We start from the raw sequence: 144,179 nt of genomic DNA, 5'->3' as shown, positions 1-144,179 counted from the left end.
TGGGCTCGGCCGGGAAGGGCACTGTAAACAGTGACTGATTGAAGTAGTAATTGAGGTCGATGCCAATAGCTGTGGCGATCAAGTTACTCGGAAATCGTGGTGCTCAACAAATGGTTGATATAGACGATGAAGAGGTGTTGAAGGCCCAAGAACAAGCACTATCGAAGTGGCTGCCAGCATTGGAGGAGAAAATTGCAAATAATGGTGGTGAAAGACAAGCTGAAAACAGAATAATCATGAAAAACAGATGAGTTATGGATCAGAAAGTCACTAAACCTGAATGCTTTTTTCACTATTGTTGATTATTTCACTGTGATTTTTTCCCAGAGAGGACATTTTGGTGCGTTGGGTCACCATATAGTTGAAGGGAATTCTCTAATAGCCATTATAGAATGTCATGTCAGAATGATGGTTCAAGAATTGTCAAAGAGTGTTTTAATGTCAAATGTCCCAAAACGGAACAATGATATTCTTACTTGCACCAGCACAATGGATATGTAAACACAGTACTCTGAAAAACCCATAATAAACAACAAAAAAAGTTCAGTCTATGTAAAAGAAACAGATAAATCAATAGACAATACGTAGTGCAAAGTCAAAAATGTATCCAAGTCTATATAGTTTGGAGCCTGTTTGGAGGTGGCAGTGTTTAATAGCCTGATGTTTGTAGGGTTGTGATGCTAAAACAGGAAAGAAAAACCCGTGAAAATAGAGTGGGAAACCAGCGGTGTGCCTAATTTCATGAAAAGAAATGAGGGTTCTGCTCATGTTTCTGAGGTACTCTACTCCTGAAGCCGTGTGGATATTTTGTGAACTATCTCCAACACAATACAATACGATCCGGTTTTATTCGTCACATTGCACATAAAGTGCAAGTGAAATGAACTTGGCAGCAGCGGTACAATGAGAAAGAACACACAATACACAATAAAAATTTAACACAAACATCCACCACAGCATTCATCACTGTGGGGGAAGGCACAGAATTTGGCCAGTCCTCCTCCATTTTCCCCCGTGGTCGGGACCTCAACTCTCCGCAGCCGTCGCTGCAGGTGTCCAGATAGTAAAAGGACATGGTACAAGTCCAGGTAAGTCCAGAGTCGGCTCTTCCCCACCAGAGACCACGGCTTTAGGTTGGTGTAGGTCGCAGGCTGGCGGTCGAAGATTTAAAGTCCCTGCCGCAGCCATAAGCACCGCAGAGCCGGCGGTCGAAGCTCCCCTCTAGGGTCCGCGGTAGAAGTTGGCTGCGGGCCGGCGGTGGTGGCCTCTTCTTCCCCCCCGGGTCCCCCGCACGAGGGATCCCGGGCTGCAGACGCCGCGCCATCTGGAGCTGTGCAGACCGCGGCTTCAGGCTGCCGGCAGCCGCGGGCCAGCGAAACGGAGCACTCCCCTCCGGCGAGCCCCAGCGAGGGCTCGCCCGCTCCATGTCGACAGTCCGCGTTGCGCCAGCCGCTGAAGCCCCGGGCGTGTCTCCGGGAAAGGCCGCGCCGATCCTGATTGTTAGGAATCTGTGAGTCCACAAGCTGTGAGTGACTGAACTGCGAGTCCACCAGCCGTGAGTGACTGAACTGTGAGCTCACCAGCTGTGAGTGAGTGAGTGAACTGTGAGTCCACCAGCCGTGAATGAGTGAACTGTGAGTCCACCAGCCGTGAGTTCGGCCCACAATGCCCATACTACTGCCCTCTGGAAACCATTCCCTCTGGCCCACAACACCCATACTAGCCCTCCCCCGGCTACAGGACGCTCCCCCCCACCGGCCCCAGACAGCCCCTGCCTGAAGCCGTGCCCCTCCCCAGGCTACAGGACGCTCCCCCCCACTGGCCCCCGACAGCCCCCGCCTGAAGCCCCCTCCTCCGGCTGCAGAACGCAACAAGAGACGCACCAAGAAAGAATGGACAGAATAAATCTCCTATTTAACATTTAAATTGTTATATTTTAAGAGTTATTCACATTTTAAGCTTTACTAAATCCCTTTTCCACTTGCCGTGCCCGTCAGCTGCACCTGCGCAGTAATACCTGCGTGTTCTACGTCACAATGGGAACCCAATCGGAGGGAATGGCTGTGCAGCCGGGAGCCGCTAAGCTAAGGGGGGGGGGGGGGGGGGGGGGGGGGGGGGGGGGGGGGGGGGGGGAATGGAGTGAGTGCATGGGAAGAGGATGGGCAATGGGCAGAGTGGGGGGGTGAGGGGAGGAGGAGGGGGGATCAGCGACATCAGCCACGCATGTGCAGTTGGGGGCTATGCGTGAGTGGTGGAATATAGGAATTGGTGGAGAGGTGGAATATTGCTTTGGGGGACCAGCCCTCCCGTGTGTGAATGGGACCCAACGCGTCTCACTTAGTCTAGTCATTTATAACATTTTGACATTCATTGAACATAGATCATAGTACAGTGCAGCACAAGAACAGGCTCTTTGGGCCACTATACCTGTGTCGAACATGATGCAAACAACAACTTTTATCTGCCATAATAGACATGTCTCCCCATTCCCTGCATATCCATACGCCTATCCAAAGATTCTCTCAAATGTCACGATCGTATCTGCCTCAACCACTACCCCCAACAGTATGTTCCTGGCCCTCACCGCCCTCCGTGTAAAAAACTTGCCCCGCAAATCTCCTTTAAATTTTGCCCCTCTCACCTTAAAGCTGTGCCCTCTTGGGAAAATGGTTCTGGTTGTCTATCCTACCCATGTTTCTCATAATTTTACATACTATCTACGCCTCTCATAATATTATGAGATAAGTTACAGAGTTAAACCAATACCTTCTCAGGTTGGACAGTATGCTCACCTTAACTAGTGCATTTTTTAATTTAATTTAATTTAATCTTCTTTTTTTTTTTAATTTTAGTTTAATTTAGTTTAGTTTCGAGATACATTGTGGAAACAGGCCCTTTGGCCCACCAAGTCTGCACCAACCAGCGATCCCCACGTATTAATACTATCCTACATACACAAGGCACAATGTTACATTCATACCAAGCCAATTAACCTACAAACCTGTGCATTTTTGGAGTGTTGGAGGAAACCGAAGATCTTGGAGAAAACCCACGTAGATCATGGGGGGGGGACGTACAAACTCCGTGCAGACAGCACCTGGGAGTCAAACCAAGGTCTCTGGCGCTGTAAGGCAGCAACCCTACCGCTGCGCCACCGTGCAGCCCTGATTAACTTGATTAACAAAATTAATTCCTCCTTAACACACCAGACTTGCGTTCCAGGCACTCCCGGTATTCTTCCTACATCACAATAAGTATATTTCAAATCATTGGGCACTTCACCACGTCGTTGCAGATGCGGGGCACACAGACACATCACATCAGCACACAACATTGTCATTTTATTTTGGTTGGACTTCTCAAAAATGAAAGTCAATGCATCTTATTGACCGAGGATATTTTTTTTTTTAATATAATGAAAATCAAGCAAGTCTACAGAAGAGTAACACTAATTTTGAATGCATTACCTGTAAATTGATCCAAAATTAAAAACCCAGAAATACAACTTCTGCAATTTCCTTTCAAATGCAAATAATGAATCTGCTTCTTCTAGGGAGGGCATTGGGACCTTAGCAATGCATTGCATTTAACAAAACTCTCCTCCTGCCCCACTAGTTCTTCAGACATCTACTGTGGTTTAAATCCCAGCTCACACCCTCCCATCTCCTTCCCTTCCCTTCCCTCCCCTTTTTGCTGACATTTCTGCTTTAGGTTTAGTTTCATTTGACTTACCTTAGAGATACAGCACTGAAACAGGCTGACCAGAGATCCCCAAACACTAGCACAACCCTACACACCAGGGGCAATTTACAATGTTTAACAAAGCCAAATTAACCTACAAGCCTGCATGTCTTTGGAGTTTGAGTGGAAACCGGAGCACCTGGGAAACCCCACTTGGTCACAGGAAGAATGTGTGTACAGACAGCAACAGTCCTCGGGATCAAACTTGGTCTCTGGCGCTGTAGGGTCGTAACTCTACTGCTGCACCACCATGCCGCTATTTCGATACTTTCTACCTACTATCCATAGTGAACTCAATGCCTAGTCCCTACTAAGCAATATCGCAGAAAACGAAATGAACATTAAAAGCCCTGGAGTAACTCCACAACCTCAAGGGTGGGATTAAATTACAGCAATGGACTTGGCACATACCACTTTGTCAAATCAAGGTTAGGCTGGAAGACTGACAGACTTGAAACTTGACCTTATGCTGGAGTTATTTACTCAATCATCGTATTGGCAAGATACTCCAGACATTCATCCATTACAGCTGATGGAGAATCCCCTTTAGCCAAATGACAGTAAATAAACAGGACGCAATTAGAGACCTTTTGGAGGAATGAAGGAATGCTCAATCAAGGGCGATTTTGGTGCCAACTTCACATTTTCTCCTTCCATTGGGACTTCAGCTGAGGCTGCCATGGTTAGAGCCTTTACACAACCATCTTAGAGGGGAAAGTCACATTGTCTGGGTTGGCAAAACAACTGAATTTTTGAGCTGAAAGGATAAAGTTTCGATCTTTGGCTTTGTTTTATGTTCTAAGTGACTGAGCTGTGTTACATATAAGAGCATAGACATTCTTGCAGACATCTTCATGCGCACTGCAGCCTACTTTAGTCAGAGGGTAATTAACCTGTGGAACTCATTGCCACACAGGGCTGTGGAGGCAAAGTCAGTGGATATTTTTAAGGCAGAGATAGACAAATTCTTGATTAGAAGGGGTGTCAAGGATTATGGGGCGAAGGCAGGAAAATGGGATTGGGAGGAAGAGATCAGCCATGATTGAACGGCGGAGTAGACTCGATGGGCCGAATGGCGTAATTCTACTCCTACAACTTGTGAACTTGTACTTTGTTTCTCCTTACCATTTCTTGGTGGCGTTTGTTTCCTCTGCATTTCCACCCTCAGTATTTGTCGGAGCAGGAGCTGGAAAAGTCACGATTCTAAGTAGCTGCGAGTGAATTACCCGAAATCACATCTCTGCTTAAATAGGAAACACTCCAAGGGCTTTGTCGCTGTCTGCATTGCCTGGTATAGCATGACATTGAACCAGAGAGACGAGAAAGCAGCAGACTCTGCTCTAAGAAGGAAAGACCACCGAGGGTGCGTAGGCCTAGTGAAGCTGTTCCTTTGTAAAAGTCAACATCAATTGGTAAAGCAGAGGAAATTGGAGGGGGCAAAGCAATACATAAGTTGGGAGCGGACTTGTGATTTTTATCACGACCAGGAGTAGATATTGCAACATATCCTCTCAAAGGGATTAATAACAAATTAAGTTGCTCATTCATGTTTAACAATGAAGGTTCATTTACTGAATCCTGCAACACACATGTCTTTATTTAACTTGTTAACATTCATTGGCAAGTTGTTTTGCGTTGTTAATAGCATCATAATGTAACAATATAAGAATTCGGACAAATGTCTCATTTTAAGATTATAATTTTGAACTTCTGGGGAATTTTCTTTGTAAACTCTTTGTACTAACTGTCTAGGAATGCAACAGGGACACATAAGTTAATTGGTCTATGAGGTTTGCTAGGGACTTGTTTCCAAGGTGGTGAACCCAGTCTAACCCAGTCCCACAGGAAACATTGCATTTAAAACATTGACCTATGTCTCGTGTGCATGTAAATAATATAAGCAAGTGTGTTTTTGGGTTGTAAGCTATAGAGCTGGATGAGCCCCCTGTGTAATGATGTGGGGTAAGCACAAAGGGATCATTCAGCCCAAGTCAAGGACCCATTCAAACTATTTGGATTCCCATCAGCTGTCTCCCAATGTGGGTCCTACTGGTAATGGAACAATCTGTTATTCTGGGCAGTCTTCTTGGTTAGGTAATTGTTATGTGTGAAGTGCTTGAAATTCCTCTTGGCTTGTAACTTGTGATCATGTCTCCAGTTCAAAATTTCTCCATGTTCCATTGTGATCTTAAAAAAACTTGGACTACCTTTCTGCCTCGTTCTATTCTCCAATGAGACGGGGTTGGTCTCGTTTTTTTGAGACACACAGTCTCGCTTTTCTTCACAACTGAACGATTTAAGACCCCATGTCTCGGCCTTTGTGAAACGTCTCAGTATCTTTTATGGAATTAGAAAAATGTCAATACATGCGGAGAGCGTCTGCCACATTGTGCTTGAGTTAAGGCGAGCTCCAACACCACAGTGATCAGTTTCAATTCTACTTTTGGGCTATCGAACCAGACACAACTCTCCAGGCACAGTTACATTCAATGAAAAGGACTTGGTTCCGTGAAGAGATCACGCCCATGGCAAGCAGGCTCGTGAAGAATGCACGTTATGAAACGTTATTCACCTGCAAAGCCAAAACCTGGGAGGGATATGGATCAACAGCTGGGAAATGGGATTATCCCAGAGAACGTTTTAGTTAGCACATGCATAGTGGGACAATAATCACTTCCTCAACTTCAAAATATCGATGATTCTACAGACGTTTAAACTTTTAGAATCAGAAGTAATCAAGTAATCACTGGGGAATGACACACTTTCCATTTAGTGCAGTTTAGTTTAGAGATGCAGCGCGGAAACAGGCCCTTCAGCCCACCGAGTCCGCGCCAGCCAGTGATCCCCGCACACTAACACTACCCCACACATGCTAGGGACAATTTACACTTGTACCAAAGCCAAATTATCCTACAAACCTGTGCATCTTTGGAGTGTGGGAGAAAACCGAAGATCTCGGAGAAAACCCACGCAGGTCACGGGGAGAACGTACAAACTCCATACAAACAAACGGCCATAGCCAGGATCGAACCCGGATCTCTTGCGCTGTAAACGCTGTAAGGCAGCAACTCTACCGCTGCGCCACTGGTCAATTAACGTCAATATCGAACGTGTCTGAAAAAGATTGAGTTCAATCGACTATACCTAACAATTTGAGATCCAATCCCTTCCCTGTCCTTTCACTAAACCACAAGTACTGATCCATAACTAATCAGCCCACTGTGGAATTCCAATCCAGATATCAATGACACTTCCTAATGTGTGGCAATCGCCTGCATTTGATCATTTCTACATTTATTTTGTGGATGCGACAATATTACTCCATTGATTTGCAGAAGGGCAAGTCTGATAAGGAGGAAGTGGGTTGAAATTAGTTTTGACATTCCAAATTTGTTTCATAATTTTGAAATTCATGCTCACAGAAATGAGGTAATTATTTCCAGTCCACCGAGGAGATTGTGGAGCGCGGGGGAGTAGCCAATGTTATTCCTTTGTGCAAAATGGGAAATAGAGTAATCCAGGAAATAGGATCATCTGGACAATTATAAGGCTGTAAGGTTCACATCCATGTAGGGTAGCTATTGAAGAGGGTTATTAGAGAAAGGATTCACTCACAGATTGAAGAGAATGGGCTAATTAGATACAACCAGGATGGCTTGGTCCAGCTTATATCATGCCTTACAAACTTGACTGAGTCTTTTGAGGAGGTGATGAACGAGATAGGTAGATGAGGGTAGACAGGGGATGTTGTCAACATTAGTAAGACATTTGACAAGGTTCCTTGTGGTAGGCTGTTCCAGAAGATTAGACTTTAGTCTTTAGAGACACAACATGGAAACGGAGGCGGACTAATATAGGACCAGATGGAACACAAAAAGCTGGAGAAACTCAGCGGGTCAGACAGCATCTCCGGAGAAAAGGAATAGATTACTTTTCTGGTCTGAAGAAGGGTCTCGACCCGAGATGTCACCGATTCCTTTTCTCCAGAGATGCTGTCTGACCCGCTGACTTACTCCAGCTTTTTGTGTCCATCTTCAGTTTAAAGCAGCATCTGCAGTTCCTTCCTAGACATGGGACAGATGTAGCTAGGTGGAGTTTGGGTGGAAGAGAGGGGGTGGGTTGAAGGTGGAGACAATTACACAAAATTCTTACGCAGCTGGACACAGTCAATATAGAGCTTGATGTCTAGAATCAAGGATCACAATATCAACATAAGTGGCAGGTCGTTCATAACAGAGATGAAAAGACATTTCTTCAATGACTCTTTGGTTGTAGATGGCTCAGTCGGTGAGTATATTCAAGACAGAATTGGTAGATTTTTACACTTAAAGGAAATAAGAACTGTGAATTAAATACACACCAACAGCTAGGATCATGTGCTATGTAGCTGAGGAGGATACATAGAAACATAGAAATTAGGTGCAGGAGTAGGCCATTCGGCCCTTCGAGCCTGCACCGCCATTCAATATGATCATGGCTGATCATCCAACTCAGTATCCCATACCTGCCTTCTCTCCATTCCCTCTGATCCCCTTAGTCACAAGGGCCACATCTAACCCTCTTAAATATAGCCAATGAACTGGCCTCGACTACCCTCTGTGGCAGAGAGTTCCAGAGATTCACCACTCTCTGTGTGAAAAAAGTTCTTCTCATCTCGGTTTTAAAGGATGTCCCCCTTATCCTTAAGCTGTGACCCCTTGTCCTGGACTTCCCCAACATCGGGGGCAATCTTCCTCCATCTAGCCTGTCCAACCCCTTAAGAATTTTGTAAGTTTCTATAAGATCCCCTCTCAATCTCCTAAATTCTAGAGAGTATAAACCAAGTCTATCCAGTCTTTCTTCATAATACAGTCCCAACATCCCAGGAATCAGTCTGGTGAACCTTCTCTGCACTCCCTCTATGGCAATAATGTCCTTCCTCAGATTTGGAGACGAAAACTGTACGTAATACTCCAGGTGTGATCTCACCAAGACCCTGTACAACTGCAGTAGAACCTCCCTGCTCCTATACACAAATCCTTTTGCTATGAAACCTTTTGCTATGAAACTATACCAATGACTGGCCTCGACTACCCTCAGCGCTCAGCATCGCCAAGGACTGCGCTCACCCCAACCATGGACTGTTTACCCTCCTACCATCCGGGAGGCGCTACAGGTCTCTCCGTTGCCGAACCAGCAGGTCGAGGAACAGCTTCTTTCCGGCGGCTGTCACTCTACTCAACAACGTACCTCGGTGACTGCCAATCACCACCCCCCCCCAGACACTTATTATTATTTATTCAAATCGTTTGCTATGTCGCTCTTCCAGGGAGATGCTAAATGCATTTTGTTGTCTCTGTACTGTACAGACAATGACAATTAAAATTGAATCTGAATCTGAATTGAATCTGAATCTGACATCAGTCTTTTAGCTAGTGACTAGAAGGTGACCAGATTACTGAAATGTGCTCAATGTTGCCAAGTCATTTGGCATTTCTACTGGGAATTGGACAACATTAACATTTTGGGATATCCCCTTACCGCTATTTTCCTTAAATGAAAATGGCATGATACAAACTCCGTCTTGAAAAAAGGAAAGTAGATCACAGTGTTTCTTTGGGCTGCCAAACAATTTCACAAACTGGTAGAATAACAAGAGGAGAAGTCTGCCAGGATATCCCAATTTACCATTTTATTGCCTGGTGCAAGATGCGCTGCTGATCAACTTGCTGCTGTGAAACGCGAATAGTTAGCAATGGAACATTTTAACAATTTGCCCTCTGTCATTACTGAACCAGCCTGCAAGCAATCATCTGGATTTTCCAACAGGTCATAAGAACATTATTATTAATGATGCACTGAGACAGTATAGTCAAGCCCATGAAACCCATGGCTGTCAGGAACCTCCAGCGTACTGGCAGGTTTCCACAACGGGATGAGATTTACACACCGAAGGCTATTTTATTCATTGTTTAAAAAAATAAAATCATTAATGCCTTTCAAATAAAAGCCAAACTTTCAAATAAGGCCAAAATATTGGCAATAAGTTTATTATAATGTATGAATTAAGAGCAGGAGTTGGTCGCTCAGGCTTCAAGCTTTCTCCGAAGATAGACACAAAATGCTGGAGTAATGCTGGGTGACTTTTCCCATTCCTTCTCTCCAGAGATGTTGCCTGACCCACTGAGTTACTGCAGCATTTTGTGTCTACCTTCATTGTAAACCAGCACCTGCAGTTCCTTCCTAAACATTTCAAGCTTTCTCCGCCATTTGATGAGATTACGGCCAATCTTATTGTACCCTCTACTCTGCACTGATAAGTTCATAAGTGATAGGAGCAGCATTGGGCCATTCGACCCATCAAGTCTACTCCGCCAATCAATCATGCTGATCTATCTTCCCTCTCAAACCCATTCTCCTGCCTTCTCCCCATAACCCCTGACACCCGTACTAATCAAGAACCTATCAATCTCTGCCTTAAGAGTATACATTGAATTGCCCCCCACTGCCTTCTGTGGCAATGAATTATACAGATTCACCAACTTCTGACTAAATAAATTCCTCCTCATCTACTTCCTAAAGGTACATCCTTTTATTCTGAAGCTATGGCCTCTGGTCCTGGACTATCCCACCCGTGGAAACATCCTCTCCACATCTACTCTATCGAGGCCTTTCACTATTCAGTAATTTTCAATGAGGTAAACACAATGATGCCAATCCACAGTAACTTTTCAATCCACTGTTCATTAAAAACACATCGAATTGTGCATTAAAATGTTCAAAGACACCTTCCACCAGCCTTTGAGGAAGAGGTTTCAAATACTCACCACCCTCTAAGACGTGGGACGACAGATGGCACAATGGGCTAAGTGTTCGGCTGGCGACCGGAAGGTAGCCGGTTCGAATCCCGCTTGGAGTGCATACTGTCGTTGTGTTCTTGGGGCAAGACACTTCACCCACCTTTGCCTGTGTGTAAATGTAATGTAATTATGTGAAGCACTTTGGGGCCAATGCAAGTTGACTAAAAATGTGCTATATAAATAAGATTATTATTATTATTATTATTATTATTATGAGACAACAAAAATGATCTTAATTGGGCAATAACGTATTTTAAACATTGGTTCTACATTTTCCCACATTTCCTCTCCCTATCATCCCTGGAGAATCCTATTTGTTTCAATCAAAAGGTGATGAAAACTGCAGCAGATGCAAGCCTAGCCTATTTGAACAACACACTCATTCCAGGTATTGGTCCAGTAAACCTTCATTAGTAAATTAATATCCTTCCTTGAATAAGGAGGGCAACACACTGTACACAATCCTCTGTGTGGTCTCATTGGTTCTCTCGAAAACTGATGCATGACTTCACTACTTTCGCATTCAATGTAAATGTTAGTTATCCAAATGACTTGCATATTAGCCCTTTTGTTTTCCATGCACTGAAATGCACATCCGCCTGGATGCCAAAGCTCTCTATAATATTTCCCTTTAGATATTAGGCATCCATTTTCATTTACTTGCCAAAATGGGCAGTTTCACGTTCAGCGACCATATCTTTGCTCCGATTGTTAGCCTTCATAACAAGAGGAGTTGAGTATAGGAGCAAAGAGGTCCTTCTGCAGTTGTACAGAGCCCTAGTGAGACCACACCTGGAGTATTGTGTGCAGTTTTGGTCTCCAAATTTGAGGAAGGACATTCTTGCTATTGAGGTAGTGCAGCGTAGGTTCATGAGGTTAATTCCCGGGATGGCGAAATTGTCATGTGTTGATAGAATGGAGCGGCTGGGCTTGTATACTCTGGGATTTAGAAGGATGAGAGGGAATATTGTTGAAACATATAAGATTATTAGGGGATTGGACACACTAGAAGCCGTAAATATGCTCCCGATGTTGGGGGAATCCAGAACCAGGGCCCACAGTTTAAGAATTAGGGGTAGGCCATTTAGAATGTAGATGAGGAAAAACGTTTTCACCCAGAGAGTTGTGAAGCTGTGGAATTCTCTGCCTCAGAAGGCAGTGGAGGCCAATTCTCTGGATGTTTTCAAGAGAGTTAGATAGAGATCTTAAAGATAGCAGAGTCAGGAGATATGGCGAGAAGACAGGAACGGGATACTGATTGGGGATGATCAGCCAAGATCACATTGAATGGCGGTGCTGGCTCGAAGGACCGAATGTCCTACTCCTGCACCTATTGTCTATTGTCTATTGTTAAGACCGCCAGCACATCACTCATTACGCATAGCCATTCAAAAAAGACCCATTTATTCCATCACATTAGCCAAATAGTCTTCCATCATATGTATCCAAGAAGTTATCTATTATTTGATAATCCACTATAACCTGGGATTTGCTACTTTGTCAATGCTTTCTGGAATTTTGATAAGAACCATAGAAACATATAAAATAGCTGCAGAGGTAGGCCATTCGGCCCTTCGAGCAAGCACAGCCATTCAATATGATCATGGTTAATCATCCAAAATCAGTACCCATTCCTGCTTTGATTCCCTTGAATTCCATTAGCTCTAAGAGTTATATCTAACTCTCTCTTGAAAACATCTAGTGAATTGGCCTCCACAGGATTCTGTGGCAGAGAATTCCAGATTCACAACTCTCGGGGTGAAAACGTTTTTCCTCATCTCAGTCCTAAATGGCCGACCCCTTATTCTCAACAAATGTGGCATTTCTGCTGGTTCCCCTCGATACAGGGCACGTATATTACAGAGTAATTAAGCCATCACAGAGTGACATGAAATTCTTCGAAATGCTTGTGAATAACCAGGACATTTCTAAGATAAAAGGAGGAAGAATCCTGCACGGCGTTCCATTTAGCATTTCAGTAAACCTCTACACAAGTGCAGTAAGTGTGTTGGGGACACAGAAAAAGGATCCCGACGCAAAATGGTGCCTGTCCATTTCCTTCCACAGATGCTGCCTGATACGCAGCCTTCCGGCAGTCTGTTTTTTGCTGCAAGTTTTTTGCATTCATATTCCAACACCCATTGAATAAACTCCAACAGATCAGTTGCTTTCCAAGTTGTTTGATGTACTTGCATGCATACTTTTATGCATCTACAAAATCGGCACACAAAGATACATCTCAACACCCATCATATTTTTACTCCACAAAGTACTCTGTTTCCCTGATCTTAACAATGCAGATAGACACAAAATGCTGAAGTTACTCCTCGGGCGGCACGGCGGCACAGCGGTAGAGCTGCTGCCTTACAGCTCTTGCAGCACCGGAGACCCGGGTTCGATCCCGACTACGGCTGTTGTCTGTACATTCTCCTGTGACCTGCGTGGGTTTTCTCCGAGATCTTCAGTTTCCTCCCACACTCCAAAGACGTACAGGCTTGCTATAAATGTAAATTGTCCCTAGTTTAAAATTGTACGAGGCATTGGTGAGGTCAATTCTGGAGTATGGTGTACAATTTTGGTCGCCTAATTATAGGAAGGATGTCAACAAAATAGAGAGAGTACAGAGGAGATTTACTAGAATTTTGCCTGGGTTTCAGCAACTAAGTTAAAGAGAAAGGTTGAACAAGTTAGGGCTTTATTCTTTGGAGCGCAGAAGGTTAAGGGGGGACTTGATAGAGGTTTTTTTAAATGATGAGAGGGATAGACAGAGTTGACGTGGAAAAGCTTTTCCCACTGAGAGTAGGGAAGATTCAAACAAGGGGACATGACTTGAGAATTAAGGGACTGAAGTTTAGGGGAAACATGAGGGTGAACTTCTTTACTCAGAGAGTGGTAGCTGTGTGGAATGAGCTTCCAGTGAAGGTGGTGGAGGCAGGTTTGTTTTTATCATTTAAAAATAAATTGGATAGTTATATGGACGGGAAGGGAATGGAAGGTTATGGTCTGAGCGCAGGTATATGGGACTAGGGGAGAATATGTGTTCGGCACGGACTAGAAGGGTCGAGATGGCCTGTTTCCGTGCTGTAATTGTTATATGGTTATATGGTTATATGGTGTGTAGGATAGTGTGAATGTGCGTGGATCGCTGGTCGGCGAGGACTCGATGGGCTGAAGGGCCTGTTTCCATGCTGTATCTCTAAACAAAAGTAAACAAAACTAAACTCAGCATCTGAATTACTTCAGCATCTCTGGAGAAATGGAATAGGTGACATTTCAGGGTCGAGATGCTTCTCCAGAGATGTTGCCTGACCTGCTGAGTGATTTCAGCTATTTGTGTCTATCTTCAGTGTAAACCAGCATCTGCAGTTGCTCCTATACATTCACAATATGATGATTGATATACATTTTAATATTATCAATTGATCATGTCGTTAATTGTACCAGCCCTTTTCATTGTAATTGATCCTTCTTTTATTGGTCTGCATTTAATTAAATTTTATTTTTTATATTTTATATATAAATAATTTTATATTTAAATAATTATTTTACTTATTTAAAAGTAAGCATGCAGGTAGAGCAGGCAGTGAAAAAAGCTAATGGCATGTTGGCCTTCATTGCGAGAGGATTTGAATTTAGGAGCAAGGAGGTCCTACTGCAGTTGTACAGGGCCCTGGTGAGACCACATCTGGAGTATTGGGTGCAGTTTTGGTCTCCTAATTTAAGGAAGGACATTATTGCTATTGAGGGATTGCAGCGTAGGTTCACCAGGTTAATTTCCAGAATGGTGGGACTGACATATGAAGAAAGAACGGGTCGACTGGGCTTGCATTCACTGGAATTTAGGATGAGAGGATATCTTCTTGAAACACATAAAATTCTTACAGGATTTGACAGGCTAGATGCAGTAAAAATGTTCCCGATGTTCGGGGAGTCCAGAACCAGGGGTCACAGTTTAAGAATAAGTGGGAGGCCATTTAGGACTGAGTTGAGGAAAAACTTTCTCTGCCACAGAAGGCAGTGGAGGCCAATTCACTGGATGTTTTCAAAAGAGAGTTAGATTTAGCTCTTAGGGCTAAAGGAATCAAGGGATATGGAGAGAAAACCAGAACGGGGTACTGATTTTAGATGATCAGCCGTAATCATATTGAATTGCAGTGCTGGCTCGAAGGGCCGAATGGCCTACTCCTGCACCTATGTTTCTATGTTTCTATCCATAATCAATTAACAGCACAGATTCACAGATATCACACTCTGCCCATGAAGCTAACTTGGTTTGCTCTACTCTTTTGCTCTCTGTATTTTGGAGAATAACGTTAAATAACAATTGTTAAACAAGGATTTGTGCAGCAAAAATCGGAGTGTAGGAAATTGCTGTCTTTTCCCTTAAGAGTCCAATCTAACTTCTCCATTGTGTCCACATAGCCACGAGGGGAAAATTTATGTTCTTGCCGCAGTTGTATCCTGCTGCATCTGGTTGTTATGTCATTGAGAAAAGACTTTATTCCACATCATAAAAACACATAGATTTGGAAGAAACCATTTTGAGGCACTGAGCCAATCTGGCAAGCTTCTCCCTAGTTTCCAATGGGAGGTAAGATGTCTTGTAACTGGTGTCAGAATTAGAATTGTGGCAGCCTTTAAACACAATGTCAGCATTTGGACATAGATGAAAAGAGCATTACTGTTTCACAGACTGAGTTGTTCGACACAAGTGAAGGATGAGGGAGAAACAACAAATGAACAACACATGCTTATTTTCAGGTTGTAAAAGGGTATTGGTCAATATCTGTCCACTGAGTGATTTATGCAGTGTGAAGTAGAAATGGCCTTTTCCCAGCCATGGGGGGGGAAACACATATAGAATCAATCAAAGATCTTGAATAATGACGCTGGAATTTTGGATCATCGGTTGGGAAGATAGGGTGCGATTCCTACCTTTCACCAACATCTGTCGGCAGCCTTCCTCTATCTGGGCAATCTCTGTGGATCTTCAAATGACCTCCAGGATAAGAAATATAAAATTAGTACAGAGATTGCGAATGGATCCTGAAACTTAAAATGTTACCGACACTGGAATGCCAGTTCACATCTTTCAAACGCAATCCGCTAGTGGAATACAAGGGAGTAGCATTCATATGAAAACCTAAGGTAACACCGGGCGAGATTTTCATTCTACCTGTAACACGCTGTGGCTGTGCATATGACAATATGCCCAACGTTAGATTTAGTTTTAGAGATACAGGCCCTTCTGCCCACCAAGTCCGCACCGAACAGCGCTCCCCGCACATTAACACTATCCTACACACACTAAGGACAATTTTACACTTAGACAAAGCCAATTAACCTGAAAACCTGTAGGTCTTTGGAATGTGGGAGGAAACCAAAGATCTCGGAGAAAACCCACGCAAGTCACGGGGAGAACATACAAACTCCGTACAGACAGCGCCCGTAGTCGGGATTGAACCCGAGTCTCTGGCGCTGTAAGCACTGTAAGGCGACAATTCTCCCGCTGTGCCACCGTGCCGCCCTGATTTGAATAAAACCAAGTGAACCAGTAACAGTTCAACATATACAATGCAGGTAAACGCAATTTCAAAATTTGCAAGTGATCCTAAATTGAGAGACACAGAATGAACATAAAGAGTACAACAAAAACACAGGAACACAATATATAAAGCTACAGTAGGTGTATGGTTAGGAAATTAATTTCTATCCAGTTTAGTTTTGTTCAATTTATTGTCATGTGTACCGAGATACAAGTGAAAAGCTGCACGTTATCCTGTCAGCTGAAAGACTGTACATGATTACAGTCAAGCCGTCCACAGTGTACAGATACAGGATAAAGGGAATAATGTTTAGTGCAAGATAAAGTCCGGTAAAGTCCGATTAAAGATCGTCCAAGTGTCTCCAATGAGGGGGATGGTAGGTCAGAACCACTCTCTAGTTGCACCTCAAGTGCAAGATGTTGAATGAAGAACCAACATATTATATGGAAGGTAAGTGTCTAAATGGATTAAAAGGACAATGGGGTCCAATTGTATATGTTTATGCTCTTGTGGAAGTCATAGTCAGAGTCATCCAGAACAGACCCTTCAGCCCAACTCATCCACACCAACCAAGATGCTCCATCTGAGATCATTCCATTTGCCTTCATTTGACTCATATCCCTCTAAATCATTCCTATTATGTACCCGTTCAAATGTCTTTTAAATGTTGTATTAGTACCTTCTTCAAGTACCTGCCCTGGTAGTTCGTTCCATATACCTACCACTCCCTGGGTGAAAAAATTGCCCCTCAGGCTCCTATAAATCTTTATCCTCTCACCTTAAATCTATGTCCTCTAGTTCTTGATTCCCCAACTCTTGGTAAAATACCCTATGCATTCTCTCTATTTCCCTCCCCCATCATCTATTATAAAAGCAAACTGAGATTTACTTCCACAGGGGTAGAATTAAAAAATAATATAATTATGTTAAACTTGTGTTGAATCTTGATTAGGCTTAGGCGTACAAAGCACAGACTGATCAGCAATCTATCTACCACTTGCCACAGCCCGGTAGAAAGCATTTTTTCAGGATGCATCACTGCAGGGTTTGAGAACTACACAACACCGCAAAGAATTGCAGAGAGTTGTGGACGCAGCCCAGACCATCACACAAACCAACCTCCCTTCCATTGACTCCATCTACACCTCGCGCTGCTTCGGCAAGACCAGCAGCATAATCAAGGACGAGTCGCACCCCGGACACTCCCTCTGCTCCCCTCTCCCATCATGCAAAAGGTGCAGAAGTGTGAAAACACACACCTCCGGATTCAGAGACAGTTTCTTCCCAGCTGTTATCAGGCAACAGGATCATCCTACCACAACTACGGTCCAGAACTACTATCTACCTTACTGGAGACCCTCGGACTATCTTTAATCGGACTTTACTAGCTTTATCTTGCACAAAAGATTATTCACATTATGTGTAGGAAGGAACAGGAGAAGATGGCTTAAATCGAAGGTAGACACAAAATGCTGGAGTAACTCAATGGGACAAGTATCATCTCTGGAGAGAATGAATGGGTGATGTTTCGGGTCGAGACCATTCTTCAGACTGATCGCGTTATTCACATTATACCCTTTATAATCAATCGGTACACATTGGATGGCTCAATTGTAATCATGTATTGTCTTTCCGCTGACTGGTTAGCACACAACAAAGGCATTTCACTGTACCTAGGTACACGTGGAAATAAACTAAATTAAAGTCAGTACATGGGGTGTGCACCATTTATGACATGCAGAACACTCCAAGGTTTCTTTGTCAGTGCTTCCCAATCCATGACCCTCGGCTGGCAAAGGAGCCAGCCTGTTGTACATCATCGTCAGCTCGTTCACCTCACAGTCATTTCCCTCACCATTGTTGGTCTACGTGTGGGAACTCCTTATCCGGCAGCACTGTGTACTTTCACCCCAAAGTGTTCCATTCTTATCAGCCATGCCCACATCCTGCAAAATACATTGTGGTTACCTCATTGTAGAAAGTGTAAAGAGGCACTGGAAAGGGTTTTGTAGAGATTTCCAAAGGTGATACCACAGTTAAAAATACAATGATAACATCGCAAGTCAAGAAAAGAGAAGTTAGAATTGTAGTTTCATTTAGTTTAGTTTCATTGAATATAGTAGTTAGGTCACATGTACCAAGCTACAGTGAAAAGCTTTTTGTTGCGTGCTATCCAGTCAGCGTAAATACTATATATGATTACAATCAAACCATCCACAGTGTACAGATGTAGGATAAAGGGAATAACGTTTAGCGCAAGATAAAGTCCAATTAAAGATAGTTCGAAGGCGTCCAATGAGGTAGATGGGAGATCAGGACTGTATGGAGAAATAAAGAACTGATGATGCTGGTTAATACACAAAAAGATACAAAGTGCTGGAGTAACTCTGCAGGTCGGGCAGCATCTCTGGAGAACAGGAATAAGTGACGTTTCAGGCCAAGACCCTTCCTCAACGTGATCGCTACAAAACGTGATAGGGGTGAAAGCATTATAGCACGAGTTGTTCTCATGTTCTTGATTAATGTCCTGTCAATTTTAAGTGGAAGTGTTAGATAATTCTAACATGATGTATTAGCCTACCCAGGTCATAATCCAACATTTCTTAAAGATGACATATTTTTCCTCGTACTTCCTTAAAGTTTTGATACCTTGTAAAAAAATATTTCCTCCTGTGGAGAGTCCGAAACTACAGGCTACTAAAATGAAAGACTAATTTAATAACCTACCAGGAAATTCAGCAAGGGCTCTTTTAGCACGGGAGTTATGAGTACATGATCTGCACAGGCACAGGAGTGGTTTAGGCCAAAAGCATAAGGGTACAATGTGTGTAAATAAGTGTGGCAGCAGCTATTAATGTATTTGATCCAAACACACCTAAACCAATCTTGTTCAGAAACTGAATGCTTTTCACAAGGGTAAGTGGAAAACTCTGTCCGTTGTTCAAGTTGTGGACTCTTATACATCGGCGAGACCAAACGTAGACTGGGCGATCGTTTGGCTGAACACCTTCCCTCTATCTGCATGGACATACCTGATCTCCCGGTTGCTAAACACTTTAACTCTCCTTCCCATTCCCACACTGACCTTTCTGCCCTCTGTCTCCTCCATTGTCAGAGGTGAGGCTAAACACAAATTGGAGGAACAGCATCTCATATTTTGCTTGGGCAGTTTACAATCCCATGGTATGAATATTGATTTTTCTCACTTCAGGTAGCCCCGGCATTCGCTCTCTCTCTCTATCCCTCCCCCACCCAAGTCGCACCCAACAAACAGCCTATTTCCTTTATCATCGTTACATTTTTTTGCATATCTTCCATTCATTGCTCTTTATCTCTCTACATCACTGTCTATATCTCTCATTTCCCTTTCCTGTGGCTTTCCGTCTGAAGAAGGGTCTCGACTTGAAACATCACCCATTCCTTCTCTCCATAGATGCTACCTGTCCTGCCGAGTTACTCCAGCATTTTGTGTCTATGAACTCGAATGAAAAGCAGTTTGGAAGATTCCCAATTAATAGATGACTTCGGAATTGAATTGAAGATACGCGAATGAACTCAAGAGTGAGAGAAATGCAACATAATCGCAAGAAGAATGCAGTCTCTCCCTTTCAACCCGTTGGATTTAAGTTCAAACTTAGGCACAGGAATGGAGTGAAATTTTCACATTTTTGGGAGAGTACAATTTGATGACTCCATCCATCTGAAGGAAACTGGCTCAATAAAAAGTTACAAGTGAACAGCGCAAGAATTTCCATGTTCATTACGAACATCCTGCCAATTCTAGCTGGACGTGTTAGTTTGCCAGGGTCATGACCTGACACATCCTGCAGATTACACATTTCTCCCAATATTTCCTTAATGATTTTCCTGTAGGTTATTCTGCCAACACACAAAGCTGAAAACTGAGCTGAAACGTGCTAAAAGGTGGCGATATTTTCTCGTCGATTGTTAAATAGAAAAGTAGTATAATTATCACACACAATTGTGATTGATCGATGTGACTCATTAACCCTATAATGCCGCCTGTTCTGTAGGATGTCTATTAATCTAGCGATGTTCTTCAATGAAATTTGTTCGTACTTGGGAACATATTTGAAACTATTATTAAAGATGTTGCAGCAGGGCATTTAGAACAAGTCAAGGTATGCCAGCAAAGTCAACATACTTTTGTGGAGGGAAGGTGTAGGAAGGAACTGCAGGTGCTGGTTTAAACCGAAGATAGGCACAAAATGCTGGAGCAACTCAGCGGGACAGGCAGCATGTCTGGATAGAAGGAGTGGGTGACCTTTTGGGCTGAGACCCTTCTTCAGACTGAGATGCTGCCTGGTCCGCTGAGTTACTCCAGCATTTTGTGGAGTGAAGTCTTGTCTGACCAACTCCAGGAATTCTTTGAAGAAGTAACATGCGTTGTGCATAAAGATTGAGCCAGAGAATGCATTCGGCTTAAGGTATAATTCGTGTCAAGAAAACACCATGGAACAGACATTCAGAAGTGCACCTTGTTTAACAGCAAGAGAGTTTGAAGGTTAGGAGTCCAAAAGGATTGGAGTATAGGAGCAGGGAGGTTCTACTGCAGTTGTACAGGGTCTTGGTGAGACCACACCTGGAGTATTGCGTACAGTTTTGGTCTCCTAATCTGAGGAAAGACATTCTTGCCATAGAGGGAGTACAGAGAAGGTTCACCAGACTGATTTCCTGGGATGTCAGGCCTTTCATGTGAAGAAAGACTGGATAGACTCGGCTTGTACTCGCTAGAATTTAGAAGATTGAGGGGGGATCTTATAGAAACTTACAACATTTTTAAGGGGTTAGACAGGATAGATGCAGGAAGATTGTACCCAATGTTGGGGAAGTCCAGAACAAGGGGTCACAGTTTAAGGATAAGGGGGAAATCTTTTAGGACCGAGATGAGGAAAACATTTTTCACACAGAGAGTGGTGAATCTCTGGAATTCTCTGCCACAGAAGGTAGTTGAGGCCAGTTCATTGGCTATATTTAAGAGGGAGTTAGATGTGGCCCTTGTGGCTAAAGGGATCAGGGGGTATGGAGAGAAGGCAGGTACAGGATACCGAGTTGGAAGATCATATTGAATGGCGGTGCAGGCTCGAAGGGCCGAATGGCCTATTCCTGCACCTATTTTCTATGTTTCTATGTTACAACGAAAGAACATCATACTGAGCAAAGACCTTACCAGTAATCCTATGGCCACAATTCTGGAGACTGGACCTTCTGTGCTACATAAACCATGCATGAACTGTACATGAACCCTGACAAGGAAGATGAAGCTACCTTTCTCACTGAGGAGAAACCACATCTAGTCCTAGATGTAACCCCAACACAATTGGCAAACAATAGAACATAGAACAGTACAGCACAGGAACAGTCCCATCGGCCCACTATGTCCATGCTGAACATGATGTTGTTGAAATAATCTTCTCTGCCTGTACGTGATCCATATCCCGCTATTCCTGCATATACTTCTGCCTACCTAAAAGCTCTTTAAACTCCCATATCATATCTGACTCCACCACCATTCCTAGCGGTATGTTCCAAATGACCACTCTCAATGTTAACTTTGCTTGATTACCTTATTCGTTACATTAAAAAAAAAACATGCCCTGCACGTCATCTTTAAAATTTGTCCCTCTCACCTTAAAGCTACGCCCTCTAGTCTTTGACATTTTCATCCTGTGGAAAAAAGGGAGTGCATGGTCCAAGACTGCGTGGTCTAATATTTCCCAGTCAATGCTTATGTGGCCATTCCAAACAATGGCTCCAAAATCTAGACATCAATGTACAGGATGTTCTCACTGCTAAACAATTAGAGTGACAATAGACAATAGGTGCAGGAGTAGGACATTCGGCCCTTCGAGCCAGCACCGCCATTTAATGTGATCATGGCTGATCATCCCCAATCAGTACCCCGTTCCTGCCGTCTCCCCATTTCCCCGGACTCCGCTATTTTTAAGAGCCCTATCTAGCTTGAAAGCATCCAGAGAACCGGCCTCCACCGCCCGCTGAGGCAGAGAATTCCACAGACTCACCACTTTCTGTGTAAAAAAGTGTTTCCTCATCTCCGTTCTAAATGGCTTACTCCTTATTCTTAAACTGTGGCCCCTGGTTCTGGACTCCCCCAACATCGGGAACATGTTTCCTGCCTCTAGCGTGTCCAAACCCTTAACAATCTTATATGTTTCAATGAGATTCCCTCTCATCCTTCTAAACTCCAGAGTGTACAAACCCAGCTGCTCCATTCTCTCAGTATATGACAGTCCCGCCATCCCAGGAATTAACCTTGTAAACCTACGCTGCACTCCCTCAATAGCAAGAATGTCCTTCCTCAAATTAGGGGACCAAAACTGCACACAATACTCCAGGTGTGGTCTAACTAGGGCTCTGCACATCTGCAGAAGGACCTCTTTGCTCCTATATTCGATTCCTCTTGTTATGAAGGCCAACATGCCATTCGCTTTCTTCACTGCCTGCTGTACCTGCATGCTTACTTTCATAGACTGATGAACAAGGACCCCCAGATCCTGTGTTACTTCCCCTTTTCCCAACTTGACGCCATTTAGATAATAATCTGCCTTCCTGTTTTTGCTACCAAAGTGGTTGGATTGTGCTCTGTGGCAGGCAGTGATTCCACAAGGAAACATCTGCTGGCCAGCATGGACCATCAGAGACACACTGGCAATGACATCCTTAATCACCTTCTCTGAGTCTAGAGGCATCTTTGAATCATTCTCAGCTGAGTGACCACATCAGTCACGACCTGCTGATTGGAATGGGAGTAGCCAAGCATTATAAAAGTGTGGTTAAACAAGTCTTTCGACTCATTGCACCTCAAGGTTAATTTCTATTTTTAATGAACATTATTGCAATTTGCTTTAAGTAAATTTTTCTTCAATTTTGAATTTAAAAAAAAATCTTTCTTTATTTGTTTTGTTTTTTAATGAAGAGATCATCGTAGGTTCCAATAAGAAATGCCCACAAGATATGATGTATTGGCAACAAATTCACTTCACCAGAGATTACAGACAATTTATACTGGATGACAGGAATTTATATTGTCCACATTTTAGAATTTTAAGGCTTCTTGGTTAAGACATTCAGAAATTTTACCTTCTCTTCCGATTACACATTGATATACATATTGGTCTTGCGAAAAAAGATATTCACTCCATGTTGACAGTTCAGTTTCCCCTGACTTGCCTTCTGGCATTCGTACCACCATGATATCTTTAGTCACAGACTTTAAGCTGTCAAGATAAATCAATCAGTTGAAGGCAGACAGGTTGAGTTAATTAATTGAAGACATACGGGCTGAGTTAATCAATTGAAGACAATTGGTTCCATCTGGTCTGGGCCCCAAATAAACCGATTATTTGCAACTGAAGACATTCACTTAAGCTGGATATCACAATGGGTTAGAACATTCTCCTTCAACATCCTGAACAGTGTTAGGACACAGCCCAGACAAACAGTTGGAAAGTCTCCTTTGTCTTTTGCAAGAGTCCACTGTGAAATTTCAGAATGGGCATGGGTCCACACCACACAGCTAGTAACAGCCCATCACAATAACTCTAGTTTCCCTCTCTCCTGACTCGCAGTCTGAAGAAGGGTCTCGATCTGCAACGTCACCTATACCTTCTCTCCAGAAAAGCTGCCTGGCCCACTGAGCTACTCCAGCATCCTGTGTCTATCCGTGGTATGATCCAGCATCTGCAGTGCCTACGTTGCTCGACCCAAAAAGTCACCTATTCCTTTTTTCTTGAGATGTTGCCTGACCTGCTGAGTTACTCCAGCATCCTGTGTCTATCCATGGCGTAAACCAGCATCTGCAGTTCCTTCCTGCACAACAAACTAACTTTGTTTGGTTACTAGAATGGTTGTACAATAAAAACAAAATATCACATCGAAGAGTTACAGTTCCTAAAGCTGCAATAGGGTGATTTCACCAAAGGTCAAATGAGCGTAGATCCCCCCTCACGTGACCGAAAAATTTAACTGGAGGACATATGTCACTTCGGTACATGTTAGTGAATGGGGAAACACGCACTTTCCCACCCGTTAAAAACATGGAAAACGGCGTTTGCTCGCTGAATTTCATCAAAAGTAAGGCCTTTTTGACTTACTTTTGATGAAATTCAGCGAGCAAATGCGATAATTCCCGATATTTTGGACCTTTTAATCTCCACGGCAAATGTCTGCTAAGCACTTCCGCTGTTTTTCCACCTTCAGTTCGCTCTTGTAATTACCTTACTTTCTATCTTTTCTTTTGCCCGAAAATTTAGGTTGCTGTGCTTCACGGTCACCCCGACTAGCACAGAAAATTTCAGCTAAAAAATCGGCTGTTTTCCATGTTTTTAACGGGTGTGAAAGTGCGTATTTCCCCATTCACTAACAAGTAACGTATGTCCTCCAGTTAAATTTTTCGGTCACGTGAGGGGGGGATCTACGCTCATTTGACCTTTGGTGAAATCACCCTATAAAGTACATTAGTTCGGTAGTGGAGCAATCACTTTTCACAAAAGCTTTTCACTGTACCACAGTGCAGGTGACAATAAATTAAATGGAACTGAATTGATTTTCCACCATATATCTCTGTTCAGATTTTTTTTTGATATTGGCTGAATTGGTAAAGAAGTCAATGGAAGATCGTGAATCTCTAGAGCAGTAATCCTTGCCAATGAAATTGAAGGACAATGAACAAAAAAATACACAGTCATGCCAGAGAAGAAAATAAAGGTGATTTAGAATCAGATTAGAAATTGAGGGAAGAGTGGTTTAGAGGAAAACATTTTAAATTTAATAAATCTCTGGAGAACAAATTACTCACTATGGGAATGAGCAACTTAACTTGAAGCGCCAAGTCTGAATCCTAAAGGGCCTGTCCCACTTACATGATTTTTTCAGCGACTGCCTGCACCCGTCATAGTCGCAGCAGGTCGCCGAAAATTTTCAGCATGTTGAAAATCCAGCGGCGACCAGATAAAGGTACCTCTCTTTGGGCGACTACTCACGACCATACAGGCATCACCCCACGACATTGCTGGATTTGCAACATGTTGAAAATTTTCAGTGACCTGCTGAGACTATAACGGGTGCCAGCAGTCGCCAAAAAAATCGAGTAAGGGGGCCAGGCCCTTTTAATCACATTTTTACTAAGATCCTTCCACGACACATTATACTGGCACAAGTATCTACAATGAGATTCATTTATGTTCGCATTGTAAATCTGGCCATTGAGAGAGTTAGATATAGCTCAGGGCTAACGGAATCAAGGAATATGGGGAACAAGCAGGAACGGGGGTACACAAAAATGCTGGAGAAACTCAGCGGGTGCAGCAGCATCTATGGAGCGAAGGAAATAGGTAACGTTTCGGGTCGAAACCCTTCTTCAGAATGATATAGGGTGGCAGGGAGAAGGAACATGGTACTGATTTTGGATGATCAGCCTTGATCATATTGAATGGCGGTGCAGGCTGAAAGGCCTACTCCTGCACCAATTGTCTATATTTTCTATGTTTCTATGAGAGCGGTCTGTGACCTGGTCATGCGTTGCGTTTAGTTAAGACTAATAACAGGGCAATACAAACTGTCCAGCAATATACGGCAGACTAAACTGCATTGCTGCAATTATTTTCCTATAAATATGCACTAATCCACAATTTTCTAGACCATTACCAAGAAGTGCAGTAAAACATTCTGCTAACCACAAGGACCTCCAGGTGCTGGAAACTTGAGCAAAGCACAAAGTGCTGAATGAGCTCAGTGGCCCAGGCAGCATCTATAATGGCAGTAAGATATTTAATATCTGTATATGGTCATGATGGAAGCTGTGCGCTCAGAAAATGGTGTCTACAAACCAAAGTGTGCACTTAGCAATGAATGCTTTTGGACTTCTTTTCTAAAACTTAAATGCTTATTCGTTTGTGCACTAAAAATATAATAATTCTAATCCCATTCTAACCAAATCTTTGCTAGTCCAGGACCTAAGATCTGGGATAACGGCTCTGATTCTATGATGTGACTCTAATATCTGATAACTTAATGTTATCAATAGATGTTCCATATGGCTGAAAAATCCCACATACATTGCCAGCCGTCTACCTCCAAATTATTTCACATCTGTGGTCAGAGAATTTAAAATTCAAAATGATTTGCTGGTTTACAATAAATAAAAAGAGGATTTTCCCTCAAAATCTAATTTGCTTGTTTTCTACATCTGTTTTTCTCTGGACGTTGTTGCATATCTTGTAACATGCTTTACCCAGGCAATAATTCTCTCCTGCTTCTCTGTAGAATATAATTCCGGTAGTTTATCATTCCGGACTTGGCATTAGTCTAACCTGGATGGGCGTCTGTGCTTGAGGTCTGAAAACTGATCATAGTCATGTACTCGCATAAATATATGTAAAGCCCTTGACTGCTCAGCCCATCAATCTCAGTCACCCAGTCCAAGATAGCCAATTATAACCATATGCTCTATCTCTATGATAATTAAGACAGTTTAATTGGGACAGATGGGATGCTTTAGAAACATTAAGATATGTTTTCACAAGCCTTAGTTATTTTTTGCACAAATAGTGAAATGAAGCCATCAGTAAAGAACAACTTTGAGCGTTTAGCTCTTTTCCAACTCAGAGATACCTACGTAATTTTGAGAATATGTTTTAAAAATATAGAAATGTATTTGACGTTTTTGCAATTTTGTTCATGATTGCCTGGGTGGAGTTGAGGGGATCATGGAGCAGGATTCTCTCAAAATATGTTGAACTTTTTAAGCATCGGGGAAATAATTTCAATTCCGTTCCAAATCTGAAATGTAGAGTTGAATTCCTTTGGGAGTTGGGTATTTGGGTATGGTTGGGGAAGTTGAGGGGGTGGTGGGTTTCTCAGAACCTTAGATGGGAAATGGCAATCCTTCAACATTGTATCTTCAGTCAACCAAGCGATTTGGCAATTGTACGTCTACTGAGTGTACCTTTCAATTCTTGTGGGAGTTCCTGATTATAACTCTGAACATCTCAACATATATATTTTGCTGCTTTATTATACAATACAATACAATACAATACAATACAATTTATTTGTCATTTGAACCTCATTGACGTTCAAACGAAATGTTGTTTCTGCAGTCATACACACAAGAAAAAGAACCAAGACACAACACAATTTACACAAACATCCATCACAGCGCATCTCCTCCTCGCTGTGATGGAAGGCAAAGTCCTTATCTCTCCCCTGCACTCCTCATTCTCCTCCCGATGTCAGAGTTAAAGCCCCCGGCGGGCGATGGTAAGTGTCCCGCGGACATTTAAGGCCGCGCCGGGCGATGATGTAAGGCCCCCCTCCAGGTACGTTCAACCCCGCAACTCGGGCGGGAGAAGTCGCCGTTGCAGAAGCCCCGAAAAGCGGTCTCCCAGCAGGGACCCGCGGGCTCCCGGTGTTACCGTCCACCAGAACTGCGGTAAGCCTCCGAATCGCCGGGGTCGGGTCGCAGCAGCGCGCCACCACAGCTCCACCCGCTCCGAACTCGGCCAGCTCCGCGATGGTGGGTAAGTCCTCAGCTCCGCGACTGGAGCCCCAGGTCGTTCCGGTTGGAGGCCGCTCCACGGTGCTAGGCCCCAACGACAACGGAGACCCGACAGAGAAAAGGTCAGGTTCTCCGTGCAGGGGAAAGATTTTTAAAGTTTCCCACACCCCCCCCCCCCCCCACACACATACACAAATTTTTTTTTTTTAAATAATAAAAACTACATTCAAACGAGACAAAAAATAAATAAAAAGACAGACGGACTGCAGAGGCCGCTGCGACACGAGTCGCGCCGCCCACAAAACCTATTATAGGAACCTGGTATTTACCAGACCAGTGCAGCCACAGTATAGTCGATGCAAAACCAGGTTTAATGGCGGCCCGTACTTTGTTGAATTGCCTTTAGTTGTCATTGTAAATGCAGTTAAGTTTCAGTGTTCAAGCTGGATCTTACTGAGATTCCTCGGCATATCAGCTGTCGAGTCTTCTCTTGGCTCCAGTATAGGATCCATAAGCCCATTGATTTCAAGGGGATTAATGACCTTCGAGGAAAGGACTAGGGGGAACTGCATGGAAAAAACATAGGAAAGTGGAAATATAGAAAATTAGAAGCAGCCCAGTCAGACCTTCGAGGTCACTCCACTGTTCAATGTGATCATGGCTGATCATGTGTCTAAACACCATATTCCCACTCTCTCCGCATTTTATGTCTCAGAATCGTTCTATCTATCTCTCTAAATGTGTTTAGAGGTTTGGCCAGGGTATTAAACAATTCCACAGGCTCAGCACACCCTGAGTGAAGTAATTTCCTGACATCTCAGTCCTAACTGTCTGGGAATGTGACACCTGGATCGAGATGTCCCAGTGAGGAGAAGAATCTTCTGCCTATTGAACCTTGTCTAAATTTTATAAGCATCAGTGAAACGTGTAAACTCCAGTGAATACAGGCCTAGTCAACGTAATCTATCCTCAGTCCCACCATTCCAGCAATCATAGTGGTCAGCCTTTTGTATTTTGTTAATTTCCTTCAAAGATTCTCTGCAGTGTAGGCACCTGTCAAATTCTTGGCCAAAGTTAAACTCTTTTCCTTAATTATGAATGGCTTGTTCGTTGCTTTTAGTTATTTGAATCACTGATAATCCCTTTATTCATTTGAAAAACATTAAATTATTTCATTTTTAAGAGTTTTTTTTTTGTGTGCCTGAATGACTAACCAGTGGACTAGATTCCTAAGGCTTTCAGGTAAAGGTCCTCCCTATTGATTTGCTCTGGGTCCTTGCCCTGCCATGCGATTCTCAAGTGTTTTGGGCCAGTAGGACAGCTCCTGTTCATTAGCACAAGCAGAGTCAAGAGGGCAGTACTGAGCAGACATGGCTCCATGCCAGAAAGAATACCCAAGGAACCCACTGATTAACTTTAGACTTTGGACTTTAGAGATACAGCGCAGAAACAGACCCTTCAGCCCACTGAGAACATGCACTATGCCACACACTAGGGACAATTTACAGAAGCCAATTAACCTACAAACCTATACGTCTTTGGAGTGTGGGAGAAACCCTAGCACCCGGAGACAACCCACGCGATCACCAGGGAGAACGTACAAACTCTCTACCGACAGCACCCGTAGTCAGGATCCCGGGTCTCTACCGCTGCGCGACTATGCCGCCCAAATTAAATCACCACCCAATAACATGCCAGATAATCTGATTTAGTCTACACTTTGCATCAATTGAAAGGAAAATGCCAGGGTGTATTATCAAGTCTGGGAGACTGGAGATTAAAAATAGAGCACATGGTATTGGGGGTAGGGTGTTGACATGGATAGAAAATTGGTTGGCAGACAGGAAGCGAAGAGTAGGAGTGAACGGGGCCTTTTCAGAATGGCAGGCAGTGGCGAGTGGAGTGCCGCAAGGCTCGGTGTTGGGGCCACAACTGTTTACCATATATATTAATGATTTGGAAGAGGGAATTAGGAGCAACTGATTGGGGATGATCAGCCATGATCGCATTGAATGGCGGTGCTGGCTCGAAGGGCCGAATGGCCTACTCCTGCACCTATTGTCTATTGTCAACCAATTTTCCAATTAAACAGATTATTGGAAGACTAGGCAAGGCCAGCAGCATAATTAAGGACGAGTTGCACCCTGGCCACTCCGTCTTCTGCCCTCTCCCATCAGGCAAAAGGCATAGAAGTGTGATAATGCACACCACCAGAATCAGGGACGGATTCTTCCCAGCTGTTATCAGGCAACTGAATCATCCTACCACACCCAGAGAGCAGTGCTGAACTACTATCGGCCTCTGGTGACCCTCGGACTATCCTTGATCGGACTTTGCTGGCTTTACCTTGCACTAAATGTTATTCCTTTATCATGTAATCATGTATTGTCTTTCTGCTGACTGGTTAGCACGCAAAAAAAGCTTTTCACTGTACCTCGGTACACGTGACAATAATCTAAACTGAACTGAGATCTTTTATGGGTCGCAGCTTTTATGGGTTAGAAAAGAAAAGGCCAGATAGACCCGGGATCTATCCAGGTTATGGGTGCTGTCTGTACGGAGATTGTATGTTCTCCCTATGACCACATGGGTTTTCTCTGGGTGTTCCAGTTTCCTCTTACACTCCAAAGACATACAGGTTTGTAGGTTAATTGGCTTCGATATTTAAAAACTGTCCCTAGCGTGTAGGATAGTGCTAGTGTACAGGGTGATCACTGGTCAGCGTGGGTACAGTGGGCAAAAAGGGACTGTTTCTGCACTGTATCTCTAAAGTAAAGTCTAAAGCTCTCATCTTGGTGAAAGGTTGTATGTGGTCATCATTCAAACTTACATTGATTTGTTACATATATATGCTGTAATGATACCGAAACAATCACAGTGGGTGCATGAAGAAAGACTTGCACTTGTATAGAGGCCTCCACTAGTTTTATGAAAATTGAACCAGAATTTGTATAAGTAGTTTGTTTGCTTCATTTTGATTGCGGTCACGTTATTTATAATAATCACTGTAACGTCGCCAAATTGGGGTTGAATGTGAAAATGTATTTCTCTTCCTTTGCGAATGATTGCAGAAAATTGCAGCACATCTATAAATGGGTTTGTAGTTTGGATGAAACCATCTGCCACCTGTGGCTACTGCCTCTCCTCCCTCTTAAGTATGATTGATGCAGCTATTGTATCTGAATACGATTTAATTATATCAGCCAGATCCTCCATCAAGAATACTGACAGAAAACTCCACCAAAACCATTAATCCCATTGTTTTTAAGGAATATGAAATATCCTGACAGTCTAATCAGGATTTCCTGCAAGGCAACACAAACTGTGAGCAAACACTACTGACCTGGTTTGGGGGATTTAAGAAGGAGAAAGATTAACACATTCGCCACCAATAGTAATATGTCCTTGTAATAAACATAAGCGAGCACAGTTGTCGCTGGAGTCTTAAAAGGTGAACTGGATATTGTTGTGAGACAAAGGTTTACGAGTGCTTGAAATTTTGGTATAAGCAAATGCAGCAACTTACAGAGCCACTGCATCCAACATCCCAGCCATGGTTAGAGATTTTATAAGATGCACAAAATGCTCCAGTAACAAAATGAGTTGGAGAGTTTCTCCAGAGAACATGGATATCCACGTTCTCCAGATATGCTGCCCGACTTGCTGAGTTTAGTTTAGTTTAGTTTACTTTTGAGATACAATGCGGAAACAGGCCCTACGGCACACCGAGACCGCACCGACCAGCTATCCCCGAACATTAACGCTATTCTACACACACTAGGGACAATTCACATTTATATCAAGCCAATTAACCTACAAACCTGTACGTCTTTGGAGTGTGGGAGGAAACCGGAGATCTCGCAGAACACACGGTCACGGGAAGATCATACCAACTCCGTACAGACAGCACCCGTGGTCGGGATCGAACCCGGGTCTCTGGCACTGTAAGTTGCTACAGCAACTCCACTGCTGCCCCAGTTTTTTGTGTAAACTAGCGTCTGCTGTTCCTTGGGTCAGAAATCTTAATGTGGAATTTGTCACATTTTGTACAATACCATGTCTATTATCAAATAACGTGAAGAATATATACTGCTATCACATTCCACCCATTGTACAAAACACAATAGCGCACCATGCAACTATTCACAGTACAGTAGATAGTGGGCAGTTTGTACAAAGTAAACCCGTTACTTTATTGGCCACTTATAAATGGATGGTAGACACAAACAGCTGGGGTAACTCGGCGGGTCAGGCAGCATCTCTGGGTTTTTCACCCACATTCCAAAGACGTGCAGGTTTGTAGATTAATTGGCTTCAAGTGAAATAGTAAATTGTCCCCAGTGTGTGTAGGATAGTGTTAGTGTTCGGGGGTCGCTGGTTGGTACGCACTCAGTGGGCCGAAGGGCAGATTTCCGCGCTGTTTCGCTAAACGAAAAAACTAAAAACTAAAGATGATTGAAAGTTGAGAAAATAATAGTGGATAGAAAAATCAGAAAATGTTTCAGGGAATTTCTAGAGATCGCTTTTCTATACAAAAAAAAGATGCTCCTTCAAAAAACGGACTCAATCTTACAGTATGTTTAGAACCATCCATTTTGCCTTCTAATTCTTCAGAATTTTGTATAAGTTTGAGGATCCCGACTACGGGTGCTGTCTGTACAGAGTTTGTACGTTCTCCCCATGTGTGTTTTCCCCGAGATCTTCGGTTTCCTCCCACGCTCCAAAGACGTACCGGTTTGTAGGTTAATTGGCTTAGTAAATGTAATAATAATTTTCTCTGGCGGGTGCAGGATAGTGTTAATGTGCGGGGATCGCTGGTCGGCATGGACCCGGTGGACCAAAGGGCCTGTTTCCGCGCTGTATCTCTAAACTAAACTTAACTAAACTAAAAAGTGTCATCAAGTTAATGATCCACCACAAGACACACACCACCAAATCAACAAACAGTTTCTACCCCAAGGCCATCACCACTCTGAACTCTGCATTGAATACACAACCCCCATTGCCAATATTTTGTAATCCAATAACAATATATTGTAAATATATTGTCTAACTTGACGACGTTTTTCTTGCCGTTTTTGCTGTTTACATTGTCGTTATTATTTATCTGATACGTTGGAGCTCCGCTTGGGAATTGTGCCTGAAATGTTGTTGTATGCATTTACAATGACAATAAAGTATATTATTATTATTAATATTGCAGAATTTCAATCAATGAAAATTCCACGATGCCATGAGGGTATTTCTTCAGATCTGAAGCATACACAGTGTGTGGTGAAGGGAGAGAATGTGCTGAAGTGGAATAGGTTTCCTTTAGGTGCCATGCATGATATTACGTTACACAGTACATGTAATATTACGTCACGTAGTACATTAGTTGTGTGATAGGGAGAAGGAGTGCAGAAATGTAATAACTTTCCTTTGCACAAGGAAATCATTTTGTCCAGAAGCAGATATTTGCAAGCATGGGCCATTATGATTCTTTACTGTTAAAGCAAAAGTTTGCAGGTCAAAAGTAAGTGCTGTAAAATGAATGATAAAATTGGCGTAATTAAATGAGACAGAATGTAATCATCAACAATCATCAATCATCTGGTGCATTAACTGGTAGAATCGAAAGTTGCCTCTGATGTTTGACATTGATCAATACATTCAATAAGAAAAAGAGAATGTCTATAATTGCTGTTGGCATATGACTGCAAGGGGTAAGAATAGTAAGATTAAACGAGAACTTACCAGTTTGAAGTTTGATCTGTATTTTATGAGGAGGAACGTTGAGGGAATACATGAAAGAAACCCGCTACGCGCATGCGTGTCATCCTTCAAAGCAGCGGTGTGAGGTCACAGATACCCTATATTGACCTAAAATAGCAAGATTATCAAAGAGATACCAGCTCAAGATTTGACCCTATGAGGGTGGGAGCGGAGGGCATGTATTCCCTCAACGTTCCTCCTCATAAAATACAGATCAAACTTCAAACTGGTAAGTTCTCGTTTAATCTTACTATTTTACTTCGGAGTCACGTGAGGGACTCCATGAAAGATTTCAAAGCTCTGTGACCTCATGCCGTGGAAACGAGTCCATGCTTCACAACTGCCTTGGTAGTTAGAGAGAAATTGTTAATTATATTCAAAGCATTCATACCAATTATTTAATGGAAATGATAAATAATATCGAATTAATTGAAATCATAACCCTGTATTCTTCAGGGATAAATTATCATACAGAACTTAAAATTGGTCCCCGAAAACACGTTCCCATACTGCTAACTGGTTTGTTAACATTTCTGAAACGTATTCTCCAACAACCATCCTGCAATCCTGATGATTTGGTCCATGGATACATCAAGGCGTTTTGCTGCAGATGTAGCTGCAGCCCTGGTGGGGTGAAAATGAAATATGTTATTGTCCACTCCCGCCTATCAGACCATTTCGCGGTGGCAGAAATATGGGATATGAGTTACACTCTATGGTACAGTATCTTAAAGCTGATTAAACGCCAATTCCTTGCCTCTGATAGCCTTTTTTCTTACTGTATAACAAAACCATACTTTACTATACAGAGGCATTGTCCTCCGGGTAGGCCATCAATTCTATGACCTGCCCCGCTAATCCTGGCCTATTTTGTTTAATAATACGGTCCTGGATCACAAACCTCAATCTTCGTGCCGCAATAGTGAAGCCATCCAGTCTTACTTTTAGCAATAACTGGAGCTTATACACTGTGACTAGCGCTATCAGCATACCATTTCTAGTTAGTTATCCAGATTTAATGCTGTAGCCGGCGACCAATTCCTTAGCAAGATCAAAGCCACACTTACATTCCAAATATAGTTATGTTACTGTTTCTTGCCATAAATAACTTGACAATGCACTTTCGGCATTATTCACAGTGCTGAAACACAGTCCTCCATATTGCAGGCTGGTAAGCAACTGTAGCACCCCTGGAACATCCTTATTTCTGTGGTCCAGAAAGTTATCATGGCAGTAATTAGTCCATTTTAATAGGACGTAAATACTGTTATAGAGTAGACCTTCTTCGTGCTGCTGTGATCATGTCCACAGTTCCATCGATAGCCCCATGTCCCATAGCGGTGTTATAGAGTCTACAACCTACTAAATCAATATTTTCTATGACATGGATAGCTATCCTCAGTTACTGGATGCACCAGCAACTTAGGACTACGTCTACCGTTATACATAGTTCCAGCACCATGTCCTGTACCCCGGAAAAACCATAGTTGGGTAAGCCAATCAGGTACTAAGACATCCCCAATGCCGATTCCTGTTGAATGTCCCTTCGTACCCCAAATTTATAACTAGACAAGGAGGTAATACATAAATGGAAAACCCCTCCCCTAGTGCAGTGAAACAGCATCTGTAGCTTCTGCCTCAGGATCTGGTATCAATGATACATACCTCGGTAACTGGTGATTTAACCCCGGATGCAATTCTAATATCCGGCCTTACCTACTTTACTGATTTTAGCAAATACCATCTATCCAACATCCATTTAGTACTTCCAATAATTTTTCGTGGCCTGGTGTCTGCCACTGATTTAGTATCCCTGGTAGATATGTAGCCCATAACCAAATATTCCTTTGGACACACCATTCCCAACTTTAATTTGCCAATTCATCACAAGCTGGCGATATCTTTCCACCCATATGACTTAAATATGCCATCACCGAGGTATTATCTATCTACCATCTAGCATGCTGCAGTTTCATTCCTGAGCAATAAGATTTTTGCCCATGAAATGCACTTAACATTTCTAACCCTTAGTGTTATGTAGGTTAGCTTCTTATATATTCCATCTCCCCCATAGCTCGAGATGGTATCAGTTGTACCATAACCAATTGCACTGGCGTCTGTTTGTAATAGCACAGACGGGTTGTGAATAACTATTGGGTTTGGAGCAATACTAAACATTGTGTTCCCCACATTGTAATTCTTTTATAGCTTCTATCATTTTTTCCCCTTGGCCAAAATAAATGACCTCTATAATATATGCACCCATTAAACTCTGTGGCTTTCCATATTAGTAAAGTCATTAACATATTAAATGTGTTAATGGTGTCAATTTTGACTTAAGTGGATGGATAATGAATCCCAGCTGTTCAAACAATAGTTTAGTGGCAACCACTGGCTAACATGCCGATTCATAAGTTATTCCCACAATAAGGATATCATCCAACTATACCATTACTCTATGATTTTGGTGTTGCCACAGTCCCAACGCTGGTTTAAAATTTTTCCCCCTGTTGGATATTGAGTAGCAAGGATCTTAAAGATTAATACTTGCCATACAGTAGTCTGCTGAACACTAAGTCTTTAGCACTGCTAAAAATATCCATTTTTAAAATGAATATATTGCACAACATTGTGAAGTATTGATAATCCATAATAATACGGCAACCCCCATCTTTCTTATTTCTAATAAAGATATTTGAGACAAATCCTGTTGTTCAGGTTTGGTTTATTCCATTACCAGCATGTATATCTGTCCGGTATATGTTGTACTGGAGGGTTTTGTTTGTGTAGAAACTCTATCAGATATCCCTTAAAACTGCTAAGGATATATCTGTCCATAGATATATTACACCACGCTTCAACATGAAGTTGCAATATCCCTCCAACTTCCGTGCTCCCTATTAATGCTGGAGCCCCAAATTCACCTACCTCCATGGTATTGGTGGTAACCGAGTTATTTTTCTTGGTTTCATATGCGGTTGTGGAGAGCCTAATGGTTAATGTTACTTATGCATCTTCCACAGTGGTCGTCCCGGCCCAAACCCTAAACAGGACGCTGCTGCTGGGTACCTCTGCCCAATTCTTTGTAGTATAATACAAAAACACTACCTCTCTTAGGATGCACATGAGGTTAATGTCTTCCCCAGATAACCTTTGGATGCTTTAATCAGCCCCAAAGTGAAGCCTCCTCGCCAATTCTTTACCTGTTTAGACAGGTCTCCCCCCCCCCCCAAATAACGGGGTGTATAGCCCTTTGCTTACATAGTATAGCGAACTAGGGTCTAGAGCTGGCTTAATGGCCCTTCAAACTGCACATTCCAAAAAAAATAGTGCTAATGGCATCCTTGTGGTCACTAATATTGTACACCTTATTTAACATGCGGGCCAAAGCTGTTATGCCCGCCATGAGACCTTTCAGAGTATTACGGATTTTCCCAACTCCTAACGGCCTTCCCAACATGTCTGCAAATGCACCTGTAACAATGGCTACATTAAGAGCAGCACAATATTCCGGGGTATAGAAGCCTTGCCAACACTTCAGCAAAAATATTAGCTTGAAGTTGATGGGTGGACACACAGTCCTTCAATACTCACAGCCATCCTCTCGCAATCCTTCTCCGTGAGTTCTGCTGGCAGTACTGCTCATCATGTTCGGCAGGTTGTTTTCCCCCCCTTCAATAGGGGACAGTGGCTCCATCACCTGCTCAGGCTTTACCCCGTCAGACCTTCCATACCCTCCTAAGAGGCGTCCGACATTTCATGCAGCCCATATGGGAAACTGCTGTGGGACTTATATTATTATTTGCCCACTGTGGCTACCTCCAATCCCGGAGCCTGCCAATATGGAGAATTTTACTCCAGCAAACCGCTCCAGCCGACTTACATGCTCTCGGGCACTCGTCGTCGCGGGTGCTTAATATATGGGACCGCTCCTGCCGACCTTGGTGCTCTCGGGCACTAGTCGCACGCGGTATATCCCACAGCCCGTCCCCATGCCTACGGGCACTGGACCGTTCCCCATGGTCCTGGTCCTCACGGGCACCTCTACCCATTTAGGGTGAAGTTTGGCACTCGCTCCCATCTGGGAGATGCTGGTGCCGACATTTATAGCTGGCTGCTGCTGGTCATTAAACAACAGCCCTTCAGCTCTATACTGACATCAGTCGGTGGCTCCCTGCTGTTCAGCATCCCACCAGTAACCACCTGTGGCTGTGGCCTGCCTTCCTCAGGTGGCTCCCTTCTGTTCAGCAACATACCAGTCTCTTCAGAATTCAGCAAGCACTCTGGAAAAAGCACCAAAAAAAGGTAAGGGAAATTTGTTCTTACCTGTACTGGTTTTCAGCCTGCCGTTTTCGGAGGAACGTCCTTCCTCCCGCAGCCCCACAGACCCCGTAGCACAGGTCCATGGGCTGCTGTTCCCGATGTCTGCTCTCTCTCTCTCTCTCTCTCTCTCCCCGGGTGGTGCAGCTGATTTAATCAGCTGCGGAGCGCCGAACGACTGCGTCTAAAAATAGACCCGACTTGGTCTAGAAACTCCCCGGGCCGTGTAGCTTAGTTTCCCGCCCGGCAGCAGTGTCTTGCCGGTGCGGGGAGCAACGTCGGGCACAGCTGTTCTGTGCTAAAAATAGCCATTAGGGAAACCTCTCCGGAGGATTCCCCGCTAACGGCTGCTGCTAGCTGGTTCTGGCTGCAACATTTCTACAGTCTCCCTCCAGCTCCTGCAGCTTCTTGTATTTCCTACCTGCAAGGTAAGTGGAAAAATTTTGCAGTCTCTTACCTGCTTCTTTGCCTTTCTCTCTAGGGAGACGTTGTCTCCCACTTCTGACTCCTTCAATGCGTGTATGCGATATGACACGCATGCGCGTAGCGGGTTTCTTTCATGGAGTCCCTCACGTGACTCCGAAGTAAAATCAGGAGCCAAAGATCAAAGTTTATTGCAGGACTAAAACATCTACTTCCATCCTATTGAAGTACTTTCTCCTCTCTTGCTCAATTTGTTTATTAAACTATACAAGTTAATAATACTTCACATAAGGGTTCATAATCATTTTTCACAGTATTATACATTTGCCAAATGAAGTTATGGTAGATTCAACAACGATAACACCTCCAGTCTTTCACACTGCAGTGAATTTCAATTATCGTTCAAAGTCACATATGTAGAAATACGAATATATATTCTACCTCAATTCCATAAATGCCCAATAGTTTATTTTTATTTTTTTTTTTTTATTTCAAAATAGACTTTATTCAAGTAATAAATATATATTCAATACAGGAACCAAACAAAAAATTCATTCTGAAATTCTCGGAGGCTATACAAACATTTAATACTGTTTACACAAATTACACTAATTTATGTCCCCACCCTTGCCACTCATGTGGCCAACTGGCGTGGGATACCTTCCCTTACTTTTGAAGGGCGTCTCCACCATCCCGCGCCCTCCATGTCCAGCAGCGGAAGGATCCTAGACTGTGGTCCTCCCCCACCGAGCTTCAGTGCGTCCTTCAGCACATACTCCTGCAGTCTGCAGCGGGCCAGTTGGCAACATTCCTGGAGAGACATCCCTCTCCGTTGGGAGGTCAACAACGCTCGGGCAGACCAAAGAGCCTCTTTCACCGAGTTGATGACCTTCCGGCAGCACTCAATGTCAGTCTCTGAATGCGGCCCTGGGAACAGTCCGTAAATCGCAGAATCCTCTGTGACAGAGTTGTTCGGAATAAATCGTGACAGGGACCCTTGCAAACCTCTCCAGACTAGCTTTGCAAATCCACACTCTGCAAAGACGTGGACAGCCGTCTCCTCTCCATAACAGCCGTCCAGAGGGCAGCGTGCGCTGGTAGTGTGGTTCCGACGGTGCAGGAAGGATCTGACTTCCCTCACCGCCAGCCAAGCCAGGTCTTGGGGCTTGTTGGCAAGTTCTGGCAATGAGGCATTTCGTCAGACAAGCTGGGCAGTCTGCTCTGGGAACAATGGAGCTACAGGATCTGTGGAATCATTTCCCTGCAGGACGTTCCATGCTGACCACTGCCCAATGGACTTGTGGTCAAAGGTGGTGGTCTAGAAGAACCTTTCCACAAGTGACAAATGGCGCGGCAATGTCCAGCTGACTGGCACATTTCGTGGTCCAACAGTTTATTGAGCTCAGTAGTGTTTTGAATACGTGTTTTTATTGTCCAAGTGATCCAGTGCAGAGTGGAGAGCCAGTGAGATCGCATCCCTCCTTGATCTGTAGTGGCAGTAGGCAAATTGTAATGAGTCCAGGTTCATGCTGAGGTAGGAGATGATATGCGCCATAATCAACCTTTTAAAGCACTTCATCATCACGGACATGAGTGCCATCTGTCAGTAGTCATTGAGGCATGTCACCATCATCTTCTTGGGCATTGACACTATTTGTGTCCTTTTAAAGTAGGTGGGAATCTCAGACCTTAATGAGAGGTTGAGCTTGTCTGTAAAAACTCCAGCATGTTAGTCTGTGCATGTTTTGTGAGTACAGCCAGGTACCACCATTAGGTCCACACGCTGTCTGAAGATTCAGGCCTCATGAAGGATCTTCTGATGTCAGCCTTGTGACTGAGATTGCAATGAAATTGGGGGCTATGGGAACTCGAGAAGATGCATCAAAGTTCTTACTTTCAAAGCATGCATAGAATACATCGAGCTCACCTGGGAGTGATGTCCTGAGCTGCCACTTGCTTTTGCCAAGTGTACATCAGAAATGCTGGTATGATATCAAAACTAATATTCAAATGAATTAGAAATTCATGGCCACCAGGAATGAAGGCGGAACCAGTGGGGAGACCACATGCTGCCACATGCGGCACCAAGCAGAAGATAGGACTGTTTGGTGAACTTTTGTAACATGGTCAGCACCAGAAACGTTGCTTATTTGTGTACTGCCTAGGTCATAGAGTAATACAGTGTGGAAACAGGCCCTTCGGCCCAACTTGCCCACACTGGCCAACATGTCCCAGCTACACTAGTCCCACCTGCCTGCGCTTGGTCCATATCCCTCCAAACCCATCCTATCCATGTAACTGTTTAACTGTTTTTTTAACAATGGGATAGCCCCAGCCTCAACTACTTCCTCTGGCAGCTAGTTCCATACAACCAATACCCTTTGTGTGAAAGAGTTACCCCTCAGATTCCTATTAAATCTTTTCCCCTTCACCTTGAACCTCTGGTCCTCGATTCCCCTACTCTGGGCAAGAGACTCTGCATCTACCCAATCTATTCCTCTCATGATTTTATACACGTATATATATATATTATATACTACTTGATATATATGATTTTAGGTGTGGTCTGCTGTATGATTTAATGGGTTGTATGCAAAACAAAGCATTACACTGTACCTAGGTACATGTAACAATAAAGTATTGTTGAATCATTGAATTGAAATAGATCATATAACTGTTTAGAAATTAGTGGGTGAAATTAAACTGTATTAAATTACTTACAGAGGTTTTTCAGGGCGATTTTAATAGTGCTCAAATAAATCAATCTTATCTAAGGCACAAAGGTACACAAAAATGCTGGAGAAACTCAGCGGGTGCAGCAGCATCTATGGAGTGAAGGAAATAGGCGACGTTTCGGGCTGAAACCCTTCTTCAGGCTATCTAAGGCACAACCTGTTTATGAAAAATTAGTAAGTTTCAGGAGACTGGGACACTAAACCTGCAGTCTGTAGGTGTTTGCTTAATCAGCAATTTATATCCTGCTTAATCTAGTTTTGATCCAGTTGACATTTTTTAATTACATTACTCACTCTGTTTGGATACTTTTTTTTAAAAAAGGCGGAGTAAGTTGTAAACATTCTTCTTTGCCAGGGAGGCAATGTGGCTTTGGAAGAAAGTTTTCAATTATTTTACAATCAACTGACTATAAATGATGAACAAAATATGTGGGGTGGACATGAAGAAAACATTGTTTTTAATGCAGAGAATAGTTAGGAGCATTGACCATCAGAGCAGCGGAAACAAAGTCAAACTAGCCTTTAGGGGGAAATTGGATTGCCACCTTAAGAAAACCCAAGGAACAACTGCTTGTATTTCGCTTGGGTGGTGCTTCGATGGCAGCAACGCCTACAGTCTGTCTGTCCTTTTCGTCTTTTTTTTTGTTATTTTTAGTGTGTGTTTTAAAAGTTTGTGTTAATGTTTTCTGTTTTGTTTTATCCAGGGGGTGGGCTTGGGGGGTCAGGGGAAACTTAAAAAAAAAAATCTCTTACCTTGCCGGAGATGCGATTGTTCTCCAGTCGCTCTACGGTCTAACATCGTGGAGCTGGAGGCCTTGCTCAGGACTGACTTTGAGCCCCACCGCAGGGTGTGGACTCCCCATTGGAGCCGATTCCTTGCCTGGGATTGCCCGTGGACTTTAACGAAGGAGCTCACAGTCTCGGGAGAGACTGAGTCAGGAAGCTCCAAAACCGCATGACGTTTGACTAGCCCCGACCCGGGGTAGATCGCCCGGCGCGGGAGAGCTGAGATTCCCCTCCCCCGATGCAGGAGCTTATCGCCCCGACGAGGAAGCCCGCCTCCGGCTACAGGAGTAAGATCGTCCCGTCAACTGAAGGTTAGAGGCCCCAGATCGCTGGAGGACAAAGAAGGGAAGAGATTGAACTTTTTTCCGCCTTCCATCACAGTGAGGAATGTGGAGGAGTCACTGTGGTGGATGTTTATGTTAAAATGTATTTTGTGTATTCTGTTGCTTTTTATTAGTATGACTGTATGCCAAATCAAATTCCTCGTATGTTGCAAAACCTACTTGGCTAATAAAGTATGATTGTGATTAGCTTACAACCCAGCGGTATGACAATAGAATTCTCCAATTTTAAGTAACTTCTACTTACACCCCCCTTTCTTCACCCAAGTTGTTTTACCAGTTCCATGGTTTTCCACATCGTTTCCCTCTTGAATTCACATCTTCCCTAGTTAACATCGGGTCCATCAGGACACTGGCCATACATGTGGTAATTTGTGGCCAGCACATACGGTGCCTGGTCTTCTCTTGCCTCCAGCTCTTCACCCCCCCCACCCCTACTTTCAGTCTGAAGAAGGGTCTCGACCTGAAATGCCACCCATCTCTTTCCTCCAAAGTTGCTGCCAAAGCCGCTGAGTTACTCCAGCACTGTGTGTCTATCTTCGGTAAAAACCCAGTATCTGCAGTTCCTTGTTTGTACTTAAGAGAAATGTATTTGTATGATCATGGGAAGGTGGGGGGGGGGGGGGGGGGGGGAGGAGGAGGGGGGGGGGAATGGGACTCAGAGAGACAGTACTGTGGCACAGGGGTAGAGTTGCTGTCTCACTGTGCCAGAGACCTGGGTTTGATCCCGACTAGGGGTGCTTGTCTTTACGGAGTTTGTACGTTCTTCCTTTGACCCACTTGGGCTTCCTGCGGTTTCCTCCCACACTCCAAAGACATACAGGTTTGTAGGTTAATTGGCATGGTATAATTATAAATTGTCCCAGTGTGCGTTAGGGTGCGGGGATCGCTGGTCGGCTTGGACACTTGGGCCGAAGGGCCTGTTTCTGCCCTGTATCTCCAAACTAAACTAAACTAAGAGAGCAGGACAAACCTCAATAAACTCAGTGGGCTGAATGTTATCCTGCACCAAAGCAATTTTATGTCCTTCAGCATTAAAGGAGAGCTGTTGGAGTAACTCAGCAGGTCAGACAGCACCAGACAGTGGAGGGAAATCAATCTTATCGTTGTCAGTGTTTTGGGTCGAGTTCTTTCGTCCAGCCAGTTCGTTCTTCCAGCGGCAAATTTTGTGCTACAGATTCCATCATCTGCAATCTTTCGTTGCTCAATTCTATTTTTTGGATTCTCATTACAGCTGGCGAACAGCACTGCTGGTGAACTTGACAGAAACTTACTTGAAAGCTCTCTGGAGTACTGAACCGATATAAAATTTGGAAAGCAAAAAAACATGCAGAGTAGAAGGATAAAATATACATCAAAGTCTATTAGAATACATAAATGTGAACTAAATTAGATTCTTGGAATTGATGCCAAGGAAGAATCTTTTTAGAATTTAATGGGCGTATTTGTCAGACTTCATTCCATTTATTTGAATGTTCCTGGAGTTTTTTTTATGTATGGCCTTTTCTGGTGCCTCCCCCAAAAATATATAATAATTTAACTTCCAATATTCTTGTAGTTAATTATGAAAAAATGTTTGAAGGAGAAAAATAATATTTTGATTTGTTCACAGAATCCTGAAAATTAATCTGTAATTCGAAGTAAATCAATATTTATTAACCATTCATAATTTCCCTATGAATTAAAAGACTTTTCAATCACATGGCAATAGAAGCAATAAACATTATAGATAGATAGATAGATAGATAGATAGATAGATAGATAGATAGATAGATAGATAGATAGATACTAGACCAAGTGCAGACCCGTTGGGTCTGTTCCCCCAATGTGTGGTTGCGGGGGAGAGGGGGGGCTGGAGGGGTGGCATGCGGCGTCACACACACTAACTACCCCCCCCCCCCCTAGATCCTGCAGGCCATGCAGTTTCCATCATGTTTCTGCAGAAATCTTCATTGGGTTGTCATCTTCGTCCTGACCTTTGACCAATGCCAGTTGAAGTCGAGGGAATAATCCAGTTGTACTCCTACTTACTTTGTGGAATCCACGTGTTTCTCCTACTCCAGGCAGAACGTGGTGTTCAACTTGAGCGCCAGATTTGCAGTCAGGGTGGAATCCTCTTGCTAAAGTTCACCACCAGTTAAATGCCGAATTTCACTGACTGCTACTGATGTAATTATCATTCAATTCCTTGCCGTCTTAGGAAAGGCTGAGGTCATTGTGTGTAAGTAACGAGAAGTCAGCCGCATATATCAATTTAGTTAGTTTAGTTCAGAGACACAGCACGGAAACAGGGCTTTCGTCCCACCTCATCTGCACCGACCAGCGATTACCAAGCCAGTTAACCTACAAACCAGTACGTCTTTGGAGTTTGAGTGGAAACAGCAAATCTTGGAGAAAACCCACGTGCTCAATGAGGAGAACATACAAACTCAGTACAGACAGAACCCATAGTCGGGATCTAATCCAGGTCTCTGGCGCAGCAACAATACTAATGTTGCACCATCGTGCCGCCCATTTAAGTGATGTTGTGTCAGGGTAATTAACGTGGAGGCTAAATGGTGATGGCTCCAGGACCACTCCTGCTGAGAGTCTACTGTTACGCTCACGGAGCAGACCTGCATGTGAAAGAAAGAACTGCAGATGTTGGTTTAAATCAAAGATAGACACAAAATGCTGGAGTAACTCAGCGAGTGAGGCAGCATCTCTGGAGAGAAGGAATGGGCGACGTTTCGGGTCGAGACCCTTCTTCAGACTGATGTCAGGAGAGGGGGTGGGACAAAGATAGAATGTATTCTGAGACAGTAAGACTAGTGGGAGAACTGGGAAGGGGATGGACAGAGAAAGCAAGGGCTATCTGAAGTTAGAGAAGTCAATGTTCAAACCGCTGGGGTGTAAACTTCCCAAGCAAAATATGAGGTGCTGTTCCTCCAATTTGCGCAGGGCCCTGACCTCCCAATTTCTGATACGGAATGGGCTGTCCTCAGCAGAGGCCTCACCTTTATTCCCCTCAGCCCCCACCTCAACAAGTTCCAGGTTCGCCATGACGTAGAGCTCTTCTTCCGTCGCCTCCGGGCCTTTTTCTATGGGAAGGAGTCCTCACCACCCAATGATGATCCCTTCTCCCGTTTCCAACGGACTCCCACTTCTTGGACTCCCCCGGATGGTCATCTACCCTTTTTCGACCTTTTCATTTCCAACTGCCGGTGGGACATCAACTGCATCAAATTTTCCACTCCCCTTACTCACTCTAACCTCTCTCCCCCCCCCGAAGTACAGCCCTCTGGTCAGTCTGCAGCAACACCGACTGGTTAATCAAACCCGCTGACAACGGAGGTGCCAATACAGTCTGGCACGCTGACCTCTACCGGACTGAGGCCAGGCGACAACTCCTAGACACCTCTGCCTACTTATCCTGGGACCATGACCCCACAAAAGAGCACCAGGCCATAATCTCAAGCACCATTGCTGATTTCATCACTTACAGCTCTCTGCCTCCCTAAAGCCCCCAAACTTATCGTTCCCCAGCCCCGCATGGCACGATTTTAATCTTCTGCCCAAAATCCAGACAGAACTGTACTGGCAGACCCATTGTTTCTGTTTGTTCATGTCCCAAAGAATTAATTTCCATATCTCGACTGCAACCCCCCCCCCCCCCCCCCCCCCCCCCCCCCGTCCAATCCCTCCCTACCTATGTCCAAGACACCTCACACGCACCTCGTCTCCTCAATGACTTCCGTTTTCCAGGCTCCTTCAACTCCTCCCACTTCCTCCAAATCCAAGGCGTAACTATGGGCACACGCATGGGTCCTAGCTATGTCTGTCTCGTTGCAGAGTGCGTCGAAAAATCCCTGTTCCAGGCGTACATTGGCCCTATCCCCGAACTCTACCTCCGCTACATTGACGACTGCATTGGTGCTACCTCCTGCAACCATGCAGATCTCACTGACTTACATCAACTTCACCACTAATTTCCACCCTGCACTCAAATTCACTTGGACCATCTCCGACATCTCCCTAACGTTTCTAGATCTCACCATCTCCATCACAAGAAACAGACTATTGACCAACATCGACTACAAACCTACTGACTGTAGCTATCTTGACTACACTTCTTCCCACCCTGCTTCCTGTAAAGACTCTATCCCCTACTACTAATTCCTCTGTCTACGCCACACCTGCGCCAAGGATGAGGTGTTCCAAGCCGGGGCATCGGAGATGTCCTCATTCTTTAGGAAATGGGGGTTCCCCTCTTCCATTATAAATGAGGCTCTCCTCGATATACTGCAACTCCACTCTTACTCCCCCCTCCACTCATTCATAACAAGGCCAGAGTCCCCCTTGTCTTCACCTTCAACCCCATCAGTCGTCGCATCCAGTATTTAATCGTCCAACATTTTCGCCACCTCCAACGAGATCCCACTACTAGCCACATCTTCCCAGCTCCACCCCTTTCTGCTTTCTGCATAGGCCGTTCCCTCCAAAAAAACCCTGGTCAACTCATCCCTCCCCAGGTACTTTCCCCTGCAACTGCAGATGCAACACCTGTCCCTTTACCTCCCCCCTCGACTCCATCCAAGGACCCAAAGTCTTTCCAGGTGAGGCAGAGGTTCACTTGCACCTCCTCCAACCTCATCTACTGTATCGCTGTTCCAGGTGTCAACTTCTCTACATCAGCGAGACCAAGTGCAGGCTCAGCGATCGTTTCACTGAACACCTCCAGTCAGTCCGTCTTCACCTACCTGATCTCCAGGTGGCTCAACACTTCAACAGATCAAGTGAGTATCCTCTCCCCAAGATTCTTCAAATATTCTGGCTACATTTCTTCTAATCGAGTGTATTTTTGTTTGTTGTGCCCAAAACAATGTCCATTTTATTCAGAGAATAGAGGGAAGAGATATGATTCCAAATGTCTTTCTGCAGACAGTGGTATATCCTAGTTAACTCTGTTTATTGCTTCCTGTTCTTCATCAGTTTTGATGTGAATTGGAAATGGGAAGCAACTGAGTTTGCAGTGACTCAGGAAAAATCATTTTACACTGGTTGAGCCTCCCTAGAATACCAGAGACACAGCATCCAAACTTTACAGCTTAAATGGGGAAGTTGTGTTGCTCAAGGCCTTCTTCTGTGCTCAAGGTAGACTTATAGAATTCTCTTTGGGGGCTTTTGGACTCGGATATCCAACAGGGACGTTTTCATTGCAGCACTAGGGGAGTTTGCCCTATATTACAATTTCATTCATTTCATCAAATTTGAAATTGTGTATTCAAGTTGCGAAATTCAACTTGAGACTTGATCAATTTGTGAACAGGTAATTCCAGAGATGAATTGTGACGGGGCAACTGATCAGCAACATAGTACCTAGAAATAAAGCGTAAGGAAATAATTTTGAGACTCATGACAGTAGTATATGGAACTGGCTGCCAGAGGAGGAGGTTGAGGCAAGTACAATAACACCATTCAAAAGACATTTGGACAGGTAATAGGATAGGAAAGGTTTACAGGGCAAATGTGGCAGGTGGGACTATCGTAAATGGGGATCATGGCCTGCTTGGGTAAATTGGGTCGAAGGACCTGTTTCCATGCTGTATTGTTCTATTCTTGAACTAGGATTAAGGCCAAAGATTTGCAAGAATAAACAATTGGGCCAAGAAAGATATTTTCTTAAATGATTTAACCACCTATTATTGTTTCACATAACTTTCTACTGACCAGTTTCCAAAATCTAATTTTGTTTTTAAGTTTCCAAAATCTCATTGCAATGCACATGTACAGAAACACTAACACTGTGGTTAATTTACTGAGCCTGGAACATTGACCTGGAAGGAAGAGTCTGAATTCAACCTCAGAAGCTGACCTATTTAAATTCAAGTAGATAATTACATTTGTACAAGGAGTTGTTATGAATAATAACGACTGAGAAACCACCAAAAAAAAACCAGGGGGTACATTTATGTTCTTTGATGAAGGAAATGTGTTATCCTTACCCAATCTAGAATTCGATGTTCATGTGATCCTGCTGGTTGACTCTTGATTATTTGCTGAAATGGTGTCACTCATTTCAAAACCAATGAGATCGGGGAATAATTGCGAGCCAGCACTTGACAACTTCCATCAACAAACAATTTGAAAATCTGACATTTAGAAAACAGTAGCTGTCTGCAAAGGCTATCAGCTAAACTCTGCCACAACTACATTTATAGCTGTGGTCTAGCAATGCATTCTACTCAGAACCACGCATCAATCAATAAGCACTGATGATTGTTGAAGAAGGAACTGCAGATGCTGGAAAAATCAAAGTTAGACAAAAATGCTGGAGAAACTCAGCGGGTGAGGTAGCATCTATGGAGCGAAGGAAATAGGCAACGTTTCGGGTCGAAACCCTTCTTCAGATTGCAGTCTGAAGAAGAGCTTCTTTTTTGGTTCAAGGGCCATTAGACATCCAGGAATCTATTTTGCCCTGATAGTGATATTCAATAAGGACACTGGATGAATCCTTCATATTAAACTTGTCAAGCAGCTGACAGCAGTGTACCATCCATTTTATGTTTTGGGAGTTAATAGTGCCCACATCCAGCTCATCAGATTAAATTATCATATCATACAGAATCACAGCAAGTTTATACACGTTCAGCCAATTAAGTCCTTACCAGCTCCATGAGTAAAAAAAAAAAAATCAGCTTAGCAACCCTAAAACGTTTCATATCAGGTACATATCCAGCTCCTTTTTGGCACCACAAATGCATTTGCTCCACATTTACTCCTGGCAGTGCATCCAGACTCATTATTTGCGCAAAAATATTTCCACCTTTTCAAAGCTGGAGTCAAAAAGGGATACAACATGGAAGCAGGTCTTTAATCCACCAAATCTGCATGTTCCAACTAACAGTTATCCACACTAATCCTACATTTATCCCATTAAGTTTATTCTTTCCACATTGTCATCAACTTCCCCCAGATTCTATTACACACCTACATACCCGAGGTAATTTACAGTGGCCATCTAACCTACCAACCTGCATGTCTTTGGAATGTGAGAAGAATCTGGAACAGCCAGAGGAAACCAACATGGTCACAGGTAGAACATGCAAACTCCACACAGACAGCGGAGGTCAGGATTGACTAGGGGGTCTCTGGCACTGTGAGGCACTGGCTCTACTTGCTGCACCAAGTACCTTCATTCTATGTCCACTGTGAAAACCATTCCACAGAGAGAACATTTTGTCTCTAGTGACAGCATTTTCCATGTACCCTCCATAGTGTTAATTACCTCAATCAAACACTGTGGGAACCTCCTATTCCAAGGAGAACAATTTCAGATTCTTCAGTTTATCCATGAAACTGAAGTCTCTCATCGCAGTTGTCATTTAAATAAATCTCTCTCCACCCTCTTCAAGTTTTCACAACTTTCCTAAACTTTGGCACTCAGAACTGGTCACATTTCTCCAGTGATGGTTGAACCAGCTCCCCTCTTTTCCTTCAGCTGACAACATGGAATTTCACCCAAAATGAAGCATTGGTCTCAAACACTGCTCATTACAAAATGTGGCTGGATTTGCATTTGAAGAGCTGATAATCTACATGGTTAGTCACTGAGATGTGAGAAATGGGAGTCACTCCATTTCACTCCATTTTTTGGCCAGTGTGGACTCAATGGGCCAAGTGGCTCCAGTCTGTGCCTTGGAGACAAAAAAGCTTATTAATAGTTGAATATTATGTTATGACTAACTTCTGAAGTCTTAAACAGTTTTGCATGAATGTTCAATATTTTGTCCGGTCACTCGTTTGAATTTCAAAAATAAGAAGAAATGGTTTAATTCACTCATTTTAATCATAAACAGTATAAATATTCAGAAAAAAATCAAGGATATCCACACCATCAAGCATTGTTCTCAGAATATAAAATTACCTGTACCTGTCTTTTATAAATAAATAACATTCAGTTCACAACCAAACATGATGAAATTTTGCAATATTAAAATCATCCTGGTATGTAGTTACTAATGGCTTGGTAAGAACATTTACCAAGATACTAACAGGGGCAATACACGGTACAGTGCATTGTGTAAGCAAAGTTTTTTTTCCTCGTTTTATTTTGTACATTCTCCAAAATTACCTCCTTAACAAGCGAGGAGCTGTAAATACTGGAGTTTTGTAGGTGGTATCATGGTAGGTTTTGCAGCAAATCACCAAATCCTTTACTCGCCGCTAATAAAATTGACAACATCATGCTGTATAACACAATTGTATTAATGCTCTGGAATGAGCAAAGATGATGCACATAAACTCCGATATTAGAAAAGGGAACTAGAATGGGATTAGATGAGTTTCTATAAACATCAATATGTTCAGTTATTAAATTGCTCCCAAGATACAGGGTGGGAAACCCTGGCTGGGTGTGACCGCTTGCCACTGCTCAGTACTGCAATAATTAAGTTTTATTAAAGCAAGTTCCATTTACAGCAGAACTGGGGCTGTGTTGAAAATCAAAACAAACTTGTCTCAATCTGTTTCTAAGCAGCCAAGTGATATTGGGACCAGTCTTGGCCAGCTGACAAACTTACATTCCTGTCATCCAACAGTGTCTGCAATGAATGTGATGGATTTAAACAGAAGACTCCTACACCCCATGGAATAATCCAACAACAGACAAAAGGCATGAACTATTAAGTAAAAACAGTGAATAACAGGACACGACATGCCCATTGTCATAATGAAGTGAAAAGGTATATTAATGATTTAAACTTGGGTCTTTATCAGAATTTTTTTTAAATGAACTGATTTAAATTTGCAAAATATCCATTCAGACACTTTATGTATTTGTTCAACCTATTAAAAACTGCAGCGCATTTCCAATACTTTCATTTCTATTTCTACTCTTGGATTTCTCTTCCTAACATATAATAATGGGATCCTCACATAGGTATTTTTCACTTGAACGGTGGTGCTGAAGCCCCAAAATAAAATTATACAGTCGCAAATCACAACTCGACCTGTTTCTGTGCACTTTCAAAATGAACTGTATAGCTGACAGCACAGAAAGATACTCTCTTTAACATCAAAGGCTAGAAGAAAACAACATTCACCATTTTTATCAAATCTGACATTTAAAGCCCGACTGTGCTATTATCTAATGTGTGGGAATTTCATCTGGAAACAATGAATTTTATCTTAGCAGTACGTGTATTTGTTCAGTAACTGAAAAATTGTGCTATGTAATTGATGCTTTTAAATTGCCAGATAGAAATAAAAGTTAAGTATACTCTTCACTGTGATTACTCCTCTTTTAATGGATAAATAGCTACCGCTATTTTTTTCGCTACTGCTGTTGATAAATTCATAATGTATCAACGTTATGACAGACCTGAAAAGGCAACGCTTATCTACAACTTAACTCCTGCAAGCCTCTCACCACTTCACACCATCCTTTCCAATGAAGTCACTCAGAACATCATTCAGGTTTCCTGCAAAATCTTTTATAAACCCCGTCCTACAAAAATACTCAGCTCCCCATATTAGAAACTCATCTCCGTTCAACGCGTCAAGGTGCTTGAATATTTGTTTCTCTCCGCCTCCGTTGTCTTCTATCCCAATTTTATCCCTTTGGTCTTCATTCTCTCCCTCTGACAGTTTCCTTCACAATCACCTCATGGACAAAGCTAAAAATTAAGACCCCAAAATATCTCAAATAGTAGAATAGCATCTATAAACCAATGATATACCCACAGTCTCCTAGTCTAAAGTATTTCAAATTTTGTGAAAACGCTCAACTGTTAATATAACCTCTTGTTGTATGTGACTGTTGTTAAATCCTGTGTAATTTTATCAAAAGGTAAATGAGTGCAAAAAAGTTTAACAATGTTAATAACCTGGTTATTAATTGTTAAACTTTTGGCTGCTTTCCTGATGCACGTGGATTATCTAATAATAGTTTTGTATTGAAAACAAATACACAATTTTTGGGGGAGAAAGTCGGTGGATAAACTCCGCTGGTTGAAATGAGCAGGGTAGACCCGTACAAGTGAGAATTCTACTCAGTGTTTGCATTGAATACATAGTTTCCCTTCTTAACACAACATTTTCTATCTTGATTAAAGAAACCCCAGGTCAGTGCGTATTTCACATAAAAATTTGTGCTACTTTGCTGAACTATTCCTCTGCCTCAGTTCCAGGAAGGCAAAGACCTCACAGCTTTGCAATGTTCACTTCTGAGATCTGTGTCCAAAAAGTATATCCAATTGTACATACAGTCTAAGTTCAGGAGTCAACCTGATGCCAAAACAAAAAAAAGTGTTCAGATTCCCTAAGTGAGGAAACAGAACTCCTCACTTTCTCTTTCGAATCCATTTTGGCATTGACCTATACTTTATACTCCAAAACCACTTTGTACCACTGCTGCGCCTCATCTGGGACGCACTGTTAAAGAACACCCCTCTCATTCGATTACACTTGACACCAGGGTGCAGAACAGAATTATTTCCAAACTCACAGAAATAGTTGTTGTAAGGCACCAATTCCAGGTTTGGGATAAGAGATGAGGGAAGTGAATTTGAAATTCAGGCTAATGATTATCATACTTTCACAATTACACAGGTTGACTAGAATTCTTCATCGGAATATGTCATATGGACTTGTAGACTGATGGTGTTTTCACTTGGGATGGAGGAGCCCTCACAAATGGAGGAGTCCCAACCAGATTTCTCTAAAGGTCACTGGTTCTTGAAAATAATCCAAAAGGTTTACTGTGAAGCAAGCTGTATAGAGGGGGAAAAAAATCTTGGAAGGATTATATGTTTCCTCACATTGTAAAGTGCAATTTTCATTTTTAAAAAAACCCATTAACTCTATTTGTAAAGCAACTCACAAATATGGCCAGTTTAATACCAGAGAGATTCCAATTGTGAATTGATAAGGAACAGTGTCCAAATCCCAGCGAGCAACAATCCAGCAACAGAATAATGATGACACAAAATGCTGGAGTAACTTAGCGGGGGACAGGCAGCATCTCTGACAAATAATGAATTCTTCTAGCAGCAGCAGCAAGGAGCTACAGAAATCAATTACCCATATAACCAACCAGGAGGGAGACAGAGCGAGTTGATGTTGATGCTGGGGGCAGTGGTGCAAGGGTCAGGAGAAGTGCAAGGGGGCTGGGTAGCCAGTGTCAGAGTGCAAGAAGCAGTTCATAAATCAGCACCAGTGCTGGGGCAGCAGTGGGGCAGGAGGAGCACAAGGAGGCAAAGGACAAGGAAAGTGTGAGACGGCAGGAGCGTGTAACAGCGGGAGCTGAAAGTGGAGCACGGTAGTAAGAGGGAGTGCAGACAAACGCAAGGATGAGAGCGAAACAGAGATTGAGAGAGATTGAGGGCGAGTGTCAGACAGAAATCAAGATCGCACGAGTGAAGATATGTGTTGGGCAGGGAACAAGGGAAATCGCAAGAAAGCGAAGAAATGGGAATGCGAGGTCCACAGAGAGATCATAAAGTGTACAAAGAGGAAAAAAAAGATGCAAGGGAAAAGAGAGATACACTCTTGATAACGTTTCACTAAAAGTAATATTATTTGCATCATTTGGGTGAGAATTTTGGAAAATGCAAATTTCTTCTTTGTTGACTTACTATGTTCAGCAAGTGAATCTTTGACTTTTGTAATTCCGAGATCATCTGTTAATGTCTAAGGCAATTGTGAACGAGTTTAAAACTGCCTTTATTTATTTGTTACAAATAAATTGTATTCAAACTAATTCTCACATTTGTTCCTCAATTGTGCATTTTACAGTCATGTGTACAGCCTTGACTATTGCAGCTACATGCCTACATGTCTGATTTATACTAAACTTGGCCCAGTGTGATGGAGGAATGTGAAGGACAGCGAGTCAACATTTTATTTTGTGAGTGTGAGAAAGAGGACATTCTTTCTCACACTCACACAACAGTTGTACTTCCCTTTCCCTGGTATATTGTATGGTGTCAGAGTAGAAGACAGAAAAATGTTGATGAGCGACAAGGAACACTATTTTGAAAACACCTTCTGTTCTATCTGGCTGGTTATGTATACAGCATCTGGTCTCAAACTGAAATATTACATTTAAAGATACTCTGCCTTCTTTTCACTTTGCAATGTCCCAGTAATTTAAAAAACTGTTGGGTCTTCAGTTGTGCAGAAAACCTGCTTTTAAACATTTGCTTATACCTCACAATAATTGACCGATTTCCCACTCATAATTGTCTGTGATGTCCAACAACTTGATAAAACATGCATTTCAACAACATAACACAATTACATATTTCTAAAGAGGTCTTCATAACAATGTTCCTAACACAATCTCTTTGAGAATATGATATATTAATGAGAAATTTGATGACAAAGGGAAAGGAAGCTTGCTTATCTTCTGTCTTGAGATAAACAAAAACATTTTAGTTAATGTGCAGTATTCTGTTTACAAAAATCTGCTGAAGAAATGTACCACTCCAGCATCTCAACCTCTTGATTATTAATCAACTAATTGTTCTTCCACTTCATTACCAGAATCATTTGACATTTGTCTTCTGAAATTTCCATCTGGAAACTTGAATAAATTCTTACAACAAAACAATTGATCACGGCCCTGTGTTTGGCTGACATCCACCTTGATTTGGATAATAATACACAACTCAGAAAATGTGCAGGACTTGGAAGTTTGTGAGGTTGGTTGTAAAGTTCAGTCGCAAAGATAAAAGGCCAACAGTTCGTTGAAAGGCGGCGCCCAAGCTGGGCGACTCTCTGCGTGCTGGTCTCAGACATGGATCTGCAAGCACGCATTACATTTGCTCCACTAAACTAAACTAAGGTTCCGTCAATGGGATAATTTGGGAGACAGGGCACAGAATCTGGAGTTACTTGTGGTTTTCTTCACAGTCGAGTGCTTGCTTCTGTTGGATAAACTTGCAAGGCTATTAGAATTATTAGTAACTTGAGACAGAAAGTCTAGTTCTGAGCCCTTTTTCAGCCATAGGGAGAAAATGGCAGTGGACAGAGACTGCTGTTTGCTACAATGACCAGAGTGTTCTTTTTTATTTCCATCAAATTTCCAGTCTGATGACAGATTCTTCAAGCTTCTCCCATATTAAGCCATTGGTGAATCAGATAAACAAAGAAGCATTCTGTGAGAGTTTTGTTTCTATGTTGAAACTGAGCACTTGTCCGCCAGTTGCTTGCCGGGCAGTTTGGAAAACAGCATACTGATTTCTCAGCATCTTTCAAACCTTCTTGTCAAATGTCTGAAGGGTCAGGTCAGAATAGTACAGAGGCAATTGTAGCACAATCTATGTCCATATGGCAGAGAGGGGAAAACCATCGGGAGTTTTGATCTATAACCAGACAGATCCTGGGTCCTGTGCTATCTGCCACTGGATACTAAACTACAGCATTCCAAATCCTTCACTGCCTTCATTAATGGCCAGTTTTAACATCTTATGCAGGTCTTCATATGAATCATAGGTTGGAAGGCACAACTGGTTAAAGCTGGAGATACACATTAAAAGAGAAATTGATCAGTCCAAAAACGATTTGCAATAGATTATTTTTTTTCTCTCCACCATTATCATTATATATTTACTCAGTGCTGACAATATAATGCTGCTGGTCCCTAAACAAATATATGTCCTCCGCAGACTCGTTGGCATGCAACAAAAACTTTTCACTGTACCTCAGCACGCGTGACACCAATCTAAACTCAAACATTGGGATGGGGATAACCAACTCTCAATTAGGTGGTTGTTCAGAATTTATATTATTCCAACAACACCCTTTTTCCCTCTCAGCCCATACATTATCTGTTTCTGTCCATTCCATTCTCCTTCTCGTTGCCACCCACATTAGTCTTTCCATCCTCTCCTCTCTCTTTCCTCATAGTCTCCTCTATTTCAATGCTCCAGTTCATGGAGAGGAACAAATCTCTTCATTTTGTTCATCTAGTGCTTCACCCTAAGGAAACTAATCCCATGCCACCACCCTGGGTGGCGCTGAAAGTGGCAGCCTTGCCAACAGCCTGTCTCGTCCCTTCCTTGTTTTTAGTCTGTTTTTACTTGTATGTTTTAGTGCATCGTTAGTTTTTGTATTATGTGGGGCTTTTATGGGGAAAACTTTTTTGATCTCTTCTCTTGACAGAGATGCAACTTTTTCCGTAACGTATCTCCGTCCACACTGCGACTTTAACATCGTGAAGCTGCAGTCCCTTTGTTAGGGATCGATTTCCGAAGCTCCAACTGCAGGAGCTTCAACCACCCCGATCGCCGACAGCGGGAGCTTCAATCGCCCCGACTGCGGAAGTTACGATTGCCCCGACAGCGGGGAAAAAAGGATGAAAGAGGTACAAGTTATTTGCCTTCCATCACAGTAGGGAATGTGAGGTCACTGAAAAAACAAGATGGACATGCTGCCTGCACTGGCGAGGACTCAGAGGGAATGCTGTGAGTGCAGCGATCTCGGTGTTTTGCAGGGACATGGTTCCATGAGGACATCCCGGAGTCTGGTGCGAGTGTGGACGGCTTTCTGACTGTTCGGGTGGGCAGGGACTGCAGAGAGAGTGACAGTGGTCAGTGCAACTCTGGTTGCTTCACGGTGAAGGAGTGTGTGTGTGGCCCGGATATTTAACTGATGGCTGTAGGTCTCTGCTTATGCTGTGTGCCCTGGGGATTCTCACACGCCGTTGTGGTGGCTGTTTAAGTCTATGTTCAATTTTTACGTGGTTATGTATCTTGTTGCTTTTTTGTATGACTGTTGGCAAATCAAATTCCTTGTTTACAGACTTGGCTAATAAATTAATTACAATTACAATTTCACTTCAAACTCTTTCCTATTGCATGTGTTCTAACTACCTGTGGACGTGGTTAGGGATGAGAGTCCCAATAGGGGGGAAAAAATGTTGCTATTTTCAGCAGACAATATATCAAGTACCCACCCACAGACGCGCGCGCATCCCTCTTGCTGACCCACTCACCAGGTATGAGCTGTGGGCAAGGAACTCTGCGTAGGTGCTGCAATGATCTGGAAAGATGGGCACATTGCCACAAATCCTCCTGGCGGCAGCTGGGAAGAGCCCGTTGTGAACTGCAACAACCGAGCAAGTTCCTCTTGAGTGAAACTAGACACCACTGTCCAGAACCACTTCATTACCTGTGTTGGAGGTGGGGTGGGGGTGGGAGTGGGCAAAGAGGAAGGGACAGGGAGAGAAACACGCAGACATATGATTTAAGATTTGTCAATCTTATTCGCTGTAATTTATCAATGTCACATTTCTCGTGGGTTAAATATCAAACTGGGAAGATCTTTCCACTCAATTGTGGTGATTCAACATCAAATCATTAACCTATATAATCTTCCCACTCGATCTTAACTTACCGGGATAAGGTCTGCTAACAACAATCAGCTCCTTGAAGCAACTATGTCCTGAAAGGTTGTGTGCCTGATGCCAAGCATCAAACCCATTCATGAACATGCTTGGTCAGAGAGGAAGTTGCATCATAAAATCAGCCATGATCATATTGAATGGCGGTGCAGGCTCGAAGGGCCAAATGGCCTACTCCTGTACCTAATTTCTGTTTCTAAAAGGAAGATCAGGAACCTTGAGCATTGGTGTCAGATTGACAACTTAGCCCTTAGCAAAGCGAGTTGGTTGTTGGCCCAAGGAACCAGGAAGGCGAACACAACCCTGCATTCATCAACAGAGCTGTTACAGAGCTGGTCAACAGCTTCAAGTTCCTAAGCATCGATATCACCAGCACCCTAGCCTCGTCACTGAACACAGTGATGGTTGTCAAGAAAGCACCGCAGTAGATTCACTTTCTTAGGTATGTGAGAAGATTCGGCAATTCCATGAGGATTGTCTTGATCTTCTACAAAGACACTATAGAATGTATTCTGACGCATCTCAGCCTGGTTGGCAGCTGTTCTGTGCTTAATCACGGTGAACACAGCCAAGTCCATCACAGGCTTGTTACTCCCTTCCACCCAGTCCATCTTCATGGTGCATTGAATAAGGCTGAAAGTATCAGCAGGGATGCATGCCACCCTGGCGATTCCCTCTTCTGGGAGAATAGAATAGAATAGAATAGAATAGAATAGAATAGTTTCTTTATTGTCATTGTAACATGAACCATGTACAACGAAATTTAAAAATGTCAGCCAGTCAGTGCACCATTCAAACATTTCTAAAAGCTAACAATACATACAAGGTAAAATATTAAAAGATAAACAACTAAAATAAATATCATGAAAATAGCACGCATACACACCCAACCCTCCATCCTTCTGTCGATTTCACAGTGTACCACAGTCCCTTAGTATGTCTCGCCCCTGCGTTCCTTGGTGGCTACATTTAGTGCTTTTATAGCAGTGGGGTAAAAACTGTTTTTTAGTCTGTTCATTCTTGTTCTTGTAGATCTGTACCGTCTGCCTGACGGCAACAGTTCAAACAGGGAGTGTCCGGGGTGGGAAAAGTCCTTTATGATACTCTGGGATTTTTTGGTGCAGCGGGAACTGTGTAAGTCCTCCAAGGTAAGGAGAGGGCAGCCGACAATCCTCTGGGCGTAGTCAATGGCCCTCTGGAGCGCTTTTCTCTGAGCCGCTGTGCAGCTGGTGTACCATACGCATACACAGTATGTTAGTATGCTCGCAATGGAGCACCGATAAAAGGACAGCAGCAGTCTCTGAGTGATGTTGTTCTTCCTGAGCACCCTCAGGAAGTGCAGTCTCTGCTGGACCTTTTTCAGCAGCGCAGTGGTGTTCATGCTCCACGTCAGGTCCTCCTCAATATGGATTCCCAGGAAGCGGAAATCCGCCACCCTCTCCACACAGTCCCCACTGATAGTCAATGGTACCATGTTCGTTTTATTCTTCCTAAAATCTATTATTAATTTCTTTGTCTTTAAGGTGTTGAGGAGCAGGTTATTTTCTTCACACCACACTGTCAGCTGCTCCGCCTCATCCCGGTAGGCGTACTCGTCCCCCCCCGAAGAAGATACAGAAGCTTGAAAGCCTCGTCATCCAGACACAAGAACAGCTACTTCCCCACTGCTCTGAGAAGTATAAAGGAGCGACTGGGTAGGTTGTGGTTTTTGTTTCCTGGAGGCTGAGGGGTGACCTCAGAGATATATAGAATTTTAAGGGGATAGTTTAACGTGAATGTTCAGTCTTTTTCCCAGGGTATGGGGAATCTAAAACTAGAATGGCACAGATCTAAGATGAGAGGGAAAAGATTTAAGAGACCCGAGGGGCAACTTTTACTACACAAAGGATGGTGAGTATATGGAATGAGCTGCCAGCAAAAGTAATAGAAGTGGATTCAATAACAATGTTTAAAAGGTATTTGGATAGAAAAGGATCAGAGGGATCTAGGCCAATAGCAGGCAAATGGGACCAGCTCAAGTAGGCATCTTGGTAAGCATGGGCCAAAGGCCCCGTTTCCGTGCCATATAATTGCACGACTCCGACAACGTAACAGCTTGTGTGTCTATACAGCCTAGTCTGGCTTCTTGTGGACATAAAAATAGAACTTGATCATATAATGATCACTATTAGACAAAACAAGCATCATTATGAGTTAAATCCAGCTTTATTTAATATTAAATCTAATGTATATTGCTGTTTGTATACTAACACTTCGCAACGCAAGCACGTTGTTATAAACATCTTCAACATGAATCTAAGGTAGACAAAAATGCTGGAGAAACTCAGCTTCTGATAGATGCTGCTGAGTTTCTCCAGCATTTTTGTCTACCTTAAATCTTCCAGCATCTGCAGTTCTTTCTTAAACAACATGAATCTAAAATTATTTTTGATTGCTTAATTCAACACATGAAGTTTTCACTACCTGCTAATAGCTTATTGTGGCTTAATTGAAAATATTTCAATAACATTTACATTTTCTTATAACACCTGAAGGTCTCAGCAGCACCAACCATGCCACTGCAAATTCCCATTGCGTTATTATCTAGACTTACCTTCTCTCGGAAATGCCAGGACCCTCCAACAATGACAGCATGAGTCTTGAAATCGGGAACATTGATGTTTCCAGTCCCACACATCAACAGCTGGAAGTCAGAAATCAATAATAGAAATTACAATAGCTTTATCACTTGATTAAAAAATTGAACAGTACAGTTTATTATTGTCGCGTGTACTGAGGTACAGTGAAAAGCTTTTGTTGCGTGCTAACTAGTTAGCGGAAATACAATACATGATTACAATTGAGCCATCCACAGTGTACATGATAAAGGGAATAATGTGAATAACGTTTAGTGCACGATAATGTCCAGTAAAGTCAGATCAATGATAGTCTGTGGGTCTCCAATGAGGTAGATAGTAACTCAGGGCTTCTCTAATTAAAGAGATATATATCAGAGGATCTTGCACAATGTTGTTCACAGTTCAGATATTAAAGTGTGTAATAATGGGAGCAGTATCAGTTAGGATTAATGGCCGGTAATAGCCAGGGCATTATCAATTGGGATTAATAGTCAAAGTAATAACATGGATATTATTCGGATTAATAGTCAACATAATGACAGGAACATTATCAATAAGGATTAATAGTGCAAGTAATAACTGGGACATTATCAATTAGGATTAACATCAAAGCATATTGAGAGGTGGGTTATTACAGAATGACAGGTTCACATACCCTGCATAAATAAAATTAAGTAATTTATCATTTAAAATTTGAAGACAATTTGTGAAAAGTAATGTTTTTAATACATTCTTCAGCTGCAAGATGTACTTTAAAATGGGAGCTTCAAAAGCCACTGTTTGCAAAAAAACAAAACAAAACTGGTGAAGGATGTGCAAGAGTTCAATGAAAACAAAAAACAACTTTTTTTTGAATGCTCGCAACATGCAAAAAGTTAGACTAATGGGCTTGTCCCACTTACGCGACATTTTCGGCGACTGCCAGTACCCGTCATGTTGCGGGGTGAAGCTTGTATGGTCATGAGTGGTCGCCAAAGAGCCGTGCCTTGTTCTGCACGCCGCTGGATTTTCAACATGTTGAAAATTTTCGGCGACCTATGACGGGTGCCGGCAGTCGCCAAAAAAGTTGCGTAAGTGGGACAGGCCCATAATGCCTCAAATGCCAAAAATGTCTGTGTCTTTCAGGGGTCGTACGCCTCTCTTTCCAGATTTCCAGCTGAGAAGATCACAGTGGGAAAGCTCTGATTTTAAAATAGCCATGTGAGAAATGGAGATGCTGCAAGTTGCAAAGATAGGACAACACATAAACGGAAAATCTAAAAGGTGTGAAGACAGACCTAATTGGACTAAAGAAATGCAGAAAGTAGTTGGTGGGGCGGGGAAAAAAAACAGTTTAAGCTACAATGGAGAGTGGTAGACCATTAACAAAATGTTATAGATATATATACTTCACTTTTAGAACACAGAACAGTACAGCATAGGAACAGGCCCTTTGGCTCACAATATTTGTGCTGAATGTGATGCTCAGACTGAACTTTTCAAATGCTTCAAAAGAAGGAAGTGGAAGAATGTGTTCTGGGTTACTTTTTGTGAATATTTGAAGAGCTCTCACTGTTTCAAAAGGTAACGTAAAACATTGGGTCCAGTGTCAAACCAAATTGTGATTTGTGGAACTTCACATGGAAGCTGATGCTCTACTTCCTTAGGAAAAGAAAAGTCTGCAGTCTAGACATATCTTGTACGTATAGTTCTTAAATCCTCAATCGACTGGAGAAGCCTGATAGCAGACAGCTGCCTTTGCCTCACACTGGTAACTTGTATTGATGGCACATGATTGCCATCTAGTGGTATAAAGTGATTCAGTGTAGGGAATTTAAAGCTTGTTTCATAACTTTAGACTTGAGATACAGCGTGGAAACGGCCCTTTGGCCCATTGATCCCCGCCGACTAGCGATCACCACCGTACACCAGCACTATCCTATAAACTAGGGACAATTTACAATTTTTACCAAAGCCAATTGACGTCTTTGGAGTGTGTGAGGAAACCGGAGCACCGGGAGGAAACCAACGTGGTCACAGGGAGAATGTTCAAACGACGTACAGACAGCACCCGTAGTCAGGAATGAACCTGGGTCTCTGGTGCTGTGAGGCAGCAACTCAACCGTTGCGCCACTGTGCCACACCTTATATCCTTCACAAAAGCAATTACTTTCAAAATGCAACACTTCCTGGTCGCCTAAACTACCCAGCCCAGCGGCAAGCCATTCGGAATAGAAAGCTTTTAAATTCAACTCCGATCTGAGCTAATCCTGTTGGCATTGAGGAAAAACAAAAGATGAGGCCAGCTTGCTGAGGCTGTATTAGTTTCTGGCTCGATTGTGATATCCTTCAGCATAAAACTAAGTTTGCATATGGAAAATACCTTACAGGAGAATGATAAGAGAACCCCAGTATCATTAGGGATAGGAGTAGAATTAGGCCATTCGGCGTATCAAGTCTACTCCACCTTTCAATCATGGCTGATCTATCTCTCTCTTCTCACCCCATTCTCCTGCCTTCGCCCCATAACCTTTGACACCTGTATCAGTGGAGCTACACACAGGATAAATAACAGCCACTTGGTCAGTCAAAATTGCCAGCTGCCAAGGAATTATTATCCAGCACCAAACACCCCTTCAACTGAGAAAGGAGCACCAAGGGCGAAAAGTGGGAAATGCAGAAAGTTCATAAATAAAATAACACAGTGGTTACTTTTCAGGATTGGTATATAATTGGCTGGATAACTGATCTGGAGATAGCAGTTTAAATCTCAATAACATAACTCGGAATTTTAAATGCAAGTAATTAAATATATCTAAAATATATCCATATGTAAATGAAACCAGTATCAGCATTGGTGGGATGAAACACTGGGAATGTCGTTTAAAACTCATCTGTTATATGCTCTGAAATAAGCATAGCAATCAATCAGCTCATAGGTAATTAAGTTTGAGCAATATATGTGTATCAGAGCCCTAAGCATAAACACTGAACACTGAAGATAGACACAAATTGCTGGAGTAACTCAGCGGGACAGGCAGCATCTCTGTCGAGAAGAGATGTTTCGGTTTGAGACCCTTCTTCAGATTGAGAGGGAGACATGGACGGGTAAGGTGTGAAAACACAGATCAAAGGGGACGATGATCAAGGAAAATGTAGAATGGTTTATTGTTAGCTGAAGGGAAGGTGACAACAAGGCACACAATCAGTTAAATTTAATCAGGAGGACAGTGAAACTAGTCGGAGATCTAGGATAGAGGACGATGAGAGGGAAAGCAAGGGTTACTTGGACAGTCCTGATTGGACTGATCCAGGATGGTGAGGAATCTGCCTACAGATAGGAAATGGCACAGCTGGCGTCCTGGTGCCATTTGCAACAACTTGGAGCTCAATGTTTTTAAGGCAGTGGAATTGATTCTGGAGTTTAGGAGAGCTCCCCCTCCCCTTCCCCCACTCACCAACAACACCACAGTCACATCTGTGAAGTCATTTAAGTTCCTTGGAACTATCATCTCCAGGGACCTTAAATGGGTGGCCACCATTGACTCCACAGTTCAAAAGGCCCACCAAAAGATGTACTTCCTGCAGCCATTGAGAAAACACAATCTGCCACAGGCATTTCTAATTTCCACCCAAGGACTACCTAATTAATCCTTACTGTCGACCACTGGAAATTGGAGGAGCAGCACCTCATATTTTGCTTGGGCAGTTTGTACCCCACCGGTATGAACATTGACTTCTCTAATTTCAGGTAGTCCTTACTGTCTCCTCTCCTTCTCAGCTCTCCATCTAGCCCTCTGGCTCCTCCTCTTCTTCCTTCTTCCTGCCCCCCCCACCCTCACATCAGTCTGAAGATGGGTTTCGGCCCGAAACGTTGCCTATTTCCTTCGCTTCATAGATGCTGCTTCACCCGCTGAGTTTCTCCAACATTTTTGTCTACCTGCCACAGGCATTGATGGTCCAGTTTTATACTGTCATCATAGAGTCTGTCCTCACCTTCTCCATCCGGGTCTGGTTTGGCTCAGCCATCAAGCATGACATCCGGAGGCTGCAGCGAAACGTCCGATCAGCTGACAAGGTTGTTGGCTGCAACCTTCCCTTCCCCCCCCCCCCCCCCCCCCCATTGACTAACTGTACACTGCAAGGGCCAGGAAGCGAGCGGGTAAAATAATCTCTGACTCCTCTCATCCTGGCCACAAACTCTTTGAAGTACTTCCCTCTGGGAGGTGACTCCAAACTCTCAAAGCCGCCACAGCCAGACATAAAAACAGCTTTTTTCCACGAGCAGTAGCTCTACTCAAAATACAAAAGTCTGCAGCCACATAAAGCAAATTGCCTCGCTTCCGCTTTAATATGACAATCCAATTCTTCATTTTCTACTGTAGGAAAGAAAAGCATGAAAGGTATCTCGACACTTGAGCATGGATACCAAAATCACCTCGTTTGTAACATGTACGGGAAAATTGTGCTGCGGTTATTTATAGTGAATCAGTGTAGCTTTCCGACGCAAAAATGTACCACTTGTTGTAATTTGAATGTTCAGAGCGAGCGTAAACATATTTTTCAATATTTGGAGAAATTTCCTTAAATGTCTCAGACAAGCTCACATCAAAGTGAATCAACTGCTCCTTGCGCATTACATACCTCCAACTCATTTTCATCAAAAATTGCTAAAAGATTTTCAGGAATTAACTCATTTAAACCTAGGGGGGAAAAAAGTGAAAATATAAAGTTAGAAAAGGTTAATATAAGTTTATGACTTCCAGTAAATTAATTGGGATTGTTTCACGTCACTACTGGAAAAAATATCTCAATTTATATTTTCCCCAAAACCCATCAAAGTTACAAGGGACAGAACATAAGAAATTGAAACATGAAGCCTGCTGCACCATTCAGTAACATCATGGCCGATTCTATATCTCATCAAAATCACCTATTTCCCATATCTCTTGATGTCCTTCATTGTTTTAAAACCATGGCCTCAACCTTGAGTACACTCAAAGACTGAACAATTGCAGGCCACTTGGGTAGCGAGTGCTAAAGTTCTGCAATCTTCTGAATAAAATTACATAAAACCCTTCTGCCATTCGACCTCGACTTTTTGATCCACAGACCACAATTAGCAAGAGGAGGTAACAACACCTCCTCCATAATAAATCGCAACAACGCGACTCTGCAAGAATCATTTCTCAGTCACTTATTATACTCTGTACACTCACAACTGTTCGGCCAAATTCAGTTCTAACTACAACTTCAAGTTGATAGATGACACCACTGTGGTGGGACGAGTTACAAACAATGACGAGAATGAAGTGCAGAAAGGAGATACTGAACTTAGTGACACTGTGTTTGGACAATAACCCTTACCTCAATGTCACCAAGATGAAGAAGCTAGTTATTGACTCCAGGAAGCATGGTGGTGTAAGGCCCCAATCAGCACCAATGGTGAAGAAGTGGAAATGGTTGAGAACTTAAAAGTTCCTTTTCATTAATATTACCCATGATCTGTCGTGGACCAATCACATTGATGCGAAAAAGGAACACCAATACCTCCACTTTTTGAGGAGACTAAGAAAATTCCAACACCTCTACCAATGCCTCCACCTATTGAGTGGACTAAAAATATCCCACTGCGGCGACCTAATCCGTGAGTTCAGAAGAGTTTGCCCTCGACTCATACTCGCAGCATGGTCGACACGAGGTCCTAGGAGGTCTTTGTAACTCTCCTTCATGCTCGAGAGTAGTCCCCGCGTACTCGAGGCCTCAGCTAGGCCGTGGAGTATTTTTCAACATGTTGAAAAATGCCCATGAGTAAAAAAATGTCGCCATGGAAAAAATCCATTTTTTTTTACTCGTAGGTTTAGCCGAGGTAGGTCGTAGCAGATCGGCATGTTATTCGTAGGTAATCGAGGGGAGTCAAAGGTAGTCGTAGATTGTCTTCAACATAGTCAAAGGGAGGTCGAAGGAGATGGAAGGAGGTCGTCTTCACTCTCCACTATTCGGTGTCCAATTTACCCGAAGCAAGTCGAAGTTAGTCTTCAACATAGTCGAAGAAAGTCGAAGGAGGTCTTCAACATGATACTTTTCCAAACTCTCCTAAACACTCCTAAACTCGCCAATCAGGTCGCTTAAAGGGAGCATAGTGGTGCAGGTGGCAAGGTTGCTATCTCACAGCTCCAGAGGCAAAAGTTTGAAGCTACTTAACCGGGATGAGTCCGCCACAATAGCTATTAAGTACATACATTAAGCACATGCAAGCCTAAGCTTGTTTAAAGTATCGCTCCAAAAGTAGCCTAAAATTCCTCCACAGACCACTGGAATGGGAGTAGTTTGTAACTAACTGTTTTAGCCAGAAGGTCATAAACAGGCAGTAAAGATGCTGGAAGACAAGCGGAAAACATTAACCAACACATTGTACTTAAAATAAAGCCTGTGGATCGCCCAAGGTGACTCTTTCAACAAATACATGCAGTGACCAAATTCTAGATTTGTAGTTCTCTGCTGGGAATGGTATTTGAATGCTCAGAATTTGACATAAAACTGCACGTTAACACTGCACATAGTCACTCATATTAACAAATTTCTTGCTCCATGAACAGATGTGTAAACAATATTCTGTACATTCATCACAATGATTTGATCGGTTAATTATGCTCAACTTCACCAATAAGAACAATGGCTCTGCTCATTTTACACTCATGTTTCATTGTAATAAAGTCATACCTTTAAGGAAATACTCCACTTCCTGGCGCACCTGATTGGCTAGCCTGTATTGTGCAAGCATGTTCAAGTAGAATATCTTGTTGTCGTTGGTTACTGGTACCTGCGCACCACCAGCTATCAGCTCTATAACCTGAAAGTTAAAATAAGTATATTCAAAGTGAAGTTCCAAAAGAGGAAATGCATAAGCTTTCTTGGCCATATTGCCAATGGAATCAGTGATGCTAAATGGTGTATTGCCTCTAAGGTATCAGGACAAGGAAGCAATGGGAAAGAAGTTTAAAGAAGAATTCTCATGGGGGTGGGAGAGGGACACAGCAGTGCAGCAACCTATGCAGCTGCCACACAACTCCAGCGGCCCAGTTTCAACCTTGACCTCGGCTGCTGTTTGCATGGACCTTTCACATTCTCCCTGTGACTGAGCCAGTCTCCTTCAGGTGTTTCAGCTCCCTCTCACATCCCAGAGATGTGCTGGTAGGTTAACAGCCTCCTGTAAATTATCCCTAGTGTAGGTAGTGGCAGGAGGCTAGTTGACAGACGTATGCGGGGTAAGAATAGGTGACAGATGAATTTTGGGGAGGAGGGGGTGGGGCCAATGAGACTGCGCCGAGCTGACATGATCGGCTGAATAGGCTCGCTCTGTATTGTACAAACATGAACAATGCAGAGATAGACACAAAGTGCTGGAGTAACTCAGAGTGCCAGGCAGCATCTCTGGAGAAAAAGAACGAATGACGCTTTGGGTTGGGACTCTTCTTCAGAGTCACCTTTGCTCAGTTTTAGCTTTCTGTCACTATAAAGCTACATTTCTATTTACCTTCGATTTAATCTGAGTGAAGTCTCCTTACTGCAATGGATATTTTTTCACAGCCAAAACTGAAACGTCGCCTATCCATTTTCTCCAGAGATGCTGCCCGACCCACTGAGTTACTCCAGCACTTTGTGTCTAACTATTGGTATAAACCAGCATCTGCATTTCTTTGTTTCTACATTTTGAACAATACAGAGATTTTGTATTGCTCACGTTTGTGCATGCAATCTAGAGGGAGCCTATTCAGGTTCATATCAGAATCAGAACCTGCACGAGATAGCCCAGATGTTGGCGGTTTTGCAGCAGCAAGTAGAAGCAGAATCCTCAATGTAAGGACATGTTTAATAAATAGTTTTTTGGGAGTTATGGGATTTATTAAAATACAACACCCCAAGTTTTAATCAGTACCATTGGCTAACAAGTACTTGAATTGACTACTGAGTGAGGCAATCCTCAGTCTACAAAAAAGAAAGGAAGTAATGTTTCACCTGACTCAGTGAAAAGCAGCAAATATGTATTCCTAAGTAGGGGGGGTAGTAATATTTAGGTTAAGAGGCAAGAAGATAAAAGAAAAAAGATAATTGTATTAAAAAATATCCATGGCAGTAAGCAGACTTCACTCAGATGAAATCGAAGGTAAATAGAAATGTAGCTTTACAGTGACAGAAAACATGAAAACAAATGCATTCTTAATTAGAATTAAAGTATTATGGATTGATCTCTGAGATAATTAGTTGACAAGTGAAAAACCCAGGACAAAAAAAGTTGATAAGTATAGGAAAAGAGCAAAACAGAAATGAACAGCAAAAAAAGCACAAAAGAACCACAACATTTTTTGTAAATGTTAGTGAGAAAGGAAAGGGGAAAATTGACATTTTTCAGATTGGATAAACAGGCAAAGAAGCATTTAATGCCTTTGTAATGTAAACATTAAATGCATTTGTTGATGGACAAAATAATTGAAGAAGTAATACCAAAATTTGTTGATAATACCATATTATTGGGGGGACTAGAGAGAAATCAGGTAGGAGAATGGCAAATGAGACAATGGCTGTGGAAGACGGAGAGGTAGAAATCAATGCTGAGAAATACAAAAATATACAGTTTTTAAACTAAAGCAGGGAGAAAATTATGCATTTTAAATGTTAAGACTTTAAACAGAAGAAGTAGTACACTAGTAACCAAAAACATGTTATTGGATTGTACACTTTATAGATATTGCTGCAAAACTGAATTTCTTTTTGCACGTTGAGGCCATATTTGGTGTATTATGTACTTTTAATAAGAATAACAATAAGCTAAAGCAAAGTAGAGGCCATTCGATCCCTTGCTCGTAAGCTGGCTCTTTGGTAGAGCTATCCAGTCAATCTCATTGCACAACTTTTCTACATAGTCTTGCAAATTCTTTTCAACTCCATTTTGAAAGTCTCAATGGAATCTTCTTCCATCAATATTTCAACGCAATTTCTCGCGAGCACAATTTATTGATATGTTAAAAGGTATACTCAATTCACCTCACATCATTGGCGTGTGCTGTAGAAACAATATGATAGAAAATTACACAAATTTAACTGGGTACTACGCAGCACAATGGATTGCTTATGAAGTAGTGTAAGCAACCCAGTAGGTGTACAAATCATGAGGATTAGATCGGGTAAACACACAGAGTCTCTTCCCCGAGAGGGGGAATCGAGAACTGGAGGGCATAGGTTCAAGTTGAGGGGAAAAAAAAAGATTTAATAGGAACCTGAAGGATAACTTATTTTTTACACAAAGAATAGAACGAGCTGCCAGAGGAGGCAGTTGAGGCAGGTACTATTGTAAGAAACATTTAGACAAGTACATGAACAGGACAGGTTTAGAGGGATTCGAGCCAAAAGCAGGAAAGTTGGGCTGAAGGGTCAGTTTCCACACTGTATGACTCTAAGAATTATGTCCGAATGATGTCGTCAAATCATGAACAGTTACAATAAAAACAAAACCAGATTATTTTCTTTGGACAGCAATCAGGCACTTTCAATTTTATTTCAGGAGCAGATAGCAAGTGAATTAATTGCAACTCTACCTTCTCTAACTGTCCCGACTTGTTATATTTTTCCTCAGCAAAAACAAGGTCCATTTCACTCACATCATTCTTCAGAATGTAACAAACTTTACTTTTGTAGAATTCTGGATCATCTGTTGCAAAATACTGAAAGGAGAAGTGACAAAATAGAGATGATCTCTAAATTGCATCACAAGAACCAGCGCTTTGCTTGGCAAAAACATAAAAGACAGGAACATTGGATTTTAAAAAAAAGAGTTGGTACTTATTTTATAAATACAGAACTTATTCACGATCCCCTCTTTAGTGTTACTAAAAGCAAAAGTCTGAATTTTCTAACCAGTGTAGAGATGCAATTTGCAAATTAACAAGCAATCTAAACCAAATGCAGAATGCACACCAACTAGTTTCCAAAACATTATCCACTACATATTTAAATTGTGGGGACTCTAAAGATAGAAGTGCATCACTTCAGTCAGGAACTAACATGAAATAATCCATCCATTGAGTGTTTCCCTTATTAAGGCCATTTCCATCTGAAACTATTAGACTTTAGAGATACAGCACGGAACCAGGCCCTTTGGCCCACTGAGTCCTCACCGATCACTCCATGCATTAACACTATCCTACATACCAGGGCCAATTTTACAACTTACCGAAGCCAACTTACCGAGACCTGTACGTCTTTGGAGTGGGAGGATACCAGATTACCCAGAGAAAACCCATGCAATCACGGGAAGTACATACAAATTCTGTACGGACAGCACCCTTAGTCAGGATCAAATCTGTGTGTCTGGCGCTATAAGATAGCAACTCTACATCTGAGCCATTGTGCCACCCCTACTTCACGGCCTGAATAATCTATAACTGGCCATTAGCTCAATACTAGCTGAAAATAATAAAGGACTGGGACTGGGGGTGGTGGGTGCAAAGCGGTTGGATCAAGTACAAAATAATTCAGCCTTAAGAGAATTGAAAAGCTAGCCTTACAACTAACAGTCATATCTGGGCTTTCTTAGATTTGAGGGAGGGAATAGTAGAAAGAAAATAAAAGCAAATTAAGGCCCATATCATCTTACAACAAGTATTGATTAGTTTATCTAAATGCCTTTGTCAGGTACTCTGAACTCCCACTGTTATACATTTGTAAAACAAAATAAAAATTAATGGGGATGTTGTAAAGAAAAAACAAAAACAGAAAATGCCAAAAATGACTCAGCAGGTCAGGCAGTGTTTGGAAGGTAAAGAATTGATTTTTCAGTCCAATGACAGCACTGAGTCATAAGCATAGGGCAGCATAGTGGTTTAGTGAGTAGAGCTGCTACCTCAGAGCTCCAGTAACTCAGGTTCAATCCTGACCTCTGATGCTGTCTGTGTGGTGTTAGCACACTCTTTCTTGAGTTTCCTCTGGGTGCTCCAGTTTTCTCCTATACCCTAAAAAAAACCCCACGTGGGTTGATATGCACTGGTGCATAGATAAATAGTAGAATCAAGGGGGCAGTTGATGGGTTTGGATGGAAAATAAAATTGGGGTTCGGCTAGGAATAGTGTCAAAATGTGTGTCTGAAGGTCAGTGTGGATTTGATGGACTGAAGGACCCATTTCCATGCTATTTATCTCTAACGATGATCATCTTTCATTAACATAATATAATTACCACTTCCTAAAAGCAATCATAACTTCTCGAACTTCAAGTAGACCATGGTTTCCCTCTCCTCCTCCTCCTTCCCAGTTCTCTAACTGTCTCAGACTACATTTTATCTCTGAATCGCCCATTCTCCTGACATCAATCTGGAGAAGGGTCTCGACCCGAAACGTCACCCATTCCTTCGCTCCAGCGATGCTGCCTGTCCCACTGAGTTACTCCAGCGTTTTGTGTCTATCTTATGAAAGACAAGGTGTTTAACAAAGCCACAAGTAATATTTTATCAATAAATCCATTACCTTATAGTGCATCCGGAGTCCAATAATTTGTGCCAAGAACGAACGGGTAAAGCGAGCGCAAACCAGTTGTTTATAAGCCCCACCCAAGGAAGATTCATACAAACACTTTCCAACGACTTTCCCTGCAAACTCATATAACTTTAGTCGGAGATGAGAAGATCGCTCTGGGTTTGGATGCACCTGAATAAGCAAGAAATCCTGGTCATGAAGACATTCAGTGAAAAAACAGAAAAATCAGAACTACAATATTAAAAAAAAAAAATTTTTAATGCTGGAAACACTCATCAAGAATAACCTTCTGATTGTTTCCAGCATTTTCTGTTATTAAGTCATCCACCTGATAATTGGCAGCAGCCTCAATGTTCAGATTCATAGGCAAAGAAAATAATCCGACAGTAATAAAATCCTAGCCTGCCCAACCTCTCCCGATAGCTCACCCTTCAAGTCCTGGTAACATCCTTGTAAAAGGGCTTTCTCACGGTGCGACCTGACGTAAGACTTAACAAGAGTTTAACATCGTGGGAACCTCCTGCGATAACAGTACGGCATTCGTGGACCACCGAGGACCTCCGTGGCGCTAACGGCAGGTAGTCGTGTAACTTTGTACGGTCGGGAGAAAATTCAAACATTTTTGAATTTCTCCAATAGTGACGAGCACTTTTTGGTGAGCGTTGCAACATTGTATGAACGCAGATGCCAGTGCGATATCCGTAATGACTCTTGCGGGTACCGTGGGAACTCCTGCGAACGGTAAACCCGGAAGCTTGACAGAGGGGACATAAGGTGAGTAAAAAAGGTGGTCTCAATATCGCCAATGGACCATGTGTCCATCGAGGGCGTACCACCTAATTGTCATTGTTTGAGAATCTTTGTCCAAATTGAGGTCTCCGTTGAAACATGGGCTTAACCCAGTGAGACTTCCTCTTAATTCTCTTTTTAATTAATCTCACCCTTCTGCCTTCACGCAAGTGTTTTCGATGCACGTTGCGCTAATGCATACAGCGCATCAATGAAAATAACAACCAGCCTGTACTCGAACCAACTTTGTATAGGCATGTCTGCAAATGAGCCAATTCTACGAACGGAGGATATTTATATAGTCTGTGAAAAAAAGTGACATCATTTGTGCCACGTGATTAACTACACTACAGTCCACGATGTTCATTCACGATTAACGGGAAAGATCGGGAGACGGACAAGTCACTCGCACAAATGACAGAATTGCCGAGTACCGTGGGAACTCTTTATCTACCCCCCGTTATATTGTGCGGAACACGTGCTGGACCACGACCACTTCACTCTGGTGACATCTTGCGTCAGGTCGCACCGTGAGAACCGGCCATTAGTCTTCTCTGCACTTTGTCCAGCTAATAACATCTTCCCAAAATTTAGCATAATACTCAAAATGTAGCCTCACCAACATCTTGTACAACTGACTGATGAAGACCAATGTCCCACTGCGCTGGTCAAGAAGGCACAGCAACAACTGTTCCTCCTGAGAACATTAAAAAAGACTGGTCTGCCCCAACAGCTGCTGACAACCTTCTACCGCTGCACCACAGAGAGCATATTAACGTATGGCATCTGTGTGGTATCTCAGCCGCACGGAGGCGGAGAGGAGAGCTCTTCAACGCGTCGTCCACAGAGCGCAGAAGATTATTGGGACACAGCTACCAGCCTTGGAGGGCATCTACCACACACGGTGCCTCAGGATGGCCGTCAGCATCCATAAAGACTCATCACACCCATGTAATGGACTGTTCGAACTACTTCCCTCCGACAGACGTTACAAGGCCTTCTACGCCCGAACCTCCAGACTCAGGAACAGCTTCATTCCCAGAGCTATAGCGGCTCTGAACCGGCCCTGCTGAGTTGGGGGGCATGGACTGTCTCCCTCGGATGGTCATGTCACACAGACACATCTGCACTTTAGTCTGTTTGAACTGTTTTGACTATTTTACTGTTGTAATGTTCTTTTTACAAACCATGTTCTCGGGGTATCTAAATCTAAATTTTATTAGTTACTTAAGTTATGACATTGGATGGAAGCTGCATACCAAATCTCGTTGCGCTTATGTGCAATGACAATAAAAGATATTATTATTATTATTATTATGTACCAAAAGCCTTCTTTACCTCCCTATCCACCTGTGGTGCCACTTACAGGGAATTTGTCAGGTGTCCCCTCAACTTCTGGAGTTCTAGAGAAAACGGCCCAAATTTGTTCATGGACTCATTAGAGCCAAGACCCCCAGATCCAGACACCATTCTGTTAAACCTGCACTCTCTCCAAGGCCTCCCCCATCCTTCCTGAAATCAAACAACCAGAACCGCACTCAATACTCTAAATGTGGCCAAAACCAAAGTCTTATATAGCAGCATGGCACTCATACTCAAATCGCCTAGCAATGAAGGAGAGCGAACCATACCCCCTTTTTACTGCTCTACCTACACACATCTTACACAAGTAATAAATGCTAAAAGTAAAAAGTGCTGGAGTAACTCAAGAAGCATCTCTGGAAGACATGAATAGGTGATGTTTCAGGTTGGGACCCTTCTTCAGACTCCAACCATCTGGACCCGAAATGTCACCGATCCATGTCTTCCAGAGATGCTGCCCGATCCACTCAGTAACCCATAGCACTTTGTGATTTCCTTCCAATGGTGAAAAGGCTGGCTTTCTCAATTGCATCATTCTCGATTTCTAATAATTAACATATTAGTTAGTTATAGGCAAATATGATTTCTTGTTGATAATCAGTAATTCATTACCATTTGAAATCAAATAGTGATATGGAAAATTCTTAACAGTTGAAATGTAAACTTACCAGTCCCTGGTTATTGTCACTGAAGTACATGAACAGGGCATTAATGGGGTCAAAGAGTGCTTTACAGGTTAGCTCAAACCATTCCCTGCGTGGTCCACCCCAGTCCAGTGCTGAAACATTACATAAAAACATCATTAGATTTTTTTTCAGTGTTACTTCAGTAAAGCATTAGCTCCTTTTGACATATTAGTATTTCTCCAGGCAGCACAGTCCAGGGATGTTTTACATGTTCTGAAGAGGGGAGATGCCCAGTTTAAACAGGCGAGGGAGTGGAGCTGAGCAAAGAGCTGGCAAGTGAAATGTGTCGGAAGGAACTGCAGATGCTGGACATAGACACAAAATGCTGGAGTAACTCAGCAGGACAGGCAGCATCTGGGGAGAGGAGGAATGGGTGACCTTCCCCATAGCAACCAATGAACCATCCCTCCCCCACCCCAGTTCTCCAACTAGTTTCACTGTCCTGCTGATTAATTTTACTGTTTGTATGTCTCGTTGTCACCTTCCCCTCAGCCAACAATGAACCATTTGCTTGATTAACATCTGCTTTGATCTGTCCTTTTCACACCTTACATGCTATTTGTAACCTTCCATATCTCTAGTTTCCTTCTCCTCTGACTCTCAGTCTGAAGAATGGTTTCAACTTAAAACGTCACCCATTCCTTCTCTCCAGATGCTGCCTGTTCCGCTGAGTTAATGCAGCATTTTGTGTCTATCTGCTGGCAAGTGAAAGGTGGGTTCAGGTGAGGAGGGGTTAATTGACAAATGGAGTCAGTGGGGGAGGGAAGGGTGGAGATAGCAAAAGAGGGTAGGTGGTGATGTGAAGACACTAAAGGGTGGCAGATTTGGAAATCTGATAAGAAAGGGAAGACTGCAACCAAACAAGAGAGGGGTGATAAGAGTAATCAAGATAATTAATGAGAGAAAATTATGAAATTATTTACAATTCTAAAATATGGATAATTCAGAATTGTTATTTGTGAAACTAAATTAAAGAGGGGCAAATGGTGTTGCTGATTTGCAATTTTGTGATCTCGTCTCAAAATAGTTTTTACAATCGATAAGTAATGGACATGGTAGCAAAATAGTGCAGGGTGTGTGACATTAAGGGTTAATTTCAGGAAACATCAAATGCAGAGTTTAGAAGAACTTTGAATATCACAAAGGCATCTGTAACTGAGGTGACATTGAAATTGGTGTCAGAGTTGAAGGGAAAAGATGTGGTTGTGAAAGCAAATTTTAGCAGATATACATAAGCATAAGAAATAAAATAGATAGCAATTAATCTGTAATTCAGATCTTGCGCAGTGGATCCGCGCTGGTGGTTTTCTTGAGCATTTCCTGCTCTGATATCATAACAGTTAAAAATAATTATAGTACAAGATGTGGTGAGTCCAGCAGTACCACAGGTTCTTTGGATAGGCATGCTAGTTTGTGCAGTGAACATTAAATTGCTTTAGGTCATAAGTGATAGGAATTGAATTAGGCCATTCTGCCCATCAAGTATACTCTACCATTCAATCATAGTTGATCTATCGCTCCCTCCACACCTCATTCTCCTGCCTTCTTCCCATAACCTCTGACACCTGTACTAATTAAAAATCTATCTCTGCCTTAAAATATCTACTGACTTGGCCTCAACAGCCTTCTGTGGCAAAGAGATCTTTGCTATTCTGCATTGGCTGAACATGTTTAGGCAATTTGTCGACCAAGACACTTTTAACATTGATTCTCCTTGGACTTAGAATACCTCATTGTAAAATGTGGTCCCTTTTATCAACTGAGGGATTTAAACTCTACCATCTTGTTGACTAACTATATACCACTCCAAGGCAATATAAAGATGGAACTGGATGAATTATACTTGACCGTCAACCCTTATGAGGCAGTAAACCTTGATGCCCTATTTAACATTGCTGGTGACTTCAATCAAGCAAACTTCAGGAAATACTTCACCAAATACTATCAACATTCCCCACCATCAAGTACACCTATAGCTCAATTCCTCACCCACATTATGGCCAGTCAGATCATCTGTTGGGTGTTACTTCTGCCGGGTTACAGACAGAGATTGAACTATGAGGCACCAATGAGCAGAGTAATACAGCGGTGTGGTCTGAGGAGGCTACAGGTCTACCTCAGGAATGCCTGGACTAGAACATGTTCAGGACCACATTATCCAGCTTGAATGAGTACACTTCAGTCATCACCAGTTTCATCAAGAAATGCATTGACGACTATGTTCTGACCAAGACAAACAAGGTCCATCCCGACCAGAGATTTTGGACGCACTGGAACATTCACTCTCTGCTAAACGCCAGATCTGAGGTTTTCAAGAAGGATGACACTGTCCTGCACAAAAAGACCAAGGATGATCTCCATAAGGTTATCAGGATACCAACAGACAATTCCACAACAACCTAGAGTCTCCGTTCAGTCAAGCAGATGGCAGACAACTGTGGTGCTGAACCTGCATACAATCATGGGCTATAATGGAAGATCGGGGCAATCTATGCCAAAAACACATCTCTACTAGATAAGCTCAATGTGTTTTATTCCCAGACAAAGTTTCACCATGGCACATTCCTCCCATCTCCCCCAGCTCTGTCCCATACAAATCAGTGGCAGAAGTCAGATCTGCTTTCACAAGGGTAAACGCTTGGATGTATCTCGGCTACCTATGGCGATTGCTTGACTTTGGCCACCCAAAATTGCAAGTGGTAAACACAGCCAGTCTATCCAAGGCTCATCACGTCCTTTTATCCAATCCATCCACTTGGCATTTTGCATTAGGAAGACTTGAACTTTCATCAAGAAAGCTTCCTTCCTGGCTATTCCCTTATCTCTCTTCTACCTTATGGGAGCCTGAAAGTCGGGATTTAAGAACATTTTACCTCATATGATTATTCTGTCATTACATTTTAGTGCTTTTCTGTACTATTTTCGGTCGTATCCATTGTATCTATCATAACAATGTGCACCGTTAACTCTTCATGCAAATAATTTCATTGCAATCTGACGAGTATTTGACAATAAACTAGTCTAATCAAATCTCTTTAGTTACTTCAAAGCAATTCATTTTGTTATGCTATGCTCCCTTAATCTAATTAAACAGAGATGAAAAATGAAAACGTGAAGAAAGATGGTACAATGCTCTTACTGAATCAGACTGAATGACACGACAAATGTGGGTGCGATGTGGTGTTATTGGCAATAAATAAGGGCACGTGGTGCAGCGGTAGAGTTGCTGCCTAACAGCACTGGCAGCGCCAGAGCCGGGTTCAATCCCGACTGCGGGTGCTGTCTGTATGGAGTTTGTACGTTCTCCCCGTGACCTCATGGGTTTTCTCCGAGATCTTTGGTTTCTTCCCACTCCAAAGATGTACAGGTATGTAGGTAAATTGGCTTGGTAAATGTAAAAATTGCCCCTAGTGTGTGTTGGATAGTGTTCATATGCGGGGATCGTTGGTTGGCACTGACCTGTTGGGCCGAAGGGCCTGTTTCCGCGCTATATCTCTCTAAACTAAACTAACTAGAGAAGCCAGATTGCCTATTTACACATTTAATTCTTGCATTCTTATGCACTGGTATGTCCAAAAATATCAAATGAAGGCTATATTCTGACACATGTAGGGAATAATAATAGATCTGTTGGTTCATGTGCACTTCCTATGTAGCATTGATGAAGGTTAAAAAAGCTTATTATCTCAAGGGTCTCTCAGGAGATCATGAATGAAGATCACAAAAGAGAGACAAGCACCATGCAATGAAGTTTACAACTTGTCATATGAAACTAATGAGATTTTCCCTCAACTGCTTCCACAATTCAGAGGTAATTAAGGTGTACAATAAATTCCTATTTTTGTATGATGTGGTGTTATTGGCCACGTGTTATACGGCACACAAAAAAAGGCTGCTTCTCAGAACGAAACTGATAATTTGTGTTATTTACTGGTAAGTTTGAATATTGTCACACATTTTGAGAGGTAAGTGTTTGAATAAAGGCAAGGCTTCTAAAACAAATTCCACACCCACCCTAATAAAACCTTGTCAAACTCTGTCGCGGTCATGGTGGCGCAACGATAGACATGCTGCTTTACAGTGAATGCAGCGCCGGAGACCCGGGTTCAATCCCGACTACGGGGTGCTCTCTGCACAGTTTGTACGTTCTCCCCGGGATCTGCGTGGGTTTTCTCCGAGATCTTCAGTTTCCTCCCACACTCCAAAGACGTACAAGTTTGTATGTTAATTGGCTTGGTAAATGTAAAAATTGTCCCTAGTGGGTGTAGGATAGAGTTAATGTGCGGGGATCGCTGGGCGGCGCAGATCCGGTAGGCCAAAGGGCCTGTTTCCGCGCTGTATCTCTAAATCAATGGCCTCCACTGACAATGACAAATTCTTGATTAGATCAGGTCTCAAGGGTTATGGGGAGAGGCAGGAACAAGATGGTAGAGATCAGCCATGATTGAATGGTGGAGTAGACTCGATGGGCCGAAAGGCCTAATTCTACTCCTATAACTTGTGAATATTGATTAAATAAATTCTGCATTAAACTGCTAGCACTTTTGGAAGATTTCTATTTCTTAATACTAACCTTCCTCATCCTGGAAAATAACCTCAAAATTCTTGCTCCAATCAGAGGACGAGAAATTTCGCGTAGCTTTGATGGACTAGTGGCATGTAGAAATTTAAAGGTGAAATTAAAGACAGATTAAGTTAGTCATTAGAGTTGCTATCAAAATCTTATTTTCTGGCATACTAAAATCTGATGTTGTCTCTTAATATAACTTCCAAAGTTACAATGCTTCAAAGTCAATTCAAAACTATAAATTTAAACAAATATATATATATATATATATATATATACACACACACATATATACATATATATACACACACACACATACACACAATATAAAATGTGGCAATCCAAAGTTTAAAAAAAGTCCTCAAGGACAGTTAAATATACTACTGTTTAAATAATAATCTACTATTCTATTAGAAAAACAGGCAGCCAGTAAACCAAGTACACACTCAACCCACCGACTCAAGGAAATTAGGGCGGCAGACTTTTAGCACAATCTTTGTATGTGGTCGTTTCACATGCATCTGACGGAGTTCCCGCTGAAAGAAGTTGACTTTATCTTGGAACGTTTCTGAACCCCCTGAAAGAGGAGAAAAAAAAGAGAGCTTCTTTCTAATATCCATTCTGGCTAAGAAAGGGAAACTGTGATACCTGGGAGATTGCATTTATAAAAGCATTAGCTGAGCTGATCCATCATCAAGCAACAAACTCAAATATAAAATGCCTTCAATACCCCATTTGGGATACAAATCCTATGCCACAGCTCTTGAAGTGGTGAGGACAATCCCCAATTTATTTTCTCATCCCGTTCATTATTCCCAACTATACAGCATTCCCTTTGTGTTGCCTGAGCTGCCAGTGTTGATTATCCCTTCAATTCCTCCAGTTAGAATGAACAGATGGGTCCCTTGCACAATTAAAACGTCACATTACATGGCGAATAACAATTTCCGATGGCTGATTACAATATACGGCACAAGCACGTCATGGATCACAGTTATAGAGATTGCACAAAAAAATATTAAATTACAAAACTCTACATGAGTTATTTAATACCAAGTATACTTATGCAGAAGGATGGGAATGAATTGTAGTGATGGAGGACAGATGAAACAAAACGCAAGTAAAATGCAGTGTGAACTAAAATATATATATTTTTTTTTAATACATTAAATTACAGCTTTCCCTAAAATAAGCCTATTATGCAGTAGTCCTCAGGCAACGAGACAGGTAGTAACTAGATTCAGTCACATGAAGACATGACATACTGATCCAAAATAACTTGGTTGCCAATTTTTTCTTTTCTTTTGCACCATAGGAAGTGGCTAATGTCCACTTGGCAGTTCTTCTGAACCCTCTCCTGCCTGAGCTGAAGACATGGGCACTTTGCCGCTCAAGAATCAGGGGACTGAATTTGCATCCAAGTCGTACTTGGCAGTGTTTTGACGCTCATGTTCCCTCTTTAACTGTCAGGTTCAATTGCACTAAAAGTTAACAGCAATGCTCCCTTTCAGTCCCTTGACACATATGCACCAATAAAACACATAAGCTTTCCATCCTTACCAATGTTGTTATGCAAGAAACGGATAAATGTTGCTGCCATGATATTTCTCTCTTTGCAACTAAGTTCCACAGGAGGTTGTATCCCATCATCCACCACTAGTGTTAGGAACTTTTGCACTGGGTCTAGACCATGGTAGTAAAACTGAGAAGACAAAGGCACTATTATACATATTTTCCACCAATGTGGTCTCCAACTATAGTCTTTTGAAACTTATTCTGCAATTCTATTACTGTTTTGTACCAAGCATCTACATTACATTGCTTGGTCAGTGACAGGCATTTTGGCTTGAAATATGGATTGAAAGAAAGATTCAGAATCAAATCTAACCCTGTCTTCATGGCTGCTGACAGCAGCACACTGGAGTGCAAGGAGGATTGATAACACCAGCTAACTCATTGTATACATCAATCAAAGAGACCAACTATGGAGTGTCCGTAGTACCCTAACAAACAAAAGTTAACCCGTAGCAATCTAACGCTGGATACATCTTGCTAAAATAAATATGAAACATGCTACATGGTGCCATTCAGCCATTCCCCCATCATAATACCCAGAATGTGGATGTGCAGAATTCAGACCCACCTTTGTTCCTGGACATACTCTGAAAGTGAAAAGTCTCCATGGAATGATTTTCAGGTAAAATTCCTTCACCGAGAATTGCTAGAAAACAAATATTCAGTTCACTATTTGGTTTATACCATTCACCAAGTAAGTTGCTGTTAATTGATTAAGGTTTTACATTTTAAATATTATTTTGTGGTGAGTAAGAGACAAGAGAGATACCAATAACTCTCACATAGTGTCTCGTAACATTGATGTATTTAGCCAAGCTTAAGAAAGGGAGATGAGAGCATGGATTATTTGCCTGCTGCCCTCTATATTAAAGGAAGTAGCTGAAAAAAAGCAATCAAATGAACAGTATTCCTGCAATACCAACCACTCAATTGCAGATTGAGATAACCAGGTTCAATTGCAATGAGATGGCTTCCTGATAATAATTAGCCAGATAGACAAATTGTCCGGGAGTTGCATGTACCCTGACAAAAACATTACTCCAATAAAAAATGAATGCTGCATTGTTAAACAATAGAGATTAACATTAGTGAGCCAGCTTATTATATAATTCCATATTCTGTTTTAAACTGAATTTAAATTCCACATGTCTTTGGGTTGTTAGTCCAAGCCTCTGGTTTACATTAATTTAATCACTGCATCACACTGCCCCTTGCATCCTTTTGGAGATCAATCCTTCACCGTTTAGGGATCATGATTGAACAGAAACTCAGTGGACCAGTCACACAAACCCTGTGACTGGAAGAGGGGGTTAAAGGCTGGTTATCGTTCTGTGAGCAACTCACCTCCTGATACCCAAGCCCTTTCCACTACCTGCAAGGCATATCAGGAGTGTGATATTCAACTTCTGGAAGTCCTGGTTGCTACATTACAGGAAGGATGTGGAGCCATTGGCGAGGGTGTAGAAGAGGCTTGCCAGAATGCTGTCGGGACTAGAAAGTATTGGCCAAAAGGAGGTAGACAAAAATGCTGGAGAAACTCAGTGGGCGACTGAGTTTTTGCAGCATTTTTGTCTACCTTCGATTTTCCAGCATCTGCAGTTCCTTTTTAAACATTTAGCCAAAAGGAGGATTTGGATTGTTTTCTTTAAAGTATCGGAGGCTGAGGGGGGAACCTAATAAAAGTTTATAAACTCACAAGCCACCTGGCTTTGCAGATTATCCCCAGGGAATCTTCCAACAGAAGGCCTGTTCATAGCTGAGTGAATAGGCCCAGTGGCAAGCATTAGTGTAAGAAAGAACTGCAGATGCAGTTACCGCATGGGTTTTCTCCGGGTGCTCTGGTTTCCTCCCACATCTCAAAGATGTGCAGGTTTGCAGGTTAATTGGCTTCAGTAAAGTCGTAAAGTTGCCCCTGGTGTGACGGAAGGGGTGAGGTTTTGGGTCGAGACCCTTCTTAGTGTCCGGTTCGGCAACCTATATTATCTTGACAAATATAGAGGCCCTCCCATCAATGTTTAAACTAAATGTTCAAAGCGCGTTGAAGAACTAAAAAAGTTTTAAATAAATGTAACACTCAAAACATTTGTTACAATGACAATTATTTTTAAAATTTGCTGAAACTAAATTCTCCTTAACAACCCCAGACCCGGTGCGCGGCCTTGCATCACCCGGCGTGGCTTTAATGGCCGCGGGACAATCACCATCGCCAGCCGGGGGGCTTTGACTTTGACTGACATCGGGGGGGGGGGGGAGTGCAGGGGAGAGATACGTTTTTTTTGCCTTCCATCACAGCGATGTGATGGATGTATGTGTAAATTGTGTTGTGTCTCGGGTCTTTTTCGTTTTGTAATGTATCAATCAATCAATCAATCAACCTTTATTGTCATCTTGCAAGCAACAGTTGTTACAGTGCAAAATGAAAAGACGTTTCCCAGTGAATAGCGGAGCATCGCACATGAAATTTAAAACACTTCACACATAATAACACTATGGCTGCAGAAACGACATTTCGTTTGGACCTCAACTGGGTCCAAATGACAAATAAATTGTATTGTATTGTATTGTACAATTGTTTCATTTCATTTATTTTGGTGAGCACATTGGTCTTGCATATTATGCTGGCACAGGCTCAGCAGGCAGAATTACCAGCCTAAGTGCAGGGAAACCGGAGGAGGCCAGTCTGCCAATCGTGCCTCCATGAAAGTTCACGCTCGAGGCAGCTGTGTTGTGCATTGGGCTCTAAATTAAACTAAGAGCTGAATGCACAGCACAGCTCAGAGCAACAAAGCTCCGAGCCCCAACAATGGCTCATAGTTGGAATGGAAAATTGTAGTTCAGCCTGTGTTCGGGAATCCTGAGCGCCTGCCAGTTAAGTGGGTAAAGGTCGGAAGATCCAAGCAGATCTGCCATAATGAAAGCTGACGATCGGGGCTATTAATCCTCCTACGAAGAACACTGTAGTGTCACATTGGAATTACTGCAGATTTAGATGGGGAAGTCCCATGCTATTGAGTCACAGATCTAAGGCTTGAATTATCCTCGATTATAGTCATGCAAATCACATTTTGGAAAATAGTCAGGAATTCCATCCCGTCGGAACACTGTTCATTTTACCTCCTAATGTAGTTTCAAAGTTCAAAGCCGGTAGTAGTGAAAATGCTTTCAGGCAGACATGAACAATTTAAATACTAATTCTTGAGAAGGGCTCATCACATTTTTAAATTCAATTTTACTAGTAAGCATTTCACAAGTCACAAAAAGGATATAGTAATGTTACATAGGTCAATAAACAATTGCAAATAATTTTCTTCCCAGCTGGCATTTTGAACCTTATGGCAATTATTACCTATTAATCACCTGAGATTGATGAGTTTCCCCAATGAGTATCCCCAGCTCAGATGTTTGGATGAAAAGCAGTCGATGGATAACTAACATCATGATATTCACTTGCTAATAGCTGCTCAGTGCCGACAATCCCCATTATTAAAAGTAGCCAAATTGAGAAATGTAGTGTCACTGCTATAATAGGGGAATGTCTAATAGTACATTTGAATGCATACTATGGACATTTAGATGCATCCTCTTCCTTGAGAACATTAGTATAGCCTGTCTTTATTTAACAGCACTACAATCCAGTTGGCCACACCTAGAAATAGGTCATTAAGCATATATTCAGGCCCTTTGTACATTGAACCTCCACTAGTGGGAGAGTCTAGGACCAGAGCCCATAGTGTCAGAATAAAAGGACATCCCTTTAGGAAGGAGGAGGAATTTCTTTACTCAGAGGGTGGTGAATCTGTGGAATTCCTTGCCTCAGAAGGGTGTGGAGGCTGAGTCAATGGATAGTTTTGGCAGAGATTGATAGATTCTTGATTAGTACAGGTGTGGGGATCATGACAGAAGCCTCCTCATGACGATCCCCAGAAACAATGACACGATGCACTCAGCGACACGTCGGGCGACCAATTCAGCCAACAAGTTGGACGACGACGGAAACCAACAGCGAGCTATGCGTCGTCTGACACACGAACGAACAAACAGTACAGGTGCCAGGGGTTATGGGGAGAAGGCAGGAGAACAGGGTTGGGAGGGAAAGATAGACCAGCCATGATTGAATGTCGGAGTAGACGATGGGCTGAATGGCCTGATTCTGCTCCTATCACTTGTGAACTTATGAACTGTCATGACTGTGTGGCTCATAGTCAGATGGTTTCAGTCAACAGAGAACCAGAGACCAGAGCTGTACTATATGCTCCTAAGGCACCTGCTATTACACGGAAGAATATACCTGGAACAAGCTTTAATAGCAAATGGCTGCTATGCTTTGACCATAGTATCGAAAACTTGGAAAATTACATTACGATCTCTGCAAACAATCCTACAATTCTAAGAAAAGGAGTGATGCAACTGTAGGATAACAGATTCTAAAATCAAATCCATCTGCAGACAAATATCTTTAAGTTATATCCACATTACTGCTTTTCTCACTCCCGCAGTCTTTAAGAATGACATGTGACTTGATCAAGAATTGAAGATTTGTGTTTCTCCATCACTGGGTCCATGTCAATCCTTGTTCAATGTTTCCTTATCTTCAAATTAGATTAATGCACAATTTAACAACCTCAAGCTATGCTTCCCCAGGTCTGGACCTGATCAAAGGGCCTGTCCCACTGGGCGATTTTTGAGGCGACTACGACAATGGAATTCACCAAAGTCAGCACCGGCGACAACCTACGTCACCTGGCGACAACCTACATCATCCTGGTGACAATTTACGACAGCACCTACGTCAGGAGAAGACAAGCTATGACAAGCCCACGGTCGTCGAAAGGTTTTGTACATTTCAAAATCCAATGGTGCGGAAAAACGCTACGACTCTCTGGACGACTGAAGAGACTACTCGCAACCATACAGGCGACAACCCGGCAACTGTGTGGCAACTGCCTAGTCGCCGGCAGTCACCTAAAATAAAATTGCGTCAGTGGGACAGGCCCTATAACCTCAAAGATGGGTCTGCAAAGCTCACCAATATCCATCCAAGTATAAACCACTTCAACATTTTTCGATAACCTTCTTACTTGGTCTGGATAAGCTTTTCAGATTAGTTTACGTTTATGTTGCTGGGAGATTAAATTTGGTTCATATGTGGTGAACTCCAAGGAATACCCAAGTTATTCATGTTGTTGATCGTGACCCTTAGCTGGGGTACCAGATGGAATATTTAATAAATATTGGTTTCTCTCTCAATTTTGAAGGGAATTAAACAGCTTATAACCTATTAATATCTGGGATTCTGTAGAATTACAATTATTGCACACAGCACGAGTCCCAAGGTATACACCAAACCAACACCACTATCCCCTAGCGTAGGGTTTTCAAATTTGCCATATGTTTGCTTATTGGTTGGTCATACGAGAATTCTCACTTTTGATGTCAGCAAGAATCAGTAGACAAGTAGCAAAGTAACTCAATTATGGAACGAGCTGCCAGAGGAAATGGTAATGGAACAAGCTTCCAGAGGAAATAGTGATGGAACGAGCTGCCAAAGGAATTGGTGGAGGCAGATGCAATTACAACATTTAAAAGGCATTTGGACAGGTACTTGGATAGGAAAAGAGTAGAGGGATTTCAGATCAATGCAGGCATACGAGATTAGTGAAGACAGGCATCAGGATTTTTGAATTGGGCCGAAGGGCTCATGTCTGAAGGGTCTCGGCCCGAAACATCACTTGTTCCTTCTCTAGTGATGCTGCCTGACCCGCTGAGTTACTCCAGCTTTGTGTTTATCTTCGGATAATTTCCAAGCTGTACAACTCTAAAACTTTATATGAGCCCATTCTCATATAGCTTGTGAAATTACTTTTGATGTGACAAAGAACAGAAAGCAGACAAAATTTGGTTTCAAACTTTTCTGTTCATTTATGTATCGCATGTGCAAGAATCTATTAAATTGTTTTGTAAATTTAATTCCCACTGGAATTTTTCCAGAGAAATGTTTCAGTTTTCAGACATGACACGAGAGCGATCGTATTATTCATACATGCATTTCAAGTGCTGGAGAGGGGCCTAGATTTGTGACCTGCTGACTCAAAAGTGAGAATACTTAGTTGAGCCAAGGTAACACAACTGTTGTATAAACATCTTGAATTTCTCTCTCAAAATCGACAATGATTTAGTGCCCAGATGTTTAACATTTTTCAGGTCCAAGAATACTTAAATTAGTACACACGGTTCTTTCCGTCACGCTACTGTTCGGATCAAAATGCTACTAGGACGGCTCAATCTGATCACATTGTTAAATTGACAGTATATCAATGCTTTTCAACCTGATGATGTTCTTCCCTCCGGCGCATAGACCAGAGGAAACATATAGCGAGTAATTACTCGTGCAAACCCTAGTTTAATAGAATGGTTATTGATAGAATGAGTCAGAGAAATAAATACCATCTACCATTAACTATGTGGTGAGAGGAAGCTTATAACATTACAATCTGATAAATGAACATGGACATGATTTTTTTAATGAAATCAAAATGATGTTCGACAGCACAATTGTACAAATTTGCAAAGATCTTATTTGTGTATGAGATAAGGGGGAAACTAATAAATGTGACATGTTTTAATTCTTGTATGGCTGAAAATATATAAATAGGCAATAAACAGAGATTAGGATGAAACAATTAATTTTCAACATGGTGGAATGCTGCCTCTCAGTTGCATACAATCCAAGTCAATTGCTTTGATGGCAAAAAAAGTATTATATATAAGCAAGTGTGGCAGCAATACAACCGCAATTTGTGAAGAAATATTTTTCCATGAGAGATAGTTAGTATTCAAAGGAATAGTAAAGTGTGCTGACAATGTAAAATTAGGTAGGTAAGTAATTTATAGAGAGAATATATGGAAATATAAAATGATCATGCAAAGTAGCAGATAGAATATAATATTTATATCAGAGCATGATAAAGTATAAATGTGTCATATATTTCATTTATTTTCATTTCATTTCTCTATTTTCTCTTTTGCACTGCAGAATTTGTGTAATCCACTGGGATAGTACACAGAACTATATCTCAGTACACATGACAGTAAAAAAACCCAAGAGACACTTTTGGATAGGCACATGGATATGCAGGGAATGGAGGGATATGGGTTATGTCTAGATAGATAGTAGTTGGTCTTGGCATCGTGCTCGGCAGATACTATGGATCGAAGGAACTGTTCCTGTGTTGTACTGTTCTATGTTAATTCCAATAATTAAAGAACACTATCACGTATATAGTTCATGGAAGGTTATTGCTGAGTTAATGTGGCTGAGGATGACACCAACATACTGATAAAGTGCTTTTATCAGCCCATTTCATTGTAGTCATGGTACATAACAACGTGGTAAAGGAATCCTGTAAAACCATGTGCAGCGATACACAAGAACTATGAATGAAAACTTTGGTGTCAGCAGTTAGGAGATTAGCTCTAACAATGTACACAAATAAAAATGCTGTACCGAGTTGACAGGAGTATTTCAAAGTATGCTTTTGTACTGCAGAGCTTCAGTCTAACCTGCTCTGGGAAAAAGCATATTTCTCATCAGTCCCAAGAAAGTTTTATTTAGGACTCTGATTGTGCTTAAGTGGACAAGTATTTTTAGAACATAAAAGGTGTCAGAATTTTGCATAATATTCAGATATTTCAGATGTTTGCTCAAACGTGGGGTAATGTTGGATGGAAGGGGAATGGGTAGAAATTCAACTGAATTTAGTTGCAGGCAATGCGTTGTATGTGTCAGTACGAGTTAGTTATGCGTTGTATGCTTCAGGGCAAAATAAATTAGATGCAAAGGAGAATGTTTTGTATTGAATATAAAAGATGTCCTTGACGGTAAAGTATTTGTAAATTAGCAGTGCATTTTTTTTTTTTCGCATGTATGTGCATGAGGATTTCTTGAAATTTATTAACCATTGTTAAAATGTATTAAACTTTTAATACATTATTACATTATTAAAATGTGTAATCCTGTTAAACTCCAGGAAGGACAACAAAAATAACCATGAATCTCCCATCCTGGTGAATTAACCAAGATGTTAGGCTGCAGAGAAACGGAATATTTTTTCTGAAACCGATAGTGAAAAAAAATCTGATAGGAGAATAAAAGCATTTATTAGCTGGGGATATGCAAACAATGGCAATGATGAAGATTCCCATATTCAGTAGGAACAGGAGACCAAGCAGGATATTGCCTATCTGCGACATTACATTGTGACTTTCACATTGTCAGCCTGCCCGTGGCTTCCCTTGAACCCTTCTCAGCTTTCCTCTCCTAATTTTCTTGCCCGAATGATTGTTTACCTTTCTTCCACTAAATACGTTGGGAAGCACTGAGGAAATAGAGAGCACCATATAAATGTAGATCATTCAGATTTTTCTCCACCACAGCTCAAACTGAAAGTCGAGGTAAGAAAAATATGCTACAACCACTTTAAATGCAAATATGTAACAATAGAATAACAATAGAAAATACGACAAACACTCAGCAGATCAAATGTGTCACCTGACTCTCAGTCTGAAGAAGGGTCTCGACCCGAAACATCTCCCATTCCTTCTCTCCAGAGATGCTGCATGTCCCGCTGAGTTACTGCAGCATTTTGTGTCTACTCAACAGATCATGCAGCTTCTATAGAATGAAGAAAGTTACCATTTCAGGTCAAAGACCCTAAATCAGAACTTCATTTAAAAAGTGAAATGAATTGAATTGTAATTTTCCTATTTGTTTCAATTAATATTATTATTTTAATGCATTTACATAATTATGTTTAAAGTGAATGAAGTTCGGATGAAGTATCTTTAACTTGAAATGTTAGCTCTGTTTCTCTTTCTACAGATGCTGCCTGAACTACTGAATGTTTCCGGCATTTCTGTTTTTATATCAGGTTTCCAGCATCTGCAGTTTTTTGTGGGGGTTTTTTTTTCATTTACTATGTGCTCTTACATCAAGCTTTAAATATTCAACTACTTGAATATTTTAGTTCAAGAACTATAAAACTGACATCTATGTTGAAAACTCAAGCTTAATTATAATAGTAATAATTCAGGACAGATTTCATAGTCTTTTCCTACCTTTGGAGATATGTAACAATAAACTTTTTTGGGTTTCTTCACTTTCTCAGTTGTCTGATCCCCATCTTTATCATCTTCTTCCTCATCAGTGGTGATCGATTGGTGTCGACTCGCAGTGGAATATGTGATTGGTGATGATTGCCAATGTGAATGAGCATAATTTGTTGTGTTATACAAGTAGGCCTCAAAATAAACACTGCTTCCGGGAGACGATACGTTCTTTTCTACTATATTCTTTTCATTTTCTATTATGAAAAAAGGAAATAGTTAATAGTTGATTAGAATTTATCTGATTAAAAATGTTTCTGAATGAAGAGAATATTCTTCATGCAGAAACACTTCTAATCGGAAAAAGCAGTATATATCGTATTTCAGCATGCCAAGTATTACTATTCACACCATAAAAATAGAAAATACTGAAAACATGCAGTAAGGTAGTCAGCATCTGTGGAAAGAGAAACAGAGTTAACATTACAGGTTGAAGGACTAGGAAAGATAGAAAACAAGTTAGTTTTAAATTGCAAAGAGGGTAAGAGAATAGATAGGACAAACAGAATGTACTTGCCCTGCATACCTTTTTTAAACTTTGCCTCTCACCTAATGATAAACACTTTAACCCCCCCATTCCCACACTGACCTTTCTGTCCTGGGCCTCCTCCACTGTCAGAGTGAGGCCCAGAGCAAATTGGAGGAACAGCACCTCATATTTCGCTTGAGCAGCTTACACCCCAGCGATTGACTTCTCTAGCTTCAAGTAACCCTTGCTTTCCCTCTCTCTCCATTCCTCCCCTCCGACCAGTCTTACTCTCCAACTACATTTTATCTCTGTTTGCTTTGAACAGATTAAAAAAAGCAGCTAACTCAAAGCTAACAATGATCTATTCCACATTTTCCTTGATCTCCATTCCGTTTGTCCTAGTTTCCCACCTTACACTTCTTTATCTATGTATCTCCCTCTACCCTGACATCAGTCTGAAGAAGGGTCTCGACCCGAAACGTCACCAATTCCTTCAGTCCAGAGATGCTGCCTGTCTAGTTGAGTTACTCCAGCATTTTGTGTATCTTAATGCTATGCCCTCCAGTTCTTTGATATTTTCACCCTAGAAAAAAGGTTCTGACTGTCTACCCTATCCATGCCTCTCAAAATTTTATATACTTAGAAACATAGAAAATAGGTGCAGGAGTAGGCCATTCGGCCCTTCGAGCCTGCACCGCCATTCAATATGATCATGGCTGATCAAGTTTCCAGGGGTGACTTCTATCAGGTTTCCAGGGGTGACCTGACAAAAGTGGAACAAATTGAGGGAATTTCCACTTAGTTGGACGACAGTGGGAATGCATGTAGTGGATACCATGTTTAAGAAAGAACTGCAGATGTTGGAAAAAGCAAAGGTAGGCAAAAATGCTGGAGAAACTCAGCGGGTGAGGCAGCCTCACCCGCTGTGTTTCTCCAGCATTTTTGTCTACAGTGGATACCATGAGGTCAACTGTGGCAAGCTATGCAGATAAAGAATGATGAAGGGAAATAATTTACCATGGTTACAATCATAGGTTGTCATTTGCAATTTTGAAAAAAATCTCCGCTTGTGAAATGGACAAAACTTGATTTGGAGGGTCTCTTGATGCAGGAAAGGTGGACAGAAAATTGGGAGATAGCAAAATCTTGAAGGATTGGAAGTGGAACAATAGTCTGCAGAAAAATCTAAAATGGCAATGTACTTCATAGTTAATAATTTGGGCTACAAACCCTACTTACCACCAAGAATTATGATGTCAAACTCCCCGTTACCAATCAATTGATCCCAGTACTTGATGGATATCCGAAAACAACCTCTTCTCCACAAGGTCAGATTCAGAAGCACCAGGCACATGGTCTTATTTGAAGAAATGGTTTTGTTAAACAAAACATCTGATATTTCATTTTCATGGGTGCCAAGCTGAAATACAAGTGGGAGATGAATCAGGTGCAGATTACTTAGTTTGAGGTTTAATGATACAGCGCGGAAACAGGCCCTTCAGCCCGACGAGTCTGCACCGACCAGCGATCCCCGCACATTAAAGCTATCCTATACTATGGACATTTTTAATATTTATACCAAGCCAATTAACCAACAAACCAGTACATCTTTGCAGAAAAGCGAAGTTCTCGGAGAAAACCTACAAGAGAACGTACAAACTACATGCAGACAAGCACCCATAGCCAGGATCAAACCCAGGTCTCTGGAGCTGTAAGCGTTGTCAGGCAGCTACTCCATCGCTGCACCACCATGCCGCACATTACTTGCATAATGCACTACTTACTTGGTGTTTTCACAATTTTAGTAAAATGTTTTAAAATCTCTGACACTACAGGCTATGCAAAGCACAGAGAATAAATTATTCAATATCAGTTTACATCCATAATATTCCATTTGACAAGAAAACTGATTTCAGCTGTTTTGCAATAGGGCTATGTAGAGTAGAGGTCAGGCATTTCCTAAAGGGATTGGAGGAAAATACAGAGATAAGCTACTTCTGACTGGTTATTAATTTTGCAATATCCATCAGTGGCAGTGAAATTTTGAGTCCACATCGACCCAATCCCGTTCCCTTCACAGCTGGAAAATAACTGGGTCAGGAGAAAAAACAGCTCAAATATATCTTACAAAAGAAAAAGCCCACCCATGAACATAACTACTTGCATTTCAAGATATTTCTGGTTAAAACTGCAACCACCTTATTTCCATTCCCTCCCTTTCTCCATAAACCTTGTGCCACCTGATCTCAAGTCAAATTGCTCTCAAGCACATTATTGGGCTATCTTAAATCACCCATTAGGAAGAATGCAAGGACAGGGAAATGTTCAAACTTGCTTTAATTTGTCCTACGAAGGGCTGGTCTCCAAATACGTCCAACATTTAATAAAGTCATGGAGTCATACATCATGGAAACGGACCTCCTGCCCAACTCTTCTATGCCAACCCGATTTTATAGCTGGGCTAGTCCCATTTGCCCGTATTTGGCCTATAGTCTTCTAAACCTTTTTCTATCCATACACTTGTCTAGGTGTATTTTAAACATTGTCATTGCAGCTGCCTCGATAATCTACTCTGGAAGCTTCATCTATATAGGCACCACCCTTTGCTTGAAGAAATTGTCTTTCAAGTCTCTTTTAAATCTCACCTTAAATCTATGCCCTCTATTTCTGGATGGCTCTACCCTGGCAAAAAAGACTGCATTCACCTATGCTTCTCATGATTTTTTATACCCGACTTCTGTGCTCCAGGGAAAAAAGCCCCAGCCTATCCAGCCTCTCCCCCCCCCAGTCCTGGTAACATGCTGATGATTCTTTTCTGCACCCTTTCCAGCTTAATGACATCTTTCCTAGGCCAGGGTTACCAGAACTGCACATCATACTCCAAATGTGGTTCAGCAGTAGTTCAACTACTGTACTCAATACCCTTACCATTGAAGCCCAGCACACCAAATAGCTTGTTCACCAGTGAAGAAAGCTTATGGCATGTTGGCCTTCAAAACAAGAGGAGTTGAATATAGGAGCAAAGAGGTCTTTCTGCTGTTGTACAGGGCCCTGGTGAGACCGCACCTGGAGTATTGTGTGCAGTTTTGGTCTCCAAATTTAAGGAAGGACATTCTTGTTATTGAGGGAGTGCAGCGTAGGTTCATGGATACTGTCATATGTTGATAGAATGGAGCGACTGGGCTTCCCGATGTTGGGGGAGTCCAGAACCAGGGGCCACAGTTTAAGAATAAGGGGTAGGCCATTTAGATCGGAGATGAGGAAAAACTTTTTCACCCAGAGAGTTGTGAATCTGTGGAGTTCTCTGCCTCAGAAGGCAGTGGAAGCCGATTCTCTGGATGCTTTCAAAAGAGTGTTAGATAGAGCTCGTGAAGATAGCGGAGTCAAGGAATATGGGGAGAAGGCAGGAATGGGGTACTGATTGTGGATGATCAACCACGATCACAATGAATGGCAGTGCTGGCTCGAAGGGTATGATGGCCTACTCCTGCAACTATTGTCTATTGTCTATCTACCCGCGTCATCACTTTCAAGAAAGTGTATATCTTCACACAACACTCTCCAGAGCCCTACCATTTCTGTGCAAATGCTGCCCTGGTTTGACTTACCAAAAAACAGCACCTCACACTCGTCAGGGCTAAATTCCATCTGCCATTCATTGGCCCACTTCCCTAGTTGATCCAGATCCTTTCATAAATTTAGTCTTCCTCACCACCCAGTACACCACTAATTTTTGTGTCATTAGCTACATCCTAACAACCTGGTGTAACACAATGGTAGTCTAACCTGCTATCTACCACATGGTAGAACTGATAAAATAGACATTAACGGAGACTTGGATCAATATTAGCTTAAAAGAATAACAAGGGAGCATAGATTTAAATTAATTTGAGGAAAGGTTAGAGGGAATTTGAGGAAATGGGTTTTCACTCAATGAGCATTGAAAATTTGAAACACTGGCTGAAAGGGTGGTGGTGGCAGAAACCTGTATTCAAAACGTATTAAGATGACCACTGGAAGTACCAAAGGTTGGGAACTGGAACTAACTTATAGCCCCTTTTTAACTTGCATGATTTTGATGAACTGAATAAGCAGCTCTGTGTTTTGAATTCTTATGAATGCAAGGATCTGTAAATTATTGGCTTCAAATCACAAATCACTATAAAACATCACGGTGCGCTACCCCATTTACTTCAATTCATCTGGAATTTTGGCTGAGTTTCTGAAATTTTCTGTTTATTACAGGAAGCAACTTTCCAGGAATAATTTAAACAGTTACACCAAGGCATAATTTGTTATTTTATTCCAACTATTTCTTATTTTCCTATGTTGTAGTCACTCACCTCTTTTATCTGTACTCTGTAATTATCTTGATCAACAATGGCCAGGGCATTACTTGTTGGATTATCATATTCGTCACGAGGGGCGATCTGCAATGTGTGTTCCTGCCCACTTGTCAATACCAGAGTGGAGAAGTGGTAAAGGATTTTTGTTTTTGCTGGAAACACTATTCCTATAAATGGAGGAGAAAATAGCTTTCATTTTGACTATTGAGATAAGAGAATTAAATGTTTTGGCACTTGCAAATTGAATTGTAGGTCAAATACAGGCAACCTCCACTGGGATGTCAAGAGGACATAGATAGATCGGAAAGAAAAGAGAGGGGATTGGGCGGGGCCTGAAATTGGGAGAACTAAATGTTCGTGCCTTTGGATTGTAGGCTACCCGTGGAATATCAGGTGGTGTTCTTCCATTTTGCGTGTGGCCTCACACTGGCAAAGGAAGAGGCTGAGGACAGACAAGTGATATGGCAATGGAAAGGAGAATTGCAAAGGCTGGAAACCTTGAGCCAAGAACAGAAGAGAGCAGGAGGGTTGTGGAGGGCTCGTGGTGGGGGATACCATAGCGGGTAACCCCCAAGTCCTTAATTTATGGATTAAGGACTGAATTGTTCAAACTCGTTTCAATTTAAAATCAGATAGCAGAAAAGAATGGCCTTAAAAATCAAAGCTTTATTGGAACTTTATGAGTCATTTTCTATTGCTTTGTTACTGATTGTCAAACTCGAAAAAAAGACATGTTAACAACTTGTGAGTTTTAGGTATTTCAGGATATATGTCCTCACGCTGGTTTATCAATCATTAATTTCTTACAAGGAGATCTCATTATAGAGCTATTGCTGTTAATTATACAAATTAAACTGCAATAAGAATTGTCCCAGTGCAGACAAGGTGAAATTATACTATAAACATTAACTCTCAGATAAATGACTCAAAGTATCAGGACAAAACATTGACAGAAATATAAACATGACTACACTGCTCCTCTGTTTGAACATTTGTTGTTTACAATGGACCTGAACAGGGCAGGGAATTCTAGTAATCTGCAAAGAAAGAAATTGCTATTTCATCACTACCTCCACTGATTCTGCAATTCAATATAACCATATAACAATTACAGCACGGAAACAGGCCATCTCGACCATTCTAGTCCGTGCCGAACACGTATTCTCCCCTAGTCCCATATACCTGCGCTCAGACCATAACCCTCCATTCCTTTCTCGTCCATATAACTATCCAATATGCCATGGAGAAGGACTAAATAAAGGTCAAGCTTTCCCCATATTGCCCATCCCCCTGTCAGACACAGAGAAAAATAGAGGATAAGGCGTTTAGATTTATTTTTAGCTACCACTTTTGGTTAACTTCACACTTACAAATGCTGTAAAACCAGAAAACATTTAGGCAATAACTATGGAGAGAGATAAAATTCATGATTGGGTGAGCGACCTTCAATCAGAACTGAGCATCGACCTGAAAGATAAACCGTATGCAACTTCTTCCACAATTAGCCATCAGAATATTTCCACCAAGTTCAGCAACTGTGATATTTTGCTTTTTATTACTAATTTATGGAGCCCAGAAGCAAGATTCTTGTTCCTGTTGCAATAATTGTTGCCTACTGTTGTCAGATTAACTGAGAGACAAAGCAAATAGGTAAATCTAAGCCTTAGTAAAAACATACACACATTCACACCTACCAGGTTGAAATGTTTTGTAGTATGGGCTGTAAGCCACATTCAGTCCTCCGAGTTTGACTATGACTTCATACCTTCCTGCCTTCCTCACTGTGAAGCTCACCTTCACCATATTATTATTTTGTGCCTGAAGCACTTCCTGTGTAATAGGAACTTCTATCCCCAGTTCCATGTGCGAGATGTGAATTCGTAAGCCCACTGGGCGATGTGCAGGGAATGGCTGCCCATTCTTATAGAACAACTATACAGGGCAATAAGAAAAAATATTTACACTGGTGAATAATATGTTAATACACCTCCTGATTATACAGGTTCGTGATGGTGAAACGATAAAAACAGAGCCGGAGATAAATAATATTAGCTTCTTTCAATTGAACATAAACAGGCATACAAAGATTGCAACAAGTTGATCACAGAAATCTTTCAATAAAAACATCCTTTTCATTAATGAAGATGTATTTCACATGTGTATCAATGTTTAATGGAATGTATCGTACAGTTTAGTCTCGCTGTTGATTTTAATTTCAATAAAAATAATAATTCCCCATTTAAAATGCAACGGTCTGCTTCTGAGCACATTTAATTATAAGTTTGCCTTGACTAAGGCAGCATTGAACATTTAGCTCAATGGCCTCAGGTTGAGGATAGGAGACAGAGACAATCTGCTCTTTCCACTAATGGGAAAAACATCTGATGCTAAGAACCTGACCTAACCACGATGCACTCAGAGTGAAGAAATTATCAGTATTTTAACCAAATTTCCCAACCTGGGCTTAATCTAGCGACTACTTTCATAATTAAGTAGAACGGTTTTCCAGATTTAAAAGAAGAATGGGAATGCTCCCTACTAAATCTCACTTACAGAACCTCATTTATGTTGCAAAGGGCAACTGGATTCGCCTTGAAAACCAATGTAATAAAATACCTGTATTTTTACTTTAATTTCTCTCACACTGAACAGGCGAGCCTTTGATCAGCATGCAATTATATGCAAATAAATACAGCTTTCAACTACACCTTATTTCCAGCTCAATTACCTTTTATCTGACTGATAAATTATTTGCTGAGAAATTTAACTGGTAAATATAACAGTCACACTGCATTGTAATCTGTGCCTGAAACTCATTTCCATGGATATAGCATTATCGTTTTCACAAATTACAATGCATAATACCAGGGAATACATTTCTAGACGGTGAACTGCTGCTCTCCTCGCAAGTGCTGTTCCACAGTTCCAGTTTGTTTCTGCTTTTATGACCTCCCATGCTTTGTCCTGCCTACAACTCTTCTAGCTTTCTTTCCCCCACCCCTGCAATCAGTTTGAGGAAGGGTCCCAACCCAAAACGTCGCCTATCCATGTTCTCCAGGGATGTTGCCTGACCGGCTGAGTTACTCCAGCATTTTGTGTCTTTACAAATACATATTCAAATCAGACCCAAGAATGTTGTGTCACTTTCAAAAGATCATTCTTTATGTAAATCCTTATTTTGAGGCCAAATCTGCCCCTTCCTGTGGTTCGATTGGACATGAAGAGGTGAATGGCACATAACATTGTTCTTGTAACATACCGACAATAGCATTCTTTAAAGTATTAACACAGGTTAAATAATCCTAAGAACCTGCATGGCTATGGAGGATTCTCCTGTACAACATTATCCAGTTAACTCTGAAATCCTTTGAAAGCTGCACAGTTACAAGTCCAACTAGCTTTACACCACTCACAGATATTCCAAATTAACAAAAAACTGTTACCATTGCTACAGATCTCTATTTCAGCATCTGCTTTTAGATATGTGCATGCTTTTGTTCACAAGGCCTTTGATTTTGTTTGCAATAATTGCTTTTCATTATAAATCCCAACATTCACATTTGTAATTAAAACTGTGTACTTTTATCATTGCCGACTATAATTAAACCTCTCAAGTATATAACAAATAAACTACAAAAAAAAAGCTCAGTCGTTTTAAAAGCAAAGAATACTATTTTGTTTTACGCACATGTACTCTAAAGGTCAAGATGCGCCCTACTTCCTGAGGGTCCTTCCAATCCCAGGTGACCAGGCATGACCTTGGATCCAGGTAGTTTCCACGGACATAGTCATAAATGGTTCGGTTCGCCTGCCGCCCTCTGTGGTCATTCTGAAGAAAATTAATTACCCGGGCCACGAGTTCGTACAGAAACTTCACGGTAAAGAAGAAAGCTACGATGGAAACTGCAATTCCACCTGCACAAGAATAAAGAAATCATACATTGAGTCGATGCTAGGCCTCTGAGCATTTCCCATAAGTTGCATCACTTCACTTAGTTTTCCTGTAACCTATTCCTTCTCATGTCTGTCGGCTCCTTGAGATTCTCCCGCCAACCACTTTTATTAGGTAAAATGTATGTGCTTCTTTGATATGCGAGAGAAAACCAGAGCACCTGGAGGTCTCAGGATGAACATGAAAACTCCTCCCAAACATCAGTGTAATGGGCAAAATTCATCTGCAGAGAGACTTCCAATCTCACCCATCTGACATCTTCAGCTCTTACTTGCGAAATAATACGGTTTTACAGATCCCCTTTCCCTTAAAATTGTGATGTCGTCCAACTTGTGCTCACAGAATTGTGGTCTCCTCAAATATATCCTCATTCATTTGCCTTTGCTACCATGAAAACAAAAGATCTGGGAGTTACCCAGCAGGTCAAGCAGCATCTGTGAAGAAAAGCAGAGTTCACTTCTCTCTGCAGATGCCATCTATTTGTCGAGTTTCTTCAGCATTTTCTGTTTATATTTCAGGTTTGTTGCTGTTTTTTGGCTTTTATGTTGTCTTGCAAGTCTTGACTGCAGAGGTCAATCATTTATAACATTTACAACCCGAGCCCTAAGATTACCATGTTGCAATGTTTACTGCCCATAAGGAAAGACAACCATAGTCAAAGACCTCATCTGCTTTACATTCTGAGGAACAGGCACAGTGGTCACACATTGTCAAAAACCTATTCCCAAAATTCAGAGACTGCACTGAAGCACCATTCCTCCTTTGAGAGATCACTCTGATAATCACCTGCAATAAAGTTCTACGCAACCTTCCCCACGATTCCCTGGGAGCACTGTTGTATTCCCCTCCCATCACTATAGCATACTGCCCAGTAGCTGTAAGTGCTGTAGGCACTGCAGTGTGTCCCCTCAAATGCTCGATTCAGAGACATTTGCTGAGTTAATTGCCAACGGCGACGATAATCACAGATAATAACAGCACGTTAACTAACGGCAACACTGCCAGTTTCAGTGTAGCGATACACAGGAAAGCCTTGCAAACAAAGCCTTGTTCTGTGAATCTTGTAAATGAGGGTCTCAATTTTTATAAGAAAGAACTGCTGATGCTGTGTTTAAATCGAAGATAGACACAAGACAATGGAGTAACTCAGCGGGACCGGCAGCATCAGAAGAAGGGTCTCGACCCGAAACTTCACCCATTCATTCTCTCTGGAGATGCTGCCGGCCCCGCTGAGTTACACTCAATTCTCAATTTGTGTCTATTCTCAATTTCTATAGGTCCTCTATTAGCAATATTAGAGCAACTCACAAATCTCCTTTACTACCATTAATAGGTTATAATGAAATTTCTAACTCAGGGTATCCATTGACAGTGCTATACCATGGAGTAAAGTGCTTGGACTTTTAACAAGTAAAGTCAAACCAAAATGACACCAACTTCCTCCAGAAATACAGGGAACGTCTTAAAATGCAGTGAATGGACAATATTTTCATTCAAGAAATGTACATAAAATCAGTTTCTTCATCATGCTTGATTGACAATCCCTTTAATAATACCATAAAACAGCTTAAGTGCTCAAATTTAGAAATCTATGGAAGGAATTCAAATTGTACTCACCAATGACGACAATCATCAGGTCTCTTCTTACAGTGCAAAATGTGATGCTAGAGGCAAAAAACACTGCTCCCACTGTGGGAAAGAGTCAGAATTAAGGTCACAAACTTCCCTAAACTAGGGATAAATGGAAAAGTTTGAATAGGTTTTTTTTGTAAATAAATGACAAAATTTTCACATACCCATGGACCACTTTTCAATTCTTTGCCTTTGGGTCAAGTTATGAACAAGCCTAACGTTGTGTTCCCTCTCCACGTGTCCCCTCGAGGACCTTCCTTCCAAACTTGTGGTAATCAACATAGAAGTAGCCCCAGTCAGAGTTTCCTGTGACTCGTCACCAAACTGGAGCAGATCAGTTATGTTGCTGATGATTCCTAGTGATTTCAAACTGTATGGGGACAAGGAATTGGAAAGCTGATATGTGACTGGTGTCAATTAAAAATGCAACCTATCTCTAAAACTAATGCATTTATTAGAAAGCTGAGGGTACAACAGGTTTGGCAGAGAGCAGGGGATTGGCATACACTTTAAGGTATTGTTAAATCCAACTTTAAACAAGGAAAAAAATTAATAATAAACTTTACAAGAACTATTATGTAGAATTTGGCAGGTGAATTGCAAAGCAAAATAAGGTGAATAAATCCATGATCTAAGCTTATGTTAGGTATAGTTTTATTAATTCTTAAGACATTGATCAGCTGCCTAGTAGAGTAATTGGAACTATGCTACACGATTCAAGAAGCAATTGGATTATGTTTTAGTGAGTAAATATGATAGCCAAACAAGAAAAAGTGGTAAAGATAAGAAACAAAACACAGAACTATAGAAAACCTTATCTTGCCAGTTGCTACCATGGCAGAAGAAGAAAAGTTAACTGTACTGCAGAGTCATTGTCAACATAGTAAAAAAAAAATTTAAAAAATTAAATAAATTTTTATTAGAGGCATCTGCATATCATAGTCCAAACCAATACAGACTTTGTTTAACGGTTACATATTAAATATCCAAGTTTGCAGGGACCCAGTTACCAAAGTAGTTGGGATCCTCCTTTATCGGTTACATATTAACATTGCCTCTAATTATTTATATTTATAGATAGTAAAAATAAATAAAGAAAGAAAGAAATTAGAAAAATAGGATAAACTATCAATAATACAACTTAGGTCCGTAGGTTCTTGGTTTCTTGGTCCTCCAAAATATTCCAAATGGAATTTAAACTGGAGGTGGAGGAGGGAGAACTTAAGCCAGAAAGGGTTATTGGGAAGAAAGAGCTACTCTAAATTTAGTTGCATCTGGTTGGGTAACTATAGTTGGGTGGAGATTATTCCATGCTTTAATTGTGCGGGGGAAGAACGAATTGCTGTACACATTTGTAGTTGGGATCACAAATTGGATCGAATGCACTCGTCTGCTCCTAATTGGTTTGGGTTTGGTGTAGGTCTTGTAATCTATGTCGAGCTGACCATTTAACTTTTTTTTTTTCAAAGAACATAACTATTTATCTAGTCCTGGGTTCAGGCTTCAGTCCAGCCACCGCGTTGGTCCAATCTACCCCTTCAAATAATCTATAAATGGAGACCATATTCTAGTAAATAATTCTGGTTTGTCAATAAAGACAAATCTAATTTTTTCCAAATGTAAGGTCTCCGACATCTCCATAATCCACATCTTGATTGTGGGGGTTGTTGGGTTTTTCCAAAATTTTAATATCAATTTTTTCCCAATTATTATACTGTAATCAAGGAAATTTCTTCGATTTATTGTAAGTTTTAGGTATTGTTCTGATATGGCCAATATTATTAAATTAGGGTCGGGATCCAGTTGGATATTAACGACTATAGAGATTATTTTAAAAAATATCCATCCAGTAATTTTTAATTTTTATACAATTTACAAAAGTATGGGTTAAATTAGCCACGTGGGATTGACATTTATCACAGATAGGAGAGATATTAGGAAAAATTCTATTTAAATTTGTTTTAGAATAAAAATGCCGTCTGTGGTACATTAAATTGTATTAAAGAATGTCTGGCATTTAACGAACATTGGTGTATATTTTGTAGGCTTTTGTCCTAAATATCTTTCAATATGGGTTGAGCTAATTCCTTTTCCTATGCTAGTCTATATAACTCCATTGACGGAATCTCACTATCTAAAAAAGTATTATAAATGTAAGATATTAATTTGACTGTGTTAGGGTGTTCATCTAGAATGTCTGGTTCTCTAGTTCTGTATTCTCGTGTATGTGTTTTCACATAATCTTTAAGTTGTAAATATCTAAAAAAAATATTTGAATGTAATCCATAATTCTGTTGTAACTCCTGAAACTAGAGAAAAATACCATTTCTATAAAGATGTCCCATCTTTTTAATTCCATGATTTTTCCATTGTGCAAAACCTTTAACCAACACTGAGGGTTTAAATGAGGGATTATTTGCAATGGGGAGAGAAAGTGATAAATAATCCAATTTTAATGTCTTTTTTAGTTGTATCCAAATTCGAATACCACTATATATTATAGGGTTTTCACTATAGATTTTTTTAATTCAATTTTGTGGGAGCTAACAGAATCAGACCAATTTCAAAAGGCAAACAGTCTTCCTTTTCCATCTTTAACCAGTCTGGTCGTTGATTCATATCTTCCAACCAAAAAAATCATATTTTTGACATTGACTGCCCAAAAGTAAAATTAAAAAATTGGTAAAACTAATCCTCCTTTGGTCTTGGATTTGCATAAGTGTTTTTTGCTTATTCTATGGTTCTTATAATTCTTATAAAACTTGTCACTATAGAGTCAACTTTTTTTAAAGACATTTTTTGGGAGATATATAGGAATTGATTGAAAAAGGTATAGCAATTGCGGAAGGAAAATCATTTTTATAGCATTAATTCTACCGAGCATTGAAATGAGAAGTGTTTTCCAATATTGAATATTTTTGTGCAATTTATTAAGTAAAGGCATGAAATTTGATTTAAATAATCTAAATGGTGGCCGATTGGATCTAAATGGTGGCCGATTGGGAAAGGGGGAGATGCAGCGAGACCTGGGTGTCATGGTACACCAGTCATTGAAGGTAGGCATGCAGGTGCAGCAGGCAGTAAAGAAAGCGAATGGTATGTTAGCTTTCATTGCAAAAGGATTTGAGTATAGGAGCAGAGAGGTTCTACTGCAGTTGTACAGGGTCTTGGTGAGACCACACCTGGAGTATTGCGTACAGTTTTGGTCTCCAAATCTGAGGAAGGACATTATTGCCATAGAGGGAGTGCAGAGACGGTTCACCAGACTGATTCCTGGGATGTCAGGACTGTCTTATGAAGAAAGACTGGATAGACTTGGTTTATACTCTCTAGAATTTAGAAGATTGAGAGGGGATCTTATAGAAACTTACAAAATTCTTAAGGGGTTGGACAGGCTAGATGCAGGAAGATTGTTCCCGATGTTAGGGAAGTCCAGGACAAGGGGTCACAGCTTAAGGATAAAGGGGAAATCCTTTAAAACCGAGATGAGAAGAACTTTTTTCACGCAGAGAGTGGTGAATCTCTGGAACTCTCTGCCACAGAGGGTAGTTGAGGCCAGTTCATTGGCTATATTTAAGAGGGAGTTAGATGTGGCCCTTGCGGCTAAGGGGATCAGGGGGGTATGGAGAGAAGGCAGGTACGGGATACTGAGTTGGATGATCAGCCATGATCATATTGAATGGCGGTGCAGGCTCGAAGGGCCGAATGGCCTACTCCTGCACCTAATTTCTATGTTTCTATGTTTCTAATAAAGAAGTATATTTCTTGGTCACATAAATTCCTAGGTATTTAAATTTTTCATTGACTATTCTGAAAGGTGATTGCTGCAATATGTATAACTTAGGTTCCGTTATTGGCATAATCTCACTTTTATTCCAATTAATTCTATATCCCGAAAATAAACCAAATTGAGTTATAAGATTTAGCAAGTTCGGAATGCTGATTTCTGGGTTTGTAATATATAGTAATGTATCGTCTGCATATAGAGAGATTTTATTAACTATTTTTTGTATTATACCCATATATTTCTGGATGTGCTCGAACACTTTCTGCTAGTGGCTCAATAGCTAGGGCGAATAATAACGGAGATAACGGGCATCCTTGTCTGCAACCTTTAGATAAATCAAATTTTGATGATAACATTTGATTTGTCATTATTCTAGCTGTTGGGTTGGTATATAAAAGCTTAGCCCATGTGCAAAACATCTCACCCAGTTGCAATTTTTCCATCACCGAAAATAAATAGGGCCATTCCACTTGATCGTATGCTTTCTCAGCGTCTAACGAGATGACTGCTAGATCTACATTAATTATTCTATTTGAGTATATAATATTAAATAATCGTCTCAGATTATAATATGAGTAGCGTTTTGGAATAATGCCTGTTTGGTCTGGGTGTATTAATTTATGAATCACTAAACTCAATCTATGGGCTAAAATTTTGGTTAATATTTTCTGGTCGGTGTTTAAGAGCGCGATTGCTCTACATGACCCTGGGTCTTCAGGGTCCTTATCCGTTTTGGGTTTGAGTATTATTGTTGATTCATTTAAAGTTCCTGGTAGTTTCTGTTGCATGAAGGCATGAGTATAGAAACATAGAAATTAGGTGCAGGAGTAGGCCATTCGGCCCTTCGAGCCTGCACAGCCATTCAATATGATCCCTTTAGCCACAAGGGCCACATCTAACTCCCTCTTAAATATAGCTAATGAACTGGCCTCGACTACCCTCTGTGGCAGAGAGTTCCAGAGATTCACCACTCTGTGTGAAAAAAGTTCTTCTCATCTCGGTTTGAAAGGATTTCCCCCTTATCCTTAAGCTGTGACCCCTTGTCCTGGACTTCCCCAACATCGGGAACAATCTTCCTGCATCTAGCCTGTCCAACCCCTTAAGAATTTTGAGTATATAATATATAGTGTCTGTAGGCGTGGAGAGATCAGATCATGGAATTTTTTGTAAAATTCGCTATTTAAACCATCAGGGCCAGCGGCCTTTCCATTTTTTAAAGAACTAATTGATTCTTCAATATCTTTTACTGATATTTCGGCCCCTAATAATTCCCTCGCTTTTAGATCTAAACCTGTAAGATTATATTTCTGTAAAAATGATTCCATTCCTGCAGACCCCCCTATCGTTTTGGTTGAGTAAAGTGTTTGATAGTATTGAGAAAATCTATCATTAATATCCTTGGGTAATGTTAGTATTTCTCGTGCATCGGATTTAATTTTATAAATTGTTTTTTCCCCTTCCTGTTTCCGAAGTTGGCGTGCTAGTAATTTTTGTGGTTTATCACCAAACTCAAAGTGTAGCTGTTTAGTATTTTAATAAATTTTTATGATTTGATCTGAATATTTGATTTAACATGTGTTTAAGAAGGAACTGCAGATACTGGAGAATCTGAATAAGGGTTTTGGCCCGAAACGTTGCCTATTTCCTTCGCTCCATAGAAGCTGCTGCACCTGCTGAGTTTCTCCAGCTTTTTTCTGTAACATTTGATTTAACATATTTGAGTGCAGCAATTTTATTATGTATTATCATGGAGGGCGCGATTGCATTTTCCATATCTAATTGCCTTATCTCCCTTTCCAATACCTGTTGTTTGGTGCGATTCTTTTTATTACGAAAAGCTTGCGCGGAGATTAATGCACCTCGTATAAATGCTTTAAATGTTTCCCAAAGAAGAGAAGCAGGTATTTCAGGGCAGTCATTAGTCTCGAAAAACATATTTATCTGTGTAATAAGGTATTCATAACATGCTTTATCATTTAAAATTTGAGGATTAAGTCTCCATTGTGTCTGCTTCTCAGTCATTCCACTTAGTTTGATCATAAATGTCAAAGGAGCATGGGCCAAAATTATAATATTATGATATTTCAAGTTATAAGTAAATGGGATAAGCTTAGAGTCTACTAAAAAGTAATCTATCCTTGAATAGCCTTGGAGAGTAGAATGGGTATTCCCTTCCGGATGAGTTTTCAATTCTCCAAACATCTTTGATATTAGTAGTATTGATGTACGAGTTTAATAATTTGCTCGTCTTGAATGTTGCTTCTCTTTATCTTGATAATCTATCTAGATAAGAGTCTAGTGTGCAATTTAAATCTCCACCAATCATCAAGTTATGTTGCGTGAGTTCTGGGATAGTATTAAGTAAGTTCTTAAAAAAAACAAAGGGTTATCAAAATTTGGTCCATAGACATTGAGGAGAATCACTTTTTTTTAAGATATAATTCACCCACTACAATAATATATCTACCATTATTGTCCGCAATAGTTGATATGTGTTTAAAAGGTATACCTTTACGGATTCAAATTGCGACCCCTCTGGCCTTATGAGAGAATGGATAGTGATATGTATCAGCAATCCATTTTGCTTTCAATTTATGTTGTGCTTCGTTTTTCAGATGAGTTTCTTGAAGGAATGTTATATCTGCACCGAGTGACTTTAAGTGTGCTAATACTTTACCTCTTGATTGGTTCATTAATTCCCTTAACGTTCCAGCTACAGAAAGTAATTCCTTGACCCCCAATTTTTCTATTAACGTCTTGCATCTTAATGGTTAAGGTGGTCTATAAAAGAGCAGATAGCTCAGCACAGCAAGTCAGATATTCCACCCGAACACAGGACAGATGAATTCTAAATTTAATAAATCTTCCTCCCGGACCTCCCTCCACAAATAATACGTACAATTCAAATCAAGTTTAAGATAGTAATTAAATAAGAAATAAAGAAAGTTAAAAAAATAAAGAGTTAATAAAGTGCAAGAAAAAAGAAGAAACTACATCTACAAATAGTGTAGTTAGTGTTAGCCACACTAACGTGGCTGGCCATCTAAAGACTTCCGTAGCCTTAGAAAAACCTAGTAAAATTAGTCCCCTTGGGTACTAAAGCAATGGGATGGTTCTGTCGTCATTTTGGGACAGAATTGGGATTGAGGGAAAGTTGACATTTGGAATAATATTCTATCAAAATATTAGCATACGGATTGGGGAGATGGGTATTTAGGGTGTGGAAGGAGGTGAAATGGCAAATGAGTTTGGCCTTTTTGTCCTCTGCCTTTCTCCAAAGTATTGCCAGCAATATTTGTTATAATTTTATGACAATGCATTTTTTACCAGAATTCCCATTTCTTCTAAGAATGTGACATATTTTTAATTTTACCCAGGAACCATTTATTAAAACCAGGCTAGACAAAAATGCTGGAAAAACTCAGCGGGTGAGGCAGCATCTATGGAGCGAAGGAATAGGTGAAGTTTCTTGCGAGCAGAGCACCAAGGCAAATTTCTTGTATGTGTACATACTTGGCCTATAAACCTATTCATTCATTCAACTTTAACAAAAATAAACTATTACCCAATGAAAACTCTGTTTCGGTGACGAAGTAGTCAGAGTAATACAGCATGGAAACAGGCCCTTCAGCCGATTGAGTCCACACCAATCATCAATCGGATTTTGAAGAAATCTTGTTTATTCTCCATTAGCTCCCCCAGATTCTATTACTCGCCTACACACTAGGGGCAATTTACAGTGAGCAATTAACATACCAACCAGTACATCTTAGCAATGTGGGTGGAATATTGTTTACAATATTGTCTATTGAAACAGGAGCACCCAGAGGAAACCCACGCAGTCATAGGGTAAACGTGCAAACTTCTGCACAGGCAGCACCCAAGGCCAGGTGTGAATCAGTGGCTCTACTAATGGCACCGCTGTGTTTAGATTCATTGATTATTTACAGTGACAATCCATCTATATTCAATGCCTTGGCCTGGATCCATAGAGCTTCCTTTGTTAAGATTTAACTATTTGTTTTACCGTTAAAAGGACAAAAAAAATAATTGCAAGGTTATTACTGCATCGAACATATCAGATGTCACAGAGGCGAATGCATTCCTTCTGTACTGTACATATCGCAGCTGAATACTTCCCTCAGGCATCAATATTAAAAAAAAAAAAAATCAAAAAAAATCAGGAGTAAGCCTTCAGATCCTCAAAGCTGCTCTGCCATTTTGGAAGACCACCACCACTGCTCAGATGGTGACTCAATTTCTACATTCCCACATGCCTGTGGAAGCATTTTACATTTTTGTCAAGATTCTATCGATCTTTGCCTTAAATATATAGAAAAACCCTGGTTCCACTTCTCAATGGGGAAGAGTTCCAAACACTGGAGAGAATAAAAACTGCTTTATCTCTGCCTTTAATGCGTAAGCCCTTAATTTCAAAAACAGTTACCCTTAATTCTAGAATCTCCTGAAATAGACAACATCTTTGCTACATCCACCCAACCCAATCCTTCAGCATATCATATTGTTCAAATGTTTCCCTATTAAAGTCCAGTGCATATGCACCCAGCCTGTCTAACCTTACCTTACAAGACAACTTACCCGTTTCAGATATTAGACCAGTAAACCTTCCGATACCTACTTTTTTTTACATAAATCTTTTTGAAGATAGATTCTGACAATTATTGAGATCAAATTAATTCATTTTCCCAAATGTAAATGAAGGAACAGCTCAGCTAGAAAATGTGACATTTAGTAATATTGTAATTACAGTCAATTATATCTGGTTAAAATAAATACATCTATCCACCTTGATAGTGAGCTTTTACTAGATTGTGCAAATGGCTCACAAACCCAACACTTTGTGAATCCGGCAGAGGGAGAAAATAATCATAAAACTTTGTTTGGAGACACAAAAGACTGCATATCCTGGAAACTTGAGGGGAAAAAAAACACAAACTGCTGGAGAATCTCAGCAGGTCAGGCAACATCTATGGGCTGGACAGATAATGTTTTGGATTGGGGCACTACTTCAAGACTAAAATGGAGGGAAGATAGCTGGTAGAAAGAGGTGAGGGGAAGGGATGGAGGAAGAGTTGGCAAGTGATAAGTAAATCCAGATAAGGAAGGGTAGATTGACAGATGAGTCAGTTGGGGAGAGAAGGCTAGATAATTTTGTTTATGCTTCTTGTATGTTGCTATTGGGATACAAGTTATAGATGAGCCCTCATTCCCAATTAGACTTGCTTTATCCAGCCACACCAGCATCATATATCCAAGAAAGAAGGAAATTCAGCATTATAATTTTCTTTTAAAACATACACGTGATGATAATGTTCCAATCCTGTGCACACAGTCACTTCTGCAGTGTTAACTTCTTTAACAGCTGGCATTGGACAGCTTTTGTCTCTTGAATCACAGTCGTCCACAGAATTTCCAAATATTTGCACTCCTCTAAACTATGCACATCTGCAAATAAAAAAAGCAATGGGCTGAGTGTCACTCTTGGAAAAGAACCAGATCATCAATAGCAATACGAGTGAAATAAAGGTCCATATAATATATAATTCACAAAATCCCTGAAGGAAAAAGCAAAACAAACATCACAAATGCTAGATATCGTAAATAAAAATAGAAAATGATGGAAACACTCAGCAGGTAAGCAGCAATATAAACAGGGAAGAAGAGTTAATGTTTCATGAAAATCAGAAAATATAATTTGCACACATTGGAAATCAGAAATAAACACTGAACATGTGGTAAGGAAGCATCTATGGAAAGAAACAGTTAACATGTTTGACTGAAGATCTTTGTCAGAACTGGAATAGACAGAAAACAAGTTAAGGGCATGTCCCACTTACGTGACCTTTTCGGCGATTGCCAGCACTCGTCATAGGTCGCCGAAAATGTTCAACGTGTTGAAAATTCAGCGGCATCCAGAAAGACGCTATGACTTTTTGGGTGACTAGACCTCTCACGACCATACAGGCAACCCCTGGCGACATGTGTCACCAGGGGACATGTCGCCAGGGGGTCGCCTGTATGGTCGTGAGAGGTTGCCAGGGGTCGCCTGTATGGTCGTGAAAAGTCTTCTAGCCACCCAAAGAGTCATAGCGTCTTTCTGGTTGCCGCTGAATTTTCAACATGTTGAAAATTTTTCGGAGACCTATGACGGGTGCCGGCAGTCGCCAAAAAGGTCGCGTAAGTGGGACAGGCCCTTTAACGTTCAGTTAAACCGAAGATAGGGGATCAAAGGGTAGAACAAAAACGGGAAAACAGCAAAAGAGTGCCAGCAAACGGGTACGTGACAGTTGAAGTATAATAAATGTTATGTTTTGCCAACAGCAGGACTGTGGGACATGCCTCTGTCGTTGAAAGAAAAACTGAGTCAAGATCACAGATGTACGACAACATGAAAAGACAAATTATTTTTCAGACAGAAAGTATAACAGAGTTACCTAAATATGGAGAATTTGACATTGAAGGCTAGAAAATATGTCATTGCTCTTCAAGCTTGCATTGTTGCAATAGTGCGGGAGGGCATAGACAGATAGATCAGGGTGGCACTGAGATGAAGAATCAAAATGGCTCACAACCAGAAGCTCTAGGTCACTTCTACAGACCCAATACAGGTGCATTGCAAAGATAACGTCCAATCTGTATTTGGTTCCTCCAAGGTGAACACTAAATGAAATGCACGTCTTCCAATTTAGCGCAAGTGATGTGTGTATTTTGTGTATTAACAGCATCTGCAATTCCTCGTTTCCACAGAAGTACTAATGAATTGTTACTTCATCTGGAAACACTGAGTCCTGAATGATGGAAAAATGGTAATGTTGCAGGTTTATATTTCATCAGAATTGAATGTATCGGAAAAATTACAAACCAAAAAATGGATTATATGTTCTAGATCTTCATGGGAACACGCAATTTCATTGCACCCTGGTGTATATGACAATAACATAATCTAATCTATACCACTTCAACACAGGGGTGTTTGGGAAGTAGCAGTCAATTTTTTTTAGGAGAGTCATACAGCATGGAATCATGCCACTTGACCCACCGAGTCCTCGCTGATCATCATTCACACTAGTTCTATTATCTCACCGTCTCATCCAAATCACAGAGGCCAATTAAACTACAAACCTTTGGGATATGAGAGGAAACTGGAGTGCCTAAATGAAATCCATGCCATCACAGGGAGAACATGCAAACTCCACATGGACAGCACCCCTGGTCAGGATTGAACCTAGGTTTCTGGTACTGTAAAGCAGCAGCTCTACCAGCTGCACCACATATAGAGAGAGGGTTTAGCTGATCTTACTTCTGACCCTTTACTACATTTTCAAGATCCAGCGCAGCAGGCATAATGTTCTTATCAAAAATAGGTCAACGCCAACTTAATTTGATAAATCCACCTTGGGCATTAAATTGAAATATTAATTGTAATTAACATTATTAAACATTAGTTACTGCTGTGAAAACTATCTCTGAACTAACAAAGTTAATGAACATGTACAAAGTTGTTATCATCAAGTCGAGTTTATTGACATATGCACTAGTGCAGTGAGCTACAGTAAGCGCAGGCACATAGACTAAGACAACATTAAAAAACATAGTATACATAGATTACACAAATCCTACGTGAGAAAAGACTGCAAAAAACAAGACATTCGTACAAAACATTGATAAAATTGCTGAATGTTGATAAAAAAAAGATTACATTCAAATTGACATGGAAGATCAACCCCGACCTGCACATCCAGTTAAGGGCGTTTGATTCTATCTGTGTGGCATTTACAACAAAAAGGAAGACTGACTGAACTTTATTGCCTTCCATCACAGTGATCACTGTGGTGGATGTTTATGTTAAATTCTATTGTGTGTTGTGTTCTTTTAATTGTATGGCTGCATGGTAACTCAAATATCACTGTACCTTAATTGGTGCATGACACTAAATGTGAACTTGAACTTGAACTCCCTATGACCCTGTAAATTTCCTCCTGTGCTGTGCTTAACCTCCACAACCCGATCAGACAGAGTGTTATTATTTTATTACCCAAATTCTACAAGACAGCAAAAAGGAAGAATGCAAAAAACAAGACATTATCACACAAAAACATTTATACATTGGACACAAAGTGCTGGGAGTAGCTCAGTAGGTCAGGCAACATCTCTGGAGAACATGGATAGGTGATGTTTCTGGTCGCGATCCTTCTTCAGACTGCTAGTAGGGAGGAGAAGAAAGCTAGGAGAAAGGAATAGCAGGACAAAGTGTGGCAGGTAATAGCTTGATGTAAGCGAGGGGGGGGGGGGGGGGGGGTTTGATAGGCATTTGTTCCAAACATCAAAACCCCCCTCACTTGCACCCACCTATTGCCACGTTTTGTCTTGCCTCTCCCCAATTCCAGCTTTCTTCTACCCCCTCCATAGTCAGTCCCAATCCAAAACATCACCAATCCATGTTCTTCGGAGATGCTGCCTGACCCACTGAGTTACTCCCCCTTTGTATCCTTTTGTGTAATATCCACCATCTGCAGTACCTTGTTTCTACAGTGTTATTTTATTGCTCATCCCATATCTTTGTCCAAGAAGTAATAAATTGGATTGCTTGGCATTATCAAACAATAGTGGAACAGATCTTTAATGTAGGGCAGTATTGTAATGGGGTCACTACTTTTTTTCAGAACTTTTGTTACATTTTATGATTTTAAATGCTTCTAAAAACAAAGCCAAGATGAGTTATGAATGAGAAGGACATTGAACTCCCAAGAGTCAATTGCAAAATAAATGAGAAGAACATTTGAAAAGCTGATCCTTTGCCTTCTCATGCAATTGCCTTGACAGCAAAAAAAAAGGTTACGATATAAAAGACACACCAACTGTTCACATGAATGGTCACAGAATGATTATAACAATTAAACATTAAATAAAAACATTTCCTTTATAACAACAAATACACTTACTTGTCAAGGTACATTCCCACAAATGAGAATAATATTGGACTCAGTACTCAGCAGTGTCTTTTTAGCATTACAGATTTATTACTAACAGCACCACTGTGCAAGGAAGCTGGTGTGAAACCATGCCTCCTGCAAGCGCTCATACAGTTATGAAACAGTGATCTCATTACAACACACCACGGAACTGGCAACCTGCAGAAATATCAATGAGGGATGGAGATGGTCAGATTGGAGCCGCTGGTGGGCTGCTCATTGCTGGCATGTGGGGCTGACAGTATTCTGGCAGGCAGAGTGAATATAGGCCTTTCCTCAGTACTGGCATTTAACAGACTGCCCCGCTCCCACAGCATCCCTCATCACCACCAAGGGAGCTGTGGGTTTCAGGTCTCTTTATTTGGCTGTACAGTTCTTACACTCTAGAGATTTTGCTATGACAACAAGCCTGACAGCTAGCAGTGTAGAGGGCAGAGGTTTGTGCCAGCTTTCCAGTACAGCTGTGCAGGGCCCAAGTGAACATCTTCAAATAGTTATGTGCCTATGAGTGTTCAGAATCCAGGACTAAGCACAATATAATGAATCAGCTTTTTGCAGAGGAGTGCGAAATAGAGTAACAGTGTACACTTAAATGTATTTCATTAGTTATAAAGAATTTTTTGAGCGTGCTATGAAAGGAACTGTATAAATGCAAGCCATTTTTCTTTATTAAAGGATATTTCAAATATAGCAACTTCAGCTAAAAAGCACCACATTTGTCTCACAGCTATCATTATTGACCCTGTTTCACAGATTATCCATAGGCAATTATGACAACATATTCTATTCTGTAACTATCTACTGGGAAGTCAGTGACTTGCAATCAAGCAAAACATAAATATGGATACACCAATAATTAAATTTTTATGAGATAAACATGCACCGTGCTAAAAATCGAGTGTATCACGATGAGCTACTTGCAAATTTTCTCTTGCAATCAAACAGTTTTCAAATTTAGCAAGCAGAAGTTAGGTGCGTCTCTGCATGAGGGAAACAGAAAATATTGAGATGTATCCACACAATTTCCATAATGGATTCCTGCCTGTTAGATAAAATAGACACAGCCGGTTGCACATGGAAATTTGGCTGCTTGCCCTGTTCTCTTTGTTGCATCAACGGTGACCTTGGAAAAATGTCACGGTGGCAATGCATAAACCCCAAATAAAAAAAGGTACACTGCTCACTTTCCATCGACTGACCGAAAGTATGACGTCAAAATGTTTTTAAAATGTGACTTTGATCTTAGTTTTCAAATCCGAAGTTTAAAGATTAGCGTTCAAAACACCTGATAAACACCTCACGGGATTGACACAGCATTTCACTCCTCAGCACATTCTTGTCATGGTGATTTTCCACTGCAACACACATGCCTTTAGATATTGGATGTCCAATAGCTTGAATTTGTCTGGGGTGCAATCAGCCACAGTAATAACATTTAAATGACATAAAAATCACTGAACTACATAAAGTATTGGAAAACTATAGAAATTTAGTTAATAACTTTCATTTTATTTAGTATTTTAGTAAAGTAGAAAAATCCTAAGGAGCTGCACAAAAGTATTTAGACAAAATAAGCTCAAAACCCTGTTAGAAATGCTAATATCAGTAGTGTACATCATTTTTTCAAGAGGTAGTTAAAAGACCAATAAAGATAAACCAGAAATGTAAACTGGTCAGATTATAAAGCTCATATCTGGGCAGCAAAACATATTGGCCCAAAGAAAGACACAAAGTTCTGGAGTGACTTAACGGGTCAGGAAGCATCTGTCGAGAAAATCGATTGGTGATGTTTCGGGTCAGGACACTTTTTTAGACCCCACAGGTTGTGCTGAAGGAATTTTGGATCCACAAATATGGCATACGTCTCAAAAGATATTCTTCACCATCACAATCCATCTCAGTATTAGAACCTAATCTCAACTTTCTCCTTCCCCACCACCACCCAATTTTGATTTGACTACTTTGAGTAAACACATTCAATGCACATAAAAACATTCTGGAGTATTAATCTTTGTCTTAGTCCACACATTTAGTTTGATATTCTGTCCTCTTTCTATCATTATCATTACCTGCTACCTACTATTACCTCTTGCCCCTATCTACTATTATTACCCCAATATAAGAATTGGATACAATTCTAGAAAGAGTATATTTGGAACAAACCTCTCACTTCTGGGTAAGACCCAAAATGCTGGAGTAACTCAGCAGGACAGGCAACATCTCTGGAGAGAAGAAATGGGTGACATTTCTGGTCGAGACCCTTCTTCAGATTGACGTCAAGGGGGGATGGGGGAAAGAGATGGATGGAGGGATGGATGTGAATGTATGAAAACAGGGCAAAGAGAATGGAGATCAAGGAAAATGCAGAATAGCTTATTGTTAGCTGGGAGAAGGTAACAACAAAGTAAACAGATAAAATGGAGTCAGAGACAGTAAGACTGGTCAGAGAACTGAGAAGGGGTGGAGAGAGAGGGAAAGCAAGAGTTTCTTGAAGTCTCTCACTTCTAAGTATTGCAACACAAGAAGACGACAGTCTGGGGAGAGGACTAATGGAAATTCATCATAATGATAAACGGATAAATTGCAAGGACACACTGCATGATTGTGGCTTATGTTCCCTGACTATCAAAGGTGAGAGTTAGTGTGATCAAACTGAGATGACACAAAGGACCTGAAAGTTAGAGGTGATTGTTTAAGGGCGATATTCAGAAACATTTCTTTATCCGAATGGTAGTGAAAATGTGGAATTCTCCCTCCAAAGCTGCTGAGACCAGGTTAGTTAAAAAACCAAAACTAAGATGTGTACGAACCTATTTAGTAAGGGGATTCAAGAGGCATGAAAAAAAAGGCAAACAGAGTCAAGGAACAAATCAGCCCTGACTAGAAGAAACATCTGCAGCTGCATGCCCTACCTCTGGTCCTCCGTTTCGAACACTGTCCCTGATGCCCAACAATGCTGAGAATTGGTTTAAAACTGATGTACAGCACCAAAGCAGTTGTATATTTTTTTTCAAACAGTGGGCAATAGGAAACCCCACAACACGCTAGTTGGAATCAATGGCCATATTTATTTAAACAGCAAACATACTAAGGAAAAAAAAAATTAATGAGTAAATCAGTGTGCAGATTTTAATCCAATGCTCACAAGGCGTCTCAATGCGTAGTCCAGCAGGAGGGATTTAGACCCCCTTACACGTGCGAGAGACTTGTACCTAACTTGGAACATTTTCATAGTTCCATGTTAAATAAATAACTATAAATACTGTGAATAAATGCACATCAACAATATTACGAGCTACAATGCTCCATTTTCAGAGTTTTTTTAAAAATAAAGGTCTTCATCTACCCAAGAAAGTTATCGAAAATGTTATAACTGGACTAATGATCTCAATTATAAAGTCAGTTTGGGGTATATCAACCACACAGGATGCTGTTATGTGTACGATGAAGCTCAGTATAAAGAATTCTCTCCTTATGTCAAACCTCTCTGAACACTGAAAGGCTCAAAGTTAACATTTCAGGATAAATGAAAGGTCATTAACCTGACAATTAACTAAGCCTTTCTCTCCACAGATGACTCCCTGATCTGGTGATAGTTTCCAGGATTTTCTGTATTATTTTAGATTGCTAGCTTATGTAGATTTTTCTTATTCATGTATCACTGAAAACTGCCATTGTGTCTTACCTTCAAATAAGACCTTGTATTCAAGAAGGTTGTTAGCACCGAGCCATTCTTTAATCGTTTTTTTCCATCTCAGTTCCCAGGCCAGCACCCAAAAACAAAAGGAGAGCAGGAATGTCAAGATACATGTCCATCTGACCACTGCAAATCAGCATGTATAATGAATCATAAGTTTCAGAATTCAGTTAAAACATTGAGAATATCACAACTCTGCCGTGTTTGCTGTAAATTTATTTTGGCAGCACAATAATATCTGCAATGTTTCCTGCTGAACTAGACTGGTAACATTCACTCCCAAAGCCACACGTAAGCAAATCATGGTTTTAATTTCATTGTCCCAGTTATTTCTAAGAGGAACTCCATTCTTTGGGAAGGAAAAAATACAAAAAAAATACATGAAAATTAGTGTTGTACAGCATTATAAAAGAATTACAAGGTTGGATTTATCTGGTTTTATATTAGTTAGTGAGCCAAAATAAATGTTTTCTGTTACAACTCAGCCACCAAGGTACTTAGGTAATGCAGAGAAATATCTGCCCTGATTACGTCTTCTGAAAAACCTACAGTACCAAGATCTAGAGTTTATTTATACTCTTCTGTGTGCAAAAAAACAGAAATCAATGACCCGATAGAGAATTGTATGGTCCAATTAATGTACCTAGGCCCAGAGTCCACAGACAGGATGAGTTCTTGATGCTAATTCTAAATTAAAATTGTTTTACACTCTTAATCAAGGTCATCGCGTACCTATGATCAAAACCCTAGACTGTCCCTTTCTTGCCGCAAATGAAGGCTGGCATAGACATAGAAAATAGGTGCAGGAGGAGGCCATTTGGCCCTTCGAGCCAGCATCGCCATTCATTGTGATCATGGCTGATCGTCCCCCAATCAATAACCCATGCCAGCCTTCTCCCCATATCTCTGGATTACACTAGCCCACAGAGCTCTATCTAACTCTTTTAAGTTCATCCAGTGAATTGGCCTCCACTGCTCACTGTCATCCAGTACATCTGGGAGATTGTTTGTGTCTTCCTTAGTGAAGACGGATCCGAAGTACCTGTTCAACTCTTCTGCCATTTCCTTGTTACCCATAATAATTTCACCCGTGTCTGCCTTCAAGGGACCCACATTTGACTTTGCTACTCTTTTTCCCCTTAACATATCTAAGAAGCTTTTACTGTCCTTCTTTATAGTCCTGGCCAGCTTCCCCTCGTACTTCATCATTTCAGCCCGTATTGCCCGCTTTGTTTCCTTCTGTGAATCTTCCTATGAAAGTTTCCCAATCCTCTGGCTTCCGGCTACTCTTTGCTGTGTTATACATCTTTTCTTTTAGTTTTATTCTATCTCTGACTTCTCTTGTCAGCTACGGTTGCCTCCTACTACCCTTAGAATCTTTCTTCCTTTTTGGAATGAAATTATCCTGCGTCTTCCGGATTATGCCCAGAAATTCCTGCCATTGCTGTTCCACCGTAATTCCTGCTGGGATTCCTTTCCAGTCTACCTTGGCAGCTCCTCTATCATGCCTTCATAGTCCCCTTTGTTCAACTGCATCACTGACATTTCCGATTTAACCTTGCCTATCTCCTTCTCAAGATTGCAGATTAAAACTAATCATAGCTTTTCTGATCACTACCTCCAAGCGGTTCCTTTACCTCTTTCTCTTTATCAAATCTGGTTGTACATTGGACAACACTAAATCCAGAATTGTCTTTTTTTATATGGTCGGGTCCATCCATTACAAGCTTTTCTAAGAATCCATCTCGGAGGCACTCTACAAACTCTCTTTCTTGGGGTCTTCTGAACCAACCTACAGTTTCCCAGTCTACCTGCATATTTAAATCCTCCATCACCACAAAAACGTTACCAATGTTACATGCCAGTTTTAACTCCCAATTAATGTACTTACACCCAGATCCCACAGACTACTATTTGGGGGTCTGTAGATAAATTAAAATTGCCTTTACAATTTTAATCAAGGTCAATCCCGTACCTATGACTCAAAACCCTAGACTGTCCCTTTCTTGCCGCTAATGAAGGCTGGCATAGACATAGAAAATAGGTGCAGGAGGAGGCCATTTGGCCCTTCGAGCCAGCATCGCCATTCATTGTGATCATGGCTGATCGTCCCCAATCAATAACCCATGCCAGCCTTCTCCCCATATCTCTGGATTACACTAGCCCACTGAGCTCTATCTATTCTTTTGAAGTTCATCCAGTAATGTTCTATGTCATGCAAGTACATCTGGGAATTCAATTCAAATTATTACATAGACTATATTATTCAAAAACGTACCTTGAATAAATCTTCTCCAAACCTTGTTCCCATAATAATTTCACCCGTGTCTGCCTTTCAAAACGCCCACATATGACTTTGTTACTTGTTTTCCCCTTGACATAATTAAGAGTGATACTGTCTTCTTTATATTTTCAAAGCTTTTCAACTCATCAATTCAACCCAAATTGCCCGCTTGGTTTCCTTCTGTGAAACTTCCTATGAAAAGATCCCAATTAAATCTGGCTTCCGGCTACTCTTTGCTGTTTTTACATCTTTCTTTTATTTTTTAATAATCTCTGAAGAAATTGTCAGCTACGGTTAAATCCTGGACCCTTAGAATCTTTCTTCCTTTTTGAAATGAAATGATCCTGCGTCTTCCGGATTATGCCCAGAAATTCCTGCCATTGCTGTTCCACCGTAATGAGACTCTGGGATTCCTTTCCATATACCAATTGGCAGCTCCTCTATCTCCCTTCATAGTCTTTTTGTTCAACTGCATCACTGACATTTCCGATTTACCGTAAGGATTGCTGATTGCAGATTAAACGCGGATAGAGCTACCTCCAAGCGGTTCCTTTTGAAAAGTTCTCTTTTAAGGGGCCTTCATTTCTAACACTAAATCAGAATTGTCTTTTCTCTGGTCGGCTCCATTACAAGCTGCTCTAAGATCCATCTCGGAGGCTTCACAAACTTTCTTTCTTGGGGTCCTGAACATCCTATTTTTCCCAGTCACCTGCATATTGAAATCCTCCATTTCCACATTGTTTTCCTTTGTTACTTGTCCTGTTTACTTTGCTTAACTTACACAACTACATCCGGGAGGTACTATTTGGGGGTCTGTAGATTACGGTAATTGCCTTTACAATTCCTCACCTCAATCCAGGTGACACCTGTCCCTAGGTCTTCCCTCGCAAGGGACTGAATTCCATCCCTCACCAGCAGAGCTACCCCCCCTCCTCTGCCCACCTGCCTGTCCTTTCCATAGGATGTATAACCCTGAATATTACGTTCCCAGGCCCGATCCTCCTGCAGCCACGTCTCAGTAATCTCCACAATGTCATATCTACCAACCTCTAACTGAGCCTCAAGCTCATTTACCTTACCTCTTATACTTCGCACATTCATATACAATACTTTTAATTCCTTACGCATCTCACCTTTCACATTAATCCCTATTACACTTGGCCATACTCTTTGTGAGCTTTACTTATCATCAATTCTGGGATCATTAACCATCCCATTGCTCTCTTTCCCTTTAACTCCGTCCTTGACTATCCCATTTGACACCCCACCCCCTTATTCAGTTTAAAACCACCCATGTAGCAGTGGCAAATATGCCAGCCAGAATACTGGTCCCCCACTTGTTAAGGTGCAATCTGTCCCTTTTGTACAGTTCCTCCTTACTCCAAAACAGATCCCAGTGGTCTAAGAATCCAAATCCCTGCCCCCTGCACCAGTTCCTCAGCCACGCATTCAAATTTTGTATTTCCCTGTTCCTGCTCTCGCCAGCAAGGAACGGGAAGCAAACTGGAGATAACCACCCTGGTCCTGCTTTTCAGCATTTTTCCGAGCTCTCTAAAGTCACGCTGCAGAATATTCATACCCTGCTTTCCCACATAGTTTGTGCCGACATGCACTACCACTTCCAGCTGTTCACCTTCGCCCTTGAGGATTTTCTGCACTCTGTCCGTGACAACCTGGATCCTTGCACCAGGGAGGCAGCACACCATCCTCGAATTCCGTCTGTTGCCACAGAAACCCCTGTCCATACCTCTCACAATGGAGTCTCCAACTACCGTGGCGTTGCTTGACGTTGGCCTCTTTGGTTTTGGCTTAACAGCACTTTTTGCTTTGCAAGCCAGTCCGCCGCTCAGTGTCTTCTGTCCCTACAGCTGCTAAGTGGGTGAACCTGTTCTCAAGAGGTACAACACCCGGGGACCTTTGCCTTCCATGTTTCCCTCCCTTTCTCACTGTCACCCACCTTCTCTCTTCCAGTACCAGGAGTTCTCTCCTACAGCCATGGATAATAAATATGAATTTTCCAGCATAAAGCTCCTAAAACATTTTTAAAAAGGACATTTACAAAAAAAGACAAAGTGTTCGAGTAACTCACACTTTGCGTCATTTTTTATAAACCAGCACCTGCAACTCATTGTTGTTTCTACATCAAAATCGTTTATCTATTGGTTCATTGTTCGAGAGGACGTGGTATAAATATTCTTTTAAGAGATTGTATTTTTTAAACGTCTTTTCCGATTGACTCTGCCATCAATAACAAAGCGAGATCCTCAAAATGAAACGAATTACCCATCGACTCAACGAGGAAATCATTAATAATTTACAACAATGACGAGGAATTTCTTGCCCCTTGTACCCTGGTCAACTGTTCTTCTCAGCCAAGCCTGTTTGTTCTTCCAAAATTCTTTGCATTCTAAACATGTGCAACCCAAGTTGACACATCTATGCATTTTTCTTTTGCAACGACATTCTTCCTTCTCCAACTCACACACTGCGCTCACAAAGGTTTTGCATATCATACAGTCAGCCGATGGTGACGGCGGGGATTCATCTGACCCACTGTCCCTGCGCTGATTCTTTGCTGAAGCAGCTTGCTCCAGATCCTTACACGGCTTTGTGTTTTAGAAAATGCTGATTTAAAAACCATGAAAGAGGTTTAAACCGAAGACAGACACAAAAAGAGGTAGTATCTCAGCGGCTCAGGCAACATCTCTGGAGAGAAGGAATGGGTGATATTTTGCTGACTCTCAGTCTGAAGAAGGGTCTGGAACCGAAATATCACCCATTCCTTTTCTCCAGAGATGTTGCCTGAGCCGCTGAGTCTAGTCCCTGGCGGACTCTTCGGGAGTGATGGCCACAAGGTACAAGGTTGCCCCGGCGTTTCGTGTCTATATTCTGATTTAAATAAAATATTTGGTTTAAAAGAAACAAGACAAAAGAGAACAAATAAACATCATCACCTCTAGCGCTGGATTTAAGTCTTGCAAGATTTCCTACCTACCTCCCTCCTTCCATCTCAGCTTCCCCTTTTTGTTGTGCCGCTATTTTACTTCTTGTAGCTGTAACTCTTCCCCCCTTCATGTTTAAAAGGCTGACAAGCGCCTAGCGACGCCCAGCTTCGCCGCTGCCGCTGACACTTCCCTCGCCAGCTCGTTCCCAGCAAAGATCCTGTAGAGGGTCGCGAGCGGCCGGAAGCTGCTGCAGGGAGGGGGCGGAAGTTTGGAGGGAGGGAAGGACCGGACTCTCCGGGGAGGGGGGCGGAAGTCGCAGGGAGGGGGCGGAAGTCGCAGGGAGGGGGGCGGAAGTCGCAGGGAGGGGGCGGAAGTCGCAGGGAGGGGGCGGTCACATGACGAAGATTGGTCACTGCATCTTTGCTGGACGTCTGCTCTCGGCGCGGAACAGTGACGCGGACGACGAGCGATCATGGTAATGGCGGGCGCTTCGTGTCGGGACAGAGAAAGAGAGAAAGAGAGCGGCTGAGGGAGAGAGAGGGGCTGGGACTGTGAGAGGGGGACAGAGAGGGGCTGGGATTGGGAGAGGGGGCTGGGATTGGGAGAGGGGCTGGGACTGGGACTGAGAGGGGGGGACTGAGGGGGGGGACTGGGAGAGAGGGCTGGGACTGAGAGAGGGGCTGGGACGGGAGAGGGACAGACTGAAGGGGGAGGGACAGGGAGAGGGGCTGGAAGTGACTGAGACTGGGGCTCTGAGGGTCATAGTATAGGGTGATTTCACCAAAGGTCAAATGAGTGTAGATCCCCCCTCACGTGACCGAAAATTTTGGTAACTGGAGGACATCTCAGTTTGGTACATGTAAGTGAATGGGGAAACACGCACTTTCCCACCCGTTAAAAACATGGAAAACGGCCGATTTTTGAGCTGAACATTTCTGTGCTAGTCGGGGTAACTATGAAGCACAGCAACCTAAATTTTCAGGCAAAATAAAAGATAGAAAGTGAGGTGATTACAAGAGGGAACTGAAGGTAGAAAGCGGCGGAAGTGAACAGCTGACAATTGCCGTGGTGATTTTATGATCCAAAATATCGGGAATTATCGCGTTTGCTCGCTGAATTGCATCAAAAGTAAGGCGTTATTAACTTACTTTTGATGAAATTCAGCGAGCAAACGCGATAATTCCCGATATTTTGGATCATAAAATCACCACGGCAAATGTCTGCTAAGCACTTCCGCCGCTTTCTACCTTCAGTTCCCTCTTGTAATTACCTCACTTTCTATCTTTTATTTTGCCTGAAAATTTAGGTCGCTGTGCTTCACAGTCACCCCGACTAGCACAGAAAATTTCAGCTCAAAAATCGGCCGTTTTCCATGTTTTTAACGGGTGGGAAAGTGCGTGTTTCCCCATTCACTTACATGTACCAAACTGAGAGATGTCCTCCAGTTAAAATTTTCGGTCACGTGAGGGGGGATCTACGCTCATTTGACCTTTGGTGAAATCACTCTATTGGCATAAGGACTTAAAGGGCTGGAATAACTCAGCAGATCCGGCAGCATCTCTGAAGAACATGGATAGGTGACGTTTTGGTTTGGATTCTTTCTTCAGACAGAAGAAGGGTCTCAACCTGAAACTTCCCCTATCCATGTGTCGGAAAGAACTGCGATGTTGGTTTATATCAAAGTAAGACACAAAATACTGGAGTAACTCAGTGGGTCAGGCAGCGTCTCCAGAGAAAATGAATATTCCTATTAGTTTTTTTCAAGAGATGTTGCCTGACCCGCTGAGTTACTCCATCATTTTGTGTCTAATGATGTCTATCCATGTTGACCAGAGATGTTAACCTGAACAAATGTTGTCCAGAGATGCTACCTGACCAATGTAGATAATCTTGCAGCTGCCCTTCTCCGAATGCACATTGCCCTCCCGACGAATATCTCGGGTGTTAAAATCAATTGGTCTGAAGAGGGGTCCTGACCTGAAAGGTCACATCCATGTTCTCCAGAGATCCTGTTTGACTGGTTGAGTTACTGTAGCACTTTTATTTTGAAAACCAACATCTGCAGATCCCTGTGCCTTTTAAAATCAATTTGTCTTAAGCAGGGGCTGGGCATAAACTCGAAAAGAGGTGGGGGAATAGAACAAAGCGTAGCAAGGGATAACGTTGGGTGGAGGGATTAGGATGGCGAATGGCCTCCAGTCATAATTTCCAAAACAAAAATATTGCAAATGTTGGAAATCAGATATTACAGTAAGTATTGGAACTTAGGATCAGTTCATTCCAAAGAGGAAGAACGATTCCAGGGGGAGTAAGGGGCGACGGTGGCTGACAAAGGAAGTCAAGGACAGTATAAGGGTGTTGCACGTAAGGTCACTGGGTCATAGGGCTTGACGCACGGAGCCGCTGAATCCATCTGGAGGACATCGCAGCTTCTGGTATATGTTGTTAATACACAAAACGCGTACTTTCCTACCTGTTAAAAAACGCCAAAATGTTGAATTTTTGCGCTGTAAAAAATTGTGGAAATCGGGGTAAGTGTTAGAGACATGTACCCAACTTCAGAATTCCTAAAATGAGGCAAAATGAAGGTAAAGAGAAGCGGGAGCTGAAGGGACAACAACAGCTAAAGTGCTTGGCGAACATTGGCCGTGCAGATATCGAAATTGAAAATATTGGGAATTATTGCATTTGCTCACTGCATTTCATCAACGGTAAGGCGTTTTTTTCTTGATTCCTTTGAAATCTAAAAAGTCTCAGAAGTGATAAATCTGGCTGTAAATTTTGCTTCAGAAGCGTTTTCTTTTTGTATGTAAAAACCCACTTGAGAACCATGGGCGATTTTAAAATTTTACAGCCAGGTTTATCACTTTTGAAACTTTTTAGATGCCAAAGGCATCAAGAAAAAACACAAATAATGCCTTACTGTTGATGAAATGCAGTGAGCAAACAGCCAATGTTTGCCAAGAAATTTGGCTGTTGTCCCTTCAGCTCTCGCTTCTATCTACCGTCATTTCTCCTCACTTTTGGAATTCTGAAGTAGGTTAAATGTCTCACGCTTATCCCGATTTCCATAATTATCTACAGTGCAAAAATTGACAATTTCGGCGGGTTTTAACGGGTCCGCTGCGCTGGAAACAATGGTCAGTGCTTACCTGCAGTTCATCGCGTGTACACCAGTTGGTGTAGCGTAGCGACAGTACGGGTCATGGGTCCCTATAAAAATAAAAGAGAAGAAGTATAATATAGCAAAGATGAGCGGGAAGCCAGAGGATTGGGAGACTTTTAAAGAGCAGCAAAAGATAACTAAAAAGGCAGTACGGGGAGAAAAGATGAGGTACGATGGTAAGCTAGCCAAGAATATAAAGCAGGACGGTAAAAGCTTCTTTAGGTATGTGAAGAGGAAAAAAATAGTTAAGGCTAAAGTTGGACCCCTGAAGACTGAAACAGGTGAATTTATTATGGGGAACAAGGAAATGGCAGACGAGTTGAACAAGTACTTTGGATCTGTCTTCACAAAGGAAGACACAAACAATTTCCCTTATGTAGTGGCCAGAGGATCTAGGATGACGGAGGAACTGAAGGAAATTCACATTGGGCAGGAAATTATGTTGGGTAGACTGATGGGACTGAAGGCTGATAAATTCCCAGGGCCTGATAGTCTGCATCCCATGGTAATTAAGGAAGAGGCTCTAGAGATAGATAGATATAGATATGCCATTTATTGTCACTATACATGTACAATGAAATTGAAAGCTGCTCGTACTCAGTGCATACATATAATTTAGTACAAAAAACAAGAAACAGAAAAACAAAAAAGAGAGGGGGGGGGGGGGGGGGGGGGGGGGGGGGGGGGGGGGGTGCACACATTCTGCGGTGCTATATACAGATGGAAGTCCGGGTGTTGGGCTGTGAAGTCAGTGCATGTGTGAATTTGAATTAAGAGTAGTTATAATTTTCGGAAAGCAACTATATCTGAGTCTATTTGTCCTGGATTTGATGCACCTATAGCGCCTTCCAGAGGGTAGCAGGTCGAACAGTCCAAACGCAGGATGGGAGCTGTCTTTGATGATCTTCTTTGCCCTGCTAAGGCAGCGGGAGGTGTAGATATCCATCAGGGAGGGGAGAGGGCAACCAATGATCTTCTGCGCTGTCCTAGTTACCCTCTGAAACCTCTCCCTGTCTGCCATGGTGCAGCTGCCATACCATGCTGTAATGCAGTATGTCAGCAGGCTCGCGATGGACGAGCGGTAGAAGAACAAATCTTGGACGCATTGGTGATCATTTTCCAATGTTCCCTTGATTCAGGATCAGTTTGTGTGGATTGGAAGGTAGCTAATGTTATCCCACTTTTTATGAAAAGCGGGAGATGGAAAATGGAATAATAGACCAGTTAGCCTGACATTGGTCGTGGGGAAGATGTTGGAGGCAATTATAAAAGATGAAATGGAGGCACATTTGGATAGCAGTAACAGGATTGGTCCGAGTCAGCATGGACTTTTTTGAGGATGTAAGAAGGAAAATGCACAAGTGAGTGCCAGTGGATGTAGTGTACCTCGACTTCCAGAAAGCATTTGATAAGGTCCTACATAGGAGATTAGTGGGACATATATTAGAGCACATGGCATTGGGGGTAGAGTACTGACATGGTTAGAAAACTGGATGGCAGACAGGAAACAAAGAGTAGAGATTAACGGGTCCCTTTCAGAATGGCAGGCAGTGACTAGTGGGGTACCACAAGGCTCGGTGCAGGGACCGCAGCTATTTACAATATACATCAATGATTAAGATGAAGGGATTCAGTAACATTAACAAATTTGCAGATGACACAAAACTGGGTGGCAGTGTGAACTGTGAGGAGGATGCAGGGTGATTTGGACAGTTTGGGTGAGTGGGTGGACGCATGGTAGATGCAGTTTAATGTGGATAAATGTGAAGTTATCCATTTTGGTGGCAAAAACAGGATGGCAGATTATTATCTGAATGGTGTCAGGTTGGGAAAAGGGGAAGTACAAAGAGATCTGGGGGTGCTTGTTCATCACTGAAAGTAAGCATGCAGGTGCAGCAGGCAGTGAGGAAAGCTAATGGCATGTTGGCCTTCATAACAAGAGGAGTTGCGTATAGGAGCAAAGAGGTCCTTCAGCAGTTGTACAGGGCCCTAGTGAGACCACACCTGGAGTATTGTGTGCAGTTTTGGTCTCCACATTAGAGGAAGGACGTTCTTGCTATTGAGGGAGTGCAGTGTAGGTTCACGAGGTTAATTCCCGGGATGGCGGGACTCGTATGTTGATAGAATGGAGCGGCTGGGCTTGCCTACTCTGGAATTTAGGATGAGGGGATCATTGAACATATAAGATTATTAAGGGATGGGACACGCTAGATGCAGGAAACATGTTCCCGATGTTGGGGGAGTCCAGAACCAGGGGCCACAGCTTATGAATAAGGGGTAGACCATTTAGAACGGAGATGAGGAAAAACCTTTTCACCCAGAGAGTTGTGAATCTGTGGAATTCTCTGCCTTGGAAGGCAGTGGAGGCCAATTCTCTGGATGCTTTCAAGAGCGAGTTAGATAGGACTCTTAAAGATAGTCAGGGGATATGGTGAGAATGCAGGAACGGGGTACTGAACGTGGATGATCAGCCATGATCACAGTGAATGGCGGTGCTGGCTCGAAGGGCCGAATGACCTACTCCTGCACCTATTGTTTATTGTCTACCCAGCAGGTTACGCAGCAACGTGGAGAGAAACTGAACTAATGTTCAGATTTATAACTTTTTGTCTCTTCTTTTGATGCTATAGCAAATTGTGCTTTATATTTAATGTAGTTATTCTCACTTCTGGGATTCAATCTATTCATGCCTTCCCAATTGTTTGATTCTACTTGTCAGGGGAAAGCAAAGAAGACAAGAAAATATGCAACCATGAAGAGAATGATTAGTCTGCGTGATCCAAGAATGTAAGTTATTGAATTCAATTTGTAATGGAGTCAAAAGATGAGACAAAGCTACTGGCTTCAATTTCAATGTTATTCTGTTGCATTTCCATATGGAGACTTGCTACTTGGAAAATAATATATTTATCAGATAATTGTAATAATGGCTTATCATGATATTAATATTTGTTGCTTTTTGCACAAACTACTTGAGAAACTTCCATATGTTCCAAAACATAACAAACTGATGCTCTTTGTTAGACATTAAGGCATCAATTTGCAAGTTATAGATTTGGTCTCCAAAAAATGTCCTGATGTTCAATAACTTATTGAGCTGTTATTAAGCAACTAAAAGTTATTAAGATGATGGTTAAATGCTGTAACTGGCAATAATAAATTTGTTTTCTTTCAGAAAAGAAAATGAGAGAGCAAAATCTAACAAGGTGAAAAAAAAGGACCCCAGTGCCCTGAAAGTAAAAGAAGTGTACGTCTTATCCTAGAATTATATATTTTGAAGTAATACTTAAAATAATATTCAAAAAAAAGTGTTTATTGTGAAATATTTCTCTGCTTTCTAAATGTTGTAATAGAACATTCAAATGTTGTAATAGTACATTCAATGATATGACCAGTACAAATCGAAACATATTGGTATATCCCATCATTCTTTAATGATCAGTCCGGTTTATTGCTTGTTGAAGCGTGGATCTGCCGTTGGATGAAGTATAGTTGGGGTCCGTTGCAGGTCTTGGTGAGTGAGGCCCGAAGTTTCGGGAGAGTCAAAGGGAGGTCCTGCTGGTGCCAGCGCATCGCAGCCAGAGTAGACCGAAGTCAGAAGAAGGGTCTCGACCCGAAACGTCACCCATTGCTTCGCTCCATAGATGCTGCCTCACCCACTGACTTTCTCTAGCTTTTTGTCTACCTTCCATTCTTTAATGTATAGTCTTCACCCCTACCCCAACAGGAAGCGTCCTAATCATAGAAACATAGAAAATATATGCAAGAGTAGGCCTTTCGCCCTTTGAGCTATAATCATGGCTGATCATCTAAAATCAGTACCCCATTCCTGCGTTCTCCCCATATCCCCTGATTCCATTTGCCCTAAGAGCTATATCTAATTCTCTCTTGAATACATACAGTGAATTGGCCTTAACTGCCTCCTGTGGCAGATAATTCCACAGATTCGCAACTCTGGGTGAAAGCGTTTTTCCTCATCTCAGTCCTAAATGGCCTACCCCTTATTCTTAAACTGTGGTCCCTGGTTCTGGACTCCCCCAACATCGGGAATATTTTTCCTGCATCTACCCTGTCCAACCCCTCTAAGAATGTTATATGTTTCTATAAGATATCCTCTCATCCTTCTAAATTTTAGTGAATATAAGCCCAGTCGATCCATTCTTTCATCATATGTCAGTCCCGCCATCCTGGGAATTAACCTGGTGAACCTACGCTGCACTCCCTCAATAGCAAGAATGTCCATCGTCAAATTAGGAGACCAAAACTGCACACAATACTGTGCAGTTTTGAAGAAGTGTGGCTGAAGAAGGGTCTCGACCCAAAACGTCACCCATTCCTTCTCTCCAGAGATGCTGCCTGTCCCGCTGAGTGACTCCAGATTTTTGTGTCTAACTTCGGTTTAAGCCAGCACCTGCAGTCCCTTCTTACACAATACTCCAGGTGTGATCTCACCAGGGCCCTGTACAACTGCAGTTGGGCATCCTTGCTCCGATACTCAAATCCTCTCATTATGAAGGCCAACATGCCATCTGCATTCTTCGCTGCCTGCTGTACCTGCTGCTTACTTTTAGTGACTGATGTTCAAGGACACTCGGGTCTCATTGCACCTCCCCTTTTCCTTAGCTGACGCCATTCAGATAATAATCTACCTTCTTATTCTTGCCATCAAAATTGGATAACCTCACATGTATTCACATTATACGGCATCTGCCCACCAACCCAACCTAACCAAATATAATTCCTGTCTGTGAGTGACCATTCACGTACCTCCCACTTCCCTGAAGTCTCAAAACCCTCTGAGCGCCCATATGGATGCTTGCCTTCAGCATAGGCATTCAGATTCAGATTCTTCAATTTTAATTGTCATTGTCAGTGTACAGTACAGAGACAACGAAATGCATTGTAGGCATCAGCATTACTTACTGCCCAGTGAGTGGCTGCAAGAAGCAAGATGTTCTTAATAGACTTCATCTACTTTCAATTGACAGGTGAATGCAGAAAATAACTTAAAAATTAAAGGTGGTTCTTATGCACACCTGCCAATACAAAATGGACTAAATAATTAAATGAGGTGGAATTTGTCAGTAGCTGCTATATGAGCGCATCTGATTAAAACCATAAAGGAATCATAATAATACTTTATTTGCCAAGTATGTTTTGCTACATACGAGAAATTTGATTTGCCATACAGTCATACCAATAAAGAGCAACAAGACGCCCAAATATTTTTCAACATGAACATCCACCTCAGCGACTCCCTCACATTCCTCACTGATGGAAGGCAAAAAAAAAAAGTTCAACCTTCTTCCATTCTCTGTTCTCCCGCGGTCGGGGGCACACGAACCTTCCATTGTCGGGGTGATCTTGGCTCCCGCAGATGGCGGTTGAACCCTCTGCATCAGAGCGATCAAGCTCCCGCATCGGGGGGGGGGGGGGGGATCGCAGCCTGCCGTGCCGAGCCATCGGATCCCGGGTCAGGGTTGTCGAACTTTGCAGTTTCCTCACATCAGCCTCTACCCGAGACCACAAGCTCTTCGATGTCGATCCCAGGCAAGGGATCGCAAACTCCGATGGTAAGCCCACAGCCCCGCGGTGGGGCTCAAAGTCAGTCTCGAGCAAGGCCGCCAGCTCCATGATGTTAGGCCGCAGAGTGACCGGAGATACGATCTGGAAAACGATCGCATCTTCAGCCAGGTCTGAGATTGGGAAAAAGAGTTTCCCCCGACCTCCCCCCCACATAAAACAAATCAGAGAACATTAACACATACTTTTAAAACACTAAAAATAACAAAAAAAGACAGACAGACTGTTGGCAAGGCTGCCATCGCTGACGGTGCCACCCAGTGTAACTGTTTTTAGCTTCCGTTTTTTTTCTTCAATTGTGCAATACGACCTGCCTGCACATGGTTGAAAGTTTAAGAACGAATACGATGAGATTCATTTGGTGGGACAAATCACTCCGAGAAGCTGAAATATTTCAAAACCTTAATGAAAATTAAAGATTTTTTTTAAGTATCTAATGACATACTGGAGGTAAAGTTTAGATATTATAGAAATTAAATTATTTTTCTTGTTTTTCCCAGGGTGAAATATCCTTCTTGTCTGTTCTTCCAATATAACACACAGCTGGGTCCTCCCTACTACATCTTGGTTGATACCAATTTCATCAATTTCTCTATCAAGACCAAGCTAGACATTGTGCAATCTATGATGGACTGCTTGTATGCAAAGTGTAAGTTTCTAACAACGTTTCAGTTCACAAATTTTTAAGAATGCATAATTGTTTCTTTGGTGCAAAGTTTAACCATTCTTTCCATTATTTTTGCTTTTGCTATTTCCTTGCCTTCTCCCTAGTCAATATGTCCCCTTTGTTCTGTGGTTCCTTCTTTAACCTGCCATTATAAATAAAGCTGCTCGTCGACCTACGATGGGGTTACGTTCTGATAAATCCATCGTAAACCAAAAATATCGCAAGTCGAAAATGCATTTAATACATCGCAATCACGTGACCGGAACTGGCGTGCGGTTTGCTGCCGTTGCCGAGCTTTTGTCAATTGTAAAGTCGAAATATCGCAAGTCGAAGCATCGTAAATCGGGGAACACCTGTACAGCATTCCTCTGTGGTCACCTGTTTTAATGGCTTTACTTCCCAAATAATTATCCCCATTTTATGCAGCTCAATTCACTCAATCCTCCAAACCACCAAATTCGTGTCACCAATTATGGTCAGCTTTGCTTTTGTCATCTAAATTTGTGCATAAAGAAAGCAATTTGACATTTCAGTTTTTTATTTTAATTGATTCCTACTTATCTTTGATACTGGTGACAAATCTGAGACTTCTGCCATTAACTAACATCTTGAAAAATGTGGAGAGTGGCATGGGTGAGCAAATGTGCAACAGCCAGTGACCTGTGAATCAAGTCACCTGTAGGGGAATCGCAAACCAGAGGACATAGGTTTAAGGTGAGGTGTAAAGATTTAATAGGAGCCTGACGGGTAACCTCTTACACAAGGGGTTTTTAAGAAACATTTAAATGGGTACATGGGCATGGGTAGGATGGGTTCAGAGGGATATGAACCATATGCAGGCAGGTTGTATTGCATAACTGAAAGAAAACTGGAAGCTAAAGGCGCAAGCAAAAAACATTAGTGACACAAAGATGAATGTGCAAAGATGGAGAATCAATGTATTTGTTTATTGTAAACAGCTGCAGCATACCTGAGTTAGACAAGAACAACTTGTGTAGCATTAGGAAATTACTTGCTGTACGATGTTTGTGGGCAAACCACACAGAGAGTTGTGAGTCTGTGGAATTCTCTGCCTCAGAGGACGGTGGAGGCCTGCTCTCTGGATACTTTCAAGAGAGCTAGATAGGGCTCTTCAAGATAGCGGAGTCAGGGGATATGAGGAGAAGGCAGGAACTGGGTACTGATTGGGGATGATCAGCCATGATCACGTTGAATGGTGGTGCAGGTTCGAAGGGCCAAATGGCCTACTCCTGCACCTATTGTCTGTTGTCTATTGTCAAATGAAATGAAAATAAAGCAGAATTTCTTAATTTTTCAGGTATACCCTGCATTACTGACTGTGTGATGGCCGAAATTGAGAAAATGGGACAGAAGTACAGGGTTGCACTCAGGTAAAGCAAATTCTGCATCATGTTTGCCTTTCTAGGAATCTGTTGCTTGTGTTCTCCCTTCTTTCCTATGTCACCACTCGAGTAGGCTGCCTAGGTCGGGTGAGGCATCTGATCTCAACCTCATCAGGACTTCTACAGCCGCACTTGGTACAATTTGCCAACGGCACTGCCAACTCGGGAGGTGTGGCATTCGGAAGTCCCCAGAAAAATGTGGCTCAAAGGCTGTCGACCTCGAGCTGGGCTTGCAAATTTACCCTCCGGAGGCTGCAAGCCTACCGGAAAAGCAACACCTCATCGACAGCTCGTTAACCGACGCCCGTGCAAGAAATGCAGGTTTCACTGCAAATTCAATTTACATTTGATATTTGTATTATATAACTTTCTAGTAGTACATGGCGCTTCAGAGGCACGGGAGGGGTATAATTAGTGTGTCAGGAATGCATTGTTGAATTATTTCATGACCTCATGTTGGTCCAGCAAAACGGATAATCCGACAAGGCTCTGTAACCACGGGTGCCGGAAAATCAGTGGTTTACCTGTATATCATTCATTATTTTACATGCAAAGATGCAAAGGTTCTAAACTACCATGATCATTTTTGTATATTAATTTTAGAATGCTTGACAAATGTAAAAATAATTCTGCTACATGTTTTTGTGATGTGAATTGGATATAACACAGTTGATGGATTAGATATTACAAGGATTCATTTTCGGTATTAAACGGGCCAAATTGGTTATAGCATGATTTCTAATGGGAACTAGAGACCCACTGAAAAGTCACTCTGGAATTAATAAGCAGTAAGGAACGCTGTCTTGGAAAGATATTAGTCGAGGAAAAATAAACTGTTTCCTTCTAACCCTCCTCTAGTATTCAGACACCATTGTCTCATAAGAATAGTCTTGTCAGTTTCACTGCAGGCAGCTGTTGAAATTGATAAGAATTGACACATGTGCAACGGTACTCGATTAAACAATGTAATATACGGTCCTCAATATTTTTGAGTCGCAAAAAGAAACTTTTTGCTATTTAAAAATGTCCTTATTTTTGAAAATCCTGTGGGAGAAGTACTTTGTTGTTGCAAGTCTGAAACACTCTAGTCCCGGAACATCTTTCCCCCATTAACTCATTTTTTAAATAATGCATTTTCTATATTGTCAAGGGTTATGGGGAAAAGGCAGGAGAATGGGGCTGAGAGGGAAAGATAGATCAGCCATGATGGAATGGTGCAGTATGATTGATGGGCTGAATGGCTTAATTTTGTTTCGGGTCGAGACCCTTCCTCAGACTGGACTATGAACTTATAATATGAGGATTTTTTGGAAGGCGATGATTTTGTTACCGCACTACTATCCGTATTCAATTATCCAAGGTGAAAGCTCCATTATGGGATCACAAATTCTCCAATAGGACTGAACTGAAACAAAAACAAAAAAAAACTCGAGCAAATGCACTCAATATTATTGGAAATGTCCCAACGTTGTTTGTGACAATTTTTCAACTTGTCTAGGATAGCAAAGGATCCACGTTTTGAACGATTACCCTGCACACACAAAGGAACATACGCTGATGATTGTCTAGCGCAAAGAGTCATACAGGTATGAAAGAAATGCATTGCCAGTATAAAGTCAAAATATTATTTTTTATATCCTTAGACGGTGCTAAATGTTTTATTTTGGATCATTTGCTTGTCCTCAAACTGTTTAATTATTCAATAAAATCATAGAAAGGTAAAGTAGTAAAGTAAACTTTATTGTCAATTCAAATAATGCAACAAGTAGTTACACAGAGGATTGAAATTGCGTTTCCCCATACTCCAAATGTGCAAGTAATATTTATAACACAAATTTCACCAACTTTATCACTGCACCAACATGCACCATACTATCATAATTCACTTTTTTTACTTTAAATGGCAATGTAATTATCCTCGTCTTTCTCTTACAGCATAAATGTTACATTGTAGCAACTGTGGACAGAGATCTTAAGAGGAGGATCCGTAAAATTCCTGGGGTTCCTATTATGTACATCTCTAATCATAGGTAAGAACATTAAAATAACTGAAAGATGATCTTTGATTTTCTAGTTAGATTGAAATCATTCTTTTGAAATTTGTTTTCAGCTAACTTGGGGGGTGAAATATATGGAGGGAGAACACTTACAGAACAAGTGTAAGAAATTGGCCCTCAAAATCGTACTCCTGAATTATGGAGTTGGAGCAATGTGATACAGATGGTGTCATTTGGCCATTGACCATGCTCATAGAATAACTATTATAACGCTGATTCTTTGGATGCCTTAACAATTTTTGATTTTTCGCCCTGTCTCCTCCCTTCAGTGTTGCTCATTTCTCTGTTTAATATTCGCTGCTTGGGTTTAGCTAAACATTCAGACTGCCCTTTTAAGGATGTTTCCAGCTTTTCACGTAAACTCCTGCCAGCCGTGGCTCAGTGACAACTCTCTCGCCTCTTAGTTGGCCTGGGTCCAAAGCTCGCACGAGCAACCTATAACCTCAATTCAGTCTTGAATTTATCACAGCACCTCTGACAATGCAGTTGTCATCCATTGATAGCTTTGTTGTAAGTTAATACTGCAACGTCAAATTGTACACTCTTACATGAATTGTTTCATGGTGGATCATGTTTGTTATTTCAGAAGAAAAAGGATCCCTGGCATCATTATTGCACACTTTGCTCCTCGGTCATTTGCAAGTTATCCATTTTGTGTTCTTTCTGGAAATTGGCTTCCATGTTGCCCAGCATTAAATCAAGTCCAGTCAAGTTTATTCGTCACATACGCATACGAGATGTGCAGTGAAATGAAAAGTGGCAATGCTTGCGGATTGTGCAAAAAAACTACAAAACAGAATGGAACAGAATCACATATTCACATATTACATATTTGTGAGAGGGAAAAAAAGGAAAGAAACTTCAATTTTAAAAAGATATCACACAACAGTAAATTGGTACAGTAAGTTAGTCCTTGGTGAGATAGGAGTTTACAGTCCTAATGGCCTCTGGGAAGAAACTCCTTCTCATCCTTTCCGTTTTCACAGCATGGCAACGGAGGCGTTTGCCTGACCGTAGCAGCTGGAATAATCTGTTGCTGGGGTGAAAGGGGTCCCCCATGATCATGTTGGTTCTGGATTTGCACCTTCTGATGTATAGTTCCTGCAGGGGGGCAAGTGTAGTTCCCATAGTGCGTTCGGCCAAACGCGCTACTCTCTGCAGAGCCTTCTTGTCTTAATAATAATAATAATAATATTTTATTGTCATTGCACATAAGTGCAATGAGATTTGGTATGCAGCTTCCATCCGATGTCATAACTTAAATAACTAATAAAATTTAGATTTAGATACCCCGAGAAACATGGTTTGTACAAAGAACATTAGTAAAACAGTCAAAACAGACTAAAGTGCAGATGTGTCTGTGCGACGTGACCATCCGAGGGAGACAGTCCATAGGGGTGGGGGGCACTCAGCAGGGCCGGTTCAGAACCGCTATAGCTCTGGGAATGAAGCTGTTCCTGAGTCTGGAGGTGCGGACGTAGAAGGCCTTGTAACGTCTGTCGGAGGGAAGTAGTTCGAACAGTCCATTACAAGGGTGTGAGGAGTCTTTATGGTTGCTGACGGCCTTCCTGAGGCACCGTGTGTGGTAGATGCCCTCCAGGGCTGGTAGCGGTGTCCCAATAATCTTCTGTGCTCTGTGGACGACGCGCTGAAGAACTCTCCTCTCCGCCTCCGTGCAGCTGAGATACCACACAGAGATGCCATACGTTAGTATGCTCTCTGTGTTACAGCGGTAGATGGTTGTCAGCAGCTGTTGGGGCAGACCTGTCTTTTTTAATGTTCTCAGGAAGAACAGTCGTTGCTGTGCCTTCTTGACCAGCGCAGCGGTGTTGGTGGACCATGTGAGGTCCTCTGAGATGTGAGTGCCCAGAAACTTAAAGCTGGACACTCTCCACACTGTCCCTGTAGATGGAGATTGGGGCGTATTCTCCATTATGGGACCTCCTGAAGTCAATAATCAGCTCCTTGGTCTTGGAGGTGTTTAGTGACAAGTTGTTACGTGAGCACCAGTCCACCAGGTTCTGCACCTCCGCTCTGTATTTTGTTTCATCACCGTTGGTGATCAGCCCAATCACTGTTATGTCGTCTGCAAACTTCACGATGGTGTTGGTGTCGAATGCAGGAACACAGTCGTGTGTGAAGAGGGGGTAGAGCATGGGGCTCAGTACACAGCCCTGTGGTGTGCCGGTGCTCAGGGTGATAGTGGAGGACGGGTGCGGGCCCAGTCTCACTGCCTGCGGTCGCTCCGTCAGAATAGTCAGGATCCAATCGCATATCGGCGAGCTGAGGCCTAGCTGGTGGAGGTTAGTGGTGAACTTGGTGGGGATTACCGTATTGAAGGCAGAGCTATAGTCTATGAAGAGCATCCTTACGTACGTGCCCTGTCTTTCCAGGTGAGTCAGGACAGTGTGAAGAGCCAGAGTAGGCAGTCTGTCCAGGGCAGAGCAGTTACCAAAACAAATTGTGATGTTTCCGGACAAGATGCTTTCCACAGCCGCCGAGTAGAAGCACTGGAGGATCCTCAGAGATGCTCTGAATTTCCTCAATTGCCTGAGGTGGTAAAGGCGCTGCCTTGCCTTACTCACCAGTGCGGCAGCGGGTGATGTCCATGTCAGATCCTCTGAGATGTGGACTCCCAGGTATTTAAAGCAGCTCACCCTATCCACAGTATCCCCATTTATCTTCAATGGTGTGTATATCCTGGGATGTTGTGCCTCCTAAAGTCCACAATCAGCTCCTTAGTTTTTTTGACATTCAAGAGGAGGCTGTTGTCCTGACACCAGAGTGTCAGATCAGCCACCTCCTCCCGATAGGCCTTCTCATCGTTATCGGAGATCAGGCCCACCACCACAGTGTCATCATCAAACTTGATTACAGAGTTGGAGCTGAACCTAGCCACACAGTTGTGTGTACAGGGAGTACAGTAGAGGGCTGAGGACACAACCCTGGGGGGGATCCTGTGCTCAGAGTGAGGGACTTTGATGTATTTCTTCCCATCTTGACTACCTGGGGCCTGGCGGTGAGAAAGTCCAGGACCCAGGCACACAGGGGGGTGTTGAGCCCCAGTTCCAGCAACTTCTCAGCAAGTCTGGTGCGGACTATCGTGTTGAAGGCTGAACTGAAGTCTATGAATAGCATCCTCACATAGCCCCCCTTCTGGCTGTCAAGGTGAGAGAGAGCGGTGTGCAGATCCTGGGAGACCGCATCGTCCGTGGATCTGTCCCAAAATCATAAGCCTGAATTATGGTGATAATTCTGCTTCTGATTGTGAAACAATAGTGAACTTTCTGAGATAGTGAAAGACACTTTTATAAATGGAAATTATTTTTTTATTTTGCTGGGTGAATTATGTTGCTATATAGTTTAATTTTGATACTGCTGTGCAACTTATTTTTTTTTCTTTCAGGTATAACATTGAACGAATGCCAGATGACTATGGAGCTCCAAGATTGTGAAAAGGCAACATTATTCTCGTTGTACCAAAGACTCTTGTTCTACATTTGTCATAGATATTTTTGTTACTATTTTAAAACAGCTGGTTGTTGTCTGCAAAAGGGGCAGGCTTTTTTTTTATTTTTCTCCCCTTCCAACATCCACTCCTAATGGATATTACAAGAAATGATTCTGTAACTAACGTAATGCAATGCTATACCCAACCTGTGTAGTGCTTCTTGAATCCTGATGATGAAATCAGTGCCCTAAAGACAGAAAATTATGGCTAACTCCATTTTGTCTTTCCTCTAATCCCAACTGGGTGGTCTTTCAGAATTAGAAACTACCCAAGCGAAAGATGAGGTGTTGTTCCTCCAATTTGCGGTGGGACTCGCTCTGGCGATGGAGGAGGCTGAGGCCAGAAAGGTCGGTTTCAAAATGGGAGGGGGAGTTAAAGTGCTGATCCACCGGGAGATCAGGTTGGTTATTGCAAACTGGGTAAAGCGATCGCCAAGCCTTCGCTTGGTCTCACCGATGTAGAGCAGGTGACACTTGGAACAGCGGATGCAATAGATAAGGTTGGAGGAGGTGCAGGTAAACCATTGCTAGTATGTTTTATACTAAGTTAACTAGTACACCAAGCAGTTGCACATCAGGTAAAGTATGGATGGATAATAAATTATTGTGAGTTGAGGCCTTGTAATTATCGATGTTTTGATCTGCGTTCATACAATGCTTTGAAGGCAATCTTGAAACATTATATTAATAAACTAATGCTGAATTTGTGGATCGCGATAACATGTTTTGGAGAAAATTATGGGTTTCATTTGTATTAAAGACCATTGTTGAGTAACTTTAACCTCCAATACATTGAAATAAGCACAGGTTAATTTTAAGTAAGATTAGAAACCGTTTTCTTCCATGTTTTTATGTAGCGGGGGATAGGGGCTAATGTCCAAACAGGAGCAATATTTGAAAAATCTTAATTTCTTCTTTAATCTGTTAATAACCTCTGATCTATGAATCCTATAAATAGTTTGCCATTGCACATCTACTGAATTTTCTTATCTGTGAGCATAGTTAAATGACGTGTATAAACGGCAGATTTCCTGTCCATTTCTGGCCCTGCTATGTCGACCTTTCTGCTTCATGTGTCCTTAGTTTCAGCTGTCCGCCCACATTTTGTGGCATGTCCACAACAAAACTGTTTGCAGGAACCTCAGCAAAGGAAGTGGCAATTGTTGGAAACAAAACAGAATCACCATTAGTTCAGCTGAAAATTCATATATTACCTGATGTGCAACTGTTTTTTATAACTAGTTAATCTAGTATACTACATACTAGCGTTAATTCCCATTCACTATGAAAACATACATTTCACACATTATTGCCCCTTGCAACGGACAAAGTATGTTCTATGTAAACTCCTCTCATGAAGATTGTGTGTGTGCATATGTATAATAAAAATGTTAATTCAAGAGTGTTTCATTGTCATATGATTGTTATAGGATGAGTGATTTCTGATCATTTGTAGTACTTTTTCGTTTCAATATAATTGCCTGGAATATAACATTTTTTGAATTAGTCCAAATATTACTTAGTAATATTAATGAGATTAAGTAAATTATCTGTTACTATTGCAGAGTAATACCTTAACTACTTTTAAGTGAAGTGCATGAATGGAGATTGGCCTCCTCATAAAATTTTCTTCTGCTTCAGCCATGTTTAAATAGTTTGTTTAAACTCACATAAAGCCAGCTGGTTGTCACAAGTGCTAGGTTCAGAAATAAAATGTTCTCTCATTTTTGAAATGAAAAGCAAAAACATTTTAAAGCAATTAAATTATTTCGAAGATCTCTGACTGACCAGATCTATCTTTAACGTCATGCAACTCAAACATAGTCATACTTGTATTGATTAACCAACACCTCAAAACGAAATGTTTTGAAACTAAACTGATTACATATCATCTATTTTTGATTGATCCTTGTGAACTATAATTGGAAAATTGGCTAATTATATCATATGAAAAATAGTTATCAATATAATTAAATGCTCAGTTGGAATATTAATCAATTTATTAACTTTACAAGGGTTTTTTGTGAGGAACAAAATTCCAAATTACAAAATTCTTAAGGGGTTGGACAGGCTAGATACAGGAAGATTGTTCCCGATGTTGGGGAAGTCCAGGACAAGAGGTCACAGTTTAAGGATAAAGGGGAAATCCTTTAGGACTGAGATGAGAAAAACATTTTTCACACAGAGAGTGGTGAATCTCTGGAACTCTCTGGCACAGAAGGTAGTTGAGGTCAGTTCATTGGCTCTATTTAAGAGGGAGTTAGATGTGGCCCTTGTGGCTAAAGGGGTCAGGGGGTATGGAGAGAAGGCAGGTACAGGATACTGAGCTGGATGATCAGCCATGATCATATTGAATGGCAGTGCAGGCTCGAAGGGCCGAATGGCCTACTCCTACACCTATTTTCTATGTTTCTATGCATCCACCGTTGATCTGTTGTGGCAGTAACCGAACTGCAGTGGGTTGAGGTTCTTGTCAAGGTAGGAGTTGATATGCGCCATAATCAACCTCTCAAAGCACTTCATCACCACAGAGATTAGTGCTACTGGTCGATAGTCATTGAGACACATCACCTTGCTCTTCTTGGGAAACAGTATTATTGATGCCCTTTTAAAGCAGGTGGGAACCTCAGACCTCAGAAGTGAGAGTTTGAAAATGTCCGTAAAAACACCAGCCAGTTGGTCCACACAGGTTTTTAGAACACGGCCGGGTATACCATCAGGTCCAGGCACTTTCTGAGGGTTCACCCCCCGAAGGATTTTCTGACGTCAGCCTCTGTGACTGACTGAAATACCATCATGGCGAATGGGGGCTTGAGAAGGCACATCAGTATTCTTCCTATCATAGCGTGCATAGAATGTATTGAGCTCGTCAGGGAGTGATGCTTCGCTGACATTTGAGCTGCCTCCTGATTTTGCCTTGTAGGCGAAATTAGTTTTATAGAATATAGGCCATAGTACTGCATCACTACATTTTCATTTTTAAATATTTCTTTAGACAAAAGAAAATGCATAATTGAACACTGCTTAGCCCACATACTTAAATGGTTCTAATTCTTATTTCCTGACATTTTGTTCCCTCCTGTTTTGAGTTTCATCCTCTAATAACATTTAACTAAACATTTTGTGTTTTGGACTCTTTTTCTTGAGTAGATGTGCACAGAATATTTTCTGTGTTGGCCTGAACTTTATCAGCTCTTTTTTTGGTGGTCCATTTCTGTATTCATGGCTGGCAATTTTGGTGTATTGAGGTTTTTTTTCCCCATCTTCGGGCAATTAATTCGGCTGTTTCTCAGAAATCACAGATGAAGTTACTGAAAGAGGAAGCTTTGCATAATTTAACAATGCAGTGACATCATCGATAAAGCATAGAAAACAGGGAAATAAAAATAAAGTAGTATTCAGAGTATTTATTATTTTTTTACATAGATTGTTTTTTTTCCCCGCAAGACCATAACACAGGAATTCATCCGTCCCTATGGTATTTGTCAGAACAGGAGTTTGATAAGGTCACCAAGCTGTTACTGGGCCCCATGTTCCTCTCCAGTAAGAAACTAGTGGTAGATCATTGAATATCCAACAATATGGGGAGGAGGAAAGTGGCAGGTTGTTTGAAAGTATTCCTTTTTTTTTAAACTTTAAGAAAAACAAAACATGCAAACACATATGCAATATAACATATAACAATTACAGCACGGAAACAGGCCATCTCGGCCCTTCTAGTCTGTGCCGGACACTTACTCTCACCTAGTCCCATCTACCTGCACTCAGACCATAACCCTCCATTCCTTTCTCGTCCATATACCTATCCAATTTATTTTTAAATGATAAAAACGAACCTGCCTTCACCATTTCCACTGGAAGCTCATTCCACACAGCTACCACTCTCTGAGTAAAGAAGTTCCCCCTCACGTTGCCCCTAAACGTTTGTCCCTTAATTCTCAAATATTTAGCACTATACTGCCTATATCAAGTCATGTTAATTACTCACATCTTGTCTGCAAATATAAACATGTTTTGCTTTTTACTCTTTCATTCATCTAAACATCAAGTGTTCATTTTACAAGGAAAGTAAAATAAAGCAAATGTGCATTTGAAATTAAAATGGAATTGCTGATGGATAAAGAAATCATAATGCTTTTAGATTAACTTTGTAAGAATAAAATATAAGCAAAGAATGATGGAAACATTCAGGACAGCATCAATGGAGAAAATACTTTTTTCATTGGAACTGGAAAAGCACAAAAAAGCCTGAATATTAAAAAAGCAATACAAATGTTGAAAGAAAACCAAAAATGTTGGAAGCAATCAAGTCCAGCAACACCTGCAGAAAGAGTTAACATTTTACATTTGAGATTCTTATCAATTATCTGTCATGTTTAACCATGACAGTCATTTTCGTTGGATGAAATTGTTTTATTAAATATTAAAACTGATATATGCATAGTTTTAAGTTTATGTGGGACGGTGCTGGGATGGGGAGAGTAAAAGAGATTGCCTGTGACAGAAGGAATGGGTGATGTCTCGATCCGAAAGGTCACTCATTCTTTCTATCCAGAGATGCTGCCTGTCCTGCTGAGTTACTCCAACATTTTGTGTTCATCTTTGATGCAAACCAGCATCTGCAGTTCCCTCCTATACATGTTGCCTGTGATAGGATGCAGAATCTCTCTGGTGCCATTTATGGGAGAATGCTTTCAAATGAAAGAAGTTCAGTGCCACTTCTAGGTCCAGGTGCAATTTCTTCCCGACAACCATCAGGCTGTTGAACACTGGGAACTCCAACTAAACTACGGACAGTAGACGCAAAATGCTTCACTCATTCCTTCTATCTGAAGATGCTGTCTGTTCCGCTGAGTTATTCCAGCATTTTACATCAATCTTTAAACTACAGACTGCCTTGGGAGCAATGGTGACTTGGGACTTTGTTTTTGCCATTATATTGTTTTTTATTAATATATTCAACTTTTTATTGTTTATTCTGGTGTCTACTATGTACTATGTTTACAGATCTGTTGTGCTGCTGCAAGTTAAGAATTTCCTTGTTCCTTTTTGGGACATATGCCAAAACACTGGAGATGCTGACTGACCCGCTGAGTTACTCCAGTGATAGAAAATGCTGGAATAACTGAGCGGGACAGGCAGCATCTCCGGAGAGATGGGATTTTAAATTCCATTTGGAATATTTTGGAGGACCAAGAATGGATGACGTTCCGGGTCGAGACCCTTCTTCGGACTGAGATTCAGGGGAGAGGGAGACACCGAGATATGGACGGGTATGGCGTGAAAGGGACAGATCAATGCAGACGACGCAAGGTGTGAAAAGGACAGATCAAAGCAGACTCTGCAGGTCAGTCTGAAAAAGGGTCTCGACCCGAAACGTCACCCATTATTCCTTCCATGAAGAGATGCTGTCTGTTCCGCTGAGTTACTCCAGCATTTTGTATCTATCTTCGAGTGTAAACCAGCATCTGCAGTTCCTTCCTACACTGCAACGGGTGGTGAAACCTCAGCACATCATCGGTGCCCCGCTCCCTGCCATGGATGCCCTCCACCGCAAACGGTGTCCGAGTCGGGCCGGGAAAATCATCAAGGACCACTCTCACCCTAACCATGAACTATTTGCCCTCCTCCCATCAGGGAGGCGGTACAGGAGCTTCAGGTCTCGCACAAGCAGGCTGAGGAACAGCTCTTTCCAAAACACCATTTCCCTGCTGAATTTGCAGTCCCAACACTAACTAACTATTTAGATGTGGCCCTTGTGGCCAAGGGGATCAGGGGGTATGGAGAGAAGGCAGGTACGGGATACTGAGTTGGATGATCAGCCATGATCATATTAAATGGCGGTGCAGGCTCGAAGGGCCGAATGGCCTACTCCTGCACCTAATTTCTATGTTTCTATGTTTCTATCTTCTATACTCTCCTATCTGTATATATTTATTTGCCTATGTACCATATTCATCCACATTGCACATATTGTTTAACCAGTGTATTTATTTTTACTATCTTGCACTCT

General features: G+C 41.6%; 2 protein-coding genes across 4 annotated transcripts; one reads left to right on the top strand and one right to left on the bottom strand.

The window, feature by feature from the left end:
- Positions 1-49,836: 49,836 nt before the first annotated feature.
- On the bottom strand, positions 49,837-121,997 carry arel1 (apoptosis resistant E3 ubiquitin protein ligase 1). 3 transcript variants are annotated; one of them, XM_055640128.1, is made up of 22 exons: positions 121,790-121,997; positions 116,540-116,677; positions 109,181-109,327; positions 100,239-100,444; positions 100,060-100,131; positions 98,179-98,405; positions 96,185-96,422; positions 94,488-94,657; positions 91,384-91,564; positions 89,628-89,872; positions 81,082-81,159; positions 80,499-80,640; positions 79,394-79,515; positions 78,945-79,020; positions 74,354-74,463; positions 71,526-71,705; positions 69,603-69,728; positions 66,730-66,859; positions 64,651-64,709; positions 60,003-60,092; positions 57,002-57,177; positions 49,837-55,524 (listed from the first exon to the last, which is right to left on the bottom strand). In XM_055640128.1, the coding sequence occupies exons 3-22, from the start codon at positions 109,249-109,251 to the stop codon at positions 55,422-55,424; spliced, it is 2,802 nt and encodes a 933-aa protein (XP_055496103.1). In that variant the 5' UTR covers positions 109,252-109,327; positions 116,540-116,677; positions 121,790-121,997; the 3' UTR covers positions 49,837-55,421. The 3 variants fall into 3 exon arrangements, with proteins under 3 accessions (XP_055496103.1, XP_055496102.1, XP_055496101.1); XM_055640127.1 differs by having other exon boundaries at positions 121,831-121,997; XM_055640126.1 differs by lacking the exons at positions 109,181-109,327; positions 116,540-116,677; positions 121,790-121,997 and adding an exon at positions 106,539-108,034.
- Positions 121,998-122,169: 172 nt separating this feature from the next.
- Positions 122,170-139,566, top strand: fcf1 (FCF1 rRNA-processing protein). The gene is made up of 8 exons (XM_055640129.1): positions 122,170-122,255; positions 127,666-127,733; positions 128,122-128,193; positions 131,030-131,178; positions 132,515-132,587; positions 134,098-134,185; positions 134,535-134,629; positions 138,063-139,566. The coding sequence occupies exons 1-8, from the start codon at positions 122,253-122,255 to the stop codon at positions 138,109-138,111; spliced, it is 597 nt and encodes a 198-aa protein (XP_055496104.1). The 5' UTR covers positions 122,170-122,252; the 3' UTR covers positions 138,112-139,566.
- Positions 139,567-144,179: the final 4,613 nt, after the last annotated feature.

Source organism: Leucoraja erinacea, chromosome 9 (assembly GCF_028641065.1).
Source record: "Leucoraja erinacea ecotype New England chromosome 9, Leri_hhj_1, whole genome shotgun sequence".
Classification (NCBI taxonomy): domain Eukaryota; kingdom Metazoa; phylum Chordata; class Chondrichthyes; order Rajiformes; family Rajidae; genus Leucoraja; species Leucoraja erinaceus.
Note: the sequence above shows the minus strand (reverse complement) of the source record. Positions and strands in the feature narration are given on the sequence as shown.

Bases quoted from the DNA above. Each gene is read 5' to 3' on its own strand.
- arel1 (XM_055640126.1), bottom strand. From the start codon at position 106,624: ATGCAAGACGTTAATAGAAAAATTGGGGGTCAAGGAATTACTTTCTGT. The intron at 79,021-79,393 runs GTGGGTTGAGTG...ACATGCCACTAG, and splicing joins GCCCTAATTTCCTTGAGTCG to TCCATCAAAGCTACGCGAAA. The intron at 55,525-57,001 runs GTGAGTGGGTCA...GTGTATCTCCAG, and splicing joins TTGCCCACAGCTCATACCTG to CTTTAACCAGTTGTGCCTTC.
- fcf1 (XM_055640129.1), top strand. The intron at 131,179-132,514 runs GTAAGTTTCTAA...TTAATTTTTCAG, and splicing joins GGACTGCTTGTATGCAAAGT to GTATACCCTGCATTACTGAC. The intron at 134,630-138,062 runs GTAAGAACATTA...TTTTTCTTTCAG, and splicing joins ATGTACATCTCTAATCATAG to GTATAACATTGAACGAATGC.